This window comes from Lactuca serriola, chromosome 4, assembly GCF_051521515.1.
Source record: "Lactuca serriola cultivar US96UC23 chromosome 4, Lser_US96UC23_V15, whole genome shotgun sequence".
NCBI classification, from domain to species: Eukaryota; Viridiplantae; Streptophyta; class Magnoliopsida; order Asterales; family Asteraceae; genus Lactuca; species Lactuca serriola.
The window spans coordinates 316357667-316501845 of record NC_136411.1 but is presented as its reverse complement, the minus strand read 5'-3'; the positions used below and the strand labels follow the sequence as shown (position 1 = coordinate 316501845).

Genomic DNA, 144179 nt, shown 5'->3' with positions numbered 1-144179 from the left:
ATGGCCAAGTTCATAGCTTTCTGACTTTAGAACCCAAGAATGGTCCAAATCTGAAGTTACAACTTCTGATCTAGCTCATAACCCATATTATTATTTCAATATGCCATAAAAGCCCTAATTCTCAACCAAATGAGGTCTAGGAGGAAAATGAAGTAAAGATGGCGACTTGATACCTTCAAGTGATGCCTACTGAGGTAGATTTCGGATTCCCACACCTTCCTTGCTCCTAAAACTTGATGTGTGTGAAACAAACTAGTTTTAATCCTACTAACTTAGACACAAAATAAACACACGAAAGGCTGTGTACCTATCGATTAGTAATATAGTTCAAGCAAGTAGGGTATCGAACACAGGGAACGGTAAACAATTAAAATAAATGATAATATTATCTAAATAAAACAAGTAATAGAAACGGGGTTTTCTCTAGTTTTGCAAGACTAGAAACTTAAACAATTAACTAAAATTTAAACTAAGAAACTAAGAACTAAATAAACAAAGATTCAACTAAATTCAATAACGAAGGGAACTTCTGTTTAGTTCAACTCAATTGATCCTATGGTTGATATTATGGTAATAGTGCAATGGATTAATTCTTCTATTGGCTACTGATTCAAGTGATTAGATTCATGTTCGCTGCACTAATCCTTAGAGAACAAACTAACTCAAACAGTGGCCAGTTGTCTAATTTAATTCAATTCACTAGGTTATTTATTCGGGTTAATTTAGACTTGTAATGGTTAACTAATTTGGTCCTTTAGTTAACCTCTTGTTGATGGTCATCACACAAGCTCACACATGAATTTACCTATTTTTCTTATTAATTCTAGTTTCATGTTCATTAATCCTAGACATATGATAAAGTGGTCACATAAACATCTGAGGTTGACAATTAAGAGATGTTCATGCAGCTTAATTATCTTCCTATTAACAAAAAAATAGTTATCATTCACACATAAGGTTCTTTAACAAGCTAGAATCAACAAAATCACCAATATTAAATCAATCCTACCATAAATCAAACCATAATCACAAAATCATCTATCCTAAACAGAAGTTATGAGGTTTTAGCTCATATCTACAGCAAATAACAAACTAAAAACATAATCTAATGATTGAAACATGGTTTATGCAAAAGATTAAGATAAAAGTAGTGTGTTATTGCCTTTGATCTTCTTCCAAGTTGATTTCTAGGTTGAAATCTTGAAAACCACAGCTTCTAAGAACCCTTCTGGCCTCCAAAAATCGTCCTAAACTTCCCCCATTCATTAGGGTTCGAATGAGAAGCGTTTCTATATATATTCTGAAAACATGGGCTACTCAGCGAGTCCAATGACCTACTCGCCGAGTCCATCACTTAAAATCCCGTGTACGGCAAGGCAAAGTCAAGAATCGCGAAACTTCTGACCAACTCGCCGAGTTGATGGCCTACTCGTTTGGAATCAACATTTTCTCAAACCATGAAAGTTGTCCGAAAGTGTGTCTAATTTTCAGAACATTTTGAATCTCGTCAATCGAAGTTACGGTTAATGAGATATGGCCAAAAAACTGACGAGGGGTCAATCTGTCCAGCACAACCTTCTTTCTTCAAAATCCAAGATCTAAGCTTCCAATCGCTAGTTCCGCTTCCTTTTCCATCCGAGCATGTCATTGTTGCTGAAAAACGAAATTATAAACTAATTAAGCACCTTTTGTTCATTAAATGAGACAATAACAACATAAAGTATTAAGATAATGCATGAATTATATGACTAAATATGCCCATATCATCCTCCAAGCTCTTCCTTTCCAAAAACTCCTCTCTAAAGCTCAAGTCACACAAGGATGAACACCACACAAATTAGGGTTTCTAAATGGATTGTAAAGAGGCTAAAGGTGCTTATGCTTCTTTAAATAGGGTACAAAACCCCGAGATTTAGGGTTTCATCTGTTAGCTCGTACTCGTCGAGTCCCTTTATGTACTCGGCGAGTAGGCCACTAAATACACAATCCCACCTCGCTGCTACTCGACGAGTAGGGCAAGAAACTCATCGAGTAGGTTTCAAAACTAAATAACTTTCATTTAAACCCATACTTGAGAATCGGGGTGTTACAATTCTCCCCCACTTGAATTAGACCTCGCCTTTGAAGTCTGCTGGAGCAAACAATGTCGGGTAATGCTCGTGCATCTCTGCCTCTGGCTCCCATGTCCACTTGGATCCCCTCCTATGTTCCCACTGCACCTTTACTAAAGGTATTTCTTTGTTCCACAAGATCTTCTTCTTCCTCTCCAAGATGGCCACATGCCTCTCCGCATAATTCAGGCGCTCATCGACTTGAATATCATCCAGTGATACCATCGCCTCCTGGTCCATAACGCACTTTCACAAATGTGAAACATGGAACGTGCTGTGAATTTGGATGAACCTCCGGTAGCTCTAGCCTATAAGCCACTTTGACAACCCTGGCGATGATCCTGAATGGCCCAATATAACGGGGACCCAATTTTCCCCTCTTCCTGAAACGGATCACACCCTTCCAGGGAGAGACCTTTAGAAGTACCATGTCACCCACCTGAAACTCCAAATCTGATCGACGTCTATCAGCGTAACTCTTTTGCTTGCTCTAAGCTGTCTGCAACCGCTGTCTGATCTGTTGGATCTTTTCGGTAGTCTGCAAGACTACTTCCATCTGACCCATCACTCTGTGTTTAACCTTACCCCAACAAATTGGGTTTCTACATCTCCTACCATACAACAGCTCAAAAGGTGGGGTGCCAATACTGGAATGATAGTTGTTGTTGTAGGCAAACTCTACAAGCGGCAGGTGGGAATCCCAACTCCCACCGAAATCAATGACTTAATCCCTCAACATATCTTCGAGTTTCTGAATGGTTTGCTCACTCTGTCCATCGGTCTGCGGATGGAACGTTGTACTAAAGTGCAACCTCTTACCCGGTTCCTCATGGAACTTCTGCCAAAAACAAGAAGTAAATCTGACAACCCGATTGGAAACGATGGAGACCGGAACTCCATGGCGAGAGACAATATCGCTGACATACATGTTGGCAAATTTCTCAGCCGATGAACTCACCCATATGGCCAAGAAATGGGCACTCTTAGTCAACTGATCCACGATGACCCATATGGAATCGAACCCCTTTGCCGTCCTCGGCAACCTCGTAATGAAGTTCATCGATATTTGCTCCCATTTCTACATGGGAATCTATAGAGATTGCAGCTTACCATGTGGCCTCTGATGCTCAGCCTTGACCATCCTACACGTCAGGCACCTCTCAACAAACCAAGTGATTTCTCGCTTCATACCGGGCCACCAGTAACTCAAACTCAGATCACGGTACATCTTGGTGGCCTCGGGTGTATAGAGAAGTGAGACTTATGAGCCTCCTCCATCACTGTCTGCTGGACCTCTCCGGTCATCAGAACCCAAACCCGACCATGTCGGGTTAATAAACCGCAGCTATCTTGAACAAACCGGGAGCTTTTTCCCTTAATCCTCTCCAACTTCCATCTCTCTGGTCTCATACCCTCAATCTGAGCATCCCTAATCAAGCTCACAAGCGGGGAATCCACCGTTATCCTCATACACCTCGCCGTGGTAGAATACCCAGCTGACTTGTGGCTCAAAGCATCCGCAACCACATCCGCTTTACCAGGATGGTAAAGGATCTCACAATCATAGTCCTTAACAACATCCAGCCACCTATGTTGTCTCATGTTCAGGTTCGATTGATCCATGATGTGTCTCAAACTCTTGTGATCCGTGTATAAAGTGCAACAGACCCCGTACAGATAATGCCTCCAGATCTTGAGAGTGAAAACCACCAGTCCTAACTCAAGATCGTGCGTAGGATATCTCATATCATGCGGCTTTAGCTGCCACGATGCATATGATATCACTTGTCCGCTCTGCATGGGGACTGCCCCCAAACCTGTGATGGATGCATCACAAAATAATACAAAATCCTCGACTCCCTCAGGGAGTGTTAATACTGGCGCCTCACATAAACTCTGCTGGAGGGTCTCAAATGCCCTCTACTGCTCAGGGCCCCACCGAAAATCCACCCCCTTCCTCGTTAGACGAGTGAGGGGTACTGCAATCTTGGAGAAATATCGAATGAATCTCCGATAGTACCCTGCTAACCCCAAGAAACTCCTGATGTCTGAGGGAGATTTTGGAATCTCCCACTGCATAACCGCCTCGACTTTGGCATGGTCAACCAAACCACCTCCTGGTTAACGAGATGTCCGAGGAACTGGACCTCTCGTAACCAAAACTCACACTTCGAGAACTTGGCATACAACCGTTCTCGCCGCAGAACCTCCAACAGTTCCCTGAGGTGCTCATCGTGTTGCTCTCGATTCTTGGAATATACCAATATATCATCTATGAACACAATGACCGAGCGATCGAGCATCGGTCTGCAGACTCGGTTCATTGAATCCATGAACACTTTCGGCGCATTGGTGAGCCCTAACAACATCACCACGAACTCGTAATGATCATAATGAGTCCGAATCACAGTCTTCTCCACATCTTCCTCCCTCACCCTGACCTGGTGATATCCAGATCTCAAATCGATCTTGGAAAACCAAGATGCACCCTGCAACTGATCAAAAGGATCATCTATCCTCAGAAGTGGATAACGGTTCTTCACCGTTAACTTGTTCAACTCCCTATAGTCAATGCACATCTTGTGCGAACTGTCCTTCTTCCTGACGAAGAGGATTGATGCTCCCTAAGGAGAATTACTTAGGCGAATGAACTGTTTACCCAGCAGCTCCTGCAACTGAGATGCCAACTCCTGCATCTCTAGCGGTGCCAGATGGTATGGCGGCTTAGCGATAGGGGCCGCACCTAGAACTAGATCAATCTCGAACTCTACCTGCCTCTCCGGAGGCACTCCATGTAGCTCCTCTGGAAACACATCAGCAAACTCTCTAACCACTGGAACCTCTGAAACTGAAGCATGATCTCCAATCTGTGTATCCATCACATATGCTAAATAACTGACATATCCGTGCTAAATAAACCGTCGAGCCCTGGTGGCTGAACAAAACCCTACTCCCAATCTAGTGCCCTCACCATACACCACCATTTCTCCCCCACTTGGGGTTCAAACTACCACTCACTGACCCTCACAATCGATCATAGCGCCAAACCGACTGAGCCAATCCATCCCTACAATCACACGTACTTCCCCCATGGGAATAGGAATCAAATCTATCGGGAAGGATACCCCAGAAATCTCCAACTCGCATCCCCGGTAGACCGAAGAAGCAGAAACCCCGTGTTCGTTGGCGATCGAAACTCGCAACGGACACTCAAGCTCATCTACCAACAAATTGAATTCTCTACTGAAAGTCTGAGATACAAACGACCGACTTGCCCCCGATTCGAATAGAATCAAAGCAGGCAAAGAGTTTACTAGAAACGTACCTAATTATAGGTACAACTGATAAGCATACCACATATATAATAACTGAAATAGAAAATAGAAACATACCAGCAACCATATCCGGCGTTGCCTTGGCTTCCTCAGCCGTAAGCTGGAAGGCGCGCCCCTGAGCCTTCGGAGGCTCCACCTTGACTGGCCTCCCATCCCCAATCCTCAAAGTAGCCTATGCGGATCCCTGCGCCGACTTGGCGGCGAGCTGCGGACAGTTGGTCTTCATGTGACCAACCTGATGACAATGGTAACAAATCCTCATATCTGTTGGAGGGGTGGACTGGCGACAGTCCCTGGCATAACGCCCCTCCTTGCCACATTTGTGGCAACCACCTCCTGCTCGACAAATCCCAGAATGACCCCTGCCACACTTTCCACAAGTGCGGCTCTGCTGACCCCCGGTCCGAGTATCAGCAGTCTTGGACCGTTTAGGTGCCGGCTGAGACTGTGCTGGACCCTGACGCTGCTCCTTCAACTGCAGCTCTATCTCCAACTCACGCCGCCTTGCGGCTTCCTGAAGATCCAAAAGAGTGTCATAACATTGCGTAGCAACAAACTGCCAAATGTCAGTCTTGAGCATACTCAGATAAGGAGTCATCTGAGACTGCTCTGAAGCAAACTCCGGGCAAAACATAGCCCTCTCCGTGAACATACGAGTGATCTTCATCACTGACTCCCCATCCTGCCTCAATGTCAAAAACTCCTAAGCAATCTGCTCCCGCTCAACGCTTGGAATGTAGCAGGTGCGGAACATATCCCGAAACTGCTCCCAAGTAACAGTGGCTCGCTGATCATTAGTGAACGACCCTGTCGCCAATCTCCACCAATCCTTTTCCCCAAGCCTCAATAGGTTTAGGGCACACCTAACCTTCTGGTCAGCATGACATGAACACGTGAAGAAACAGTCCTTCACATCAGATAACCACCTCATAGCCCTGATCACATCCTGCGTACCGTCAAACATCGGGGGCTTCATGTTATCGAAGTCCCGATACTGGAAAGCCCTGATGGCTCCTCCTCCAACCCCTACTATAGTTACAACCGATGTGGCTGTTGCAACAGCTGTCTCTGCTAGAGCTGCATACCACTCATCAATGTACTCAACCATCGTGGTCTTAATCGACCCAAACATCTCCGACAGCTGCACTCGGAACGCCGCAACAATCTCATCGTGCAGAATCTCCTGGATCTTGGCATCCAACTCCTCTGTCCCTATTTGTACCACGGGCTTAGGTGCTACCAGCACCTACGACCCTCCGTCTCCCAATCCTGATCCTGATCCTGACCTTGACCCTGAACCGGATCCAATAGTAAAACGTCTTGTCACCACCATACTGAAAAATATAACCAAGACGTTAGATAAATGACATGATATCGGAAGACCAATTCCCACAACCCTAAGGGTTGTGACTTCCTTGCTACGCGTATGGGTCATGTGCTTTCAGTAGTGCGGGCCCATACTACCTTCCACACCTACCCATATTTTTCTCAAGTATCATCACAACGCCCTAACACTATCATCAACATAATATGCACTCAACCCTCACTCTAGGGGAATATCGACTATCTTCCAACTGATCTCATAGCTTCTCATAGCTCACAGATCCTTGGAACTTTCACCAACTGTCTCTGCTAGAGTTGCATACCGCTCATCAAAGTACTCAGCCATCGTGGTCTTAATCGACCCAAACATCTCTGGCAGCTGCGCTCGGAACGCCGCAACAATCTCATCGTGCAGAATCTCTCGGATCTTGGCATCCAACTCCTCTGTCCCTATCTGTACCACGGGCTCAGGTGCTACCGGCACCTCTGACCCTCTGTCTCCCGATCCTGATCCTGATCCTGACCCTGAACCGGATCCAGTAGTAAAACGTCTCGTCACCACCATACTGAAAAATATAACCAAGACGTCAGATAAATGACATGATATCGGAAGACCAATTCCCACAACCCTAAGGGTTGTGACTTCCTTGCTACGCGTATGGGTCCTGTGCTTCAATAGTACGGGCCCATACTACCTTCCACACCTACCCATATTTGTCTCAAGTATCATCACAATGCCCTAACACTATCATCAACATAATATGCACTCAACCCTCATTCTAGGGGAATATTGACTATCTCACAACTGATCTCACAGCTTCTCACAGCTCACACATCCTTGGAACTTTCACCAACCCTGCAGCACTAGTGTATGCTAGCCACACATAACGTTGGACTCGATAGACTTTCGAATATTCAACCCTACACTAAGGTCGAATTAGACATTCTCAGGCTATAAGATCTTGATTATACGCAACCGTGATGCACACACTAAACATCTACAGTTATGATGTCAATTCCATATACAAGAAACCCTAGGCTAGTAGGCATCATATAGTCAGGCAAATCTTATCATGCGATTCCTGAAGACTCCTAGCCTAGCACTAGCATGCTGTTCTATCATATCATAATATCAAATAGCTGTATGGTATTTTGGGGCTTACTTACAGGCTCTGGCTGATCGTACCATCTGCATCCTCCATCCTTATTTTGAAAACCATTTTAGTATTTATTCCAAAAATTCCCTTGTTTTGAGACTAGATTCACACAAGTGTTTCTCCAATTCACTCAAACCAAGGCTCTGATACCAACTTGTAACATCCAAAAAGTTTTTTCCAAATTCAAACTTTTTCAATCATAAATAAAACCAAATAGTATTTGTTTACAAAAATGTTTTCAAATCATTACTCATCAGAGTGTCCTAATAACTAGATCAAAAGGATGAGGAGCGGTACGGTCACGTCTTTACCTTGCCATGATCTCCTGAAGTACCTGAAACAATAAACTGAAAACTGTAAGCCTGAGAGCTTAGTGAGCTACCTCTAAAATACTAATACCATGCTAATAATACCATATCAGTAACAGACAATCAATAACATGCATAATGGGAATCGGCCTGACTGGACCGCCCTGTTGGGCCTTCAGTCTATCTGATCTTATCCCGAGCCTTCGGCATGAATGGACCGCCACGTGGGCCTACAGTCCCCCCGGATCGCTCATAGGGTATGTTGGCCTTCCGCATAAAGCAGGACCGCCTCAACCTTGATGGGTTTTAGCCATATGAACATTTCTATGTGCACATACAAACCCTAATGCTTGGATCTAGGTTTCTCTAATTGAACATGCATTGAATCCAAGACTTTTAATGATAATTCTAGTATAATAACATAAGAAATCAGATTTGGATGATTACCTTGAATCACTTGCTTGAATCTTCTTGTCCTTGGAGCTTTAGAGTCACAAGTGTCACTCCTCTAATGGCTTACAAACACCAACTAGCAAGAGGATGATTATAGAGAGAGAAGAGAGGAGGAAGAAATCGGCCAGGGTTTCTTTAGAGATAAGGGTGCCGATTTTCCTTAACCCTTAGGGTCTATTTATACTAGTGAGGCTCCTAGGGTTTCACCCTTAAACCCTAATTGGATAACTTAAGCACTAAGCAATCCAATCCCTTTATGATAAGCCCTTGGACGAATTCTAGGCTCTTCTAAACCCTAAATTCGTCCACCCCTTATCCTTAAGAGATTATAGCCCAAAGTACAACTATCATACAATTGACAGTTTATGCCCTTCTATTTAATTAATCTCTTTAAGTCACCAAATTAATTCCTAATTAATTTATGACTTATATTAATCAAATAATATTATTATTATTCCTTATATTATTCTCATAATATATTAATAATATTTCTTCTCTCATTATAAATCATCCTGTCAAGTTGCTATGGTGAAGGCAACCCAAAAGGACCATGCACAACTGGGTCAAATACTTGCCTAATATAGTTGCAGCCTTAGACACTATTCCAACAAACCCAACCGACAAGAAAATAACCATGTGGGCATAACTATCATATACTCGCATATACAAACATCAAACATATGTATATCTCGCTGATCATCAATCATAGAAATCTCTCGTAACTAGAGTACCGACCTATCAGGTCACTTACATACCAATCCTTACGGATCATAAGAGCATAATATATTGTCTATCCTGATTCCGATCTATCAGATCATAACCACATGTAGCACATCATAACAATAATAACTTAAGGGTCGGCCTTGGTGCCGTAGACCCTATAGATATAGTGAGGATAACTCACCTTGCAGATGTCGACTTGGTAGATGAGCTCCAACTCTCGGATCAGTGTCAAAAGCTCCACCACCTATTACCATAATATAACTATACCCATAAGTTCCCAACCTTTCAAGGTATCCCAAGAACCAACTAATCAGACCCTGATCCAAGTCAAAGGCCTCATTCAAGTTCAACAGTCCATGTTGACCCTACTCGTTGAGTCCCCTCGGCTACTCGCCGAGTTCCTTGAAGTACTTGTCCACTCGCTGAGTCACGGAGTGATTCGTCGAGTTCCTTTGGTTTACGATCGAACTCTAAGGCCACTCGTCGAGTTTTTCTTCTTGCAACTTGACGGTTACACACGCCTACGAAATTTGTGGAAAACTTAACCGACTTGCCGAGTTGTTCATACACTTGTCGAGTCCTAAGGTAATCTTCATCGGACTCGCCGAGTTATTCATCCAACTCGTTAAGTCTATGCTTATCTTTATATGACTCGCCAAGTCGCAAGCCGAGCTCCTTCAGTCCATAAGCCATACACACTCTTTTTAAGCCATGCAGTGGCTCCAAATTACAGATCTAAGCTTCTAAGGCATGCATGTCACGTAAAGTTGCAAACTTTACGTGCATGCATGGCTACAAAGGCCCTAAATGTCAAATCCAAGCATACAATGTGGTTTCATACTCAAGGAAGGTTTCATACATGGCCAAGTTCATAGCGACTTTAGAACCCAAGAAAGGTCCCAATCTGAAGTTACAACTGCTGATCTAGCTCATAACCCACATTATTATCTCAATATGCCATAAAAGCCCTAATTCTCAACCAAATGAGGTCTAGGAGGAAAATGAATTAAAGATGGCGACTTGATACCTTCAAGTGATGCCTACTGAGGTAGACTGCTGATTCCCACACCTTCCTTGCTACTAATCTCTTGTCCTCCAAGCTCTTCCTTTCCAAAAACTCCTCTCTAAAGCTCAAGACACAGAAGGATGAACACCGCACGAATTAGGGTTTCTCAATGGACTGCAAAGAGGCTAAAGGGGCATATGCTTCTTTAAATAGGGTGAAAAACCCTAGGATTTAGGGTTTCAAATGCCAGCTGCTACTCGTCGAGTCCCTTTGTGGACTTGGCGAGTAGGCCACTAAATACGCGATCCCACCTCGCTGCTACTCGACGAGTAGGGCAACAAACTCGTCGAGTAGGTTTCAAAACTAAATAACTTTCATTTAAACCTATACCTGAGAATCTGGGCATTACAGAAAGTGGTCACATACTCTTTATTACCAAACGTGGGAGTAAAATAAAGTCATAGAGATCACTATGAATTTAATCCAAAATTCAAGAATTACGATTAATGTTTGAAGATGGTTTTTTTTATTTTCGTTAGCGTCTATGTTTTATATTTTTCAACAATAATATCAAAAGTCAGAATAAATCCGTCTTTTGACATTTCATGCATTATTCTAAAAGTGACACGATCCAAATGATCATGTCAAATCATAGATTCATCAGTTTTAGGAAATGAAGAAGAAGATGACATAAAAACATAATTATCAACACTAAGAAAGGATTCAACTATATTCAAACGGAACATACGATTGCAAAAATATCCAAAACCAATAACCGTGCCAAATCAAAATACAATAAACCTATTTGATTCAATAACTTGTTTAAACCATCAAAATTTAAACAACCACTACTTATAAGGTTCTTAGGAAGCTTAGGAACAAACAAAACATCAAATAACTAAATAGTTTTTCCAGAAGTAAACTTAAGACTAACAACTTCAATACCACAAATTAATTGAATGAACTCATCAATACCCATCTTAAAATGGATCCATCATCAATTGGTGTCAATTTATCGAACAATTGACGATCTTTGCACATATAACTAGTCAACCAACACACACAATCACTATCTTGTACATAAAATGATTCCACAATTAGCGAAAAATAATTATGAATAGAACTATTAAGATTAGAAAATTTATGACCTTCTTTTGGTGCAGCAGAATCCTTAGACCAGTTGTTTCCAGCACCACTGTTTCCAACATAATTCCTATTGAGATTCACTCGACACTCACGCTTAATGTGTCAACTCATTTGACATCTCCAACAAACCAGATCCGAAGGTTTATTATTTGGTTTGTTATGGCGATCATACTGGCGTTTGACGCCCTTCCTATTGTGATTTGATTATTTTTGTACACTTCTACCATATGGACAACAGGCTGTCCAACATTAGGTTTCACCTTGTTTTTGTCATATTCTTGAATACAGAGTGATTCCTTAATTTTTATGTGACTCCTGAGTTGTATAGTTGAAAACTCTTCTTTTTTATGTTTTAAGTTATATTTAAAGACTTTCCTAGAGGGTGGTAACTTATCAATCACACTCGACACAACAATACATTCATCCATATTCATCTTGTGTAGAGTGAATTGACTAATAATGCACATGATTTCATTGTATTTTTCCATAACATGCGTTGATTCTACCATTTTATAAATATTAAAATCACTAACCATAAGCTTCTTGCTAGAACCATCCTTAATAATATACTTAGACTCAAGAGAATTCAATTATTCCTTCGCATTCTCCACATTTTGGTAGAAATCAAAGAGTGGATAAGACATACCATTAAGAATGTGGCCTCTATAGATGTAGTCATCATTCTCCCACGTACATCAATATCTTGTTTGTTCCCCTAATATCTGTGTGCTTCTAGTGCTGGATTGCTCAGAACATGAACCACCTTCAACGTGGTCAATAGAAAGTGCATCTTCTTCCGCCAGTGATAAAAATCTTTTCCTTGGAACTTCTCCAACTTGTTGAGCTTGGAAGTCATCTCTTTTACCAACTCATTCATGATTTCAGAAATAGAAACATAATATCATATTTGAATGTTAGAATTAAGATAAGACTAGGGTTTCTGAAATCGATGTGAGCTTGGATCTTCTTGAAGGATTGTGTGAAAATTTTCAAATCTAATATTTTGACTCTATGCCTAGGTTACACAAATCCAGATTATGGGGATAATCCTACAAGGAACAGTCTCGTCTCAAGGCACTAATAAGAGGCCACGAACTAGGGTTTATATAGGATTCAAATTCTTCTGATTACCAAAGATAAGTATCAATCAACATTAAATATTGATTTTATCCCATAAATAAGGGATAACGTTTTCAAGTATAATTGTGGAGAATATATCATCATTATCATTTCATTATATACTTATAAAGGAAGCATTTTTCATTTTACCACATTCATTTGAAACTCTCATTCATTTTTCCTTTCACCACATTCATTTGAAACTCCCATGACTTTTCAATTTTTTTCTAATAATGATTATAAGTTGGTTAATAAGGTTAAATAAATATAAAACCTAAAGTATAATCTTATATAAACTAAATTTCAATATTAAAATAATATATTTTCTTCTACTTATAAAGTTATGTTTTTAACTTTTAACATATTATACTTAATTTATTAGGTCTAACATGATGTTACATGTAAACCATTATCATTTTAAAGTTACAACTTTTGAACAATTTTTATAAAATACTTAAATTGTTAATTTAAATATAACTTTACAGGATCAACTTAAATATAAATTGTAGTTCAACTTCAACAACCTAAAGAATTTTTGTAAATAGCTAAAAGTGATAAATTGTAGTGTCTTTCTAATAATGATTATAAGTTGGTTAATAAGGTTAAATAAATATCAAACCTAAAGTGTAATCATAAATAAACTAAATTTCAATATAAAAATAATATTTTTACTTCTACTTATAAAGTTATGTCTTTAATTTTTAACATATTAAACTTAATTTATTAGATTTAATATGTTGTTGTATGTAAACCATTATCAGTTTAAAGTTACAACTTTTGAATAGTTAGGACAAAATACTTAAATTGTTGATTTAAATATAACATTATAATCGTTAAAAGTTTTCAAATAAGTAGTTTAAAATAACTTACAATAACAATAGTTAAAAATAACTCTATATAAATTATTATATTGTTACCTTTAAAATAAAAAAAAATGTTTGATGTTTTAAATAATTACAATGATAGAAATTAAAACGTGAAACAAATAAATTTTAAAAAATTAATTAACAATAACAACAATTATAAATAACATTAAACCATATATTATATTTAATTTTATTCATGAGTAACCCGCGGGTAGAGATCATTCAAAAGATTGAGATTATGTCATTTTAATAGATGTATATATTATCATATAATTCAAAATAATCAATATACTATATCAACTTAGTATACAAATTATTATATCAAATTTAATAACAACATTATTGTTATATTAAAAAAAAAAAAAAACATATATTTGTAACGATTTCAGCTATATAGATGGTTCTGCGCAACGCACGGGCATTCGCCTAGTTCTATATATAAGGGAGGGCACTGCTCCTTGGACCCCGCTAGCAAGGGGGTGCAGCTCCCTTGACACTGCCATCTGGTCGAACATAGATCAAACTTGTTTTATACAAGTATGCACTCCGCACCTCCTAACTTGTAATAAAATCAATAATATAAACTGTATTGGTAATCAATAAGTTCCTACTAAAATGACTTGATGATACTAAAATCACCAACACAAATAAGCCTCCATGTTGTGATTCTCCAAACTCTAACATTCAAAGGACCTATTGGTGATTGACATTCACCTTCCTCCACAAATATTTTAATAGATAAATTTCTTGATAAATAAAATAACACTGACAAAAGCTTTGAATTTAATATTTTATATTACAATTTTAAAATTGCATAGAAGAAAATAGCAGAAAATAAAAGAATAAAAGTGTTTGGTGACAATATGAACAATACCATTAACCTGGTCTGCTTTTGAGGAAAAGTTCTAAAATCACCAACTTCTCCAAAACCATATTCTTTCCAATAATTTAAAGTATTTTCTTATTTGTGATATATGATATGAATTATTTTATGTTGAAACTAGCTATCATATTCTATTAATTAAAAATAGTCCAACATTTCAACATCATTTAGTATCATATTTAAACAAAGATTAATCAAACATCGCAAAGCAAGAGATGTGTTGATGAAAGCTATTAAGGGGACACTTTAAGTTTAAACCTTAATAAAAACCGGATGAAAACGACACGGTGACTACCCTAAACTAAAGTATTGAGAATTATACTTACGCCCTTGACGAATGGTTTATTTTTATGTATTTTGTAGTACTTATTTATTTATTATTTATTTTTTATTTCTAACAATTGTAAATTTGTAATAACTTTTTGGGTTATCAAATATAAACTAATCTAACAACCTATAAAAATTAATAACCACTGCAAAATACAAAAAAAAACTTATAGTCCAGCGATATGGTATTTTCTTTGAAGTCTTTTAAATAAAGGATTCAAAACCACAAACAGAATATTAGTATCGCTTGATTTATAAGATATTTTTTTTCCTTTTGTCGTTTTAAAAACTATTATAAATACATGTGAAATCAAATGCTATATGCATTCTTAATATATTCAACTTGTCTCCCCCCATTGTCAATGTGGACTTTTTCATTCTATATCCACATGCAACAACTACCTTAAACTCTCAGATAATTGCTATTACCATGGGATGTACATAAAATACATTTGAATTTAATAATCACATTAAAACTCTATATATTCACATCAACAACCTCAATCTGTTCTCACATCAATCATCACCAATCTCTCTTTTCTCCCTAAATTCAACTTATCTTCAAAAACTTATTCAAAACCCGACATATCAATGGCAGAAAAAAGCAAGATCTTGATCATCGGAGGAACAGGATACATCGGAAAGTTTGTAGCAGAGGCAAGTGCCAAAGAAGGTCATCCGACTTTCATTTTGACCAGAGAAAGCACAATCAAACATCCAGAAAAATCGAAGCTTCTAGACAATTTCAAGAGTCTTGGAGCCAAACTTGTTATTGTATGTATCATAATGATGTTAAATATGGAAATTTATACATGCTTTTATTTATTTATGGAGTATTTCTGATAAAATAAAATCAAAATATTGTGTTTTTATAAACTGTTTTTCTTTCAGGGTGATCTTCATGATCATGAAAGTTTGGTGAAGGCAATAAAGGAAGTTGATGTTGTGATCTCAACAGTAGGTGGGGAATCCGTCGCTGATCAAGTCAAAATCATTGCAGCCATTAAAGAAGCTGGAAATGTCAAGGTACCTTCCTTTCACTTTAGTTAAATTAATTTATTGTGGCAAAAATATATCTTTTATAATTATATTTGATAAAAAAAAAATACATTATTATAAAGAATTTGGACAAAATAGGTTTAGTTTTTAACCCACCAAACCCATTATTTCATGCGTCATAGTTTATTAGTTTAATTGTATTTTGTACTCACTATAAACCAAACTTAAAATGATTAAATTATATTTATTATAGAGATTTTTGCCTTCGGAATTCGGAACCGATGTGGACCATGTAACCGCGGTTGAACCAGCCAAGAGCATCTTTAAAGGAAAAGCTGATATTCGTAGAGCAGTTGAAGCAGCAGGAATCCCACATACTTTTGTAGCATGCAATGGTTTTGCGGGCTATTTTCTACCCAACATCGGCCAAATGGACACCTACACTGCCCCTAGGGAAAAAGTTACTATCCTTGGAGATGGATCCGCGAAAGGTACAATTTTTAACTCATGACACAACACAATAATGCAAAAAGAAAAAATCGGTTAACTTATATTTGTTTCTTTTTATATCTATAGCTGTTTTTGTCAAAGAAGATGATATAGCTTTGGCTACCATCAAAGCAGTCGACGACCCACGTACCTTGAATAAAATACTGATTTTCCGACCTCCAGGCAACACGTTGTCGTTTAATGAGATTGTTTCCATATGGGAAAGCAAAATTGGAAAGACCCTCGAGAAAACATTCGTTCCCGAAGAGCAAATTCTAAAAAATATCCAAGGTGAGTTTGGAAAAGGTTGCATTTATAATGTTTTGGCTCAAAACACTTTTATATAGAGTGGGTTGATGTTGTTGTGTTGAAAAATAATAATTTTTTTGTCTTGCAGAGGCTCCGTTCGGATTAAGCATTATGTTGTCTATATCACATTCGGTTTTGGTGAATGGAAGCGCAACTGACTTTGAGATCGAACCTTCGTTTGGTGTGGAGGCCAGTGAGCTATATCCTGATGTCAAGTTTACCTCGATCGATGATTATCTTACTCCATTTGTTTAAAGTTTTTGTTTCATTTATCATAATAATCATCTTCCTTATGTTTCGTGATTGTCATTACGAGAATTATATGGTGTTGTTGGTTTTATATTTTTTTCACAAGACTCTTTGTCTTTGTATTGTGAGTTTCATGTAATTCGCTCATTTTTTGCTATTGTTTTCTCGTTGTAATTTTAATTCTTGAAGTTTTAAAAACACAAATTGTTATATTGATATGAAAAGGCGATAGTGCGTTTGGCTCATAGGATCAATTCACTATTGAACAATAATGGGTTATTTTGAAAATTTTGTCAAAAAAAATTTATGTTAGGTAATTATAAAACAACAAAAATTAACTAAAACAAAAACGGATCAAATGACGAGTTGAAACTTGATACATACCCAAATGCATAAAATCGTTTTTCAATTTATTAAGAAACAAATTTATTGTAACAATGAAACTTGAAACATACCCAAATGCATAAAATCCTTTTTCAATTTAGTAAGAAACAAATTTATTGTAACAATATGGTATTCATAATCACTTTTAACATATTAATTACTTATAAAGCAGAAAGCTTTAAAGTTATTCGGACCCAACCCGTTTTCATATGTTGCCAACCCGTATATATGATCATCCATACACATGATCAAAGAAACAAAGCAAAGCTAGATTTTGTTATTTATTTATTTATTTTTGCATATTATAGCAACCAACTATCACACTATTACCAATGATAGCCAGGAGCTAAGCCAAAAACTAAAAGTAAAGAGTTGAGAACCTCACATCTTTATAATATAAAATATAATATTATACTCAAATAAAATAATATATCTATAATTTCAAAAAATAAATTCACAAAGAAAAATTTATCCGATACAAATAACAATAGAAAAAGTATGGGAAGAGGTGTAAGATTTTATAGGTGGCTACTAATAGAGAAATTTTCTTTCAAATCCCAAAAAAAAAAAAAAAAGTCGAACCTGCGCTTCCGCTTGGATATTTTCCGTTTTAAAAAAATAGGTGGAAGCTATGGAATTTAGACATGGGCCACAATTTAGGAAGTGTTAGACAAAACTAACGGATAGTAGGTAACGTTTTGTTAAACATTATGTGAGATAACTTATAGATTTAAATCGTTTTTTTTAACTAACCGTTAAAATCTTGTAGTGTCAAACGAGACTTTTTGTTCATAACGGAACGTTTTGTCAAACAGTAGAAATTAAAGCCTTCCAAACGCTCTATGTTAAACACACCCTTAGTGATAAGTCTCGCATCCTTATTATCTTCTATACAAAGTATTTTTTTAATAACTACAATTTATTGAGCAATATAGGCTAAAAGTTTATTCGTGACTCTTTTAAGTATAGTATGGCTAACGTCTGAAATATATATATATATATATATATATATATATATATATATATATATATATATATATATATATATATATATATATATATTTGGGGGTGGATACCCATCAGCTCCCCGGAATGTCTTATTGACATCCGCATAAATGGTAGGGATGTGTATAGGGTGGTTTGATTTTGTTTTTAGCTAAAACTAAATCATAACCATTATAAATGGTTAATACATTTTAGTAGCAATTGGATATTGGTTAGTATTAGTTTTGGTTAATGATTAATATTGGTTACCAAAGGGTCTTTGGTCTAGCGGTATCAGGAGTTGTCCGATATGTACCTCTAAGCCAAATGTTGAGGGTTCAAGTATCGCTCGAGACGAAAGGCATAAAATAAAAGTAGTGTAGTGGGTACGTGTGTAGCCGTTCTATAAAATGGTTAATATTGATTAACCATAATGATCGAAAACGAGATAAAAATAAATAATACTTTGCTATAAAAAGTGAAAAACATAAGTGCAGTGTTATAAAAAGTAAACTATTCGGTGTTTATAACTATATTAATATGATACAAGATTAGGTGTCATATTTAATTCCAGGTAACCAATCTTTAAAATTTTAATTCCAAATATAATTACATACCATATAACTAATATTATTTATATTAATAAATATCTATTAATATTATTGGTTTGATTCAATTTTTAGTGGTTCAGTTTTGGATGAAAATCATAACCGAACCATATGTATTTGATTAATCAAAAATAAAAATCACACCGCCTTTTTTAGTAATGGTTCTTGTATTTCGGTTAATTTGGTTTTGGTTTTGTTTTTCGGTTAATATGTTGACCCCTGGGATATGGATGGTTGAAATTTCGCTACATAAATCATTGTTCAGTTAGCCTCTGGGTTCTTTGAATAACAACTCGGACAATTGCTTAATATTGTGTTTAATCAACTCCAATATCAAATGGGTAATTGGGTTGATTGTTTGATGATTGAATATAATAATTATATTATTGTGGGTTGAAAACCCTATATGCTCACCAGGCTCCCAAGCCTGACCCACTCAGTTTTCTTTGCATTACAGGTAATGGCACAAGGGTATAAGTTGGTGGACTTGACGAGAGATTTTGGATTATAGATCAGTAGTTATAAATAACTGTTGTAAGGTCTATTTTATATTGTTTATGCTTTTGGTCTGTATCGGAACATGACATCCCGAGGTTTTATAATTAATGAAAATACATTCTCTTTGAGAAATGTTTTGATAAATGGTTATCATATTTTGTTTTTGGGACAATTTCCGCAACTGTTTTCCTTAAAAAGGATTACTCTGATTTTAAAACAAAGCATAAACAAATCGGTCTTTTCTAGCCGCGAAATTTGGGGATGTCACATATATGGTTTTGAACGTTGAGTTCTAACAAGATAGTTTTTATGAGATTTGAAGTAAAACTATATTTAGAATCACTCGGGAAAAATATTGGAAGTCTTATGAGATTCCAGTCAAAAGCCAACTATTGAAATTAACAAAAATATAAAGTTGGAAATACATGAAAATAATGTTATTGAATGTTTTATATTATCTCATTAGAAGCATTTAGGAAAAAACCTCACCGAAATCCAATTTATAACGCTTATGACTTATCGAAGTTTCGCGACAGAACCGGCACGACGCTTTATGACGTAAATAGTGAGGTTTAGATAAACTACTTTTTAGCCTTTCTGATCCAAATGATAGTCATAGCATTCGTTAAACCGAGAACTTTCATAAAATGAACGGTCAAATCTGACTTCGTATGAGGAAGTTATGATTTTTCTAAGAATTGGCATAGTAGTATTCAACTAAAAACTCAAAGTAAAGATCGAGTGATTTTTAGCTAACACATCCTAAACAAGAATCGAAGATCTAGTCAATAGTAGTTTAACGGTAAAAATACAAACGAAAACGCAAGTCAGATGAAGAAGTTATGAATTTTTAACGGACATTTCCTGTCCCGGCCTGTTAAAAATATAACATTAGAAATGAAGTCAAAATTCACTGACGGAGTCTAAACGGAAGTTGTAGACAATAATCTCACCTACCCGTGGATATAAAGAACGTCAAAAACGGAGCTCGTATGCAGAAGATATGAATTTTGGAAGTTCAAGGCCCAAATTCTGAGGCTGGTCCGAAGGAGAACGCCCCACGTAGAGGGTTAGGCCCAGAGTTCATATGCAGGGCCTGATCAGATTAACCACGTCGCCCATCTTTGCATGGTATCCATGTAGCAGACACGTCCGAGCCACGTGCCCTTCTTCCGAGAAACAGACATGTCTCTCGTACGCCCCACGTACTGCGAGATCACGCCCCGCGTAGTGAAGAGCTTCAGCCACCTATAAAAAGGGTGCTAGACTCTCCGAATTTATGTTACATTTTCTCACATCCTTCACTCTCTTTCACCTTTTAAGCTCCTCTAACACCCCCGAAGCCTAGGGAACATCCCTAACACCCGAAGCAAGTCCCGACGCCCCAAAGTTTTTGAGAAAATAATTTTATCAGTCGAAACTCTGCCCGCGTAAAGCCTGTATTTCAACTAAAATCCCCGGTTTCGTCAAAGAAAGTTAATTTCTAGAAACGAAGTGTTGTCCGAATCGTCATTTCATTATTCGGTTAATTTAAGGTGAGTTGAATATATAGGAATAATTGTATGTCATGTGTTATATGTGTTATGTGCTTTTCCGTGTTATTTTCCCGTGTTATTATTTCATGTTATTATGATAGCAAAGTTGTACCTTTGACCATGTTATCAGTGAAAAAACTAGGATCATAGTGGTATTGGTATGTAGCCTTTGGCCATGTAGAGCATGTCTCGTAAGAGAATGACTTCTGTGCCATTTGGGCTAAAGCTTTATTAATGTATATCAAGTATTGAAATTGTTATGTCCCATTGATTGTATATCTTCGAATCAAATCATTTATTGATATGGAAAGCTTGTCACATGATTCACATATACCTTTTTTGTTCCTTGTTCCTCTTGCTTCTTCCATATTAATGTATATATATGACATAACGTTATATTGTATCTATTATTGAACTCACTAAGCGTCACCACTTACCTCTCTCAGTGTTTAACAATTGCATGAAATAAGCATCCAGTATAGTCATATACTATTGGAAGATTTAGAATAGTTTATACTATTAGTTTTGTATTTGAGTTTAAGTATGTATAAAATTATAATATCCTGGGTAATTTTGTAATATATTAAAACTTAGTCGGTTTGTATCCAATCTTTTGTAATAAGGCCATCAATGTAAAATATAATATGTTTATGAATATGCATGTAGCATGTTTTGGAGTAACAATGTGTCGAGTATGAAAGGGGTTCTTTCATTTCAGGTACTTCAGTAGATCGTGGCAAGGTGAAGGTGTGAACGTACATATGCTCACGATGAAAACGATTCTGATTTTTAATATTGTTTCGGGAACAATGGTTTTTGTAAACACTTCTTTAGAAAAAGGGTTGTTTTAAAAAAGTTTAAATTTATCATGATTTTTAAGGATGTTACACCCACCATCATGCCACCCATCGCAACACCAACAATTTTAAACTTCTGATCATGGTCATCTAGCTTGTGTTGGAGACTAATGTGGTCTATCTTGCACACAATATAATCTTTTCTGAGCTGCTCTGACAACCGTTGCATTTCATATTAGTTTGTTGCAATCTTCAGACCACATTCATAGAAGACTGAGTGGAACACATTGTAATTGATGTCTTCACCAGAATTTAAAGAGTCGGGTGAAGGTGGTGGAGCCAAAATTGTTGCTTTTTAAGGGTTCTTGTCGATGAGTGTTTGGTCGAATATGGTAAACAAGTTTTAGGGTTATTTTACATCAAACCCCACATGGATGTGTCCCCTTTTAATTCAAGACCTACGCCTGGAACTCAATCGACCGTGTAAGGGTTGGTGGGGTGTTGGTAGAAATTAAAGGCAGTAATTACTCTATGCATGTGTGTCATCGAGTCAACACAGTATTAACTCAATGCATTCACTCACCTGCTCACTTGGCAAGTGACGAGGCAAGATAATTTGCTAAAATGGGTAAAATGACTTTTCCAATTGGTAAAACATAAGTACATTCCATTAAAATGAAAAAAAAAATAGTCACGAGAGACAATTTAAACCATTATAAATAAGTTTGTAGGGCTACAGTGACAATAACGCATCCAAAAATAGTGATATGGCTTTAATTTTTCTATTAAGTCGAGGGGATTTGTGTTTTTTTTTAGAGAGAGAGAGAGAGAGAGAGAGAGAGAGATTACTGGTGGAGTGGGATGATATATTTTTTTAGTTATTTAAATATTAAAATAATTAAAGAAAAATGAAAATGAAATGAAAAGAGCAAAATTGACTTTTCAGTATATTAGAGACCAAAATCAAATTTATGATTTTGAAGCTTTTTGTTGAAAATTTTTTAAACCCTATTCCAAACCCAACCAATTTTATAGTTTTTTCATTTCTCGACTTTGAAATTATGGATTGGTCAAAACAATTTCTTGTCGATAAGGTCTTATGGTATACTCATAACGAGCATGTTCGTGGTCTATGTGGCCACGAACAAAAAATGTGAACATCATCTCATACTCTTAGTGGTGACTAGTGGTGGAAAATTCGTGGTCAAATGTGGTGCGAAGAACAGACAACATCCAATAAATTTTTTTCTCTCTCCATGTCTCTCTATCTCTCTCTACATTTTAATTAAATAAAAAATATATATTTTTTAATTTAAAAATAAAAAATAAAAAAAATATAGTTGTGGGTATCCCATAGGTTTAGTGGTTGAATATGGTGATGATGTGGCACCCATCACTATAATGGTTAATGATAGGTATAATGGATGGCTTAATAAAAAAAAAATTTAAACACACCCTGTAATAAACTTATAAGCCTAATAGTCAATGTAAAGATGGTCAAGTCAAGTGACTTGCACAAAATTGCACAAAATTGGACGCTTTCAAAGCACAATTGCTTTTGTTTGTTTACGAAATAGCCCCTGAAATATATCATACTTGTAATTTAAACCTTTAAATTTTATAATATATATTATTAAACCTAGTTATTTATTTTGTTATAAGCTTAATAATATAGTTTTTTTCAAAGATTTCTATTTAATTTATATTATGTTAAAATAAAATAGAAATAAAATATATTGAAATATTTTAAATAAATTTATTTAATATGTCATTAAATATTTTTATTTTTAAATTTAGAGTTATTATTAAAATATAAGGGTAAACATATTGAACATATATCCAAGCGTTCATAAACCGTTCAACAAAAATTCATTTACTTTTTCTTATTTAATAAATTAATGAATTTAAACATGATTTTTGTTCATTTTACAAAGCAAACGAACAAAACAATGGTTTTTTCCGTTCAGTCGAGACAATTATTATTTATATTCATTTGTTTTGCATCTCATTAAACAAATACAAAATATAATATATGTGTAGTTGGTGATGTATCTTGTTTGCTTAAGAAATAAACGATTACGTTGTACATGTTAACGATAAGAAAACCAGTGTTTTGACATATATATGAGTAAATTACATGAATCATACCTTGTGCAAATGCCAAAACGCAAGTTTTGTCCATATTTTAAAAAATTAACTTGGATCATCCATCGTTTGTTTAAAACTTACACTCCCTACGGGACATAAAATTGCTAAAATGCCCTTTTTTTGAACCCATCCCTTCTCCAAGACTCCAACCATCTCCTTCCCATTCTCCTGTCTTCTTCGACCAACCGACCAGATGGTCGTCATATCCTCCTCTCCGACCAGTCAACCGCGCCGCCTCCATCTCCTCTTCTCTCTGTGTTCTTCTTTGACTGATAAACCAGTCTCCATCTCATCTTCTATGTTGTCCCATCTTCTCTGATCATCTTCTACGCCGTACCATCTTCTCCGATCATCTTCTACGTCGTCTCATCTTCTCCGATAATGTGTTTTCCATCAAAAGGGTTTAATAATGAGAAAAAGGGAATCACGTTAGGAAAGGGAGTGGGATACGACATGTGGGTGTATGAGTGAAGGGTAGGGTGGGCCTCTTTTATTTTTCTATATTATAAATAAAAAATAAATATATATATATATATATATATATATATATATATATATATATATAAAAGGGTAAAACAGTCGTTCTATGTCTGAAATACAATTTTAGGGATGAAGCATGTAAGTTTTTAGCACTTGTTATGTTCCACGGCTTGAGAGAGAGGTTAACTCATGAGTTCCTGGAGCTGAAGTAGGATTCGGAGTCGGTGACGGAGATCACTAGGATGTTCACTGAGAGGGCGATGTTTTGCCCGAAGTTTGCTGCGGAGCAGGCTCAAATGTCCCGATATCTAAGTATGCTCCGGAAGGACATCAGGCAGTTTATGTCCACGCAGAGGTGTCATACCTTGTTAGAATTGCAGGAGGCCGCCAGGTGGTGGCAGTTAGAGATGGAGTTGCAATTACGAGAGCAGAGGCAGGCCCCGGTGCAGTCGCAGCCGGCGCCGAAACGGTCCAAAACCGTTGACTCTAGGATTGGTGGTCGGAGTAGCCGCACTTTTGAGAAGTGTGGGAAGGGTCATGTCGGAGTTTGTATGTCCAGTGGTGCGTGTCGCAAGTGTGGGAAAGAGAGGCATTATGCGAGGGATTGTCGTCAGTCGGTCTCGGCTCAGGATATGAGGATCTGTTATCATTGTCATCAGGTTGGACACTTGAGGGTCAACTGTCCACAACTTGTTGTAAGACCAGTGCAGGCTCCAGCACCGGCCACTTTGAGGATTACGGGTGGAGTTCAGGGTGGAGCGGAGCCTCCGAGGGCTCAGGGACGTGCTTTCCAGCTTACAGCAGAGGAGGTCAGGGCAGAGTCGGAGGCAGCTGCGGGTATGTTTCCATTTTGATATCTTGTTATCTTGTTGATTATGTGGTGTAACATCCCGAATATTAAATAAATAAATAAGGGTTAATATGAGTAGAAACCCTAAGATAATAATAATATGGCAAGGTGTTGGCCTCGAGGAGTTAATTGTCACGATTTAAGCAGTTAGGGGTTAAAAGTGTAAAATTCTGGAGTGGTTTGTAAATATTTTCAAAGGCAGGGGCTGATTGGTAAGTTATTGGGACTTAATTGAATAGATTTTTAGGAAGGAAGGACTAGAGTGTAAATTTTGGATTCAATTTGTAATGATCTCTGAAGGCGGGGGTTATTATGTAAATTTTGTACTTAGTTTGAAGGAAATCGGGTAAGGAGGGGCTGAATGTGATAAAGTGAATGGAAGTTTGGAGGGATGCGAGGTCAGCCGATGATCAATATTCCCTCCGTGTTCATGACTCAAACCCTAATCACTATTCTATTGAGCCGCCACCGATCAGGAGTCATCCTTCTACCGCCACTCTTCTTCTTTCCGTCGAAATCGTGATCGGCGAGACCTTGGCTAGCTGTCGGAGAAGCTGCTGCCAGTAGCGTCGAGCAGCACAGCAAAGTCAACCACGAGTCGACGCTGCCCTCCTCCGGTGAAGAGTGGATTGCTAAGCCCCGGCTGTACCTCTCTCTCTTTCGTTCCGTCTTCACGTCATCCCTCCGTCGGAGGCACCAGGTAACCTTCTCGACTCCTCCTTGGGTGCGCGATGTAGTCGTTGCCATTGTTGTCGGCTTCTGCCGACGTTTCTGTTGACTTGAGCGACGTCAGCCACCAAGTAGGTGGTTGAAAGCTACCATTTCGGGTTGTATAGCATGGCTGGAGTTCATGAGCATTTTGATCCATGGTTTGGCGCACCACCATGGCAGCCAACCATGCTGGTTGCCGTTTCTATCATCTCTCGCCGCCACCAGCCACCGTGGATGGTGGCTGAGGGTGTGTTAATGGATTAATTTTGAGTGTAAGTGTTGGTTTCAGAAATTACGAGGATTGGATGAGTGATTGTATGGCCGGAAAACCCCCCACGACCACCGTGAGGTGGTGGCTGCCGCCGTGAGCCGCCACCGACCACCACCGCTCGAGGTGGCAGTGTGCGGTGCCCATTCTAATGAAACACTAATGAGCCTAAACACTTAATCTTGGACTAGGCTGCTTCGTATTAGACTAAGAACCCTAATTAGTGTTTAGAAAATCCTAATTTTTGGGTTTATTGGTTCGGGCCTATTGGGACCCACGCTTGGACCAATGGACTGAAGTTATAACTCATGACGATTTTATTGTATGATGGCTTAGTGGAATCATGGATTTAATGGGTTAAGTGAGAAACACTTAACCCTAATCATCATTTTATGAGGAAACCCTAATTTTTACTTGGGTCGTATGTTGAGCCTTTTATTGGGCTTTGGTGATTAAGCCATTGATGAGCCATCCAAGAGCAATCATGTGGACTAGAATATTTAGATGGGCTCTAGGGTAAGGCCCGTGTGAGGGTTTGGGCCCAATTTGGAAAATTGGGCCATAGTTGGGCCATTAGAGGACTTTTTGTGAACCCATTTGGTATTGGGCCTTGGTGGGCCCAATCGGCTTGAGTTAGTTATGGATCAAGTTGGTGGACCATATTTAGACCTAGTATGTGAAGGTTGGTCTTAAATCCTAATGGGGTTAATTATGGGTTTTGAATCAGAGTTAGAGGCCGCAGTACAACAACAACATTTATAGGATTTGTTCGCCAACCGAGGCAAGTCTTCTCACTATATTTTACCTTGAGTGGTAGTTATGTGTGACCGGAAGGTCTTATGTGCTTACATTGAGTATTATGTTATCCTGTTGTATATGACATGCTATGCATTATGTCTTTGTGATTTATGCTATGCGGAGTTTATACACCGGACCGGAGGGTCCAACAATTCATGAGGCCGGAAGGCTCAAACAGACCGGACCGGAGGGTCCAACGAGCTTAGGACTAGAGGGTCCACAGAGTTACGGGACTAGAGGCTCCCGCTAAGACACATTGACTAGAGGGTCAACAGAGTTTATAGCCTCGAGTGGCTAATATGTGTTGTATATGGTATTTTGGGGAACTCACTAAGCTTCGTGCTTACCGTGTTATATGTTATGTGTTTCAGGTACTTCTCAGGATCACGGGAAGGCAACAGCTTGATTGTACACACGAGATGGAGTTGTGTTCGAGGATCCTGGATTTTATTTAAATAATTATGAACACGTGTTTTTGATAATTGAAATATTGAGATTTTGTGATATGTGTTGTTGATATTTATGTGATTTTAAAAATGAAAATTTTGTATGAAAATTTACGGTGTTACAGATTAGTATCAGAGCCTTGGTTTGAGAGATTCGGATGCACCTTCGGGTAAATTAGGACTCAAACTGAGGATTTGAGAAAAAAAATTAAGGAGATGATTTTTCTAAAACGAGCAAGAGTTTCTAAAAGAATACGAGTTGGAGCAGTGTAGATTTGCAATGTGAATCTAAACTGTAAATATTTCAAATTTTAACATTCACAATGTGAAAAGCTTCGATCAGTTCAGATTCACATTGTGAATCTGACTTATTATTATGCATACTGTGAATTTGAGGAGGTTCACAATGTGAATCTGAACAGGTTTACAATATGAATATGAACATGTTCACAATGTGAATCTGAACTGAAGTATTGTTTTTTTTAAACATAAATATAAATCTATGTTTAAAAAGTACAAAAAAAAAATATGAATTTTGATATATTTATTAATTTTTTTTCTATAAAAAAAATAGACCTTAACTTTTTTCATCAAAGAAAATGGAGTTTTTTTCAAAAAAAAAAGTCGTTTTTATAGATCATCATGGATCTCTATGGAAAGAGGATGAAAAATCGTGAACAAATGTATCTTCGGTTTTTTTTTTCGATATAAAAAAAAAAATTTAACGAAAAAAAGTGGTGACTTTTTTTTGTAAATGGTAGATCTTTTGGTATAATCTGGTGTGTGTGCGTCCAATATAAAAGTGTACATCTATTTCCTTCGCCGTTGATCGTTATAATTTCCGACGATCACGATTGATTCATTGGTTGCTTGGTTAATTATGGTTCTCTATTGAACTTCACCATATATATATATATATATATATATATATATATATATATATATATATATATATATATATAGGTCTAATGTTTTTATTGTAAATATATCACATTAAATATATAATTTACATTTATATATAGACTTCGTGGTATCCGTTTTATATCTAAATACTAGTTGTGGGACCCATATATTATACAAGTTGATTTAAACAAAATGTGAAGTATGAACGATTAAATAGAAATTTTATTTGAATTTGAAATTGAAATAAGTGAAAATTATGAGAAAAAAACATGCAAAAAATAAATTAATTAAAATTATGTGCTAAACAGGTTAATTATAACAAAATGTTAAACTTAAAGGTTTAAACTGTAAATTTATTTAAAATTGAATTTGAAATTTGAAATTTAAAATTTAAAATTTAAAATTAATAGTTATTATGATAGATTTAATTTATAGAAACTAAATTAATGATATATTGAAAATGAAAATTAAAGTAATGATAATGATAAGTGAAAAATAAATATATCTCAAATTATGAAAAAAAAAATGACATGTGGCTAATTTTATGAGAGAAAGACATGTGGCAAAGTCATTTTCATTTATTTGGATAGATTCATTGATTTCATTTCCAATTTTTATAACAAAATCTACACTTCTTTATGACATAACAATCTCATCTCTTAATTTTTTTAAAGGAATTTTAGTTTATTGAACATATGAACCCAAAACACCTTTTGGTTTACCAAACAACATAGTAATCAACACGCATGGCTTGAATTTAACATATATAGAAACTTTTTATGCAAAAACTAAACTATTTTCGTCTACTAAAATAAAGATTGGTTGGCTTAAATTTAAAAGCCATTGTTGACATAATTATATTTCTAAATTTATGTAAATAAAAATTTGTACATTTAGTTATAATATAATTACTTGATATCAATTTTAAGCAAAAATCATTTGGTTTCATTGATATAAAAGTGACGGTAAATGCTTTCAAACTTATGCTATATTCTAAATGTTTAATTAAAATGATTGTAGAATTAAAGTATCTAACCGATTAAATATATGTTTTTTTTATTAAATATTTGGACACACTCAATTTTATGAATTTTGATCGTAAGCAGTGATAAACAAATATGTAAATCATATCAATAAAACACTTAGGTGGTGTTTGTTTTTTGTTTGTAGATCTTTTTGATCTTTTTTGTTTGCACCGTGCAGACCATACGCAGACTGTTTGTTTTTTAGAAGGCCACAGACTTAAAAAGATATGTGTGTCCTCTTCGTGGCGCAGACATATAATAGAGTCTTCTAACCTATTTAGACATCTTATAGTTAAAAAAAAAACACATTTTTTTTGGTTTTAGTCATTTTATATAACATAAAAAAATAATTTTTCCCATTTTAGTCATTTTATATAACATAATTATATTTTATATCACATAGTTATATTTGTGAAAAAAAATTCGATAAAGAGATTCAAATGATAGGTAATTTTCATTCATTTTCAGTTAGAATTTACCCTAATGGTCCCTTCCGTTTTGTTTCTTCATAACAATCTACTTTGATAGGACCTTTTCGAGATGGTCAGTCTCCATAGAAGAATTCAAAAAGAAGGGATAAGAGTACATTGAACAATTTTCGATATATCCATTCATAAAACAGAGTACAAATTTAAAGACTAAACTACTTAGTGGCTTCCATAGAATAAGGAACTGAAACAAATGGAGAAGACTTATTCTAGCTACTGACTCAATCAAATAAAGACCTAAAAATATGCAAATAAGGAAGAATCAGGACCACGTGCACACATGTGGTCTTTATTCAAGCTTGGGCACCAAGTTTTATTACTCTTCATAACGGGTGGGTCGACGGGTCCTTCTTCTGGGTCGGTTCTGGGCAATACCCACAGTGGTATTCATATCATACTCTCTCTCCTAATTTCTACCATCCCTCTTAACGTGAGCACCATGTGAAGGTGATATACGATTCTCACCCAAACTTAATTAAAGTACCCTTAATTTTTCATATTTTAAGTGTATATATTTCTTCTTAAACATATAACTTTTAGTTATAAATTGTTTTAACATTGTAAAGCTTGAAGTTATTGTTTTTTATGAAATAATTTATTAAAACAAGACTTTTAACCATTCAAATTCATTTAACTCTCATAATTACTGAAACTATGCAGGTTATAAAAAAATTATATATATATTTAAAAATTATAGTCCAGATTTACGGGTGTTACAAATATGAATTTGATGGAACCTTTCGACTATTGTGAACTAAAACTATTTAAATTTTAGTACTGATATATTCTTTAAATTTAAAATATAAGTTCATTTAAATTTTAGTTGATTTTAACAGTCTGCGGATGTTAGAAAAACAAACAATTTTCTTCTTGCAGACTGAAGACTTTTGGTCCATCTCTTCTAGGTCTACAGATGTGATCCGCAGACTGTAAATATTTTACCTCTAAAAAAACAAAAACCTTAGTTGTCAACAAAGCAAGAAACATTTGCTTGTGGATTAAAGATCTACTTCAATATAGGGACCAATTCGTATAATACACATGTATTAACCTAGTTAATAACAAAATTTTAAATATTAGACGGTAAGTCTAGTAACACTCTTTACAAAACTAATATAAAATAAATTTGACATTTGTTATTATTAAAATTTCAAACTATATAGCTGAATGAATTAAAATCTAGGGAAAATAACTTATAAGGGTAAGTAAGTTTTGAAATCATTCAAAAAATACCATTCAAGTTTGATCTTTTCAAAAAACACCATCTAAGTACAAAAAATACCATCAAAGTTTAAGTTGTGTTCAAATATCACCTATTGGTGACCGACATCTGTAGGTAAGGTGAAAAATGTTACCTGTAACAAAATTAATTAACAGAAAATAAAAGATACAAATTAATCGTCTTTTGACTTGATTGGATGGAGGGAAGCACAAAAGCGCACAAAGCCGTCAAGGGTTCGATCTTTGGTTCGATCGATCAACCAACCTCTAGTGAAATCAATTTTTACAGCCGATCGATTTATGTTGCATTTATGACCAAATTTCCCCTGTTTGTGGGTTTTGTTGCAATTATGACCAAATTGCCCATGTTGTTACTTCCCAATATTACTTAAGATTGTCCATGTATTGATTTGAGAGGTTCGATGCAATAAATTCTATTTCTTGTATATTACTTTTCACATTGTCAAATGTTTGAAAGTAGAGGTCTGTGGTTTTTGAGATGCTTGTATACAGTTCTGAATGGCTTAATAAAGTTCTGAATAAAAAATTAAAGCAACAACAGTTCAGAGTACAATTATGCCATTTGTCAATTGCCTTTTTGTCCCTTTATTGAATGGTTTGGTATAAAAAGTTTTATGATGACCCTTGATAAAAAGTTTTGACTTCAGAGTATAATTATGCCCTTTTGTCATGCACCCTATTAAGCTCAACAATTAATGGTGCTACCAACAATTAATGAAGCCCTAATTCCATTTAGCTGGGAACTTCCTTGATCAAGAAAATAACTGGAAACACATTTTTAAATGGCTGAAGTGGGGAGACGCAGAAGTCACAAAATTCGAACGTGTTGCTTGGGTAAGGATTGTGGGGCTTCCACTTAAGTTGTGGAATGAATCCAACTTCAAGGTAATTTTGTCAATGTACGGGAAGATTGTGGTGCCATTCGATAATATTCAAGATAGGATGGATTTATCAGTTGTTAAAATATGCATTCTCACTGGCGAAAAAGGAAACTCAACGAGATTGTTAACGTAGAGGTGGATGGTAAATCATTCACAGTGGGAGTGTGGAGTATGAAGACGAGCCATGGTTCCCATTCAAGTTTGATGATGAAAGGGAACCATACGAATCACAATCGGGTGTTAATTCTTCCTCAGATGAGGAGTATGAAGGTGAACACACAAAAGATTACTTCGACGGGTACAAGTCGATAAAGAAATGAATGGAAACAAAGTTGAAGAAGGTGAGATTGTGGTGGAGGAGTTCGATGCGCCTCCTACTCCACCACCGCCCCCACCAAGGGACGATGTTCTGATGGACGCCGATGGTTCCGTCGTCTCTGAATCTCCAAGGGATCGCATAATGGAAAACGAATTGTCGCTGGAAACAATGGACTCTGAACAGTTTCAAACGTGCTTCAGTCATGGTACTGTCTTCTAGTACTGGACACCCCCAATCATCTGAAAATTGCATTTGGCTGATCTCCCCCAATATTAACGTCTGCGAAGAGCCCATTGTCAATGGTGTCATTGAGCCCAATATATTCCCACTTAATTTAGCCCATTCAGGATGTTTCGGACCCTTCCTGTCAACCATCTCAAGTCCTATACAACTTAACCCCAATTCAACGTCACGTGCTATTTCAGCTGGATGTCACTCTTCATTAAAACGTAAGCGGTGTCAGCGATCCCCCTCTGGTGATCAAATAATATTCCCCATGAACTTATTCCCAGATCAAGATACCTCGCAAATGACTCCGGTTCCCAACATACAGTTACCATCTTCGGTACCCAACATACCAATACCCCCCGCTTTTGTAACCTCTTCTCTCCTGGTTTCGGGCCCTAACCCCCTCGAGATACATCGATTTCTAGACCTAATGGTACCGATTTCTGAAATTGAAGCTACTTCAGTTGTGGGAGCCATGATCGGGTTTGATATTCAACCGGATAACCCACTGTTATCGGAAGTCCTTGGAGGAATTGGTGAGCACAACGGTCCTCAATGAATTTCTTATCCCTGAATATTAGAGGAGTGGGAGAAGACTACAAGGTCTCATGGGTTCAAAGGTTGAGAAGGAAACACAAATTATCTTTCGTTGCTATTCAGGAAACTCAGATCTTAGATGCTGAACATATAGATGTCGCTGCTTGTTGGGGCTCAAACAATTTTGGTGTAAGTCGTGTAAACTCGTCTGGCCGGTCTAATGAACTTATGGGACAACAATTTATTCACCTCGACGGAGACAATTTCCTTTCGAAATTACCTCATAAATATTGGGAATTGGGTGGGCATTCATCAACATGTAATCTTTGCTAACATATACGGTCCACAAGCAGTAAAGGAAAAGGCCAGAATCTGGAAAGAGTTAAAAGAAATCATAGCAGCCAATGAAGGAGTCTGGGTGCTCATGGGTGATTTCAACGATGTCTGAAAACCAGAAGAACGACTTAATTCCAAGTTCTGTCGACGTACTGCACGCGACTTTAATGAGTTCATCAGGGAAGTTGGCCTAATCGATCCTAAAATGGGAGGATTCCGCTTCACGTGCTTCCGAGACGATGATTTGAAACTGAGTAAGTTGGATCGATTTATTTTTTGTCCCAACTTCCTTGATATATCCCTCACTGCCACCGTCACTTCCCTCCCCCGAGAATTATCAGACCATTGCCCGATCCTATTATCCAGTTCTACACCTGACTTTGGTCCACCCCTATTCCGACTCTTCAACTCATGGCTGTTGAGAGACGGATTTGAAAAGGCTTTTATCTCCTGTTGGAACAACTTTAGGGGTACGGAACACCCGACCAATATCTTCTAGCCAAATTGAAATTCGTTAAGAAAGGATTAAAGGAATGGAGAGCTGGTGATCATCCCAAAGAGGAACTGGAATTGTGTAAACACAAGGAGGTGATGGAAAAATTAGACCGTGAGGCCGAGATATGAACATTAACTACAGCGGAAAAAGAAAAAAGGCGAGATTGTCTCAAGACGGTATTTGAGCTGGAGAAATACAAGGTACTGGATATTAAATAGAAATCCAAGATCAAGTGGGCAGTGGATGGTGATGAAAACACGCGGTTCTTTCATGACTATGTTAATAATAATAATCGTAAAAACCGGATCGAGGGACTTATGATCAATGGAAATTAGTGCACTGATCCGGGGGAGATTAAGGCAGAAGCCTTCAGATTTTTTGCTGACAAATTCAAGGAGAAATGGCCTTCTAGACCCAAGCTGGTGAGCAGCCATTTTAAACGTATTCTACTGTCAGATTATATAATGCTCGAGGCCCCTTTTACTTTGAAGGAAATCAAAGAAGCAGTATGGGCGTGTGGCAGTGAGAAGGCCCCGGGACCTGACGGGTTCTCGTTTAAATTCTTTAAAAAATATTGCGATGTTCTATTCGGGGACATTGCTGCGGTGGTGAAACATTTTGAGAAATACGGGATAATTGACAATGCCTGCAACTCGTCATTCATCTCTTTAATCCCCAAAGTTAAAGACCCCATTGTGCTCAGTGATTTTCGCCCTATCAGCCTCATCGGATCGATATACAAGATCATTGCGAAAATACTTGCACACCGAATCAAGTTGGTATTGGGGTCTTGCATTGACGAGATACAATCTGCCTATGTGGAGGGAAGGAATATATTAGATGGTCCTTTAATAGTTAACGAGATTTGTTCGTGGGCAAAAACTGTAAAAAAAAAAGGTACTATTATTCAAAGTTGACTTCAACAAAGCATTCAACTCTACAAACTGGGAATTTTTAGACTCAAACATGCAATCAATGGGGTTTGGAGTCAAGTGGTGGAAGTGGATCAACGGTTGTTTGGCATCAGCTAAATCCTCGGTCCTCATCAATGGATGCCCAACTAAGGAATTTTGTATATCCAAGGGAGTAAGACAAGGCGATCCATTATCATAATTCCTTTTTATAATAGCCATGGAGGGGTTGAGTGTGGCGATGAGAGCGGCCTGCGAAAGAGGGGTCTTCCAGGGACTGCAAATCCCTAATGGGGGGCCGGTAATATCGCACCTACTATACGCAGATGGTTCACTATTCCTTGGTGAGTGGTCCGAACACAATATCAAAAATCTCGCAAGGATTCTCCACTATTTTCATGTCTCCGCTGGCCTTAGGGTCAACTTCAACAAGTCTAGGGTATTTGGGGTGGGGGTAAGCACACAGGAAGTTACAAGATATTCCAGACCTTTAGGATGCGAACCGACCAAACTACCATTCAATTATCTGGGGTCCCAGTCGGGGCAAACATGAAGCGTATTAAAAACTGGAAACCGGTAACTGAAAGATTTCAAAATAAGCTTTCAAGTTGGAAGTCTAAAACACTCTCATTTGAAGGTCGTTTAACCCTAGTGCAATCGGTTCTTGGGAACATGCCAACTTACTTCCTGTCACTATTTGTGGCGCCTCAAGGGGTGATCGACAAACTAGAGTGTATCCAAAAGAAGTTTTTATGGGGGAGTTCAGAGGGTACTAGAAAGATCCACTGGGCCTCTTGGGATATGGTCACTGCATCCAAAGAAGCTAGTGGGCTTGGAATAGGTACAATCAAATCCTTAAACGTGTCTCTTATAGTGAAGTGGTGGTAGAGGCTAAGAGTTGGCCCCCCAACAACCTGTGCAGCTGCAATCACAGGTCTGCATGATCTTAATTCGAAACCGGATGGTTACTATGCTAATAATAAATTACCTGGAGTCTGAAAAAACATAGCAGGTGCAAGCAAGGAATTGATAAAAAAAAAAAAGAAATTGCAACTGAAAGGATATTGATAAAACAATCAGGCGGACTTGGAAACTTGTGGACCTGCAGTCTCGCTTCTGGTGGGAATTTTACTGTCAAAGCTCTTCGAAAAGTCTGGGAATCTTGCTCTACTATCTCTATAGGGCTCTTGGAATGGACTACTGATATCCCCATTAAGGTAGTGTGTTTTGTGTGCAGAGCACGTATGGGCAAGATTCCTACAACTTTGGCTCTATCCAAGAGAGGGGTAAATCTGGAAAATACTTTATGCAGTCTTTGTGAAGACATACAGGAATGCGCAGATCATGCTCTGGTTGGCTGCCAATACTCCTGAATTGTGTGGGAATGGACATTCAACTGGTGTGGGATTCCAACACCCACTCTCCTATCGGTGTGTGATGTGCTAGACTTCGCAACCAAATGGTTCGATTGCCCTCTAAGGAGGAAATTGCTTCTCGGGACCTGCTATGGATCCATATGGAATATTTGGAAAGCACGAAATAACAAAGTTTTTAAAAAGCAGTGGTTGCCCCCTGCCAAATGTGCAGATATCATACAGTCCACTACATTTTTGTGGATCAAAAACAGGAGGAAAAACTCAAACATGGAGTGGCAAGACTGGTGCAGGAGTCCATTCCTTTGTCTATAGTTCTTGTTATGTGGTGGTTTGTTATTTGGTGTTTTTCTTTTGTTTTATGTTTTGATTTTCCTCTGTAAACTCTCATTGCGGCCTCTAGTCTCTTGCTAGAGGTTTGCCTTTTTATATATCTATTTGCCGGTTCCGAAAAAAATGTCATGTCAGTCACATTTATGCCATGTCACCAAGTATTAGGCCACATCAAAATTTAACCTCCAGCAAACGGTTACCAATGGGTGAGATCTGAACAAAAGATATATTTTGTTGGTGCTTCTTATACAAAGCCTTTAGTTTGATGATTTTTTTTAACAGACAAAACTTTAATGGTGTTTTTTGAACGTTTTTAAAATATTCTTACTCTTATAATCATTTTCCCTTTAAATCTATCTATAATTTTAGTTCATTTAGTAGATTCTAAATTCTTTAAAAGATATTTATAAAACGCCCCTAAATATAAAATATAATTTGATAAATAGTTAATATAATCTCAATAAAAAATAAAAAAATGAATCTAATAATAAAAATTTTATTAACTCCATAGCCGTATCGGGGCTTAGTTATAATGACTGTGTTCCGCCTCTGATAAGTTATAAAATTAAATCTATTTTTTTTAAAGCAACCGATTTTTATTGGTTCGATCCGACCTCTCACAGATATTATTTACTTTTTAGTCTTTACCTATTTCATAAAAAAAATATGTTCTTGCTTTAAATTTTTTGTTTATTAATTACACGTGTGAAATCAAATACTATATCATATACTATTTAAATACCATTTATTCAACCTCTCACCAAGAGTCAACTTTTTCATTCTATATCAACCTTTAAGTCTCAAATAATTTCAATATTTTCTCTCATCAATCAACCTAAAACTCTCTCTTTTCTCCCCATATTCAACTTATTTTCAAAAACTTATTCAAAAACCGTCATATCAAATTATCAATGGCAGAAAAAAGCAAGATCTTGATCATCGGAGGGACAGGATACATCGGAAAGTTTGTAGCGGAGGCAAGCGCCAAAGAAGGTCATCCAACTTTCATTTTGACCAGAGAAAGCACAATCAAACATCCAGAAAAATCCAAGCTCCTCAACAATTTCACAAGTCTTGGTGCCAAACTTGTTATTGTATGTATATATCATAACGATATTATAGAATTTCAAGATGTTGGTTCTATTTATTGAGATTCTTTAATAATATAAATTCTTATTTTATATTAACTGTTTTTCAGGGTGATCTTTATCATCATGAAAGTTTGGTGAAGGCAATAAAGGAAGTTGATGTCGTCATCTCGACAGTAGGTGGGGAATCCGTGGCTGACCAAGTTAAACTCATTGCAGCCATTAAAGAAGCTGGAAATGTCAAGGTACCTTCCTTTCACTTTTTCCTTTTATATATGATACATTAATTAATTATTAAAAACATGAAAAAAAAAAAAAAAGTTCGGGTCTACCAAACACGACTCGTTTTGACTTTTGAGTAGGACGACAATAGGACCACATTTTAGTAGTTTTGTTGTCTATCTAGTGTTATCTAACTTTCCAACATGCTCCTCTTTATTATTATAGGTGTTTTGTATCTACTATAAAACTAACTTAAATTAAAATTTAATGAAATGTATTTATTAGAGATTTATACCTTCGGAATTTGGAACCGATGTGGATCATGTAAATGCGGTTGAACCAGCTAAGAGCACTTTTAAAGGAAAAACTGACATTCGTAGGGCAGTTGAAGCTGCAGGGATCCCACATACCTTTATAGCATGCAACGGTTTTGCTGGCTATTTTCTACCAACTGTTGGCCAAATGGACACCTACACTGCCCCAAGAGAAAAAATCACCATCCTTGGGGATGGAACTCCGAAAGGTACAAGTATTAATGCATAATGTACAACATAATAATGCAACGGTGAACAACTCGTTTAATATTTTTTATTTCTATCTAGTTGTTTTTGTCAAAGAAGAGGAAATAGCTTTGACTACCATCAAAACAATCGATGACCCACGTACCTTGAATAAGGCACTAATTTTCAGACCTCCGGGTAACACACTGTCATTTAATGAAATTGTTTCAATATGGGAAAACAAAATTGGAAAGACCCTTGAGAGAACGTACGTTTCCGAGGAGCAACTTCTCAAAAACATCAAAGGTAAGTTAAAGGAAATGATTCTTTAGACTGTTTTATGTAGAAAGTATTTTTATACATGGGGTTAAGATTGAAATTTGTCATTTAAACTATTGTGTAAGTGCTCATTTAGTCACAAAATTTTGAAAAATAAATATATTTTGTTTGTTGTGCAGAGGCTCCATTTGGCTTGAGCATTGTATTATCTATAATGCATTCGGTTTTGGTGAATGGAAGTGCTGCCAACTTTGAAATTGAACCTTCATTTGGTGTGGAGGCTAGCGAGCTCTATCCAGACATCAAGTATACCACCATTGACGAATATCTTACACAAATTGCTTAATGCCTTTGTTTCGTCTTACATAAAACTCATTTTGTTGCATGTGAGTGATTATTATATTTATGCTTTTAATGAAAGAAAATAAATTTGTTATCTGGTCACATATTGTATGTTTGTGGTTTTATCTTTTCTTAAAAAACTTAATGAAAACTGAAAAGGCACCAATTCTTAGATATTGCTTTATTTATCTTTTTCAATTCTTGAACTATTAGAACAATTTTTGTTTTATCTACTACTATTGGCTCATAAGATCAATCATTTTTGAACAACAATTAATACATGGTAAAAAAAATTAAACCCCTCCGACTTAAATTCACTAATAATCCTCCTAATAACAATATATGAAACATTATTACAGTTGGCAATATCGATCGATATATGTGCACATGAGTCGGTTTGAGTTCTATTTTACACAAACCCACAAGTTTTATTTGTGATATTTGGGTCGGGTCCCATGCGCTCATTTGGCTTGGATGCTGAATTTATGACCATTGAGTCTATGATTTGCTCAAGATTGATGTAGATAAAAATTTAGATTCAAAACAACTTCTTAAGATAGCGAATAATATCTTAAGTGGTTCTGAACAAAAATTCATAAAGTCTCCGAAAAAAAGAAAAAACTTGAGAATTTTGTTGACTTAGATGACATTAGCGAATAAATGAGTGAAATTAAAGAAAAGATGGAAATATGTTGTGTTAATTTGGCCTTGTTTAAAAACAATTCTTCAAAGTATAATTTAGATGTGGAGGTTTCATCGATAATTAGTTATGAATGAATGAAATAGTGGTACTTTAAAAACTTTATTTAGGTAATTATTCTAAATTTAAACATATGTTACAAAAGATTGGACAAGAAAACTTGAATGTCAAGACTTTTGTATATCCGAGAGTTACAAATTGTCCAAATTACATTTTTGTAAACCCAAGTTATACAAAACAAATTATTCCCAATTAGTGTCAGTGGTCCAAAAAGATAATGAGAATGTTGCAACCATTTTGGTCAACTAAAAAAGAAATTGAAAATAATGTTAACTCGAGGCCAAATGTTGGTTCTTCAAAGAATTATGTTTGGGTTTTGAAAGATTCTCAAGATAAATGCTCCACTTTTGTTTCGTCAAAGATGCCAGTTTGAGTTGTTAAGGGAGTTGAATATACTAAACCAATTTGTGAAAAACAATCATTTGTTCTCGTACTACAACCACAAAAGAAACAACAAAGGATTTTAAAACATCACTTAATAAATAACTAAAAATTAATTAATGAGATTATTAACTATGCTAAAAGAATTATATTAATTATTCGAAGATAATTAATGGATAATTTTAGAAGATTATTATAAAATTCAATTTAAATAATATAATCGGATAAACATTGGATTCAAATAAGAAATTTTTTCAGCCCAATGATAAGATCTCATATCTATATAAAGGGATAATTTTTTATGGTATACGTTTATCTCATGGTAAATAATAATAATAATAATAATAATAATAATAATAATAATAATAATAATAAATAAATAAAAGAAGAAGAAGCATTGATGGTGTTTTTGAAACCTTAGCTTCATTAATTCAACCAAGAAGCCATTTGAATTTGATTTTAGTCATTGATATAGCTTGATATTATGATTTGGATGTAAGTTTGATGATAATGAGTCTAAAGGGTGTTTGGAATTGTTTTTCAATCAACTTATTGATTTTTTTGAGAAAACTAGGAGTTCTTTGTTTTAAAAAAATCATTTTCTTTTGCTTAAAAAGTTAGTTTTTACCAAACACGTTTTAAAATTATTTATTTTTTGAGAAACCAATAAGTTAATAGGTCATTTTGAAAAACACTCACAAACACCCCCTAAAATCAAAAATTGAAATCTCTAAATTTGTTAAATTTGGATTTATAGTGTTAAATGGAGATTAATTAAAATTCAACATATTTCTATTTAATTAATTAGGTGCTAATTGACTTTATATTAATAAAGTTAAATGATACTTTTGAGTAAGGTTTATCCATCCTATTTACAAAGAGTAAGTTTAACTAGATCTAGTGGTCTTTTTTTATACCTTGTAAGCTCTAATTCAAGATAATGATGTCGATACGTGAGATTAATCATTATGATGATTTTAATTTGGTTGTAATTAAGTGTTTGAAAAAATCTTTGAACTCTAATTAATCTTCTTAAACCATTAGAATTCGAATTAGAAGAGTTAAAGAGTCAAATTGGATAAACTATGGAAAGTGGAAACATTTATATAGTGTTTACTCCAAGTATTGGGCTTTAAAAAAAGCCCAACAACAAACTTATCTATAAAGGTTACCGAGAAATTAAGTCCAATTGAGAATGAAGTGGAACAAAAGGGTGGTGGTGATGAGATTGTTCACCAGAAGGAGTCTGATGTACATGAGCGGACATTGATGATTGATTTGATTCAAGAACAAGATGAAAATGTTGCTTTGATCTCTGACCCTATGGTTTCTTCAACTGGAGTTGTCATGAATAAAGTTTTAAAAACTGGAATTATTGATACAGATCCAAATCTCAAATGCTTTCTTATGGGAATATGGATGATTTATCTTGAGCAATTGGTACTTTTATATATTTTTTCATATCAAATAACTTAAATAAGTTTTTGGGTTATCAAAAATATATGAATTTACTTGCCTCTAAAAATTAATGATTATTACGAATATTGGCCTCCTAGGTTTATAAGATTTTTTAATTGTCATTTTAAAAGTTACTTTAAATATTTTATTAATTACATGTGAAATCAAATACGATACCTTATATTTATTTAAATCCCATTTATTCAACTTGTCACCTTCCACCTCCAAAGTCAACTTTTTCATTCTATAGTAAATCTTTTCTCTCATCAATCAATCTAAAACTCTCTTTTCTCCCTAAATTCAACTTGTTTTCAAAAACTTAGTCAAAAACCGACATATCAATGGCAGAAAAAAGCAAGATCTTGATCATCGGAGGGACAGGTTACATCGGAAAGTTTGTAGCAGAGGCAAGCGCCAAAGAAGGTCATCCAACTTTCATTTTGACCAGAGAAAGCACAATCAAACATCTAGAAAAATCCAAGCTCCTCAACAATTTCAAAACTCTTGGTGCCAAACTTGTTATTGTATGTATATATCATAACGATATTATAGAATTTTAAGATGTTGATTCTATTTATTGAGATTCTTTAAGAATACAAATATTGTGTTTTTATATGAACTGCTTTTCAAGGTGATCTTCATGATCATGAAAGTTTGGTGAAGGCGATAAAGGAAGTCGATGTTGTCATCTCGACAGTAGGTGGGGAATACGTAGTTGACCAAGTCAAACTCATTGCAGCCATTCAAGAAGCTGGAAATGTCAAGGTTATCCTTTCACTTTTCATTATATATGGTATACATACATTAATAATTATTAAAAACATGGAAAAAAGGTTCAGGTCTATCGAACACAACCATTTTTGACTAGGGTCGTGCCAATGGATTGGACAGTTTTGACTATGGTCTAGGGCCTCAAAATTTTTAGGGCCCCGTTTTATATACCTTCTTATGTTAATTAACTTTCAACTACTATATTTTAGTTACAATGGTTCGAATCTTAAAAAAATAATACACATTGTGAGTGAATGAATATATATACTATATAGAGATTCTCAATTTTGAAAAAAAAAAACATTTGTTTGAGAGGGAAATCATCCCACATCTGTTAGCATTAAGGGTAGTTTCGGTATTTCAAGTATTAATCTGTTATTTTGAGTTGTTAGAGTTCGTTAATGAGTTGTTAGCAGGCTATATATTCTCGATGTACATATTGTAATTAGTTAATCAAGAAATGAATAACAGTTCAGTTCATTTTTTTCTCTCTCAAAGCTTCATACTTAACATGGTATCAGAGAAGTTGATCCTTCTTTTCTGCGATTAATCTTCATCATCATTGCTAATGGCTGACTCATCTTCAACTGTTAATGATTCATTTGTTCCTAATAATTCAAGTCCCTTTTTCATTGCTTCTTCAGATACTCCCAATTCAATCCTTGTTTCCACAGTCTTTAATAGTGTTGGCTTCAATTCGTGGAAGAGATCTATGATTTTATCTCTTTCTGCTAAAAACAAATTAGGTTTTGTTGATGGATCAATCGCTAAACCAGATTTCAATTCTTCTTCATTTTCTCTCTGGTTTCGTGCAAATTCAATGGTCATCGGTTGGATCTTAAATTCTCTTTCCAAAACCATTGCTGATAGTGTTCTTTTATTTGAATCTGCTTCTAAAATTTGGAACGAATTGATTCAACGCTATGAACAATCTAGTGGAGCTTAGTTGTACCAAATCCAACAATAATTCTACTCATTACCCCAAGGCTCTGACGATTTCTCTACCTATTTCACTAAAATCACAAAGATTTAGGATGAATTAAGGATTCTACAAGATCTTCCTTCTTGTTCGTGTGGTACTGCTGCTCGAATTCAGAAATTTCTTGACGACCAGCATTTGATACAACTTCTGATGGGTTTAAATGATACATATAAAGTTGTGAGGGGTCAATTGCTCATGATGAAGCCATTACCATCTGTATCTACTGCATATTCCATCCTTCGTCAAGAAGAACAACAGAGAGGTATTACTAATTCTCCTTCTATCCATTCGGATGCGATTGCTATGCAAGCTTCATATGATAATTCTTCCAAAAAGACTCTCACATGTAATCATTACAAGAAATCGGGACATACCAAAGCACAATGTTACAGGTTAAATGGTTTTCCGCCTAATTTCAAATTCACAAAAGGGAAAAGAGATGATATCAAGTCTACTGCACAGAATGTCACCACTCAATCTACCTCTCCCATTACTGTTGATCAATATAATCAATTGCTTCAATTACTCACTGTTCACAATTTCAGTCCATCTTCTTCATCAACTCAAGCCAACACTTCCATTACTGAAGGGGCTATGAACAGTGAAGGTATTTTTTCGTTTGAACATTTTGTTTCTAATGTTAAAAAATCCTCACATTTATTACATGAATATTTTTCATGGATAATCGATTCTGGTGCTATTGATCACATGTGCTCCAATAAATCTTTGTTTCTTACTCTTCGAAATCTTCATCACCCTCATTTCATTGGTCTTCCTAATGGTCATAAAACCTCTATTGATTCTTATGGTGATATACAAATACATGATTCAATTTTGCTTCGAAATGTATTGTATGTACCATGTTTCAAATACAACCTTGTTTCTGTTCCCAAATTAGCTTCTCAACTACAAACATTTTTTCTATTTACTGATCAATCTTGCTTCATGTAGGACCCTTTATTGAAGAGTAAGCTTGCTCTTGGTATACTGGGACATCGAGTTAATGATCTCTATGTTTTCGATCATAGATCTATTAGAACAAGTCTTTCTTTAAATTGTTTTGTTTTCCAATTTCCAATAATTGCCAATTGTTATAAGAGTAAATTACACGGACGGTCCCTAGGGTTTGGGGTAATTTGCACGTTGAGTCCCTAACTTATTTTTTTAACTTGGATTGTCCCTATAGTTTGAAATTGTTGCGTTGTTGGTCCCTAGCCGACTTAAAATGACCAATATACCCTTATCTATTTTTTTAATTGTTTTGTTTTTTTGTTAACTTTAATAAATAAAGTTATAAAAGAATTTTTTTAATTGAAGTGGGCCCTACTCTTTCTTAAATCTGCCCGATAATGAAAAGAAAACCCTAAACTATTGGACCGACTTCCTTCCAGTTCCTCCTTCTTTCTTCACCATTTTCTCCGTCGCCACCTCCGTTGTCCCCTGAAATCTGCGTCGCCGACCACCTCTAATCGAAACCCTCACACTATCGTTGACCACCTCTTCTGATCAAAACCTGCATGACGTTCTTGACCTCTTCTTTCGATCAAAACATTCACGCCATCGAGCATGATGCCGACAATCACAACTGAACCCAAGAACCCATCGCCGAATGCTACAGACGTTGCTCACTCCTCCTTTCGATCATCTTCCCCCTTTTACCCTAAATCACCAAACTATCCAGCCATCATATGTTGCCTTTCTCCTCTCGGAGACACCATCTTGCTCGAAGAAACCACCACCGTACCAGAGGTCCTACCGATTTGGATCAATGGGGTTGCCACTGGGTTTGTTTTTAATTGTGGTATCACCAACGAAATTTATGCATCAAAAATTAATATAAGTTTGGAGGGGATTTAAAGATGTATTTCCAAGAATTGACTTCTGTTCTGATTTTGGGGAGAGTATTATCCAAGAAGCAGGATTCTCAACCATACCCTCTCCACAACTCCTTCTCCAATCACAAATTCACAACCTGCAGTTGTGGATTTACGACCATCTATTTGTGTTCAAGACTCGACTCACTTGTAGGTCATGTGTTTTTATGGGCTTGTGTTTATTAGTTCTTCACAGATTCAGGTTTGATTTTAGTTTGGGAGTAGAGACAAGAGAATAAGAGAGGTGTTCGTCAGTTGCTGCATCAACGAGGGATCAGAACCAAAATCCATGAAGCATCGTTGTCATCAGATAGCTCCAGCTACTCCTATCCTCTCTTAATTATCACGTTTCTATGGCATCAAGCTTAAAATCTAGAACAACTGAATTCATTGTTAGGGTTGTAATTTATGTTTCATCTGATTTTTTTTGTTTTTTTTTCTATTTATCCGGATTTAGTGGTTTTGAGATCTTAGTTTCATCATATATTGGTTATGTTTTTTCCGTTTTCATAAAATTGATTGTCGTGGTTATGGAGCTCGCTGGAAAGACCAAGGAGGTGGGGGAGGGGAAGGCGGCGATTTGGTCGGAAAATGATGTAAGGGGAGCTGAGGTGGTTGTACACAAGGTTAAAGGGATTGTACTTTGGCAGTGTTTTTTTTATTTCTTTTTTAAAATGAAATAGAAAAGAAATATATAAATAATAAAATTAATTAAAAAAAATATTAATAAGGGCATAATAGTCTTTTTAGGTCGGACAGGGACCAAACGCGCAACAAAAATATATTATAGGGACGGTCCGAGTTAAAAAAATAAGTTAGGGACCAAACACGCGAATTACTCTAAACCATAGGGACCATTTGTGTAATTTACTCTTGTTATAATGTAAAACACATTTCCAGTGTATCTGTTTGGCATAATAGATTGGGGCATGCCTCTGTTGAAACACTCAAACATCTTAATGTCATTTCTTCAAATACTAATAGTTCTAGTATTTTCCCTTGTTCAATTTGTTCTCAATCAAAACAACATCGTCTACCATTTGTGCATAGTCAAACTGTTTCCAATGCTTCTTTTGATCTAATACATATTGATGTATAGGGGCCATATAAACATCTTTCATATGATGGTTACAGATAGTTTCTTACAATAGTTGATGATTGTACTCGACACGCATGGATTTATTTGATGAGTAATAAAGGATGTGCAATGTCCTTAACCAAGGCCTTTGTAAATCTCATAAAAACTCAATTTTCAAAGACCATCAAAGTTATAAGAAGTGATAATGCCTTTGAATTGGGGACAAGATTTGAAGGACAAGATTTTTTTAGAGAACATGGGATTTTACATCAGAAATCAAGTCCAAATACCCCTCAACAAAATGACATAGTTGAGAGGAAACACAAACACATATTGGAGACAGCAAGAGCTTTGTTTTTTCAATCTGGATTGGGTGTTGCTTATTGGTCTAGTTGTGTTCAAACAGTTGCTCATTTAATAAATCACATGCCTAGCAAAGTTATCAAGTTTAAATCACCATTCAAAGCTCTTTATAATGTCAAACCTGATATTTCACAGCTCAAAGCGTTTGGTTGTTTGTGTTTTGCAAGCACAACTCATGTTGGAAGGGATAAATTCATGCCCATGTCTCAAGCATGTGTTTTGTTGGATACCCACTTGGTCAAAAAGCGTATAAAGTGTTAAACATCTCTACAAAACATATTTTTGTTACAAGAGATGTCAAGTTTTATGAAAGTATTTTCCTTTTACATGCTCTTACTCCCATACCACATGAACCAAATCCCACTTCGTATCTTCCTAAATCTGTTGTAGATGAATCTACTACTTTGAATCCTGAAGAGATTTCTCCAACCATAGTCTCTCTAAGTGCTAGTCATAATCAACCACCTGATCCACCCATACGACGAACAATCAGATCAAGACAACCTCCATCATATCTTCAAGATTATATATTCAATCATGTTGATGTTACATCTTCTAATGATACATGTAATCACACGATTACCAACATGTGCATTCTTCCTCTTTCTTCCAATCATTCTTTTTGTTCTCAAGCTTCTTCCCAAAATACCCTTTCTCATATTTCTCAAATCGAGCCTGCATTTTATCATCAAGCTAAGGGTAACACTAATTGGGAAGATGCAATGGAAAAAGAGTTAAAAGCTTTAAAAGATAACAACACATGGACTCTTGTTAAACTACCTAAAGGCAAGAAACCAATCTCATGTAGATGGGTGTATAAAATAAAGCTCAAAGCTGATGGTTCTATTGAGAGGTATAAGGCACGCTTGGTAGCCAAAGGATTTACTCAAAAAGAAGGGGTGGACTACCATGAAACTTTTTCACCAGTGGTGAAATTTACCATTAGATGTATTGTTTCTGTTGCAGTGAAAAATGGATGGAAAATTCAGCAATTTGATGTAAATAATGCATTTCTGCATGGTGATTTGCACGAAGATGTTTACATGAAAGTGCCTCCTGGATTAACAGTTAATTCACTCTCATTGGTTTGTAAACTTAACAAATCTTTGTATGGTTTGAAACAGGCCTCACAACAATGGTATGCAAAATTGGCAACTGCTTTACAATCAAGAGGTTATCAGCATTCTCCAAATGATTATTCCTTGTTCTAAAAAAAATGGCAATTCAGTCGTTATCATTGCTGTATATGTGGATGATATTCTAATCACAGGGGATAATCTTGCTGAAATCACATCACTCAAAGAGTTTTTAAATGATACATTCCAAATCAAGGATTTGGGACAAATAGGGTATTTTTTGGGGCTAGAATTCAATGAGACAAATGGAGGAATGGTTATTCATCAACAAAAGTATATTTGTGAACTTCTTGCTTTGTATTCTATGGATCAGTTACCTTTAACCTCAACTCCTTTACCTGCTAAAGTTTCACTTTTACCTGACATGGGCACTCCTTTAACTGATCTAACAACATACAAACAGTTAATTGGGAAGTTAAATTTTCTTTTACATACAAGACCAGACTTATCTTTTGTTGTGCAACATTTAAGTCAATTCAATCAAAGACCATGTCAAGATCACTATAAGGCAGCTTTACATGTACTTCAATATCTTAAAGGCACACCTTCCCAAGGATTATTCTTCAATAATGATAAAAATTTCAAATTGGAAGCCTATGGTGACAGTGATTGGGCAGCCTGTCCAATAACTAGAAGATCAGTCAGTGGATTTTTTTATCTTATTTGGAGGAAGTCCTATATCATGGAAGTCTAAAAAATAACTCACTGTATCACTTTCTTCAGCTGAAGCTGAATATAGATCCATGAGACGAGTCTGTGCAGAACTTGCTTGGTTAAGTAGAGTATTTGAAGAATTACAAGTCATCAATATTACTCCTATACCCTTGAAGTGTGACAATCTTGCAACTATATATATTGCCAAAACCCCCGTGTTTCATGAAAGAACAAAACACATTGAAGTGGATTGTCATTATGTGCGAGAAAAGCTACAAAATGGCCTAATTGTTTTGTCTCATGCCCCTACTAATCAACAGTTAGCTGATGTATTCACTAAATCTTTGCCAGGATCTAAACACCGAGAATCAATTCACAATCTGGGTCTTATTTCATATCCTCCAGATTGAGGGGGGGGGGGGGGGGTGTTAGCATTAAGGGTAGTTTCGGTATTTCAAGTATTAATCTGTTATTTTGAGTTGTTAGAGTTTGTTAATGAGTTGTTAGCAGGCTATATATTCTCGATGTACATATTGTAATTAGTTAATCAATAAATGAATAACAGTTCAGTTCATTTTTTTCTCTCTCAAAGCTTCATACTTAACAACATCACTACTTAAATAAAGAGAAAGAGATGAGACTGTATAATTAGAGAGAGTTGAGTACATGGATGAATAAAACTAATCAATTCATTTAATTCATATGCTTTTAAATTAAATAAAATTTTCTTCGTATTGATTTATTGTTGCAAATAAAAACCAACGAGATTAGTTAATTTTATAATTAGTGAGTTAAGTCTTGGTATTTTTAGCCATGCTTGATAAAAAGTAGAGTTCGAGTCGAGCTTTAGTTTGTTTAGGCTTGTTTTGTAAAATGAGTCGGGTTCGTGCCAAACTTGAGTTTGAGTTTGTTAATTATAACACTAACTTAAAATTAATGAAATGTATTTATTATAGATTTATACCTTCGGAATTTACACTTGATGTGGACCATGTGAATGCGGTCGAACCAGCCACGAGCTCCTTTAAGGGAAAAGCAGACATTCATAGGGTTGTTGAAGTTGCAGGTATCCCATATACTTTTATAGCATGCAATGGTTTTGCTGGCTATTTTCTATCCACAATCTGCCAAATGGACATCGATACCGCCCCAAGAGAAAAATCACCATCCTTGGGGATGGAACTCCGAAAGGTACAACTTTATATATATATATATATATATATATATATATATATATATATATATATATATGAGTAAAGTGAATATACCTAACAACCTTATATAAGTTTAGGTACCTAACCTCATCAAACTACGTCATTTTGCATTAAATTTTCACTGCAATCATCCAAGATTCTTAAACTTCATCCCTAAACTTGATTTACTTCAAAAAATTTTGGAAAATCTTTATCATATTTCACCTACATCCTTTCATTTGTAGCGGTAGGATATGAAGCCTATCAGGTGGTATTCGATAGAAAGACATGATGTAAAAGAAAGATATTGTTGAAAGTCCAATGATTTTGGAAGTAATCAAGTTATGTGGTTGAAGTTTAAGAACCTTAGGCAATTACAATGTAATTATGATACAAACTGATATAGTATTATGGAGTTAGGTACCTAAGCTTATATAAGGTTGTTAGGTATATTCATTTTACCATATATATATATATATATATATATATATATATATATATATATATATACGTTTCGTTTTTTTTCTATCTATTTGTTTTTGTCAAAGAAGAGGAAATAGCTTTGACTACTATCAAAACAGTCGATGACCAACGTACGTTGAATAATACATTGATTTTCAGACCTCCGGGTAACGCACTGTCATTTAATGAAATTGTTTCGATATGGGAAAGTAAAATCGGAAAGACCCTTGAGAAAACGAATGTTTCCGCAGAGCAAATTCTCAAAAACATCCAAGGTAAGTTAAAGATATTGATCCTTTAGATTGTTTTAACTTGAAACTACTTCTATATAAGGTTAAGGTTAAAATTTGTCATTAAAACTATTATATAAGTTCTCATTAAGTTACCAAACTTTGAAAAAATATAGACAAAACTTCAAAAATGGTCCCTGTGGTTTTCAAAAATATCATGTTTAGTCCCTAAGTTCAAAAAACCTCACAGATGGTCCCTGTGGTTTCAAAACTTTTAACATTTGGTCCTTCCGGCTCACTCCGTTAGCATTTCATCGTTAAGTAAGGGGCATTTTTGTCATTTCATTACCCAGAGACCATTTATGAGGTTTTCTATTATTTTTAACAAAAAAAAATACATAAAACTTAATATGCAAGGGGTCTCTCTTTCTCTCTCTCTCTCTCTCTCTCTCTCTCTCTCTCTCTCGAATTAAAAAGACATCTTCAGGTCCTTTTCCAGACCCATAAGTGTGTCGAATGTGTGTGTGTGTGATGTTGAAAATCGAATTGTGTTCAAGCCCATAAGTCGAGATCTGAAAATCGATACCCATAAACGAGTTTGTTCTTGTTCTTGAAACAAAAACATGAAGATGAAGGGTCTATTCATTAGAACCCAGAACATGAAAATCGTTAGAATCCAGATGAAGGTTTTGGCCATAGCTGTCACTCTTGTTCCCGTTTTGATCCAATTGTAATTACCATAATCGAATTTTGGAATATTTACCTTCTAATCTTCTTGTTGAAAGGTCTTCAAGGATTTAATCCTTGGTAAGTTGAAGAACATGTCTTCAATCTACATCAATGATTCAAGAACTTCGTCGAGCTGAGATTTTTAGAAACAAAAAAACAGAGTAATCGGACTCACCCAATCATCCAACCGTTGGATCCCGACATTAGAATCAGTCGACGATGAACATTAGAATCGACCCACAAAAACAAACCTAGAATCATAGGTACCGACCACCACTACTCTTCCCGGAGAATTAGGATAGATATATAACAAATGGTCCCCAACTTTTCTTTACAGTCTCGTTGGGGAAGATAGTCTTGCCGCCACACGTGTGAAAACCTATAGCTTAGGTAATCTGGAAATGGATAGAATCCCATAAACCATATTAAATATATTCCTCACTCAAATCGATCTTCAAACATGAAATCAGAAACCTTGTATCAAATCCCTCTCCAAGAAGTCAGACCAGAACATGAAATTAAATGAATCCAGCAATGGTGGTGATGGCTCCCCTCCAGAAATTGAATCCTCAACTCAAATTGAATCCATAGCATCGCCTCAACAATGGTGCGTGTTCATAGTCTTGGAGGCGACAGAGGAAGACCCAACCAAGATTCCCCAATCCCACAAGGTGTACAAGCTTAAGGTGACTAAGATGGAGAATCCCGTCAGAGGAAAGGTTGGTGGCAGCTTTAATGGCGGACCAATTAGCATCAAATTTCCGGTGAGGGCGAGAATGGAGGTTAGGTACAGCAGTAGAAGAAGTGGAGGCGGTGGCAAAGGAGAGACGAGTGGATTCATTAAAGCTTAGACATAAGCTGAAACGAGAGAGAGAGAGAGAGAGAGATGGGGTGGGACCCCTTGCATATTTAGTTTTATTTATTTTTTGTTTTTTTGTTAAAAGTAATAGAAAACCTCATAAATGGTCCCTGTGTAATGAAATGACAAAAATGTCCCTTACTTAATGGTGAAATGCTAACGGAGTGAGCCGAAAGGACCAAATGTTAAAAGTTTTGAAACACAGGGACCATCTGTGAGATTTTTTGAACTTAGGGACTAAAATTGATATTTTCAAAAACCACGAGGACCATTTTTGAAGTTTTGTCAAAAATATATTTTGTTTGTCGTGCAGAGGCTCCGTTTGGCTTGAGCATTGTATTATCTATAATGCATTCGGTTTTCGTGAATGGAAGTTCAACCAACTTTGATGTTGAACCGTCATTTGGTGTGGAGGCTAGTGAACTTTATCCGGAGGTCAAGTATACTACAATCGATGAATATCTTACACATATTGCTTAATGTCTTTGTTTTGTCTTAAATAAAAATCATTTTATTACATGTTAGTGATTATTATTTTTTAATGAAAGAAAAAAAATTATTATTTTTATGCTTTTTAATTAAAGAAAATAAATTTAGCAATCGGTCACCTATTGTATATTATTGGTTTTATCTTTTTCTTACAAGACTTAATGAAAAAGCACACATTCTTACTAATTGCTTTATTTATCTTTTTCAATTCTTGAACTATCAAACACAAATTTTTTTATTGGTATAAAATAGTAATACTATTACGTAGTATTAGCTAATATGATCAATCATTTTTAACAACAATTAATACACGGTAAAAAAAATTTAACCATTCCAACTTAAAGTCACTAATAATCCTCCTAATAACAATATATGAAACATTATTATAGTTGGAAATTTCAATCAATTTATGTGCAAATGAGTCGGTTTGAGTTATATTTCATCTATACTATGTAAAACTACAAAATTTAAGTAAACCATAAGCAATTTAAGTAGGGTAGAGTGAGTTTCAAGTTGTTCAAAGTATATATAAATACTAGACGAATTCCCGCGTGTTGCGCATCGTACGTTCAAAATATACTGTTAAAATGTTGAAAAATATATGTTTAAAATGGTTATGTTATTGACATAATATTTTGAACAATATTATTCATTGACATCAACCCACATTCCTCAAAACAACTCTATATAAATGATTATATTGTTACCTTTAAAATCATAAAAAAAATTGTTTGATGTTTTAAATAATTACAATGATAGAAGTTATAATGTTAATTAAATAAATTTAAAAAAATTAATTAACAATAACAACAACTATAAATAACATTAAACCATATATTATATTTAATTTTATTCATGAGTAACCTGCGGGTAGAGGTCATTCAAAAGATTGAGATTATGCAGTTTTAATAGATGTATATATTATCATATAATTCAAAACAATCAATATATTATATCAACTTAGTATACAATTATTATATTAAATTTAACAACATTAACATTAAATTAAAAAAACATATATTTGTACAGATTTCAGCTATACAGATATGCTTCCCACATCCTACACAATCGCACTTTGATAACTCAATCATTTTTGAATGGATTAAGGTCACTTATGTTTGTATATGCCATCGGTTAAACTTATGAGTGCAAATGTAGTTTTTTATGTAAGTAAAGTTTACTTTTTATATTAATCATATTTGAATTGTTTTCTAAAATTTTATGTTTTCCACTAACAACACATTAATTATGATGTAATTGAGATAATAAATATTATTTTTCACATTCTTTGTTGTGTAGCATTTGTGACCTTTAATGCTTTTAATACCAATTAAGCTTAGTTACTCATGAGCTATGATTATTTTGAAAACGGAGTAACTTAAGAGCCAAATAATAGTTTCATGTTGTTCTGTGAGTAATTAAATACTTATTTAATATTCTTGACTAACAATATTATGAGGTTACAATATTGATCTACCCAATATATACAAATGTTTTTTTTTAAGTGGAGTATTAAAGACGCAATGTGGGTAAATATTTTTAGATTTACAAATATTTTATACTAATAAACAATTCAAAATAATTATTCCGTTAATATACATATACTTAGTCTTATTAAAGGTAATATTTCAAATTATATTTGAAAATTAATACTCCGCACTTAATTAATATTAGTATAAATATTGTAATATAATGTCAATGTCGCACACATGTGAAAGAAGAGGTAAATGTTTATATATAACTACATATTTCGAAATTTTCTGATAGCAATAATAAGACCAAGTTTTGTTTTATGTAACCTTTTTTTTCATGGAATGATAATAAAAAATTATATCTTCTTTATATTGGGATAAAACTTTAATCCTTGATTCCATTCTTTTAATACTTGTTTAATCTAATGCAACTCATGAATATTTAAACTGTTCAACGTATTTTTTTTTAATTGCTTAGTGGTTGGAAAAAAAAAAGGCAAAAAGTTGTATGAATTTATCTCTTGATTTTTTGTATGGTATTTTCGAAAATTGAATATATTTAGCCTTTGAAAAATGAGGTTCATGGAGTGTTTTAAATTTTTAATGTGATTTATCTCATATGAATTATCATTCATTATGTGTGATTAGTTATTAAAAAGGTGAAAATGTGTGGGGGTTTCAAATGCATGAGGTTTTAGCAAATTATTGTGGGGGTTTCAAATGCATGAGATTTAAGGAAAAATGTAAGCTTTATAAGTATGTAAGACATGATTATATAAATATTATATCTAATTACCGCAAAACTCAATTCCCAATATGTACTTCAGTTGTGTTAAATTTTTCATTTTATTTATGGAGTGAGGTTTTTTTGCCTGGGCGACAGGCGCTTTCAAGGAGCACGTGGCGCCCAACCTGATAGGCCCAAACACTAGACCTCAAGATTTGGGCATAATTAAGTGCACAAACTTTTAGGGTTTTGTCATTTCTCAGCCTCCATCATTCCAGGGCAACCCTAAGAGAAACCTTAGCCTCCTTTGAGTAATTTAAGCTTAGTCTCCCTACTTGAGTCATTTTTTGGTGCATATTTGGTAAAGATTATTTAAGGAAGTAAGAAGCTTGAAGATTCCAACCATCTCCGTATTTATGGATCTTTATAAGTGTTAAAGATATAAGTTTTTTCATGTTTCATTGATAGATATATGAGTTTGATGAGTTTTTATCACTTTTAGTTGGTTTTTATCCCCTTGATGTCATTTCATGGAGTTTGAGGAACTCTAGATCTGGGACTAATGTTTGAAATCAAATTTGGACTTTTGGTAGAGTAAAGAGTGCATGACTGAGCTCTCTTTACTCCATTCATGTAGAAAAGAGTATTTTTAGAATTTTAGGAGTTAAGGTTTGAGATTTAGCTTATATTTAACAAGTAAATCGATAAAGTTGGAAACTTTATCCATTAAGGCATTGTTTGGATCTAGATCTGTAAGTATTAGCCCTTGTCTTAATGGATTAAGAGGTGTTTTGAAATGGATGAAAACCAATAAGGGTGTGACATGCCTTTGGTTTTAGCAGATCATCTATTTTGCCGTTTTCTTGTAGCACGCATATCTGGCTTTTTGGGTTGTTGACTTTAACCGTTGACTTTCTGATAAGTTTGACTTGTGGTCATACTTTGATGGATTTGAGTGTTTGACTAAGGTTTTGGTTTCAAATTTCTATTAGGTGGTTTGTGTTAGCTGTTTCAGTTGTTAAGATTCTATTGTTTAGCTCAGGTGAGTTTTCTCACTATATTGAGTATCACATTTTATGCCTAGTGTGTTAGGTTGTATGGGTATTGTTAGGATACAATTGTGTGTTTAAACTGGTTAGTCTACTTTTTGGATATGTTGGAACCTAAGGCATGTTGTCTATGTGCCTCCAGCCCGCTAGGAGAATGGTGGAACTTAAGGGAAGTTGGCTATGTTCCTCCAGGTTTACTAGTAGAATGTTGTAACCTAGAGGAAATTGGTTATGAGTCTTCAGGCCCACTAGGAGAATGTATGGACCTAGGAGAATTAGGTAATGCATCTTTAGGCCCACTAGGAGAATGGTTGGAAGATCTATAGGTTTTTAGGATGATGACCTTGTGCCTATAGGCCAACTAAGACAATTTGGTTGACAAAAAACCTCTAACTTGTAGCTTTAAGAGTCTAGAAGGTAGGCGGAGGGACGTTAAGCTACTATGGAGCAAAAATCTGAAGGATTAGAGAGCTGATTCATGCCAGGAATCATTCAGTTTCCTATTCCGACCATATTTAATATTCTGATTTGTTTTCCTGTTGTATTTGTTTTCTAATTTAGAGATTAATAACTCTTTTACTTTGTGTTTAGATTAAATGAATCGTTTAAATCACTTGTTATTTGTTATCTGGAAATTTTGATTTATTAAATATATCATGCTTGTTTGTTCAACCACCTTATGTGTTAAATATATGATTTTTATAATCTATTGTTGAGTTATTAGGATTTAGACAACCAATCTAATTTTATTAGCTTGAATAATAGTTATTTTATGAAAAATAAATAATTATAACTAGTGTTTTGACCAAAACCTAGGATTAGATAGTAAATTTGTGAACTTTAATGTGTAAGACAAACGCTTGTTAACCAACATATGCTATTTATTGACTTTCATGACTATTGAAGTTAATTCCTCGATCAAATCTCTCATAATATGAATATAATTATAATTGTTTGGATGATTAATTGCATGACCAATGTGTTGATTGTTTATAAGATTATACAAAATTAGTTCGTCTGACCAAGATAGTTTATTACTTTAGGAATTAGTAAGTTATGAATCAATAACTAGTGCACTTTAATAACCAACCATAATTTTGAAATGCAATCAAGTTTAAACCAAAGTACCTGAAGTGAATAGTTTCTAATAAGTTTATCTAGTAAAATTTGTAATCGTTTGAAATATATAATAAAACCCTCATTCCTTTTTATTTGTTTTTGTGTGTGTTTAGAGTAATCTTTAATAAAAAAATTCTAATATTAATTCATACCCATTCCCCAAGAGTTCGACACCCTTTATTATCAAAATTATACTACTACACGATCAAGTTCACTACCGGTAATGTGTATTAGTTTTAGATGCGATAAATTATGAATTATAAATTTACAACTAGTGCATTAAAAATACACATCAAAGTTTTTCAAGCCTTTGTCAAGTATACAATTTTCAATTTGTATTAGTTTGTTTGATTATTCATTATGTTTTTATTTTTATTTTTGTAGATAACATGTCACTTGTTAGAAAGGATTTTGTTGTTGGTTAGTGCAGAGATTTATTTTTACACTAAAGTAGGACGTACCCGAAAGAATTTGAAGCAAAACAAAAAATCGAAAAATTAAAGGGACGTCCCACGTCATCGGAAAAAAATTGAAACGTGATTTCACAAGCGCCCCACGCCAATAGTAAATCTAGTTGTATCTTTTGGGAAAATGAATCAGGAGGATAACTACCTCTTATGTTTTTTCACATGTTGGCAACTTTTTTTTATACACATATAACCAACTGACTTGTTTTACGTGTTCACATTACACCACTATTACCGGCTAATGTAGGTTACAACTGATGTGGCTAAATCAAGGTTTGGTTGGCATATACATGAAAACATATGGCATCTACATGGCGTAGTACACATCACTTCATTATAAAGAGGGTGATATGTGACTCGTTCATTAATCAAGCCCTAGATCGACAATGGCTTCTTCTTCTGCTTCATCTTTCTCTTCCAAACAAAGTGACGAATTGCAAGCTGACCATCCATGTAAGTGCAAGATGCCATCTCATGTGAAGATTTCAAGGACCCCCGAAAATCCTGGAAGAAAATTTCGATTGTGTCAAAACTCACTGGTAAACCATTTTTTAGTTATCACTAATGGGTGCTTCTTCTTCATTTTCTCTTCAATTTAACCTTTTTATACCTTTCTTGAAGAGTGGAAGAACTCCAAAATGTAAATTTTGGGAATGGGTGGATGAAGATGAATGCACAGTAGATGGTATAAAAGAAGAGAAATCGGGACAAAACTGCAACGTTAGCTTAAAACTTTGTACATTGTAAAATGAAATTAGTATATACAGGATGAAGTTGGAAGAAGAGAAAACTCTGATTTGGTTTTCAGACAAGAATAGGATAAAGTGAATTGGAAGTTGTTTACTAACAAAGTTGCATTGTTTATGTTATTTTTTTGTATGTTAAAGATGTAGTTTTGAAAGTTTTATGTGTTCTTGTATTCTATCTGATGTATTATGAATAGATCATGTAGTTCATGAAGTTTTGAATTTAATGAAAGTTTGACATATTATGACTAAAGTTTGATGTATAATACTTGATGTATTATGACCAAATCATATACAAATATCTAAATAACATTACTAAAGATGCATTAGAAAAGATGTTAAACATTATAAATGGCATTACAAAACATGTGCAAAAGTGTCTTATATGACAAAAGATTCCCAAACATACATTAGAAAATATACATTCCAAAAGATGTACCAAATGTGTCAATTTATCATGACATGCCAAAAGCTATTACAAGACCCAAGATTCCAAAATATGCATACCAAAAGTTGTGCCAAAAGCTAAACGAGACATTAACATCAAATCTCCATTTGGTGTTCTACTTCTTCCTTTTTTCCTCCCTATGTTCTTCCTTAGCATAATCTTTGTAATTGTTTCTGAAGTTTTCCTTGTCCTCTTCTGATAGTTTATTTTTGATTTTTTAGCACTTTTTATTAGTATTGCATTGTATATTCTTTATTTCTTTATCATGTATTGTATCGGGTACTTTCTATTTTGCATGAGGTATTTTGCAGGGCTTTGGAGCTCGTTGCGGTTCTGGATTAGCTTGGAAACGGGATTTGTGGGCTTTCGAGTCATTATTGGGCTTTCTAGATCCATCAAAGAAGATTTGGGCTTAAAAAGTTGAGGACTTGGATGAAGTGGGCTTATGAAGATGGATCATGGATTCTTATTTTAGGCTTGGACTATCCATATTTGAAGCTTGAAGATGATCGGTTAAACTTGAGTCATGTGAGGTGTGGAGAGGACCAAGGCAATATTGGGCAGTGGGGTGTGTAGTGGTGAAAAAAATGAGCCAAAAGCATTCCAACAATATTTATGAGGGTGGAGTCTCAGCCGTGCAACACTTGCGCGGGTACCAGCGCAATTACATAGTTTTGGGCATTTTGGTCATTTTGCTCACCATTTACCTTGGGGGTTGGATCTAACAGCATACACTTCGATTTTCCATCATTGGAGACCATTAGAGGCGATTTTTGGAGCTTGATACACACTCTTCTCATCTTTCTAAGTAATTGGTAGTTTCTTGATGCAAAAACACTTTTGTGATTGTTTTTTTGTTGCCATGAATGGCTAGTTTATTTATTTTGGTAAACTTTGGCTAAAACCCTTGGATATTTGTGGGTTTTGAAGGATTCATTCTTGATTATCAATTATCTTATGTATATGATTCTATTTCATATTTCTTATGCTTGTTTAATACTTTGATCATGAGCTTGGTACTTGACTGAACAACTGTTGGTTTATTTCTTTGGTTTAACATTGAGTCATTGAATTTACTTAGAACAAGGGCTTTATGATGGTAGAAATCATCTCTAGCTTATGAATCATGACTCCTTTATGGATGTGTAAGCATTAACATCCTCTAGGAATTGGGGATTCCTTCATTCTTAAGGCTAATCAACTTCTTGGGTTCAATTGCTTCAATTGAATCCTTGATTTTGATTAAGAAGGTGAGTTGTGTGCTTCCCCAACCTCCATACTATCTATGAGGAATCTTGGTGTATCGTGCTTCATGATTGCTATAACCAATTTGGGATGAATGATAAGCTTCATTCTTAAGGCTAATTAACTTCTTGGGTTCAATTGCTTCAATTGAATCCTTGATTTTGATTAAGAAGGTGAGTTGTGTGCTTCCCCAACCTCCATACTACCTATGAGGAATCTTGGTGTATCGTGCTTCATGATTGCTATAACCAATTTGGGATGAATGATAAGCTTCATATTGAATCCTAATGATAAACACACAAATGTCCATTGTGTTGAATTGTCTTGGTTGACCAATTCTCTCCAATATTTGAGAATCTCATCATCTTGCTTAGTTGAAAGCTTTTTAGTTATTCAAGTCTTTTAGTTTTCAAGCAATCAAACACCCCTTCCTTTAGCTTAATTGTAGTTAGTTAGTTAATTGACATTAGTTCTATTGGACTACATTGGTGATTGAATACAACCATTTTCCCGAGGATCGATACCTCTTTTTACCATTATATTACGTGTTATTTGCAAACAAAGGGTGTAATTTTATTGGTGGACTTGACATCCCACCAAGTTTTGGCACCGTTGCCGGTGAAATTGGTTATTGTTATTTGATTGTTTATGCCTAGGTTTACAAGAACCGGTGAATTACACTACAATTCGGAGATTGAAAAAGAAGCAAAATGGTTGAAAAAGTTAGCCAAAGAAGCAAAGAAATAACAACTCGTTCAAACTTCTTCCTCTTCTCCACTAATCAACATAGAAGACCAAGTTCACACTTCAAGTGATACTGTCACCGAAGCGAGTTCTCCAATTGTTGGCCATTCCTTTGAAGAGATTCCGTTTGAAAAATACATAGCCATGAATCACACTCTACATCACAATCCCAACCCAAAACCCAACAATCAAGATGCCAATACCCCCACCCAACAACCAAGACAACAACACCAAGAACCTCTCATAGATATGCCACCTTGGAATCAACCCCCTACTCAACCAAATCAACCAAATTATCAACTACCGCTACCACCAAACCAAAACTTCCACCAAAACAACCAACCTCAAAACAATGCTTTTCAAGTTCAACAACATCAAGCACATCACCCAAATCAACCCAATTACCAACAACCTCAAATGTACCAACACCCAATGTACCCACAACAACAACCCCCTAAAACCAATATCCTAACTACCAACCTTATCCACCACAAATGGACAATCACCAACAATGCCCATACCCACTTTACCAACAACCTCCCAATTACATGTAACAATATCATAATAACCCTAATCCATCCAACCCCCTTCAAGAGTTGACACTTCAACAAATGACGGAGATGGATGTTATCACACACCTCTTGGTATTGTTTATCCTACAAACTGCTGATGGATTGAATTAAAGTTAAGTTTCATACATCAACTCACCAAGCTCCATGGTTTGGATAAAGAAGATCCTCAATGGAATTTGAAATCCTTTCATATGATATGTGTTAGTATGTTTCCCGAACATGTAACGTTAGATGATTTCAAGTTAACCGCCTTCCCGTTCACCTTGGAAGATAAAGCTAGAGAATGGTTATTCAACTTACCACCAGGATCTATTCACACACGGGAAGAGTTACTCAAAGCCTTCAATAACGAGTTTTATCCCACCTCCCGGATATCAAGTCAAAGAAGTGACATTTTGGGGATTCGTCAAGGGGAGAATGAGACTTTTTATGATTTTTGGGAGCGATTCAACAACTTGTGTACAAGTTGTCCTCGACACAATATAGCCAAACAATTACTTCTTCAACAATTTTATGAGTGTATGAATGAAAAAGATCGAATGATAATTGATGCTTCAAGTGGTGGTGCATCTTCAACAAGACACCTCAAGAGATAAGATTACTTTTTGGTACCATTTCTCAAAATCAAAGAAACTTTAGGACTCAAAATGAAAAATTAAAACTAGTGCATTACAAATACACATCAAAAACAAAGTTCGACAATATATTCTATTCTGAAAATGAAAAATTACTTAAAATAAATTAGACTATGCAATCTTACTTAAAAAATATTGGGACATTATAGTTACTTAAAAAGTAAATTAGACTATGCAAAGTTGTTAAGATCAAGATTCTATGCAAGGTTGTCAAGATCAATTTACTTAAAAAATAAATTAGACTACGCAAGTTTGTCAAGATCAAGATTCTACGCAAGACCGTTTTGGTTTTGCAAGATCGGTAACGAGATCTCACGATCCTACAAAAAATGACATAATTATAAGTTTAAAACATAAAAATGCGTCTCTATAATCATTTTATTGTTCAAAAGTTATAAAATGTTTAAAATTTTAGTTATAACACATACCAATACAATATTTGGATTGGAAATTGGAAGCTTGGGAAGTTTTAGTTATGCTCTTTTATTGTAACATACGCGTAACATCCGCGGGTAGGGCTGTAAACGAACCAAACGCTCACAGCGAACTGTTCGTGAACCGTTCGGCAACAAGTTCGCTTATGTTCGTTTATTTAATAAATGAACGAACATGAACACAAATTCTTGTTCGTTTGGTTAAACGAACGAACATGAACAATGATCTCGTTCGTTCAATTATGTTCGTGAACGTTCGTTTATGTTGTTCGTTTACATTTGTTTATTTTTGTTCATATAAGTTCTTTTAGTGTTCATATATTCTTAATTGTATTTGATTACATTACTATATTATATGTTCATTTATATTCATATATGTTTAAATTATGTTTGTTTATCTTTGTTCATTTATGTTCGTTCGTTTATGTTCATTTAACATGTTCACGAACATAAACGAACAAACATGAACAATGTAATTTGTTAAAGGAACAAACATGAACCAAAAAACCCGTTCATTTGTCCGTTCATGTTCGTTCATTTGTTCGGCTAACTTAAACGAACGAATGTGAACAAGCCCCATTCGTATTCGTTCGATTCGTTTACAGCCTATCCGCGGGCTTTAGGGCTAGAGTTTTCAGATAAATTGAAATTTTTTATTAAATTAAAATAATAAATAAATAAATAAATAAGTTAGAATGATACGAGTTATGAAAAAATGAATCATAATAATATTTTACATGGTAATTGAAAAAAATATATATAATTTAAATCTTAACATTTGGAAGTTAGAGACTTAATGTGTAAAAAATACAAAAGTGTGGTTCACCAAAGAGTTGACTCACTTAAATGTTTTTAGATTATTTAATTCATAAATGAGATGAAGAGGGACTAAAATAGTTAACTCTTAAAGTTAAAGTCCACTAGTTGGTGGAATATGACCTTTATTGTAAAAGAAATATGAAGAAAGGAAGGTAAAAATCTAAAATTTGTTCGTAAGATGCATTCCTCCTCCCTATTTCAACCATAAACACGATTGAAGAGCTAGAGGGAGTTTATAGATGGTGATTCCATGGAGAAACATCGTCTAGAGTTGATTTCAAGCAAGTAGAAGGAATCTAAGGTTTTAATGTACAATTTCTTAAAAGTTGAACATGTTTTTTTGTTCAAACTCATATGACTCAAGAGATATTATTGTCTTACTTATTTTTTTTCTAAATGTCATGTATTCCAATGTACTTCAGGTTCAGGTTCAGTTCAGGTGGTATGAAGTCTTAGGATTGTATTGATAGTAGGGAGCGTTTGAAGGATATAAATTAGACATAATTTTTATTATGTATGTATATTCACTATTTTAACTATTTTACTATGGTTTTGTTTGTATCGTTTATAATACCCAATTTATGTCTTTTGTAAACCAATACAAACAGTTTGTAATGAAAAAATTTTGGACCATATTTTGATAAATATGGCTTAATGTCAGGAAGCGTTTTAAAATCATAGTATTTTGTTTTATAAAAAGTCGAGTGATATAGTTAAAATATTCACATTGCAAAATAAGAAGTATAATAATGAAATCAAAACTATCAAAGTAAATTTAAGGACATCTATTATTTGGTATAAATGCACTTTGATCCTAATAAGCACTTCCTTCACTTCTAGTGTTGAGTAATCACTTAGTAGTCACATATGGTTAAGAGTTATACCCTTAATCAATAATTAGTTTCATAAAATCGAGTATAGACCCGAATTTAAATTATAATCATCTTATTTAAACTATTACAAAAACTACAAAAAGTAATAAGGAAGCTATAGGCATAATTGGTCAAAGTTGTAAACTTAGCATTCAAGAGCTAGTTACTCAACCAAATCAAGCCATGCCAGCATGCCTGCATGGACTTGACTAAGGCGTGGACTTGACCGAGTCACCCACATCGATCACAACACATTAGGAACAATTTTTGCCTATATATTGTTGAAACATGTCTAAACTACTTCCAATACATTCCAAACAACTTCCACTTGTCCCGGTTATGTACTAACAAATAAATAGTTGTTTAGTACATCTGATGTCATTGAGTTTCAACCTCAAATCACGATCTACAAGGTCAACATGAAGATCAAAAGGTCAAACTTAATTCTCAAAATGTGTTCAAAAACATTTATTTAATGGTAATTTTTTTAATAATTAATAAAGCTAGCAAGAAGTTAGGAGGCCCGAGATGAAAAAAAATGAAAAAGAAACATAAGAAGTTTATAGCAAAATCAGCAATGAGTACGTTATGAGAGAGGATATGGTAGGGATCTTGAAGAGGAAGGAACGCAACAAAAGAGAGAAAGTAATATTGGAGATAAGAATCTCAATTATTCATCAAAAAAAAAAGTCTGCCCCGTTCAACCAGGAAGCAAAACAATTAAAAGTTCTTAAATCACTAAATAAGGAAAATATATCAAGTCCAGTCCATCCAAGATTGATGATTATAACATTACTAAATTAAAGCAAAAAAAATCTCCTGTTTGAAATAACACATGCATTTGACATGGTTTCAAGAGTGATAAACTGGGTCGACGAGTTGGTCTTCGTGAAGCAGGCTTGGGACGTCAGCTATTGGGTCTTGATCTGCATCATCCTCCCCCGCTTGAAAATGACTCGACTGCGATTCCGCAACAACATCACCATCAGCTGGAACAAAAGGCGTTAAATCACCAACATTAAAAGTAGTGGATACATTATAGTCTCCCGGTAGATCAATTTTATAAGCATTATCATTGATACATTTTAGAATTTTAAATGGCCCATCCGCACGTGGCTAAAGTTTTCCAAAACGAGTCCCTGGAAAATGCTCCTTCCGTAACTGTATCCACACAAGACCACCTTCTTTGAAGACAACTCTTTTACGATGTTTGTTCGCTCGTTGTTGATATTGTAGATTATGTTTAATAATCTGTTCACGCACCTATATGTGGAGGTCTTATATCTGTTTTTCCCGTGTTTCCACTTCGGCATTATAATGCTCAATTCCAAGGCTTGGTGTGAGATCAATGAGGGTAAAAGGATTTCAGCCATAAACAAAAAAGAAATGACTCTTATCCGTAGACCCATGGTTCTACCGGTTGTAGGCGAATTCTGCTTGAGGTAGCACCAAATCCCACTGTTTAGGGTGGTCACCAATAAGATTGCGAAGGAGATTACCCAAAGTACAGTTAGTAACTTCAGTTTGACCATCCATTTGGGGATGGTGTGAACTACTAAATTGTAGTCGATTACCTAAATGCTTCCACAATGTATGCCAAAAATGACTCACAAACTTCACATCTCTGTCTGATGTAATGCTTTTGGGAATACCATGTAAACGCACAATCTCGCTAAGATAAAGACGGGCGACGTTGCTCGCATCATACATTTTTGCGCAAGGCACAAAATGAGCCATTTTGGAGAATCGATCGATGACCACCATAATCGACTCTTTCTTGCATTGTGTAAGCGGAAGGCCCAAGACAAAATCAATACTTACATCTTCCTAAGGACCATCCAGTACTGGAAGTGGAGTGTAAAGACCCGCATTAGTATGATTTGTTTTGGCAATGTGACATACTCGACATCGTTCTAAAATCCGCGAAACATCCTTCACCAAATGAGGCCAATAGAAACGGTCTCGTATGAGACCCACTGTTTTATCCCTTCCAAAATGTCCCCCTAAAACCCCTTGATGATATTCTAAGATGATGGTGTCACGGAGTGAACAATGCGGTACACATAGCCGAACCATCCTGTTTTGAATATTCATGATAAGGTTGGTTTGGACAGGCCTTCCAAGCGGTCGTGAAATCTGAGTCATCTTGATATAAGTGTTGAAATAAGTCAAACCCTTGTACCTATAGCTGAATAGATGTCAAGAGAGAATAACGGCGACTTAAAGCATCCACAACCGTGTTGAAGGAGCCCACTTTGTGGCGGAAAACAAAAGAAATAATCTTGAAGGAACTCAACCCACTTAGCATGTTGTGGGTTGAGTTTGGCTTGACCCTGAATATGTTGTAATGCTTGATGATCAGAAAAAAGAATAAACTCACCAGGTAACAAATAATGTCGCCAATATTCGAGACTTCTAATAATAGCATAGAATTCCTTATCGTACATGCTATAACGCCTCCTTGTGTCATTGAGTTTCTCACTAAAGAAAGCATTAGGGTGATCCATTTGGCTTAGACCTCCGCCGATGCCCACACCCGATGCATCACACTCAACTTGGAACATGTCATTAAAATTTGGAGGAGCCAAGATAGGGGTACTCGTGACATGGTGCTTAAGGTCTTCAAAGGCTTTATTTGCAGTTTCAATCCACAAAAATTTACCACCTTTCAAGCATTCTATGATGGGTGCAACAATAGTGCTAAAATTACGGATGAAACGTCGGTAAAAAGATGTTAAGCCATGAAAGCAACAAACATCATGTAATGACTTTGGAGTAGGCCACGGAGTAATAGTATGAACTTTAGTTTCGTCCATCCGGATCCCGTCACACGAAATCAAATACCCAAGGAACACAAATTCAGAAGTGAGAAAATGACACTTCATATGGTTGGCGAATAACTTTTGATCACGAAGGACTGTGAAAACATCGCGAAGGTGAGCTACATGTTGTTGGATGTTTTGACTAAAGATCAAAATATCGTCAAAGTAGACGACCACGAAGCTGCCAATAAAAGCTTGAAAAACATGGTTTATAAGTCGCATGAAAGTGCTCGAAGCATTGGAGAGACCGAACAACATGACCATCCAATCATATAATCCATCCCTCGTCTTAAATGCGGTTTTCCACTCATCACCGGGTCGTAACCAAATCTGATGGTATCCACTTCTGTGATCGATTTTTGAAATTTTTTTAGCCCCATGTAACTAATCTAACAGGTCCTCAAATCGTGGAATAGGGAACCGATACTTGATGGTGATCTTATTAACTGCTCGGCTATCAATACACATACGATAAGCACCTCCGTTTTTGGGAACAAGCAAGGCCGGCACGGCGCATGGACCCATGATTTCCCGAATTAGCCCCTTTTCAAGGAGTTCAGTACTTGTTGATGGAGCTCTTGATATTCTTTGGGGTTCATCGGGTGAGCGGGTTTGTTCGGAAGACTTGCACCAAGTAAAAAATCAATACAATGTTATATGTCACGCATAATAGGAAGACCTGTCGGGATATCATCAGGAAAAACATCAATGAAATATGTTATTAATAGTTCATTTTGTGGGTGCATCTGAGCATTATGTTGGTTCGCTTCTGTCACTATTAGAGCAAGTAAAAAAGGTGGCGCAATGTGTCTAGAATACAACAAAAATTCTGATTTTGGAAGAATGAGAGCTTGTGTATCAGAGTCTCGAATATCAAGAAGATCAAGGATAATGTGGAGACCATCTTTCTTGAAGCTATAAGTGTTGCGAAAGCCATCGTGTTTTACGCGATGGTCGTATTGCCACGAACGTCCCAACAACAGGTGACATGTGTCCATAGAAATAACCTCGCACCACACCTCATCTATATATTTATTGCCAATTGAAAATTGTACCAAACAACGTTTAGTCACACGAACAAGGTTACCCTTTTTTAGCCATGTTAATTGGTAAGGTGCAGGATGGTCTTCAACCTGTAACCCAAGCTTGTCAACCATAGTCGTTGCCACCACGTTTTCACAACTATCCCCATCAATAATAACCATACACACCTTACCTTTTGTTGTACATTTAGTGTGGAAAATGTTGTTACGTAACCAAAGAGTGTTATTGGTAGTTTTAGCAATGCTGGAGGAAAGGACTCGTTGCACTACTAATGCTTCTCCTTGGTCTGGGAAAAAAAATTTGATCAAGATGTGCAACATCATCTCCTCCATCTGTATCATAATCACAGGGTGTATCATTAACGAAAGTAACAAGTTGTTTGTTTGGACATTCGCAGGCATAATGACCAAAGCCTTGAAATTTATAACAACGTCATGTACCTATCTAGTTTACATCTCCCGTAGAGGTACCCTCTGATCGCTGCGTAGGAACAACCCCCGTTCGCATCCCAGATGTGATGGAAGATCGCACAGGTGGTTGGATACGAGTAGTAGGAATAACATCGGCCTTACCATTGAGTTGTTTTTCCACCTTAAGTGCAAGACGAAAGACGTCATCAAGGGTCCAAAATTGTTGTAACTAAATGATATCGGCCACGTCGGGACACAATGCTCCCAAGAATATGGCAATCACATGTTCTTCGTCTTCATCGGCTCCGCAACGCATCCTTAACCGGTCAAAATCGGCGATAAACTGTTCTACCGAAGAGTTGTTTTGAGTTAGACTATGATATTCAAAAAATGAATCTTGCCTGTAATTGATGGGTAAGAACTTTGCACGTAGAAGTTTCTTCATCTTGTTCCATGTTTCAACCCGTGATTTACCCTGTTGAAAACGCTTATGATTTACGTAATCCCACCATAAAGACACATATTTGCACAACTTAATGTGACAACCCAAAATTTTATATCTTGTACAATCAAACACTTCATTGAAAGTTAAACTTATTCCTGATATTATTTAGCACAATTTGGAGTCTGTTTGAGCATTCTGAGCCTTATACACTTAAGGAATAAGTGTCGGGGCTTATCTGCTGGAGAAATAGCACAAAGAATAGACCTGGAACACCTTAACCAGGATTTCACGACCATCACCATGGATTTTACGACCGTAAACTCCCCTTATATGGTCAAGTTCTGGCCATTTGTTCATTCACTCCTTTCCCTTGGCTGAAATCCTCTCAAGTATCATCCTGATCTTCGTCCCCGATCTTTAAATCCTGTAAGTTTATTGTCCTAACTAGTTGATATCTTACATGAACTAGTGATCTTACATGATTTCATCCGTGAAATCATTCCATTTTGTAGATCTTCAAGTTTCACCAAGAACACACACTAGTGTTCTTGGCCAAAAATGACCATTCAAGCTCCTAGATCGTAAGTACTCTTGTTCTAACTCATTGTACACTAGGTTTAACATGTTTAGGGCTTAGAAAACATAAATAATCACTTGATCTAAGGAGTTTACGGCCAAGACATGTTCTTGGGCCGTAAACCCCTTTTAGTGGTGCAAATAACACCCTAACACCTTACCAAGCCTTGAAACTTAGTATAGAACCTTACACCATTGAACTAGGGACTCCAAGACATGAAATGGTACTTCATACCATGAGTTTACGGCCGTAAACTCATGGGGAAGTGGTCCCCAGGCTGTAAACTCCATACAAGGTCATTCTTGGACCTTAAACTCACCTAGCCTCTTGTTTAAGCCTTGGAACACTTAACCACTTTAGTCATTATAGCTTTAAAACTCATTTGGAGACCCATTTGAGAGTTTACGGCCAGGAGTAAACTCCCCTGGGTTGTAAACTCCAACAAGTATGGTCTATGGACCATAAACTCCCTTACAATGCCTTACACTCCTTTGTTGCAACCCAATGGCCTCCTAACACTTTGACCAAAGTGTTTTCCTCACATTAGGATGTTTATACATGTATGATTAGTGTTTTAATCTCTAATTGTATATATATACATATGTATTTATATGTTATTAGGATCACTGTGTGTGTTTAAGTCTTCACTTGACACCAAACACTTGTCTGACACTTCCATCTGATCCACTCACTGCAGGTGAGTTCATACCCCTTAATTAACCTTTTAAACCTTTTTAAATGTTTATAAATGCTTAATGAGGGGAATACAAGTTGATTTATGCTAGTTATTATATCAATCACATGTGATTGATAACTTGCATACAAATGGATTTACTATACGTTTAGCTGTCTTACCAAACAGATTACTTCAAATGATTTTCTCAAAAGTTTTTACATTTTAAAAGTCTTTATCAAACTACTTTACATATTGTATGTTTCCTTTCAAACCCTGTTACAATTGTGTTTTAAACAAAGGTTTTCCTTATACTTAAAACTGTCTTATCAAACAAAATACTTTCAAATCGTTTTATAAACTGACATCAAGTCATCATTTCTTAGTATTAAACTTTTCAAAGGTTTTTACAAAACTTCTTTTATACTTTTATATCGTCAAATGCATGCCTAGATATGTATAGTTATATAAATACTGTTTAAAGGACTTAGGACGGCTAGCTCGCTTTATTTCCTTTTCCTCGTTGGGATGTGGCCTTAGGGCATCGGTTACTCGTCCGAATGTCGTCTAAATATTAGTTATATATCATGTATACATGTATAGACATAAAATTTCCCTTAGTTAGGTCAGTACTTTTGGGTAGCAAATGCACACTTTTGGTTTTACACGCACTTTACTTGTAACTATAATAGGTATAGTTAGGAGATATTACTTACTATTCCAAGTACAAGGAATCACACAAGAGTCAGTTCATTCATGAGTTTATACTAATACAATATATACTATATGAAGAGTTACAATTACAGAAATACAATTACAATACATGATAACAGAACAAACATAATAAGGTGCTATAGCATGGAACAATTACAAGATCTAACTATACCAATGAATCACTAATGCATTGTGATAATTATATTGGGTATACATGATCATAATAATGTGGATGTTCACGGCTTGCAATCATGCAGGAGTCGCGTTTGGTTCCCAGAATCCCTTGAGAGGGGATCGTTTAGTATGGGATCTTGCCATCACATTATTCCTTAATACTCAATTAAGGAAATTAGTACAAAAGTAGTCACTTATTACAAATACTACAGTACTTACACGTTACATTCGACAATTACAAAAGGATAAAAATCCAGTTAATATATTATTAATACCTTTACTATGTGTCATATTCACATAATCGACGAGGTAGATTGGAGTTGAATAATAATAGTCGTCCAAGGAAAAACCTTCACTTAAGTAGAGGTTCAAACTTTCAAAACAGTCGGGTTTTGGTAGAAGGCTACTTTCAAAACAGTCGGGTCTTGGTAGAAGGCTACTTTCAAAACAGTTAGGTCTTGGTAGAAGACTACTTTTTATACTAGTAGGAAATATGAGATTTTCTAGGGTTTTCAAACGTTTACAATTACTTACAAACATTTTCATACATATACAAACTTTTCTTCAAACATTTACAAGTCTTTCCTTTGTAGTTTTTACAAGTCAAAGACACATAAATACTTATGAATTCACCAGCTTTATTGTTGATACTCGCTTTGAAAATAACTTGTATTCTCAGGTCACAAATAGACAGGTATGACGACCAGGTTTTGTAAAGACGGAGCAGTCAAGACTCGTCTTTTATTTTGAACTTTCATTATGTTATTTATTCTATGAAAGAACACACTTGTAATTAAAATTATATACTATTAATGCAATGGATGATGTTGTTGCTTGTTTGCTACTTTGCATTGTTGTGATACATTACACGACATCCTCCACCCCAGAACGTTTCCGCCATTCTCGGTTTTGGGGTGTGACAGAGTATCAGAGCATTGTTTATAGTGAATTGAGTATATCAACCCATAAAAGATATACTAACTATAAATATAATGGGATTAAAAATACTCTGACCAAGAGTTTATACTCTTAAATAATAAAATATTTAGCTAAGTATACATACCTGCATTCATACTAAAATTTGTGTCACAATGACAAGAACAAAAGTATTACGATTGTTGAATATCACAGGTAAGCTCAGGGATGTATGGTCAATCTTGGGAGTGGCATAGCCTGATCAACTATGCTGGCCCGAGGAGTGATTAGCACATGCCCAATAATGGTTGTGATGCGGCAACAAGTCTAAAAACTTACCAACACTACCACAATGACAACATTATAACAGAACCTAAGTCTAGAATACTATAGGAGTATGTTGTGTTACTATAATTACTTACTTGAGAACTAAAAAGGATCTTCATTACTAAGTTGATGGTTGCTAAGTGGATACACTAAGGTTATATGTAACTAGGATGTCATAGACTTAGAATCTGTGAAAATTTTTCTTTACCCCGGTTCCTTGTGAATTTGGAGTTAAGGTCACTTATTCGAAGGCCTATCCTGTTTTGATTACATATAACTGGTATGCACTTTACAAATAGTGATGTAATTAATGAAGATTTTCTAATAATTATCTAGATAGTTCGCCTAATAGTTATTTCCTTACTCCCTTTGAATGATCACCATGCTAAAGATCTTTCTGATGATGATAACTCCGAACCCGAGGTTGGGAACCTACCTCCAGTAGCTCCCATTCCAAATCCTAACCCTCGTCCAGCTTTTCATGGCCCGACGCCTCCTTGGGTAGAATGCTTGGAAACATGGAGCGAAGATCAAGATCAACCTATGCCGTTTAATGGATACCGAAGCTTCTACAACGTAAACGAAGGGAGCTCAGTAGACAGAGTTCTACCAATCCTGATCCGTAGAGTTGCCCGAAATGAAATTCACGGCAGGACGGCTCTCCATCGTATCGCAGAGGTTGATGCCAATGCATGAATGCATACCATCTGCACCAATCATCTTGAAAACACAAGTGAGAGATCTAAGAGAAACCATGAGACCCTGCTGCAAGCACTAGCTGAAACTCGAGCCGAAGTCATAGAGCTCCGAGTACGCCAGAGGGTGTACGAAAGATACCTGCTTGATATGGAACGTCAACTAGCTGAACTAAGGGTTCACCATAGGGGTGACCGTCGCCAGTAGGAAACGATTTACTTTCCTTCTTTGTTTTAAAGAACCGTGTCCCTATCTATGTTCTCTGTAGCACTTTTCTATGTGACTACCTTGTACTGTAAGTACTTTTAGTTAGGCCTTTATGTTGTCAAGGATTTTTCTACTCCGGATGTGATGTAAGACCTACTACAAGGTCAATTTTCCCCGAACTTATTACATCTTAAACATCGATGATATTGACAGTCGGATAACTTCCGTGTCACTCTTTGTTCAATTACCTTTCATCATACTATTGTTGGAGTCTATCTAAAACCCACCCTAGTCAAGTCATTGGAATAAGGTAGTTTAACTCAAGGATCATTCCCAATTCTCTTTCAAAGGTTGGATCATATTATCCACCAACCAATGGCACCCCATGTTGGGCGACAAACGTCTTGAGACCATTCTATGAACATACTTCTACTCCGTACTAGGACTACATCATAGGGATGTAGGTCAAACCTTCGAGAACATACTCTTACTCTTTAGTTGAACGATCGAAATACGTCTAGGGTCAATGGTAGCCTTTACTAGGAATTCTAGTTCATTAAAAAGGATTCGTAAGAAGGTTATTATTATGACTTTCCTCGCTTATACATTCCCGAGTTATATATAACGAAGACCTGGTAGAAAATAAAATGTGAGATTTCTAACTTAGTTTCTTTTCCTCGTTGGGATGTGAAACTAGAGTAGAATCACACATTTTACTATCCGCCTAGTCTTGATTATATCATAACGTGTATAAGCTAAGTTTTCATGTATAATAACTCATCTCTGGTAAGAATCAAATAATATAGGTTCAACCGTAATAGCTCACGAACTCCTTTTCTTTCGTGTTACAAAATCATGTCGTCATCCAGAAATAGCCCACCGAGCAACGAAACCCCTATCTTTTAGATTGATGCCGCTATGTTACAAGCCACGGTAACAGCTGTCGTGACAGCTGTCCTTGCACACTTCAACTCTGGCAACACGAATAAGACTGGAAATGGGTTGACAATTCCGATCGTTGTAACAATTCGACCCAAAGCCACAACTCAGAGTTCAAGAAACGGAAGTGCCAAGTCCAAAAGGAACGCAAGCGATTTCAAAGGCTTGCCATGCGACAGCAACCAGTGACGACCCCCGCCACCTCAGCACCGGCCAAGCGTTATGAGGGAACACTCCCGAAGTGTAACAAGTGTAGCTTTCATCATAACGGAGCCTGTCGGGTATTGCAATGTATCAATTGAAATAGACTGGAGCACATTGCCCGTTCCTGTAGAACCACCTCCACCAACGGAGCCAGCCAAGCTTGCTATAGCTGTGGTGAGACAGGACACTATCACAGGAATCGTCCAAAAGGAAAGAACAACGAAAGCACCCACGTCCACATAACTCCGACCCGACACATCACTTCCACCACCAATACTAGTACAATTCAGACATGTCACCAATGTGGGGAGACGGGACACCTCAAAAAGGATTGTCCGATAACAAAGAAATCCGACGCAGACGGGAAAATACTAAGGATCACTGCCGCAGGAGAGACTACTATGGACCCACGTTAATGTAATTAAGGCGTTTCGTTGTAACATACCCATAAAACATGTTTAAAACTAGTGCAACTCGAGTCTTATCTTTTGCGGGATTTCGTTAGTTAAGGGACCCTCATGTTGCATGTACTTGCCTTTTGTAGTATACCTTGTACCCAACAATAGTCTTGTAGTAAATCTCAAGTACTGTAACTCTGTTAAAAGTTGCACTGTTGTGTTTTGTTTGTAACGCCTTTGTGTTCAAATCTAATGTCTTTACTTCCAAGTAAGTCCAATATTATCATACAACTTGAATCAATTCGATCCACACAATACCAGTTGCGTGCGTAAACCTCTTTCTCTGAAATCGCCTTTCTAGCGAAGCCGTCATTCCAGAACTCCGAAGTACTCATGCATAGAGTACCTCATTCTTCTTATCCTTTCCGAAGAAAGCTTAGCAAACCTCCCCGAAGTACCACTCGTACAATACGTCAAGTTCAAACCAAGGACCTTTATGGTTGATCTATCGTTGAAGAATGTATACACAGGGGTGGTATATAATCAAGGTTCTACAGGTTTAGAATTGATGATTCCACTTTAACTTCTTTTCCTCGTTGGGATGTGAGCTTAAAGAAGAATCATTTATTCGACTACCTTTTCAATCTTAATTATATACGACTCGTATACACGAGACTGTGATTGATGAACCATGTATGACTTCTAATATGAACTTCAGGAAGGAGACTACCCAAGACTACGAGTAATCGCATCATCATACGAACAAACTTAGAACCCAATATTGCTCCTGTAACCAGATTGCCCTACGGTCTAACGCCCACGGAGATACAAGAACCATCCGGACAACTTAACGAACTACCCAGCAATGGAATGGAAAGACCAAGCTTCTCTCCCTGGAGAGCTCCGATCTTGTTCTTCGAGAAGAAATACGAATTGTTTCGTAAGTCCATCGACTTTAGAGACCTCGACAAGATTTCCAGTAGAAATCATTACCCTCTACCTCGCATAGAGGAATTGATTGACCAACCGCAAGGAACTATTTACCTTTCAGAAATAGACCTAAGAACCGAATATCACCAGTTATGAGTGTTAGTGAAGGATGTCCCGAGGACAATCTTCCAAACTCGATACGGACACTACGAGTCCGTAGTGATACCCCTCGGATAGGACCCATACGCCCGTAGTATTCATGAACTTAATGAATAGGGTACGCATTCTTACTAGGATCAGTTTATCATTGTCCTTGTAAATGACTTACTTATCTACTTACGTAGTAAGAAGGAAATCATAAAGAACATCTACAACAAACCATGGAAATATTACGATCAGAGAAGCCTTACGCGAAATTCTCTAAATACGAGTTTTGGGAATTTAGGCGTCGAATTCCTAAGACACACTATTAGTGATGTGGGAATTCTTGAGGACCCTTCCAAAAACCAAAACCGTCAAGAATTTGTCAGCACCGAAGATGCCTACGAGAATTCGCCAAATTCTAGGTCTCGCTAACCTACTGTCGAAAGTCATCCAGAACTCATCACGAATTTCGGGACCTCATACGACTTTGACCCTGAAGGGAGTGGTCCTTGACTGGGAAGAGAAGCAAGAGGAAGAAACCTTTGGAATTCCAAGTGAGAGACCAAATTCTTTTGGAAGTCTCACTCTGGGAAGGCTTGACACGCTTCAAAAAGCGTGGAAAGCTAATTCCAAGATAGTTAGGACCTCCGAGATTCTTGCCGGAATCATTCCCGTAACTCACAAGTCCAACCTACCCCCACGAACTCAGTAACGTACATCTTACCCTCCACGTCTCGAACTCGAAAACGTACCTTTCTGTCAGGACTCTTTTAATCGACCTCGACAAGATCGAGATCGACAAGAACCTCACCTTCATGAAAGAACCGTAGTGACCATAGATCGAGAGGTCAGGCGAACGAAGCCAAGCCGCTTCCTACTAGTGAAGGTTCGCTGGAATGCCAACCGGGAACCTGAATTCACTTGGGAGCACGAGAATCAATCGATTACGAAGTATCCCCACTTCTCGACTCGATTATTCATATCTACTCCCTTACCTAAATTCTAAGTTCGGGACGAAATTCCCTCTAACGGGGGGATGATGTGACAACCCGAAATTTTCTATCATGTACAGTCAAACACTTCATTGAAAGTTAAACTCATTCCTTCTATTATTTAGCACAATTTGGAGTCTGTTTGAGCATTCTGATCCTTATGCACTTCAGGGATAAAGTGTCAGGGCTTATCTGCTGGAGAAATAGCACAAAGAACAGACCTGGAACACCTTAACCAGGAGTTCACGGCCACCACCATGGAGTTTACGGCCATAAACTCCCCTTATATGGTCAAGTTCTAGCCATTTGTTCATTCACTCCTTTCCCTTGGCTGAAATCCTCTCAAGTATCATCCCGATCTTCGTCCCCGATCTTCAAATCTCGTAAGTTTATTGTCCTAACTAGTTGATATCTTACATGAACTAGTGATCTTACATGATTTCATCCGTGAAATCATTCCATTTTGTAGATCTTCAAGTTTCACCAAGAACACACACTAGTGTTCTTGACCAAAAACGACCATTCAAGCTCCTAGATCGTAAGTACTCTTGTTCTAACTCATTGTACACTAGGTTTAACATGTTTAGGGCTTAGAAAACATAAAGAATCACTTGATCCAAGGAGTTTACGGCCAAGACATGTTCTTGGGCCGTAAACCCCTTTTAGTGGTGCAAATGTAACAGCCCGGAATTCCAGGTATTGTTATATTTATGATTTTGGGTGTTTTAAGAGGGGACTCGGCGAGTTGGAGCTCAGACTCGCCGAGTAGGATCGCGGATCTGGTCGCGGGTTCGCGACTGGACTCGGCGAGTCCGGATATGGACTCGGCGAGTCCGCGCTGTTTAGCGAAACCCTAACTTCCCAGGTTTGGGACATATATAAGGGGCCTTATGGCCGTCATTGTTCACCCTAGTCCTTTGAGTGAAACCCTAATTCGATTGTGAGTATCTGGAGCAAGGTAGAAGAACATTATTGATCTTGGAAGTGTTATTTTGCAAGGAGGAGGAGGCTTGGTTAAGGGAACAACAGGAGAAGCCATATTCTGAGGGTTGGGGACACAGAGCAACGTTATTCAGGTAATATTTTCGAGTTGTTCCCTTCTATGTTGATGTGTATATGGATTTAGGGTTTATTGAACCCTTTTGTGGCTAGATCGAGTGTTTCCTTAGTCCCCCAAACGATTGGAACCCTATATTGGGACCCTTGGAAGTCCAGAGTGTCCCATGCCTGAGTTTTTTGGGAATCAATGGAGGTTTTGGATTGGAATCCTTATGCCTTAGGTCAAAACGTCAATTATGAGTCATGGGGTGTATTATGAGCACCGAAATAAGGACTTTACGTGATGAACCAGTCTAGGAAGGCCAGACCTATGAATTGCCAGAGCAGATCTGACCTTAGAAAGCAGTTTGAGCGGTTGCATGGCATGGACTCGCCGAGTCTGATGAACAGACTCGGCGAGTAGCTTGAAGATTGCCTTAGAATGGTCCTTTCCGGGTTATGGGTTGGATCGGTGAGTCAGGGCGAGTTAGAGAGGGTAAACAGGTGGTCTGAGTCGAACTGGGACTCGCGGAGTTGTTCTTCAGACTCGGCGAGTTGAGTCGGGGTGGCCCCGCGATTCTTCCAGGAGGAACTCGTCGAGTCAGGGGAGATACTCGACGTGTAGAAAGGGAATCTTAGAGAATTAGTGAGGACGTCTAGACTCGCCGAGTCACCCTAGCGCTCGCCGAGTCCGGTCAAAGTTGACCGTTGACCGTTGACCGTTGACCAGAGTGGACCTGTGTTGACTTCTTAGGGATAGTCAACATTAGAGATATAAAGTGTTAACTAGGGACATATAATGTTATAGGAGGATTAGAGCTCGGAGAATCGGGCACGAGGGATTCCCAGGGTTGTGAGATATCGAGACACGCGAGGTGAGTCTTCTCACTATACTTTACCTTGAGTAGGTAACCAGAGTTATATGATAGAGTATTTGTATGCTATGTATGTTATGTGTTGCACTGCATTCTTCTATGTGATTTATGTTATGCTTGTTTACAGAGTTAGAACCTGAGGGTTCACAGAGTATGGGTGCACGGACCCACAGAGTTGTAGCCTCGAGTGGCTAATATGTTTGATGTGGTATTTTGGGGAACTCACTAAGCTTTATGCTTACAGTGTTGGTGTTATTTGTTTCAGGTACTAGTGAGGATCGCGGGAAGGCGTCGGCCTGATCAGTGCACACACGCGGGATTTTATATTATGTGATCTTGGGGTTTTTATATGTTATGAAATGAATTACAAACAATGATGTTTTATGAATATTAAATGAATTTTGCCTTTATAAAATGCGAAAAATTGTTTTTAAATTCTTGGTGTTACAATTTGGTATCAGAGCCTTGGTTTGAGGGATTCGAGTACACCTCCGGGCGTATTTGAACTCAAACTGAGGATTTGAGATGTAATTTTCAAAAGATTAAAAGATTTTTGAAAAGACGCAGAGCAAGAGATGTGTGTACGATCAGCCCGCGCCCGAACGGTGATTTCCCAAAATACCCTTACATTATGTGATGTTAATATTGATATGATGTATCTGCATGCTAGAGTAGGCTAGGCATTGCTATTAGAACTAGATTGGCCTGATTTGTGATGCCTTAGCCTAGGGAGAGGTGAGTTGCTATGAGATGCTTGAGAGTGAGTAGGTAGCAGCGAGGGACTTATGAGAGATCTATTAGAGAGTGGTCTAAACATGATAGAGTACTTGAGACCTGGAATCCGAAGAGGAGGACTTGGAGAGTATTCTGGTGCGGTGCGGACATTAGTATTGGGCCCGTACTACTGGAAGCACCGGAGCGGGGTGCAGCCCAAGTAAGAATCTTTGGAATGCCAAGAATCAAGGAGGAAAGAGTTGACGAGTGTGAGTGTGTTCGTGGGGATTCTAAATTTATTGTATGTCGTATTTCAGCGGTAGATCATGGTGAGGACACGTTTCACATCCGAGAGCAGTGGTACCAGTGAGGAGGATATCTGCCGGATCATCCAGGAGGAGGTAGCTGCAGCCATCAGGGCAGAGATTCCGGAGATGTTTGGGTCCATAAAGACCACGCTGATTGAGACGTTCGACGAGTGTTATGCCGCTCTTACTGAGGCTGCTGCTGCAGCGGCTACCGCAACGGTGACTGCTGCAAGGCCGCAGGGTGGGGATGCATTACTATTTCGGGAATTCAGCAACACAAAACCACCAGAGTTCAATGGGACCCAGGATCCGGTGGCAGCGATGAGGTGGATATCTGATATTGAGGGGTGCTTCTTCACTTGCTCGTCTCCTGAGCATTTGAAGGTCCGATTCGCGCTGAACCAGCTTCGCTTGGGAGCGAAGGACTGGTGGAAGTTTGCAACGGTGCATTATACACCTGCTGAGCTTTCTGCGGTGACCTGGGAGAGGTTCACCACCATGTTTCGAGATGAGTACGTTCCCCAGGTGGAGAGGGAGAGTTTAGCACAGGAGTTTCTGACCCTCAAGCAGGGTACTGAGTCTGTTACAACAATCACGAGGATGTTCCACGAGAGGGCGATGTTCTGCCCTGAGCACGTGCCCACTGAGCAGGCACGTATGAGCCACTACTTGAGCATCTTGAGGCGGGATATTCGGGAGTTCGCTGCGAACTCCTCGTACCAGACATTTGCCGAGCTTCAGGCAAATGCCCGGAAGAGGGAGATCGAGCTTGAGACTCAGGCCAGGGAGGAGGCGGAGTCTCAGGGGAGGGATCGGCGACCGGCACAGTCGCAGCCGGCCGCCAAGCGGGCCAAGCCTACTGATCCCAGACCAGGGAGCCAGAAGGGCCGCACTTGCGGAAAGTGCGGCAAGGGGCATGATGGAGTTTGCCGAGCGGGGTCTTGTTACAAATGTGGCAAGGAGGGGCACATGGCCAAGGACTGCCCCAAGGGGTTTGCAGTGTGCTTTCACTGCAACCAGATTGGACACCGGAAGGCTGAGTGTCCGCAGCTGCGCGGAGCACCTCAGGGATCTGCTCCTGCCGCCATCAGAGCTACAGAGAGTCGGCCTATGAAGACCGAGGCACCGAGAGCTCGAGGGAGAGCCTTCCAGCTGACTGCGGAGGAAGTCCGCGTTGTGCCCAATGTGGTGGCTGGTACGTTTCCTTTCATGTATTTATATTGATGTTGAAATATTATGCTTATATTAGGTTATGCGTAGGTACCTTCCTTGTGAATTCCGTGCCTGCTTTAGTGTTATTTAACTCGGGTGCGAGTTGGTCTTTTGTATCTTTGGCCTTTAGTCAGCATATCAGTGTTAGTCGTGAGGCATTGAGTCGGCCTCTGAAAGTTTCCATAGCTGATGATAGAGTGATTTGTGCCACGGGGGTCTTCCCGGGATGTGTGTTAGAGATTTTCGGGGTTGAGTTTCCGATTGACCTGATTCCTATCGCGATGGGTGATGTCTGTGTCATTGTGGGCATGGACTGGTTGAGCCGATTCGGCACAGTCATCGACTGCGAGCGTCAGCTGGTGACTATACGAGACCCTAGTGGGGGAGTTCTTTCGGTGTACGGAGAGGGTACGCGTTCGGGATCAGCCTTTTGTTCGGCCGCTAGAGCGAGGCAGTGTCTACAGCAGGGCTGTAAGGGTTTTGTGGCGTATGTGATGGATACGCGAGCGACTTCCGAGAGACCGAGTTCAGTTGGGGAGGTACCGGTGGTGCGTGAGTTTCCAGATGTCTTTCCCGAGGAGCTGTCGGGAGTACCTCCTGTGAGGCAAGTGGAGTTTGGTATTGATTTGATTCCGGGGGCCGCGCCTATCGCTAAGGTTCCTTATCGTCTTGCACCTCCAGAGATGCAAGAGTTATCCTCGCAGCTTCAGGAGTTGCTGGGGAAGGGATTCATTCGGCTGAGCAGCTCGCCGTGGGGAGCACCTATTCTATTCGTCAAGAAGAAAGATGGTTCACACCGGATGTGCATTGATTACCGAGAGTTGAACAAGTTGACGGTCAAGAACCGTTACCCATTACCGAGGATCGACGATTTATTTGATCAGTTGCAGGGAGCATCTTGGTTTTCCAAGATCGACTTGAGGTCGAGATATCATCAAGTGAAAGTGCGGGATGAGGACGTACAGAAGACAACATTCAGAACGCGATATGGGCATTATGAGTTTGTGGTGATGCCTTTTGGGCTCACCAACGCCCCGGCTGTATTCATGGATCTCATGAACAGGGTATGTAGACCGATGTTGGATCGGTCAGTGATTGTATTTATCGATGATATTTTGGTGTATTCAAGATCTAGAGAGCAGCATGAGGAGCATTTGAGGGAGGTCCTTGGGGTTTTGAGATCGGAAAAGCTTTATGCAAAGTTCTCCAAGTGTGACTTCTGGTTGCGGGAGGTCCAATTCCTAGGACATCTTGTTAATCAGGAAGGGATATTGGTCGATCCGGCCAAGGTTGAGGCGGTGATGAGTTGGGAGGTGCCGAAGTCACCCTCTGAGATCAGAAGTTTCCTTGGGTTGGCAGGGTATTATCGGAGATTTATTAAGGACTTCTCCAGAATTGCGGTGCCACTCACTAGATTGACCCAAAAGGGGGTTGCATTCTCATGGGGACCCGAGCAGCAGACCTCTTTTGAGACACTTCGCCAGAGATTGTGCGAAGCCCCGGTGTTAGCTCTCCCGGAAGGGATGGAGGATTTTGTAGTTTATTGTGATGCATCCATTTCGGGGTTGGGTGCAGTTCTGATGCAAAGAGGGCATGTAATAGCATATGCATCGAGGCAGCTGAAGCCTCACGAGGCGAGATATCCCACGCATGATCTAGAGCTGGGGGCGGTAGTGTTCGCCCTCAAGATTTGGCGTCATTACTTGTATGGGGTTCGTTGCACGATATACACGGACCATAAGAGTTTGAAGTACTTGATGGACCAGCCCAACCTAAACATGCGTCAGAGGAGGTGGTTGGATGTGGTCAAAGATTATGATTGCGAGATCCTGTACCACCCGGGCAAAGCTAATGTGGTAGCAGATGCGTTGAGCCGTAAGGGGGAGAGCACTCCACTACGAAATGTATGTTTGAGGTTGACCGTGATAGCTCCAGTACTGGATGCCATTCGTGGGGCACAATCGGAGGCTATGCAACCGGAGATGCAGAAGAGAGAACGGGTCGTTGGTTTGGTTTCAGAGTTCGTTACGGATGTTCGAGGGTTGATGACCTTCCAGGGTCGGATTTGGGTACCGTTTGTGGGCGGTACGTGTACTTCTTTGATGGAGGAGGCACATCGATCGAAATTCTCGATCCATCCCGGGGCTACAAAGATGTATTTGGATTCGAGGAGAGAATATTGGTGGCCCTGCATGAAGAGGGACGTCGCGTGGTTTGTCGAGAGGTGCTTGACCTGCCGTAGGGTTAAGGCCGAGCACCAGAGACCGCATGGCAAGTTGCAGCCATTGGAGGTTCCCAAGTGGAAGTGGGAACAGATCACTATGGATTTCATCACCAAATTGCCAAGGACTGCCAGAGGGGTTGATGCAATTTGGGTGATTGTAGACAGATTGACGAAGAGCGCTCACTTCCTTGCCATTAGTGAGAGTTCTTCAGCAGAGAAATTGGCGGAGGTGTATGTGAGAGAAGTAGTATCTCGGCATGGGGTGCCGATCTCGATTGTTTCAGATCGTGATGTGCGTTTCACTTCCAGATTCTGGAAGAAATTTCATGAGGAGTTGGGTACTAGATTGCATTTTAGTACCGCATATCATCCCCAGACAGACGGTCAGAGTGAGCGGACGATTCAGACGCTCGAAGACATGCTTCGGGCATGTGTGTTGGATTTTGGGGGTAGCTGGGATGCGTATTTGCCCTTGGCGGAGTTTTCCTACAACAACAGCCATATTTCGAGCATCGGTATGCCGCCCTTTGAGCTGTTGTATGGTAGGAGATGTCGGACCCCCATTTGTTGGGGAGAGGTGGGACAGAGAGTGATGGGCAGTACAGAGATCGTGCTTCAGACGACAGAGCAGATTCAGCAGGTTAGACAGAGGTTATTGACCGCCCAGAGCCGACAAAAAAGTTATGCAGACAGACGCCGGTCCGAGCTTGAGTTTCAGGTCGGCGACTTCGTACTCCTGAAGGTCTCTCCTTGGAAAGGAGTGATTCGATTCAGGAAGAGGGGCAAGTTGGGGCCCCGGTATATTGGGCCTTTTCGTGTGATTGCGAGGGTAGGACGGGTGGCCTACCGTTTGGAGTTGCCAACGGAATTGAGACAGATCCACGACACTTTTCATGTGTCGCAATTGAGAAAGTGTATAGCCGATGAGTTGGCAGTAGTTCCATTAGAGGACATTCAGGTGGATGCGAGCCTGAATTATGCCGAGAGACCAGTGGCCATCAGAGATCGGAAGATCAAGGTTCTGAGGAATAAGGAGATACCTCTAGTGTTAGTTCAGTGGCAGCACCGGAAGGGATCGGAAATGACCTGGGAGCCGGAGCGTGAGATGCGGGAGCAGCATCCGGAGCTATTTTCAGAGTGAGACTTCGAGGGCGAAGTCTAGTCCTAGTGGGGGAGAGTTGTAACAGCCCGAAATTCCAGGTATTGTTATATTTATGATTTTGGGTGTTTTAAGAGGGGACTCGGCGAGTTGGAGCTCAGACTCGCCGAGTAGGATCGCGAATCTGGTCGCGGGTTCGCGACTGGACTCGGCGAGTCCGCGCTGTTTAGCGAAACCCTAACTTCCCAGGTTTGGGACATATATAAGGGGCCTTATGGCCGTCATTGTTCACCCTAGTCCTTTGACTGAAACCCTAATTCGATTGTGAGCATCTGGAGCAAGGTAGAAGACCATTATTGATCTTGGAAGTGTTATTTTGCAAGGAGGAGGAGGCTTGGTTAAGGGAACAACAGGAGAAGCCATATTCTGAGGGTTGGGGACACAGAGCAACGTTATCCAGGTAATATTTTCGAGTTGTTCCCTTCTATGTTGATGTGTATATGGATTTAGGGTTTATTGAACCCTTTTGTGGCTAGATCGAGTGTTTCCTTAGTCCCCCAAACGATTGGAACACTATATTGGGACCCTTGGAAGTCTAGAGTGTCCCATGCCTGAGTTTTTCGGGAATCAATGGAGGTTTTGGATTGGAATCCTTATGCCTTAGGTCAAAACGTCAATTATGAGTCATGGGGTGTATTATGAGCACCGAAATAAGGACTTTACATGATGAACCAGTCTAGGAAGGCCAGACCTATGAATTGCCGGAGCAGATCTGACCTTAGAAAAAGCAGTTTGAGCTGTTGCATGGCATGGACTCGCCGAGTCTGATGAACAGACTCGGCGAGTAGCTTGAAGATTGCCTTAGAATGGTCCTGTCCGGGTTATGGGTTGGATCGGTGAGTCAGGGCGAGTTAGAGAGGGTAAACAGGTGGTCTGAGTCGAACTGGGACTCGCCGAGTTGTTCTTCAGACTCGGCTAGTTGAGTCGGGGTGGCCCCGCGATTCTTCCAGGAGGAACTCGTTGAGTCAGGGGAGATACTCGACGTGTAGAAAGGGAATCTTAGAGAATTGGTGAGGACGTCTAGACTCGCCGAGTCGCCCTAGCACTCGCCGAGTCCGGTCAAAGTTGACCGTTGACCGTTGACCGTTGACCAGAGTGGACCTGTGTTGACTTCTTAGGGATAGTCAACATTAGAGATATAAAGTGTTAACTAGGGACATATAATGTTATAGGAGGATTAGAGCTCGGAGAATCGGGCACGAGGGATTCCCAGGGTTGTGAGATATCGAGACACGCGAGGTGAGTCTTCTCACTATACTTTACCTTGAGTAGGTAACCAGAGTTATATGATAGAGTATTTGTATGCTAGGTATGTTATGTGTTGCACTGCATTCTTCTATGTGATTTATGTTATGCTTGTTTACAGAGTTAGAACCTGAGGGTTCACAGAGTATGGGTGCACGGACCCACAGAGTTGTAGCCTCGAGTGGCTAATATGTTTGATGTGGTATTTTGGGGAACTCACTAAGCTTTATGCTTACAGTGTTGGTGTTATTTGTTTCAGGTACTAGTGAGGATCGCGGGAAGGCGTCGGCCTGATCAGTGCACACACGCGGGATTTTATATTATGTGATCTTGGGGTTTTTATATGCTATGAAATGAATTACAAACAATGATGTTTTATGAATATTAAATGAATTTTGCCTTTATAAAATGCAAAAAATTGTTTTTAAATTCTTGGTGTTACAGCAAATGACACCCTAACACCTTACCAAGCCTTGAAACTTAGTATAGAACCTTACACCATTGAACTAGGGACTTCAAGACACGAAATGGTACTTCATACCATGAGTTTACGGCCGTAAACTCATGGGGAAGTGGTCCCCAGGCCGTAAACTCCATACAAGGTCATTCTTGGACCTTAAACTCACCTAGCCTCTTGTTTAAGCCTTGGAACACTTAACCACTTAAGTCATTATAGCTTTAAACCTCATTTGGAGACCCATTTGAGAGTTTACGGCCAGGAGTAAACTCCCCTGGGCCGTAAACTCCAACAAGTATGGTCTATGGACCATAAACTCCCTTACAATGCCTTGCACTCCTTTGTTGCAACCCAATGGCCTCCTAACACTTTGACCAAAGTGTTTTCCTCTCATTAGGATGTTTATACATGTATAATTAGTGTTATAATCACTAATTGTATATATACATATGTATTTATATGTTATTAGGATCACTGTGTGTGTTTAAGTCTTCACTTGACACCAAACACTTGTCTGACACTTCCATCTGATCCACTCACTGCAGGTGAGTTCATACCCCTTAATTAACCTTTTAAACCTTTTTAAATGTTTATAAATGCTTAATGGGGGGAATACAAGTTGATTTATGCTAGTTATTATATCAATCACATGTGATTGATAACTTGCATACAAATGGATTTACTATACGTTTAGCTGTCTTACCAAACAGATTACTTCAAATGATTTTCTCAAAAGTTTTTACATTTTAAAAGTCTTTATCAAACTACTTTACATATTGTATGTTTCCTTTCAAACCCTGTTACAATTGTGTTTTAAACAAAGGTTTTCCTTATACTTAAAACTGTCTTATCAAACAAAATACTTTCAAATCGTTTTATAAACTGACATCAAGTCATCATTTCTTAGTATTAAACTTTTCAAAGGTTTTTACAAAACTTCTTTTATACTTTTATATCGTCAAATGCATGCCTAGATATGTATAGTTATATAAATAATGTTTAAAGGACTTAGGACGGCTAGCTCGCTTTATTTCCTTTTCCTCGTTGGGATGTGGCCTTAGGGCATCGGTTACTCGTCCGAATGTCGTCTAAATATTAGTTATAAATCATGTATACATGTATAGACATAAAATTTCCCTTAGTCAGTTCAGTACTTTTGGGTAGCAAAGGCACACTTTCTGTTTTACACGCACTTTACTTGTAACTATAATAGGTATAGTTAGGAGATATTACATTACTATTCCAAGTACAAGGAATCACACAAGAGTCAGTTCATTCATGAGTTTATACTAATACAATATATACTATATGAAGAGATAGAATTACAGAATTACAATTACAATACATGATAACAGAACAAACATAATAAGGTGCTATAGCATGGAACAATTACAGGATCTAACTATACCAATGAATCACTAATGCATTGTGATAATTATATTGGGTATACATGATCATAATAATGTGGATGTTCACGGCTTGCAATCATGCAGGAGTCGCGTTTGGTTCCCAGAATCCCTTGAGAGGGGATCGTTTAGTATGGGATCTTGCCATCACATTATTCCTTAATACTCAATTAAGGAAATTAGTACAAAAGTAGTCACTTATTACAAATACTACAGTACTTACACGTTACATTCGACAATTACAAAAGGATAAAAATCCAGTTAATATATTATTAATACCTTTACTATGTGTCATATTCACATAATCGACGAGGTAGATTGGAGTTGAATAATAATAGTCGTACAAGGAAAAACCTTCACTTAAATAGAGGTTCAAACTTTCAAAACAGTCGGGTGTTGGTAGAAGGCTACTTTCAAAACAGTCGGGTCTTGGTAGAAGACTACTTTTTATACTAGTAGGAAATATGAGATTTTCTAGGGTTTTCAAACGTTTACAATTACTTACAAACATTTTCATACTTATACAAACTTTTCTTCAAACATTTACAAGTCTTTCCTTTGTAGTTTTTACAAGTCAAAGACACATAAATACTTATGAATTCACCAGCTTTATTGCTGATACTCGCTTTGAAAATAACTTGTATTCTCAGGTCACAAATAGACAGGTATGACGACCAGGTTTTGTAAAGACGGAGCAGTCAAGACTCGTCTTTTATTTTGAACTTTCATTATGTTATTTATTCTATGAAAGAACACACTTGTAATTAAAATTATATACTATTAATGCAATGGATGATGTTGTTACTTGTTTGCTACTTTGCATTGTTGTGATACATTACATGACGTCCTCCGCCCCAGAACGTTTTCGCCGTTCTCGGTTTTGGGGGTGTGACACTTAATGGAAACAACTTTAACTTTGAGATGATCCGGGCTATCCCGGATTTCAAACACATGTTCCACGGTACTCAACCAATCGATGAAATCGTCTGGTTGTGCTTTCCCTTCAAATTCTGGAATCTCAACTCGCACCCCCAAAGAATATAGGATATCACTGTGATTTTGTGTTCGGAGTTGATACGGCGGACGACGGCCAAAAGGATTCTCCTCTTTGTCATGAACATCGTCCCAGACGATGGATTCTGACTCTGTTTCCTCGTTGCAGTCATCCTGTTGGAATTCTAACTCTCGAATCTCTTGTTGTAGTCGCTCGATTTTTCCAATATCACGTGGGTCACGGTTTACAACTGTCGCATCAGGCGCACCACCCGGACGCATGACGTTACGTGGAGGTTGACCTCCGCCAACCATGATCGTCAGCCTGAGACTGAATCTGATACCACTTGATAGGGATCTTGAAAAGGAAGGAACACACCAAAAGAGAGAAAGTAATATTGGAGATAAGAATCTCAATTATTCATCAAAAAAAAGTCTGCCCCATTCAACCTGGAAGCAAAACAATTAAAAGTTCTTAAATCACTAAATAAGGAAAATAGATCAAATTCAATCCATCCAACATTGATGATTTTACCATTACTAAATTAAAGCAAAAGAAATCTCATGTTTGAAATAACCGATGCATTTCACATAGTTTCAAGAGTGATTAACCGGGTCGACGAGTGGGTCTTCGTGAAGCAGGCTCGGGACGCCAACTATGGGTTCTTGATCTGGATAGCAACACCAATTATTCCATCTAAGTGATCCACTTTTTCTTGCTAGAATTGATCCATAAATAAGATAAAACATGTACCTTACCTACTATGCCAAAGCCGAGTGTGATTTGAGACTTGATTAGATTTAACTACTTCAATTCGTACTCTAGAATAAGCTTCAATTTAATATCTAGAAGCTTTAAACATCATTCCATTTAGGGTTCACATCTAGAAGCTTTAAACATCATTCCATTTATGGTTCACTAATACCTGAATTCACCTCAACATTGAAGGTGGAATTAACCACTTGGCAGAATGATGTCTCCTTTTATGATTTAATGCTTGATTCTAAACTTAAAACTCATCCAAACCTTCCTAGTTAAGAAAAATATATGATTTAGGAAATCTTCAAATCTTAACTCGAAATAGCGGAGAAGAATCACAAGTAATGTACCTTACAAAGCTCAAATGGATTGATTTAAGTTTTTTCTTTCCTCCTCACCAACACTTCAAACTTCTTCTTAATTCTTCCCCAACCTCAAAATCACTAACTCTTTTTCCCTCCAAAGTCCAAACTCTCTCGAATCAATTTTAGTTCAAATGAAAGGGAAAAGAGCGTAAGTCTCATCTTTTGCATCTTTACACAATTGGTCCCTTAACTAGCCATTTTTCTAAATTAACCACTAGTTGGTTCTACTAAGGGGTGTAAACGAGTCGAACCGATCCCGATCTTGGTCAGACTCGACTCGAGCTTATTTAAGTTATAAGAGACTGAGCTTGAGCTCAGATCGATTCGAACTTTATTGTATGAAGCTCGGTTCGAGCTCGTGAAGAATTATACAGGGTCTCGGGCTTGAGATGACTCGTTTATTGTCTGGTGAGCCTAAATAAGATTATGTTCGGTTCAAGATCGTTAAGAAGTTCGTTTACTAATACCCTAAATCCCTAATTCCTCATATATATATATATATATATATATATATATATATATATATATATATATATATATATATATATATATATATATATATAAACTCATTTAGGCTCGCGAGCTCATTGATTGAAGCTCGACTCAAGCTCATTTAATAAATGAGTCTCACATTTAGGCTCGAGCTCGGCTCGGGTTCGTTTAATTCAATCTCGAGTCAAGCTTTCAACAAGTCGATTCCGAATAGCTTAACTCATATTGGAAACAGGCTATAGCACTTACTCCTGGTAATTATATTGAAAGGCATAATAGGTTGCACCCAAATTTCTACTAGCATTGGTCGTTCCTTTATTTACCATTCTAACCTTACTTAACATAGTTTCTAACAAAAATGGTCCAAGATGAGTTAGTTAACAAGGTATCAGTTTTTGGCGCGAACGATGATGCCTGCTTATAATCTCCCAAAGGTACCTTTTTTTCACAGCTATGGACATACAACGATTCCGACTATAAACTATACAAATGTTTTACCTATGCAATTCACCTTGTAAACGGCCGCATTATGCTGATTGCATATTCACTGGTGTAAATAGCAAGCGTGGATCTTGTGACAACTTCACATCGTGTTCAACGATGTCTATGCTTTGTAGACATCGATTTCTCAACCTGAAGCATCTGTATTTCTATCATCGGAAACGACACATCTTCGCATCAAAACCTAGAGAACCATTTCGAGTTCTCATTGTTTGTTGTTAACATTCTAACTTCCTTCCGGCTGCTGCTCCCCAAGTGTTTGATAATATTCCTGAACCAGATTATGCGTTTTAGGTTTTAGCTCTTGTTTTTGTTCAATCGCGTTGTAGAGTTTGTGGTATATCCGATTATTCCGTGTCTGGATATGGAGAGTCCGGTGCCATATAGCAGAGGGTTGCAGAAACATTCGATCACGAAGCAAGCGCGAAGTGGATATGAACCATCTGATACAGAGACAGAATTGCATGAAGCTCCATGGAGTCAATTCAATAAAAAGAGCTTAGAATTGGGATCTGGAGTACTAAAGATGAGTTCTGAAGAAACTAGAAATTTAAATCATATGAGACTCAACCGAAGACATTCTTCAAAGTTCGATCCTGAAGGTCTTCCACCTCCGAGAAGACACAGCAAATCTCCATACAAAACACGACGAGATGACGCGAATCCCCGATCACCAACTCTCGGCCCACTTCCTCTTCCACCTGGGAGAAACATCAGCCCCTTTTCAAAATCTGAGCGTAGGAGACACGTTTCACCTTTTCAACAATCGCATGATCCGTTGGATGATAACGATGAAGCTAATGGCTCATATATCAAGCAAAAACACAGACAATCAAATCATGATTACACTAGAACATTATCAGCACCTAGACTTCGACCAAAGGACAAAGACCAAAGGGTAAAAAGGAGAGACGAAAGAAGTAGAACACCTCCATTACGAAGAAGTATCACCCCAAGAAAAGACAAAGAAGTAAATTCCAAGAATTCTCATGCTCCTTCTGTAGGCGAGATCAATGAAATGGTTGCAAATGCGAAACTCTCCAAGAGTCCGATCCGACGTGGCGCAGTTTTCGATAGCACAGACTCTCTTCCAGGTGGAGATATCTTCTTTTCTCGAGATTATCCACCAGTTTCAAAGCCGAAAGTCTTCATAGAAAAGAAATCCTACAAATCAAACACCATTCCTAACTACAATACTCCTGGTAATTACTCTTCTAGTCTTTTAACTCCAACAACTATCATCTCAACTTCTGCTGTAAGTAGACAAAGTAGCAATGTAAGCGATGCTAGTGGGAAGTCAACGGGGAGTTCTTGGAAGTTCACTGCAAATAGGAGAAAAAACCAGACAGATGCATGGTTTTCTTGCATAGGGAAAGGATCATGTCGAAGTCGAACTACTAAAAAGTCTCCTGAAAGAGCTTTTGATGAAGCTTCTTTTATTGAAAAGGCTTTTGTTGTTGAAAGTCTTAGACAATTTTGGGCTGATAAACATCAACCTTCTTCATTGGATGGATTTGCTTGTCATAAACAAGAAGCTCTTCAACTTAAACAACTTGTAAGTGTCTTCAGTTTCTTAATCTTTGTTTTTTGTTTATATGAATTTGGTTTTAAAGATTCTTATCATGTTGCAATTTAGGCATCACAAGAAATATTTCCACATATTCTTTTCAAGGGAGCTCAAGGTTCAGGGAGGAAGGCATTGACAATGGCCCTACTACGTGAGATATATGGAGATGCTGCTCGAAATGTAATTTTAGTTTTAATAACTAAAACTATGTTTACCCTTTATAGTTTATATAAATTATACACCAATACTCAAATTTCTCATTTTTAATCTTTCTTTTGCAGATATCTCATGATTTAAGATACTTCCAGATTCAGGTATGAAAACAGGAAGTAAAATTATTCCACATTACAATCCACATGGTTATATTTTTTAGTTAATGACATAAATAGGTAACAAACTATTTGTTTTCATCCACAAATTACCATAAAAATAATGGTATTTCACTATTTTGGGATCAATTTTTTTTAATGATTTTCACCTGCTTTACCAGGTATATCAGGTCATATTTCATATTTACACTTTTGACCCAAATTTTAAATTCTGTTACAAATTTGGTCCAAACTTATAAATTTTGTTACAGGTATGTTCCAAACTTTAAACTTAAAGTTTGGACCAAATTTATGTAGAATTTGTTAAAACAAAAAGTCTGGACGACTGGACCATATCAATAACAAAATTTAAAAGACAAAATTGCAAAAATGGTCCCTGTGGTATGCATTTTTTTTGGGGTTTTAGTCCAAACCATGACTTTTTTGGATTGGTAGTCCTTTTGAGGTAATTTCGTTGCGTTTTTAGTCCCTCGATAAATTGAAATGACTGTAATGTCCTTGGGGTATTTATTTTCTACTATTATTTCATTTTTCGAAAATCTTATATTCATTTATTTATTTAAAAATTTTAAAAATAAGTGGGCCCACATCTCTCTCTCTTTCACGAGAGAGAGAGAGAGAGAGAGAGAGAGGTCTTTTATTATTTTTTAATTGTTAAAATAAATATTAAATTTTAAAATAATGAAAGAAAAATGAGAAATAAATACCCCAAGGGTATTATAGTCATTTCAATTTTTAGAGGGACTATTTTCACATACAAACTAGTCCAAAAGGACCACGAAGCCAAAAAAATCGTGGTTTGGACTAAAACCCCAAAAAATGCTTACCACAGGGACCATTTTTGCACTTTTGTCAATTTAAAATTTTGACCAAGTTCGTAAGAAAGTTTAAAATCTGGGTCAAAAGTGTAAATATGAAATATAACAATCTTTTGTTTACAGGAAACAAGGTTGACTCAAGTAGCTGTTCCTGTAACTTCAAGTGTGCATCATGTAGAGCTTAATGTGTATTTGGAAGCAAATGCCAGATATGCCCTTATGGCTTCAGTTAAACAAATAAGTAGCAACCATTCAGTTGCTCCTGAGATTAGTACAGTTAATTTGAAGCCAGATTTTACAGTTATGGTCCTTTATGATGTTGATAAAGCTGATGAAAGCATTCAGCACTTGATAAAGTGGATCATGGATTGCTATTCGGATGTTTGTAAACTTGTCCTTTGTTGTGAGGATGATCTCCATATTCTTGAACCTGTCAAAACTAGGTGCCACGTCATCAAACTTGATCCTCCAGTGACTCATGAAGTAAGTGCTAGTTAACATTTCTTTTTTACTTAAACTTACTTTTTTTGGAATGTAAGGGTAAAATGGTCATTTAGATGGTTTATTCAGTCTAGAAAAGAAACAAAAACAGACCTTATGTATATATACAATACTTTATCCAGACAAACACCATTAATGTGGCTGAATGGGTAATGATGTGTGTCTGGATAAAGTGTCGTATACATAAAGTTTGTTTCTTTATATAGCTGAATGAGACTAAATGACCGTTTTACCCCTACATTGTTACAAACAAAATTCACAATATTGGTTAATTTTAACAGTTTTCATCACGTGAGAGGAGTTTGGTTGTTTCTTTTATAGTTGAATGAGACTAAATGACCATTTTACCCCTACATTGTAACAAACAATATTTCACAATATTAGTTAATTTTAACAATATTCATCATGTGAGAGGAGTTTGGACAGTGTTGTATACATAAAGTTTGTTTCTTTTATAGCTAAACGAGACTAAATGACCATTTTACCCCTACATTCCAACAAACAATATTCACAATATTAGTTAAATACATTTGGTGAATAACTTTTTTATTTATAAATGAAATTTTCAGATCATGGAAGTTCTTATTCAAATAGCAAGGAAAGAAAACTTTGATTTACCAATGAAATTTGCTGCAAAAATTGCTAATAAATCCAAACAGAATTTAAGGAAAGCAATAATGGCTCTCGAAGCATGCAAATCTCACAAGTAAGAAAAAAATTTATTTATTATCTTGATAATAATAATAATAAATTTTATATAAAATAAAACATTCTTACTTCTTATTATTCTAACACTCAAGAATTTATGCAGCTATCCTTTTGTAGAAGATCAACCAATTGCAATAGGATGGGAAAATGTCCTAATTGACCTTGCTGCTGAGATTCTAGCTGATCCATCATCTAAAAGGCAAGTTTATAAATTGTAACATTTTTTTATGTAATTTTTAATTACAAATATTAATTTTTTTTTAACAGGCTATTTCTCATACGTGGAAAGCTACAAAAACTTCTGGTGGAGTTTGTTCACCCAAAATTGATTCTTTTGGTAAATTTATATATGACTTTTAGTAAAAGAATTTTAATTATATTAAAATCCACGTCATTATTAAAATTTATATAAATTAAAAATTTTCCATGTGTACAGAAACTGATTGAACAGTTCCTCAAGGGTGTAGAAGCTACCATCAAAAGGGAGCTATATTATTGGCATGGTTATTATGTAAATTCCACGTCATTCTATAATAAATATATTTTTTTTTCTTAATTTTTATGAAATATTTGTGAGTTAAATTTAATGCTAACTTTCAGGATAAGAGACTCCCAGTTGGAACCAGTGCCTTACTAAAATTAGAAGGTAATAAATATAATCAGTTTTTTTTTATATGATCTATTTATGATAAATAAATGCATCAAAAGGAAAAATAAACGGGTAAATTTGTAAATAGTAGAGAAATTCAGTTAAAGTTTACTTTTATTTATTTTTTTCCTTGATTTTTAAACATTATTTATCCACTTGAACAAATTTCTTATTGCTTTTCCTAACAGAATTTGTTGCCAAATTCATGAGTATACACCGCAAGAATTTACTTAATCGTCAGTGACTGAAGTTTTGCGAATCTGTATTCAGACACATTGGAAAGAAAAGATAAGATTGCAACGTTTTCTTTTTGGGGGAATTGTTTGGTGTGAAATTACATATTTACCCATTATAAATCATTATGGATATAGATTTGGTTGTGTGGTTGTGGGTGCTTTTTATGAATGTTTTGTATCAAGTGGTGAATTATGTGGAACGTAAGTTTGTATATTTTAGTTGATAGTTGTTTGAGTTAAGTCGCTCAAAAAGAGGTGTGAATTTTGAAAATAAAATGATTTGTTGTAATAGTTATTAAATACTCACATCCATGGATAAAACCGTTGTCACATTCAATGATTGTATAGAATTTTGAAAATAAAATGCTTGTTGTATATTTATTCAATGTAATTTTTGGTTGTACAAAAAACATCAGTAGTTGTCTTACAAAACATTTTACAACACAATGGGTCATCATGCCTATTGTACACACTATTAGGGAAACATGAACGAATAAACTTTGACTTATATGTTTGCACTATTTACTCATCAAATCATGCACAACAATATGTTTTATAACATCAAGTTACTGATGTGTTTATGTATTATCAATACACCACTGACTTGTAAAGCACAATCGTTCATGTTTTAGGAAGTAAGTAGTGAATGAAGACTGTCATGAATTGAATTGTAGATTGTCTATGGAGATTAGACATTACAATGGTTGCTACAATATTCATGAGTAATTAGAAAATGGGTTTATCCAATACTCGAAGTCCCCATTTTCTAAGTACTCATGAATATTGTAGCAACCATTGTAATGTCTAATCTCCATAGACAATCTACAATTCAATTCATGACAGTCTTCATTCACTACTTACTTCCTAAAGCATGAGCGATTGTGGAGTTTCGAATAATCAAATTATTCAAGAAGTAAAACATGCAAAGTGAAACAAAATAACAACCTAATTAACTATGGACTCAAAACTATTGAATATAAATAAAACTCTTATTATTTAATCACCATATTAATTAAGACTTTATCATTGTATATTGTTTCGAGTAATCAACTAACCACCTGAATTAAATTAAAACATGTTTCGAGTAATCAACTAACCACCTGAATTAAACATCAGTCATGCCATGTTATGAACATATATACTATGTTTCTATATGGTCCTTCCTTTGTGAATAGATCGACCGATACTATTCCAATGATACTCATTTCACAATTCCAAATTCTTGTCACTACTAAAACGCGTTAGAATTCTAAGCTTACATGCATTGTCCTTTAGTGATTTCGAGGCTTTAAAGTCACAGAGACTTAGCCAATGACATTACAAAATGTTCCATTGGAACTTTGTTACTACAAACAATTCCATGGAAATGAAGTCTTAAATTCAAGGTACACTTCTTTAACACCTTTCTTGCATTAAAGTTTCCAACTCAAATGTAGATTCTAATAATCAACTCTCATTATGGAAACATTTCCACATTCCCATATGACCATCGATTTTGACCAAGAATCATCCTAATCTAAAACATATCACTATGGTCCTTCCAAACAATACCATACTTCCAACTGTCTACAAGCAACCAATCTATTGGTATAACCTTAGAATGTTTTTTAACAGTTGTTTAACAACTTTAGTCACACAAAGTTCTAGTCCTTTTCCTTGTCAATGTCCAAAGCATTTGGAAAAATCAGAACAAGTGAATATTATAACATATGTAATCGATCCTATACCCGAAGCATATGAGACTCGTTTCATTATGTCTTATATAAGGATCCGATATATGTTCTGTCTCTTGCTATAATATTTATGTATATTGAATTTCCTATGTTGAATCATTTCAACATGATATTCATATATGTTTATGACTAAGTTCTATTAAACTATGCAATCTAAACTTTTAGATTTGAAACAAAGTATGAATGCCCTCTCCCTTAAGTCTATCATAGAGAAACAATTCCCAAATTTTGCAATTTGCAAATTGAAAAACTTTGTTTCTTATGAACAATATTGCCAACTTGCAATACTATTATGCTCCCACTAGCATAACAATAACAATTATGCTCCCACTAGCTTTGACATGTACCCAGAAATCAACTGGACTTCTAGAAACCAATACTCTTGATTTTCTTACTAAAGTGCAGATTTCTAATACGTGATAAAAGAAGGGCACAACTCGATTGCATCGCATCAATGGGGGACTTATGTACTTGATAACTTTTAATGATACTCTGATAAATGCAATTGTGATTTCAATAAATACTTAAAGTTTTAATTGAAAATTTTAGGTTGAATTTTAGGGCATTACAACAACCTTTCGGTTGGAATGCCCCGACCTACAACCTTTCAGTTGGATTGCTAATACATAATGGGTCCACAACCTCCTGATTGGATTACCCCCGGCCAACAACCTTCCGGTTGGAATGCCCCGGCCCATAACCTTTCATTTAGAATGTCCCCGTCCGTTGACTGACAACACAAAGTAGTACAGTCTCAACCCCACCATATCATGTTGACATATACATAACAATTAACATATATCTAGCTACAGATAAACATATAACTAGTCAGCAAACAAACAAGCAGATCTACAAATCACTACCGCATAGCAGCATCTTGTTTACTAGGATACAGACCTAAAAAATCACTATAACATAACGACATCCTATATAATAGGATACATAATATAGTGGGCCAACATTGGTTCCTTCGATTTATGAGTACAATGAAGAAAACTCACATCTCAGTCCGAAAAGATAGCTGATCAACACGTTGCTCTGAATACGAACTCTACCGATCACCTTTACATGAGCAAAACTCAGTCCATAGATCAAATACCCAAAATACCCTTATGTTAAACCTGGTTAAAGTCAACATAGCTAGTAACCACGACATGGCCTCATTGGCCGCACCGTGGCTATAAACCGATAAAACAGGCGGGTCTTGACCAAGTCACCACGCCGTGGTAACCTTAACCACATTGTGGTGATGCGTCTAGAAAACTTAAACCATTATGTCATTTCCTTCATCTATCTGAGCTCCTAAAGATTAGATATGGTCCTTCCCATGGTCTTTATCCCTCAAAACCCTCCATAAACCAAAGTCCCAACCCTAACCTCTAATGGTAACTTAAGGCATCAAGACACTTATTAAGAGCCCAATCTTTAGAGTTAAACCTCCAAAGTTTCTAGAAGGATTTCATGCTCCTAAGGAACCTTAAAAATTGTGGCTTTATGGACCTGCATGCCGAATGCATGCCTTTTCCATTTTTGGTCAAAAATAGGGTTTTTTAACCAAAACTTCCATGCATGACCTCAAATCTCAATTATAATTCAGATCCACTACACTAAATGCTCTACTTGATCTGGAGATTCATAAATTTGAAAAATTTATGAGATCCCATTACTTAAATCCATCAAAACATGGAAAAGGGGACAAAATCGAAAGATCTAGCAACATGGTAAGAAAAAGGTTGAATCTTGGACACTCACCAAGGTCCATAGGATATACTAGCCGGAGAAATGATGCTTTCCAAGCAACCACCACACCGAGAGCTTCCTTCTCCATCAAAAATCACCAAAAAGCACCAAGAATGAGCTCACAACTTCAATGGAGGCTAGGGCTAGGGTTTCTGAGGTTGGGAGGAAGATGGAGGCTGAAACCCTAGCCTTAATGTTCTTTATATAGTGTTCAAAGCCCAAAATTAGGGTTTTCACTAAAACATCTTCCATGTCGTGGTGCCCAAGACAACGCGGTGTTGGGTCATTTTAAGTCCCACGATCCAAAACGCTCTGCCACGTCGTGGTGATGCTCCACCACACTGTGGCCACCACAATTATGATTTATACATAAAAGTTGATTCATGCCTAGACCGGATGTTACATGAAAACTTATAATACGATAAGGGCCCTTTTTTCTGGCTCATCCTAGGCCTTCGAGGATATTTAATTCCTCAAGGCCGACCCTGCCTGTTAAGGTGCAAATGAAGGATTTATAAATAAAAAAAGTTTGTTTTATAAAAAAAAAACAGTTTGATACGATATGTTTAAGAGCATGTAATTCAGTTAATACATATCCAAATAAGATGTTTTTGGAGTCTAAAATTAATCCAAAACATTGAAATACATTCTAAAAAAATCAAGCCGAATCGACTTATTACGAAACGAGTATGAAAATTTAAGGACTTATAACGAAACATGTATGACAATTTAAAATGAAGTAAAATCCAACACATTGTAGAAACAACAACAAATCAACTTTAATACTCCATATTTAAGGACTTTAAATGAGTCAATACATATGCAAATAAGGTATTTCTGGATTCTAGAAAAAAAAACAGACATACTTATAACAAAGCGATTATGATAGTTTAAAGTGAAGCAAAAATACTTCACAATGCAGATTGATTCAAGCCCATTCTAATTTCGATTCTAGGTCTTAGGCCCGATTAACCTAAAACCCGAAGGACCCCTACACAATACTTGATTTTAGGCCAATAACGAACCCGATAACTAGACCGATTTTGAGTAATATGGTTCCAACCAATTCCGGTTTGGTTCCGATTCCAAAACGGGTTTCCGGTTTCAAAGCACATCCCTACCACAGAGACTGGCGTTGTAATGAAAATAATAATTGGACCAACATAGAGTATTATGCCAAACAACTAGGACCACTAATGTAACTTTGTCTATATATAATTTTTACTTAACCGTTACCATTTTGTATGGAGCATGGAAATTTTAAGGATTTTGTGGTGGTAATTGGTGCAGAGAGCGATGGTTATTCGCAACGAGAGAAAACTTTAAGCGGTTGTTTTCACCACAAGCCATGGAGAGGAGGGAGGAGTCTTGTTCCAAACTTTCTCATGGGATGATCTTCTTCTTCTTCTTCGTTTCTCGTTTCCCTCTCTGATTCCTTTCCTCCAACTCCACCACCATTAAAGGTAAATTTCTTTTGTCGATCGGAAATTTTGTTTGCATCTGCTTTCCATGAATAGTTTTTCTTGCTCGTGCTTTTTGGAATTCCATGCTTAATTCGGTTAGCTTGGGTTGTTTCACATTCAACTTTGCTTGTTATTACGATTCCATTTTAGGTTAATTTGTTCAACATAATGTTACGATGTTTCACATTTGAATTTTTTAATTCGTTTCGGAGGCTCTAGGGTTTTAATTTGTAGTATGAACAAACCAATTGTTTGATTCGACATTCATATATTCTCAATGCATAATACATGCATCCAATTTTAGGGTAAACTTTATTGATTTCAGATCGTTTGAAAAAATAAACATGTTTTTAACTTTCAATGTTCGAAACTGTTTTAAAAACGTAATTGCGAAATTACGCGCTTGTTTCTTATTATAATCTGTTTTTTGCATTTTATTCCAAAAAATTCTGAAAACAATACAGATCTTCATGGTGCAATGCCTACATTTACAACAGTGGCTTTGGATAGTTTAATAGAACCAAAAGCTTCTAAGCTAGCATCAACAAGGAAGACAAAACCTGAACCAAAACTGGAGAGAAGAAATAGCAGCTCCACTCTTACAAAACAAGCCAGTGGAATCCATGGTGCTGATGGAAAACAAGAATTGGGAAACACCACAATCACAATGGAAAGAAAGCATCATTGGAATCAAATTTCACCTGCTCTTTATGCTACTCCTGAACCAACACCACTTCCAGATTCTCAACTATCATTTCCTTTATCACCATATGTTGTTGACCATAAGAGACGTGGACCTAGACTTTCCAAGACTTACTCAGTTGTTCTTCATCGCGATGAAAAAAATACAGTTGAAATTGGGAAAAGTTTAGAAGCAGAAGATGTTGGATCTAGCAAGGTTTTTGACACCAAAGATACTGTTTCTAGTAATGCTGATGTTCCCCATGTGAAGTTTCTAAATAATGGAGATCTTGGATCAAAAAAGGTTCTGAATGTCATAAATACTGTTTCTGGTGATGTTGATGATACGCGTGTCAAGTTTCATCATAATGCAGATGGACGTGAGAATTCAAGAAAGCATGATGCATTGGAAAGAGAAGGTGAAGTGGATGACTTTTTTGACCCTAATGATACAATGAGTGGAAGTGATGGGGAAACTAATCATGTAGTAGAGAGGCCTTTAAATGTCAACACTCCATTTGCTGAGTTTTATGATGCTTGGGAAGGTAATCTGATTTCATTCCTATCAGTTTTTGGTCCTTCTAACTCACACTATTAATAAATGAAAGTTAAATTTTTCGATACCCAACTCCACCCTTCAAGAATATTTTTTCATAATGACTATTCTACCCCTTCTTTATCCAAAATATAAGAAAACAATGAAAGCACAAGATGTAATAGAAAGAAATACAAGTAGGATGCTACAATACACAAACACTATTTTTTCAAAATGACTATCCTACCCCTCCTTTATCTAGTGTAAGAAAATATCGAAAGCACGAGATATAATAGAAAGAAATAAAAGTAGGATGCTACATACAATACACAAACAAATGAAAGACTATTGCTATTTCTTTCATTTCAACCATATTACAATACTAAGAAATTGGTGATTCCGATGTGTTATCACCACAGAACTGGCAACAGAAACCGGAATCCAGCATAAGGCAACTGACATTGAGGGGGAATTACGTGAGATGCGATCAGGATTTCTATATGAGAGGGAGAAAAGAAGGCAAGCTGAAAATCGTCTGAATGATATGAAAAGTCAATGGGGGAGGATTCGTGAAAAATTAGCCATTGTTGGAATAAATCTTCCTTTAGATCCTACTGTAGTGGAGGATGATCAAACCAAAGATCCTGGAGAAGAGATATGTCGCCAGGTTGATGTGTTAAGGTTTGTTTCCAATTCCGTTGGGAAGGGAATTGCAAGGGCGGAAATGGAATCACAATTCCAGTCTAAGAACTTTGAGATTGCTAGGTTGTTGGATCGAGTGCATTACTATGAGGCTGTTAATCATGAAATGTCTCAGAGGAATCAAGAAAGTGTTGGTGAGTTTTATACTTTGACATTTCGTTGACCTTTTCTATTAAGCCCATTAATTAAAAGAGAAACAACACTATGGATTTGGGGAATGATTCGTTACATTGAAATGAAAAAAGAAAAAAAATGTTTTGACTGATGGAATGGAATGGACGATTCATGAAGGAATGTGATTCCATCCATTTTGATAATAATTTTCATTCCATCATGAAATTGCAATTGAACCCATTTATTATTGAGCAATTGTTAATGAAACATAAATTTTCAAAAAAGTTCATTTCGTTGAACTAAATTACATTTCTGTTTTTTTAGAAGGGTTAATCTCTCTTCAAAAAAAACGAATGGTTAATCTCATAAAAGACCTTATATTTTGTTTTTTTTATTAAACTTAACTTTATTTTTTTCCTGATAAAGACCTTGTACATTTTTAATTTTTTTAGCCCATCTAGTCATTTTTTGCCGAAAAAACTTGTAACATGTGAGGGTGTTTTCGGAAAAAAGTAAAATAGTTGAGAGTTTTTTCAGAAAAAATGAAAAAAATACAAGGTCTTTATCAGAAAAAAATAAAGTTAAGTTTAATAAAAAAAAACACAAAATATAAGGTCTTTTATGAGATTAAACATTTTCAAAGATATTTTTATTGTAACTTATTTAGATGTTAATAATAATGAGCTTTTATTACGTACAATGTATTATTTACTTAAATCCCTAGAATAAATATAAAATTATATCATATCTACACATAATGTAAAAAAAAATCATGTGAAAATTCATTTCCATTCGTAGAGGCCACCCAAACATGATCACATACACACACACACTCACACACACACACACACACACACATATATATATATATATATATATATATATATATATATATATATATATATATATATATACCACCCAAACATGATCACACACACACACACACACACATATATATATATATATATATATATATATATATATATATATATATATATATATATACTAGTTTATAACCCGTAGGAACCATGATTACAAAATTAATTAAAATTTCATTGTAAAAATTCAAAATTGTTAATCAATTATTATAAATAAATTATTAATTACGAGATATGTTTATTAGTTATGTAAAATTATATTCATTAATTCAAATAAATATGTGAAATTAATTTTTAATTTATATCGGATAACTTTTATTTGTGAATTAATGTAAACAATAATATAAAATGGAAAATGGAAAATGGAAAATAAATAGATTGACAAGTAACATCACATTAATGAGGTTTAATAAATTTGAAATGAAGAATTAATTGATTGACAAGTGGCATCATATTAATTAGGATGTCTAATATGGTGACACATAACAAAACAACTACTCTTTTATTAGTATACTAGTTTATAACCCATGGAAACCACGGTTACAAAATTAATTAAATATTCATAGTAAAAAATTCAAAATTATTAATCAGTTATTTTATATAAAATTTTAAATACATTATTAATTAAGAGATTTTTTTATTAGTTATGTAAAATTATAATTATTGATTCAAATAAATATGTGGAATTAATTTATCATATATATTAGACTCTTTTTATTTGTGGACTAATGAAAACAATAATATAAATTTTAAAATTTAAAATAAAGAATAAATAGATTGACAAATAACATCATATTAATTAGGAGGTTTAATGAATTTAAAATAGAGAATTAATATAATTACAAGTGATATCATATTAATTAGGAGTTCTAATATTATGACACTTGGCAAAAAGACTACTCTTTTATTAGTATATATATATATATATATATATATATATATATATATATATATATATATATATATATATATATATATATAGTGATTAATTGATTAATAACTGGTCTAAATACACATATTTTTGTTAAAGTGTCAACTATTACTTTTAGAATTTTTATTTATTTATTTATTTTTATAGAAACCATGCGTCGACTTAGGCAAAAGAGGAAGAAAAGACAAAGGTGGATTTGGGGTTCAATTGGTGTTGCAATAACACTTGGAAGTACCGCCTTAGCTTGGTCTTACCTCCCGACTGCAAAACCATCATCATCTGAATCCAACCGTTCCACTCAGTGATCACCACCCCCACCCACCACCGCTGGGTATGTCTCAATACCTCGATAAGAAAACAATTGAATCTTCAATCAAAACTATGATGTTAAAAATACACATAGTTAAATGAAAGATAACCAAATATGTTTAAATGCAAAAAAAAAAAAAAAAAAAAAAAAAAAATTGTACTTTCAGAGCACAATATTTTGAAAAGAAAAAAAAATGGAAGAGTAAATTACATGAATGGTCCCTATGGTTTGGGGTAATTTGCATGTTTGGTCTCTAACTTGTTTTTTTAACCCAAAAAGTCCCTACTATTTGTTTCTGTTCGCGTTTGGTCTCTGTCTTATCTAAAATGACTATTTTGCACTTGATTTTTTAATTTATTTAAAGAAAAATCAAAGGCAAAATAGTCTTTTTAGGTAAGACAGGGACCAAGCGCACAATAAAAACAAACTGTAGGGACCTTCCGAGTTAAAAAAATAAGTTAGAGACCAAACATGCAAATTACCCAAACCATAGGGACCATTCGTGTAATTTACTCAAAATGGAATTACACAATAGAAATGAGAGTATTATGGTATAAATTATAATACACAAGATAAATAAAAATATGTTGCTATTTCTTGCAGGTTAGTCCCGATTGTACGTGAGCTTTTTGAGAAGGTTGTATATAATAAATATTTTTCGGCGGTAATAAAACATTTTTGGCAGTAATAAAAAACATGGTAATTATAGTTTACATCGTACATGTAAACAAAAGTTACCATTGTGAGAATTTGTGGGGTGGAGAAAGAGATCATTTCAAGATGTTGTGTCAAGACTCCTAGGTGTAATTATTCTTTTTGAATTTATTTTTATTTTTTATTTGTTAATTAAAGTTTATGTTTTGCCAAATTTAAGAAAAAAATATCTTAAATTTGTGTTTGGTTATCGTTTCTTTTTTTTTTCTTTTATCTGTCAAACATAATAATTAAATTAAAGACATGTTTCACGGATTATCTGAAAAACTAGTTAATAACTAAAAACTTGATGTTAGATAAAAAAAAATTATGTTTGGTAACACTAACTAATAAACAAATTGAAATATGTAAAATTACATAAAATAGCTATAGAAGATTGATTTTTTTTAAAAAGAAATAATTAATGAAGCATATATTTGGGAGAATTTTAAAAAATCTCAATAAGCTCTTTCACAGACTAGTCTAAGTAGTTATTTAAAAAGACAATTTAAAAATTACTTTTTGATTAATCAAGCATTACAACATAAAAAAATTCGAAAAATAATTTTTTTTATAAGCAATGTTTTAAAATTTGGTTTTTTAGTTAACCCGGTATGATATTAGTTCAAACCGATTTTTAGAATTTTCTTATATTTTATAAATATGTTCATACATATAAATTATATATAATATATAATTACCACATGTATCAAGGTCTTTTATGTGCTTGTAAAAAAAAGTTATAATAATAGGGAACGTGGTGATCTACTAACTAAATGCCTAAGTGAAGTATGAATAAATTATATTTAGGTAAAATATGTATAAAAGTCTTTTTAGATGAAAAGCCTAATGGGATTTGCTCTCTATGTGTGTGCCAAAATGATTTCCTTCTTTCCATTATTTAACTACAAAAATCTTTATTGTTAACAATCAACACTTGCTTGTGTATGGAGAAGAACAGCTTTTAGGAAGGAAAGAATTATTAAGTTAACGTGACAACATAACTGATTATAATTGACATTGAATAAAATTAATTGTTGTAGTCATAACTTTGTATATAGGTCAGTTTTAAAATTTAAATTTAAAGGAAGAAAGAAAAACTACAAGTGAATATGGTCCGGTTTGATGGTTTTTGAATTTAGGAAATCATTTATCTTTGTTATTTATTTATTTATTTTTGTTAATAAATAATTTGCGTTTTGTTATTTTAATAACCATAATTGATTACATCTAACAAAAAGAAGTAATGTACTAAATATAATATAACATGACGTAAAATACCGATTTATAAATTCACTTCATTTGATTTCTTAGCTTTTCTATGAAAAAATGAAAAAGGCAACCTAAACATAAAAATTTGGGCTTTATAAATCAAAAATCAAACCGGGTTTTTCAGAATAATTTGTTATTTTGTTTTCTTTTTATTTGTTTTTGCACACTCCTAAAAAGAACGCGAAAAGGATCAATCAAAGCGCGCGCACACACACACATACATATATATATATATATATATATATATATATATATATATATATATATATATATATATATATATTTTGTTAGGTTATTTTGTTTTCACTATCTATTGTGTGTATTTATAATTGATTCTGGACCAATCATTTTAGTTATTTTAAGAAAGTAATTAATGTATATTACATGTTGAAGATATAATGTATATTAATTATATCTTCAGCATTTAATATGCATTAATTACTTTTTTAAAATAACTAAAATGATTAACCCAGAATCAATCATACATGCACACAGTAGATACTGAAAACATTTGAACATAACTATATATATATATATATATATATATATATATATATATATATATATATATATATATATATTATAATTTAACGACATTGATATTTTAATTTGGAAAATTGAACTTTGAAATAGAAGATACAAATGAAGTTTGGAATTTTGCAGTATAAATAATGTTTCTTTGGTTGAAAATAAGAGTATACTTCGCAGGTTGAATGGCTATGGATCCTCTTCACCACCATTAACTTAATAAAAATATTCTTTTTACCTTTATCACAATCATTTTGTTTTTTAATTGTCATTTTCCTTGCTTTCCATTTGTTAAATAAGAAAAAAATATCCATATAATTTTTTTGATTTTTTATACACTCTTTGGGCCATTGGTCAAGGTGCGGAAAATATGGACTTAATGGAGCCCGTATTTAGTTACAATATAATAATATATCTTTTATTTGCTTTTTTCCACTTTTCTTCTTTATTTTTTCAAAGGATAAAAGGGACGGTTGCATATATTGATTTTTTTTTAAAAGGCTTGAAAATAAATAACGTTGTACGAAATTGCTTCATCTTAAAAAAAATTCTGTAATATGCATGTCAAAATTCTTCCATCTAAAATGATAGAACAAAGCCTCTATGGAAAATAATACATGTTTATTATCATATGTTTGTGTCTAAGTCTTCCATGCCCAATGAAATATTCGCAAGGACAAAGGTCCGAATCATGAGAAACAAGGAACCTCAGCGATTAAGGTAGTATTGCATCTTCATCATAAAACTATCTAACTACAATGTTTGCAACGACAATCAAAAGAATAAACAAATAAAGATATTATAAATGGTTGTATTTATTTGGGTTTTATGTTTATAGTTGTATTGGCCAAAAACAGTTGTATATTGTTGTTTTTAATAAAAATGTTTTGTTTATTATTTACCCCTAGGTATAAGAAAATAATACTATTACATCTGAAAATAAATGAATTTATTTGTATTTCTTTTAAGTACACGTCAAAAATGTTAGAGGAGTGTATATTCTAGTGTTTTTACAAATAAATCAAAATATAATCATATAATGTTAGAACTAGGTGTAAGACCCATGTATTATATGAGTTCATTTTAGAGAAAAAAAAATGAAATTCTAAACATTTGAGAGCTTTGAATTTATAAGAAAAAATTAGAAAAATATTGAAATTAAAACTAAATTGTTTGTTTTTCTTTTAAATTAAACAAATAATTTAGATAAATAAATAAAGTAAACTAATGAAATTTTAATTTATAAAATTTGAAATTAGAAGGAAGTTAATTAATGAAATTGATATGTATTTATTATTACATTTATTGCAATTATTATATTTTAAATATTATGTGGAAATTAATAAAATAAAAAAACCACAAAATGCCATGTGGAAAAAAATTAATTGAAAATAACTATAAAATGACATGTGACCAAATAAATGAGAGTGTGACATGTGACAAACAGTTCTTTATTTATTAGGAAGGATTAAATGGAATTTTATTAAATACATTTTATATTATTACCATAAAATATACTATAATCATCATTTAGAATTTAATACAATATGAAGTTACTCTTATAATTATGGAAGGTAGTTAGTCTCATTAGAATCAATGAGCTTAATCTATAATTGGTACAAATGGTTTTAGAGTTCTCAGAATTGTTTGATCATGATTTATATTCCTACATAATAAACAACAAAAACATAAAATTAAAAATATCATGGTTGAACCATGGATCCTTGTTCATTGATTAAAAACAACAAATAATATATAGTAGGGTTTAATAAGAATACAATTATGATGTCAATAAGTTCAAGAACTCAAAGTATTGTTCTTCTAATGGAATCTCACACCTTGGCTTCAAGCAAGCAAGTTCCTTCTTGGTGACGATTGAAGTGGAGAAAGGAGATGGAGTGAGAGGCTTCAAATTAGGGTTTAGCTAAAGGAGCGTCCCTTGGTCTCGCATTCCTTATATAAGGAGGGAAAATCCTAGGAGCCTTTCTTAGCCTTTAAGTTTGATCAAATTACGGTAACATTACAATAATATAAACTTGAGACGATTATTGCATAAATGGACCTCTTAATTGATTTATATTTATTACGCAAATGACCCTCTTGCTTTTCTGGATGAGCCAAGTGTGTAACCCAAATTGGCATATGTAATTAGTAATTGTGTCGCGAACTTGTACTAATGAGCATATCTCTAATAGAATCATACTTGTACACGTCCCAACAATTATAAATAACTAACAAAATTACAAAGGGTATATCTTCCATGACAAGTACCGAGACCTTTAACCTTAAGGTTCGAACCAGTCCTCGGTAAGTAATCAAATATTATTATGTTCTTGATATCTAGATAAATGTGAGACGTGGAAATCTTGTCAATCTTAGAAGTTCATGATTTTGTTTCTCAATAAAGATTTACGGTGATCCAAACGATAAACTACATAATTGAATGATTCTCAATTCAGTCCGAGTATAATTATATATTTCTTGTCAGTGTTGAATCATTGAGCGGCGCATGGATATCACTTCTACAAAATGTTAGAAGGAACAAATGAACTTTGATTATACATACATTTACCCATTTGTTCTGTTATACCTAAGCGTACCTCGTATCGCTGCCAATTACAAGTAATATGTGAGGACGTCAAGGCATAATATACTATGCATAATTCCTATGTATCTCCATTTCAAGGACATAAGATATTACCATCTTAACATTACTTGTAAGAATATTTTAAAAGTAATTCTCTAAGTGTGGGTTACTCGTATACTTGATCTTTATCAAGTACATATGTATGTTCGTCACATATCTATGTTTTATCCATTAATATAGATAATCTATTGACACTCCTATATTAGTCTTAATTCAATATTTCTTTCCTTTGAAGAATGACCAACCATGGATATTCTGAATTATTACTCAAATGTGTTTGTAAAACATGCAAAATGGAATGAATTAACGAAAGTTATTGATCTCTAGAATATATTAAGCTCTTAATATAATAATCACTGTAATTTCAATACTATATAAGTTCCAAAACATCAAATCAAATGATAAATTAAGCTAATTAACTTGTAAATATAATGCAACTAGACCTACTATAAGAGTCATGCTTTGTCTGGGAAACAACTTGGTGAATGGATCAACCAAGTTTCGCTTAGAAGTAACTATGATATCAATAATGTTCAACAATTCTAAGTATACTTTGTGTGTGTGTATGTGTAACCACACCGATATATTTTTGATGAAACTCTTCATCCATATAATTTTTTTTCTCCATTAGTTTCAATATACTCAGTCTTGTGTATCTTACTTAGTATTCTTCCAAGCTACCGCTCCTCCTTTAGTAAGAACAGGAATCACGATTGTGAATATGAATTGTTTCTATTGGTTTGGAAGTCTACATCATGTAACTCATTACAATGATCTCTTCCTTTCTTGTAAAGGATCAAGGATATACTCAAATGTTAGAGATTTATCTTTATTCCAATCCTTTCGATTTTTCCACGATTTTCCTGATTCTATTCGTCATGATTGTTGGAAATTAACTATTCAGCGATATTTCTAATAATAGCAAGGTCCTTTTGGATTGGCCTTATAACTCAAATACCAATAAGGAAATGGAGAAAAATAAGTTATTAATTTATTAGTAATTAATAAATTTGTTAGAAATTATTTTAGAATAAATTAAATAGTTTTAATTAATTAAAGAGCTTGAATATTAATTAATTTCTAGAGATTAATTGGAATATTCTAGAACCTTCTAGAGAGGTGATATATATAGTTTTGAGAAGGCCTAGATAGGGATAAGATAGGTTTTGAATCAGATAAGGATTATCCTGGAGAATTTGAATATCTTAAAGATTTATCTACTACCTATAATTATACTGCAAGGGGCAAACCATAGCTGTTGATTCCTTCTGATTTTCGTCCACCTCACCCTTTCTTTCATAGAAGCCGAAAATCATAACCCCTCTCTTAGGGTTAGTGAATTTTGCAAAAGCCTAATCTAGGATTATTGTTTGTTGTCTTTTGGTGTTTGTGCTTCTGACTATATTAGCAGGATTCTACTTTGGGTCCTTCATCCATTTGATGTTCTGGCAGTTAGAAAGTGTAACATCCTATTCCAGATTGTGTTGTGATTTAAGGCCCGTGGGCCTTAATCCGAGTATGAGAAGACTTTGAGGCTCTGAAGGATGAAGGTTTAAGCCTTATTGGGATATGGGTAAGGTAGGTTGTGTGACAAAAGAGTTCGGTGTGTGCTTTAGAGCCCAAATGTATTGTTAAAGGCGCTGGTGCAGGCATTTTATGAATTTTAGGATCTGAGTTCGAGTGGGCATCAGGAAGAATAAGGTTGACAGAAGTGTAGAGTTTCTCGGATGTAAAGCTCGTCGGAAACAGACCTAGAACGAAAAGTGATATCACTTTAAAGTTTTGGCAATATTGGCCCCTAATGTAAATGGTTGACAAGTGGGTCCTATGCATGCATGGAATGCATGCATGTGAGCAGCTAGGTACGCCCAATGTAGCTTGGGTTACGCCCAACGTATGATGGGAAATGATCGCGGATGCTTTTTGGTGTACGCCCAGCGTACGTCCAAAGTCTCGAAACCCTAAAGTTAGGGTGTGCCTCTATATATAGAACATTATGGTTCGAACCCTAGTCTCCATGTTTGTTCCCCAACCTTAGAGAAGCCCTTGAACGCCTCATATCTTCTTCCTTGGGGAGATTTGATCTTCAAGAGGCTCATTTGGTGGTGTAAGCTTGGGATTTTCAAAGCAGGAAGTTGGCCAGGAAGAAATTGGGAGTTTGGAGTTCATGGATCTGGAATAACATCACCATTTGGAGCTCTTTTGAGGTATAAAGTTCATAACTTTATTTAAGAATGCATAGATCTTGTGTAGTGAAGTTTTGGAGTTGTTTTGGTCCCAAGTTTGGACCTTTATGTTGGAATCTTGTTTTTGAGCTTAGGGTTGCCACCCTCAGAGCTAAAAGGGTCCCATAAGCAGTAAAGTTTCAATCCTGATGATCCTAATGAGTTCATGCATGATATCTAGCCCTTATTATGGAAGTATGTTGTTGCCTTTTGAGTTTGAGCTTATTTGGTGGGTTGCAAGTCACCAAGATTATGACTTTAAGGATTAAGAGGATGATAAGGACTTGGAGCTAAATTTGTAGTCTCTGGAATGAAGTAATAAGCACTTAATCGAAAAAGGGCTTCTCAGGAAGGTTACGCTGAGCGTTCGTGCAGGTACGCCCAACATACTTGCCATCAAGTCAGTACGCTTAGCGTACATAGGTGTACGCACTGTGTAAACTTGTCTGTGTTGGACTTTGTGTTTTGGGCCATGCTTTGGGCCATGTTTTGGGCTGATGGGCCATCAATAGTCTGAAGTTATGGGCTAAGGATATATTTAGGCTTGGGGTGAGGCCCATTAGAGGGAGTGAGCCCAGTTTAGCAAAGTGGGCCTTTAGTGGGCTTGGGGAGTTTATCTAATGTTGGGCCTGCCATTTAGATTGAGAATTGGGCCTTGATGGGCCCAATGGGTTTTAGATCATTAATGGGCTGGTCAGTGGGCTACCTCTAGATCTAAAGAGTGAGCACTACTAGAAAAACAGCCTTTTACGACGCTCATTGCACGTCGTAAAAGGCTCAGACGACGCGCAAATGCGCGTCAAGGAAGACCCTGTCATAAAGAGAGGTGACGCACTTTTGTGCGTCATCTATAGACGACGCGCGTTTACGACGCGCGTTTACGACACGCAATGCGTATCAAGGAAGGCACTGTCATAAAGGAAGACGACACGCATTCACGTGTCGTAACCTTACGATGCGCGTGTTAATGACACGCAATGCGTATCAAGAAAGGTCATGTCATAAATGAAGATGACACACATTTTTGCGTATCATAATTTTAAATGTTTTAAAAAAATATTATTTATAGATTTACTTATTTTCAAATTAAGTTTGTATTTAATGTTTCATAATAGAAAATAAAATATCATATACAAAAAATAGAATCCATTGCATAAATTTAATGTCATACAATTCTATTTCTTACAATATATAAATTTGCATCTAATCTACTATGTACATCAAATTCCAACTAAGTAAAGTTGCATCTTGCCTTTCATAATTCTTTACTCACAACATCCTTAACATTCTCTGAAGATCTATGCCTTGATTGATGATCACCATGCAAGCTGCTACTAGAACCATTTCTTCTAGTAAATGACTCAACTGTCCTTGAGAATCTATCTCGAACCTCTTGTTTCACTAAAATGGTATAAAATTAACAACCATTAAGATTTCCTTCTCATTAAAATAAAAAAATTAATACAAGTATATTAAGTAAAAAACAAAGCTAAACAAACCTGGGGTCCTTTTTGCTTTCTCTGCTGATATTCCAGTGTTCAATGGCAATTTTGTAGTTGTCTGCTCATAATAAAGATAAATAAATATTTCAGAAAAGATAGAAAATTAACAAACAAATAACTTACCCTTCCTCTAGAACTGGAGCCCACATGGGGATACTTTAACATGGTCCAGTCAAATATATAGTCAAACTGAAACTGAATAAAGAAAGTTTGACACATGAACACTTCTTGTTCAATATACTGATACGTATTTAAGAAAATAATATACAACAATATAATTATTTAAAAAATATAAATAAATTCTACCTTCTCTAGTGAAAAGTTCACGGAAAAGCCTCTTCAAGTAAGAATAATCTGGTTTGTCCTCAAATCGCAAAGATCGACAATAATGGAAATATTGTATGAATTCAGTAGGAGAAGATTTGCAAAGCACCTGTAAGGTAAAAGTAAATAAATAAAATAAAACTTAAAGAGAATAAGTACTTAAAAGTATATTTGCTCTAAATGATAGTCAATACCTCAATGAGGGTAAGCATCTTTTTTTCACTAATTTTATCATATTTCTGCTTCTTGGTGCCAACTTTTAACCCCTGCCATGGAAGGCTACAACAACATACACATATTTCATAACATAAGCTCAGATGATGATGTATAAGACTATATTCCACAGATTTTAGATTTTTAGTCATTTCACCTAAGATTCATAGATTTCATCACAGATAAGTCACAGATTAAATACATTCAACTGATTCAAGTATACAGATAAAATACATACAATTATACAGATTAAACACAAATTTTGACAAAAGCTAAGTGTGTGTACTGAGAGGGGAAAGTCGACAACTGTACCTGAAGTGTGTGGCCGAACGAAAATCTCAAAATAGATGGAGTTGGAGAGTGGGGAGCCTGTCGAATGTCGAGATAAAAGGCAAAGGCACAAAGCTCTTACGAATTATTGTAACGAATGGTAACATAAATGGTAACATGTTTGGAATTGTAACGAATTATTGATGTAATTTCTGTTCTGCATATTTACATTTTTGGTCCCAAAAAAGTTTTTTCTCTTGCATTTTGGTCCTTGTTTAAGGCTCTTGTAACGCTTTTGGTCCTTGTTCCAAGTAAATCTGACTACTTTTGTCCCCATGTATAGCTAAAATTTTCAATTTTTGTCCCAAAAGTATAGCCATTTTACTCTGAACAAATACAAAAACATTACAGGAATGTAATTTACTCTAAAAATTATAATACTTAAATTAGAATTAAAATTTTAAGTAAAAAACAAACCTTGGGATTAGTTGAAAGAAGACACCAATATATATAAGCCCGATCACGAAGACCTGGATTGTCAAATGGAGATTGAACATTTGGGTACATAGCAGAAGGCATATCTAATAAAGGTACTGGTGATGCCACCATGCCAGCTGGCTGTGGATGGTAAAATTTACATGTGACCCCAAACTTACTTTGCCCTGTTTTCACATAGTATGAACACTCTTTTTCACCCTATGACAAAAAAAATCTTCAAGGTCAAATGGATGAAACAGAAAGACTGAATGGGACCGGACAAGCAACAGAACATAGTTTCAAAAAAGATAACATTTTAATTTTTTTTAACAAAACCAAATAAAGTCCAATTGATTACACTAGCCTATCCACCTTTTATAATGATCTACCCAACAATAATTGAATAACAGAATATGAAACCAATATACATACAATCATGATCCATAAAGAGAGTGTAAGTGTGTGGGGTGAAGAGATGAGGATAAAATCCATGTATATATATATATATATATATATATATATATATATATATATATATATGTATGTATATATATGCACACACATTTAGAAAAGTGAAAAGGAATTGAGGCTCAAAATTGAAAGCATCTCATCCAAACAATGGAAAATCTTAAAAAAAAAATCCACTTTCCTTCCCCCTGAACAACAAGAACCACCATTATATTATCCCACCCAAAATTCGGATCTTGAAACAGAGAGAGATTAACATGCTTAGAAAACACTGAAATATAACTATTGAATGCTTATGTCATTTCACTCCAAAAAGAAAAGTTTCATATAATGTCACTTGAAGATTTTGTGTTGTAGCTTAAAGGCATAAATTAAGGTATCCACAAACTTACCAAAAAAAATTTTATAGTATATTTTGTTCTGGAATCAACTTGTTGTCCTTGATGTTAGGGACTAACCTTCCATCACGTCACTTCTAGGCAGTTATTTTCCACTTATATCTAGTGTAAATCATACGAGATAAGTTTTGAAGATAACAAAAACAAAAACAGTAATAAGTGTATTTATCTCTCACTATAATCATGATCACAATCACGAAAAAAACAAACCTCGAGATCATTTTTTGTGGTCCTTCAGTTGGTTCTTTCAAAATATTCACCAATTATCCAAATCATTGATGCCTTAGCCTCTGATTTATCTAATGTATCCAAACTCTCACAAAGTGTGGCTATAATCGATTCATATCTGAAACAAAAGATTGGATTAAAAAGTTATATTTTGGAATACAAAGGTTCTAGAAACTTACGTGTTGGGTATCTTCTGAAAATGTCTTTGATGACTATAAATGAAATAAGGTGAATACCTGAATTCGTCCTTCTGGTGGCAACTGCTGCAAGCAGTTAGCGAAAGCTCCATAATCGCCATATTGAGAAGTGTCTTTCTTTGCAGATGCAAATAGTCTAGCAACCGCTACATCCGGGGTGTCGTTTTACTGTTAAATTACGAAAATACCCTTGTTTGTTATTTGGACTTTGGGCAAACTGAAATTAATAAAAAGATGAAAGTTTTAGCTTTGATGTAGTATCGGTGCCAAAAGGAGAACGTAATTTCCCGTAATGTTGTGAAGCTATTTTAAGAAAGAAAGCTATTTTGAGACCACAAAGGAACAAATTCCCGTAATGATAACAGAGGACCTGTTCCCGGGAGTATTGTGGCAAGAACTGTTAGACAAATTGAGACCACAAAGGAACATATTCAGTTGGTTGGGCTATCTGCAACGCTTCCCAATTATGATGATGTTGTGTTATTTATGCGATTTGACTTGGAGAAAGGCCTATTTCATTTTGACAATAGTTACAGACCTTGCCCACTTGCTCAACAATATATTGGAATTAAAGTAAAGAAGCCATTAAAGAGATTTCAGTTGATGAATGATATTTGTTATGAAAAGGTGATTGGAGTGTCTGGAAAGCATCAGGTGCTTATATTTGAAAAGAGGATTCTAGTTAGCCGAGAAAACCTTGAACTTGTGAAAAATGATAAACAAAAGGATCTGGAGTGTCCAAACCCCACTACGCCAATTTCACGGGATTAAAAATGACATTCTGATGACGCTAGAGAAGAAGGATCTGGCAAGGGAAAGATATTATGATCTGTCATCATAGGAGCTGGGAGAGCTTGTTCAAGCCCCCAAATTAGGGAGAAAGCTTCACAAGTGCATTCACCAATTCCCAAAGCTTAATCTTGCAGCACATGTTCAACCAATCACCCGCACGGTTTCACCAGAAGCAAACTGCACCATAAATAAAACATAAATCGTATGTTGTTTATATTATAATCAAATAAAGCCTAAAATAAAAGCATCAAACTGAATAAAAAAGGGGAAATTGAAAAGTAGGAGTAGTTGATACCATAAAGTCAGATTGCTGCTGCTAATCTACTACAACCCACATCAGAAGCCATTAAACTTAAGGAAAAATGAAGCATTAAGCCCCAAAAGAATGAATAATAGTGCAATATGTTGAAAGAATCCAAGAGTACCATTGTTCCTTAAGGGAATGTGACCTCTGGGGCCTGCTCATCGAATAGAGTATCAAAAGGATCAAGATTGGGTTTCCTACTAAATTAGAAAACTGAATAAATAGCAGAAATACCCTGTTGGATAAACTGCTTCCCACCAAAGAATTTAGTGTAGCCTTGAGATCCCTAATTGTTAGTAATTAAGAGGAGTGAAAATGAAGTGGTAAGAGAAAATGTAAAATCATAAGCTTCTTCTTAGCTAATACAAGGAGAGGTGGACGCAGAGGGGAAACTAGCAACACAAGACGAAGCCAACACAAAAGATTGAGAATTTAATTAGGGAAAATAATTGAAGTAGCCAACAAGTCGATTTAATTACCTATTTTGCAGTCTTTTAGGAGCTTTCAAGAGTCTTCTCGAGCCCTAAATTTCTCTAATCTCTGAATCCTACTCCAAAATTGTTATTCAGGGCATTTAATTCGTTGAAATCGGTTCAACTTACTTACCAATTTATTGCTATGGGAGAGGAAGTCAGAATTACTGACTACGATGTCAGCGGTGGAGATGACGATGACCGAGTTTCAGAGTGGGAGGCCGGGTTGTCGAACGTCGATCTGACTCAAGACGGTTATGGAAGGTGAGGATACCGTCGATCTGACTCAAGACAATTCCGATTCGAGGAGATTACACAGAGTTAACAGCGGCGGCGCTAGCGGTGGAGCTGGAGGGGAAGCTGACTCCGCTTTGCGAGCCGATGATTCTTCCATAATGTTGTTGAAAAGGGTTCGTTTGGTTTGGACTCCTCAACTACACAAGCGATTTGTGGAGGTTGTTGGGCATTTAGGAGTGAAGAACATTGTTCCTAAAACGATTGTGCAGATGATGAACGTTGAAGGATTGACCAGAGAGAACGTCGCCAGTCATTTACAGAAGTATAGGCTTTATGTAAAACAGATGCACGGATCATCTAACGAAGGGCCATCTTCTTCCGATCCTTTGTTCGCTTCCGCTATTGTTCCCAAGAGGTTTCACGATTCAGATTAGCAGATATTACATAAATTTTTGGGGTAGAATTCAGAGATTGGGGGTACAAGAGAAACGATCGTTATTCTTCGATAGAAATGTTCACGATTTTGTGTGGAATGAATGTGGAAAAAAAGCCCTAGTTGTGAAAAAGCCCTAGTTGCTTATCAGGAGGAATTAGTGAACGCGCGTTATTAAAAAAATTATAAAGCGACGTCCTTACACGATACACACTTTACGAAAGGTGCCCTCCGTGTTTTTTTTTGCGATGACACTAACTCCAGGCACGCACAAATGCGTGTCTTCTATCTTTTAAATTTTAGAAGAGATGACATTATTTTTAGGGCGCACGCTTTTGCGTATCGTCAATCACTGCGTATCATTGTTTGCGCGTCATTAAAGGGCTATTTTCTAGTAGTGGAGAAATCGACTTAGTACCTAATTGGGATAATTATGGGCTTTGGCACAGAGTTAGAGGCCACAACAACATGACTATAGGTTGTTCATCATATGAGGTGAGTCTTCTCACTATACGTTACCTAGAGTGGTATTTATATGTGATCGGAAGGTCTTATGTATTGATATAGTTATGTGACTTTATGTGATATGTATATGTCGTATGTTTGGGACCGGAAGGTCAACAAAGTTAAGGCCGGAAGGCAATTATAGTTATGGCCGGAAGGCAGTCAGAGTTTGGGCCGGAAGGCAAATCATGGTAGGGCCGGAAGGTCTACCAGAGTTGTGGGACCGGAAGATCCCACTGAGACACATTGACCAGAAGGTCTTACAGAGTTATAGCCTCGAGTGGCTAATATGTGTATGTGGTATTTTGGGGAACTCACTAAACTTCATGCTTACCATGTTATGTGTTATGTGTTTCAGGTTCTTATCAGGATCGCGGGGAGGCGGCGGCTCGATTGTACACACAAGAGAAAAGAGTAACGAATGGGGATCCTAGATTTTTATAATTTCTTTTGAAAACTATTTTAAAATATTTTATGACATCAAAACTTGAGATTTTGAAAACTATTATATGTGATGTTGGTAAATTTTCAATAGAAAATTTTGTTTGAAAATTTACGGTGTTACAAGTTGGTATCAGAGCCTTGGTTTGAGGGATTCGGATACACCTTCGGGTATGTATGGACTCAAACTGAGGATTTGAGAAAATTTTTCAAAAGGATTTTTTCTAAAAATGAGTAAAGGAATTTTAAGAGAAAGAGGAATCGAGCAGTGTGTACGATCAGCCAGCGCCCAAACAGTGATTTCCCAAAATACCCTTACTTATGTGTTATAAGTTGTTATGAGATATGTTATGCATGATAGAGAGTAGGCTAGGTATTTCATATTTTAGGACTAGAGTGGCATGATTTGTGATGCCTTAGCCTAGGAGTTACTGCTATCTATGATTTTCTTTTGACTATGTGCGGAATAAGGCTATCCAGCAGGAAACCATTTTAGAGAGGGATCTGAGTGGAGGAGTAATCTAGGATAGATACCTAGATGAGCATTTGTGGAGCCTACTGAGATAGTAGTCAGATGCCCGCAAGGGGTGGAGTTGCTTGAGCTCGGTGATACCTTTTAAGTACGAGTATAGCAAGCAGATTTGTAACCTAGAATGGTTATACGTGATGATAGAGATTATTCGATGCCCGAATGTTGCTTGCTTCATGATTTGTGGAACTTTCGGTGATGGGAGTCAGCTACTAAGTGAATATGACGATATTCAGGAGGTAGATGGATGACATTATTAGGAGTTCTTCAGAAGCTGATGGAAAAGAAGTGTGAGCACCTAGGAAGAGCCTAGGGGATGACCGTGGTCAGATGAGTGCGCTAACCGGGTAGAGCATTTCGCTAGGGAGCTGTGACAACCTGAAATTTATTCCGTGACTATAACTCGTTTCTGTCAATAAAACTCGTCTTTACCAAATTGTTCTGTTAACATTTTGGATTAGGTTATTTAAATTGATACTTTTATTATGACTTCATGAGTGTCCAAACACATTAGAAACACGTGAAACACCCTCGATATTCTTTTTAAAAGTTTCTAATTCACGACCACGTCGGTATCGGGTAGATTTCCACCGGGACAAAAAATCAAACCCTTTATAAGGGTGAGTGGACTTCATTTGAAGCCTTTTCCCACTCATAACACACACACACACACACACTCTCTCTCTCTACTCTCTCTCTTTAAGCCAATTTTGATCCAAAAACACCTCTTTCAAGCTCCAAACTTGTAAGTAATCTATCCTGGCTTGTTGCTTAGCTTGTTTAGCATACAAATCCGTGTTTAAATCATGAAAATGTATAAAAATCATGTGTTTACGGCCCTACAACAGCCCCAAACCGTAAACACCCTTAAATGGGGTTTTGGAGCCCCAAAACCCTTCCAAATCACTCCTAGTGCTTAGCTATGACTTAAGGGATTGCATGAATGGACTTAGAACACCAAAATCTTGTCATTTGGGGAGTAAACATGAGTTTACAGCCCAAGAACATTCTTGGACCGTAAACACTCATTCATAGGCCGTAAACATCTTTTAAGGTGTTAAATTGCCCCTTAAACACCTCCTATGGCTTGGGGTAATGTCTAGAATCGACCACCATCGAAGTAGGGACCTTAATCTTGAAAGAAAACATGAACATAAAGGGATTATAGCCATAAAACCCCAAGGGAATGGTTCTTTGGCCGTAAACTCCCTTAAGGAGGTCAAATGGTGCCCTAACTTTCCCTTATGACTTGGATTAATGCACAGAACCTTGTATTCTTTCATTTGAGACCCCAAATCATGCAAGAAAGGGCCAAGTAAGAGTTTATGGCCGTAAAATCTATGTTTACATCCGTGAACTCCTCAAAGTGATCAGTTGAAGCCTTAGTCACTTCCTATGCCCTAGAATTGAACCTAGCCTAATTCCACAAGTGTTGTAAGACCTTTAAACATCCAAGAACACACCACCCATGAGTTTACGGCCGTAAACTCATGGGGATATGGTCTATGGGTCGTAATCTCCCCTAAGAGTTTACTCTTGAAGAGTAAACTCCCTATCTAGGTCATACACTCCTTGGATGCAACCCGTATCATTCCTAACACTTGAGATAAGGTGTTTTCGCGCATCAGAGTGTATCATCTTACTTAATTAGTAGTTCAAAGTCTAATTAGATACAATTATGTATCTCCTTATGTTACATAGGAACCTCGCGCGTGTTCAAGCCTTAAACTGATACTTAGCATCCTACCCGACACATTTCTCGTCTGGTGAGTTCATACCCCTACACTTTTCTGAGTTTTTCATGTTTTCAGGGGGGGGGGGGGGAATACAAGAAAATAATAAAGGTTTCCGAAACTTAAAACTGATGTGATTATACAATTTTCTGACAAACCTTTAAATACTTAATCCCTTTCGTAATATGCGGAGCATAAGGGAGATTTTCGGAATATAATTACATAGTTTTCAAAATAGCGTGGGAACTTATCAAACCATTCAAATTATTATGGGAATAATTTGGGATCTTTATTATTTGTTTTACGGATTCAGATTTCATGCAAAGTCAATATATAAACTATGTCTGATTTAGTTTATCCATGTTTAATCTAGAGTATCATGCTAAATAATTACTTTGTATTTAATTATTTATACTCTACTTTGTTCCAAACGATTTCGAAACTCGATAACGACCAATTATCCCATGAATTAGTTAATACTAGCTTGTGAGAATGTCTTCGTTATACCCTTCGGGGTACCAATAAATCCTCTCCGGAAGTATAACTAGAGTCTCCTGGAGGGAGAACGTGAAATTTGTGGATAAATCTATTCGGGACTGACAATCCCACACCTAAAATGCTAGCTACAGTTAGGCGGGCACGCCTGGGGTGACAAATTTTGGAATTGAATGACGCCTGAAGAACGTCAAGGAGGTCACGGGTCAAATCATTATGGTTATACGACTCACAATATGTATTAAACTAACTAACTTTATTCACAGATTCCTTTCTTTCTTCTATAGTTTTATGTATTAACACTACCTACTTATTAGTTTTATATACGTGTTAAAACTAATGTACTTTTCAAGGATAACCAGGCTTCAGAAAACTTCACTTAAATGCTACAAGTATGGTTGATACTTTTACACTTCATTCCGAATCGATAACCAACCACCAACTTTTAAGGAAAATAAGGGTTTTTCCTGGGATAACTTAACTTTTCTTAACCAGGCTGCTTAAGAAATGGATAACCAAACTTCTCTTATAAGAAAATATGGGATTTTCTTGGATAACAACTTTTTCAGAAAACCAAAGGAAACTTGTTCTTTTACCAGAAATAAACCGCTTATGAACTCACCAGCTTTATGCTGATATTTACAAAACTGCTTGTATTCTCAGGTTCTCGTTAGACAGGTACCCCGCGTTCTTTTGGAGAAGAAGGAGCATTTAGAAGTCTCGTCTTTACTTTTGTATACTGATGTATCTATAAAACTTGTATTGCTTTGCTTTCAAACAAATGTAAATATTCCTATGTAATGTAATGTTCTGAGTTTACTATGCTTACTATGTACATTGGTTGTGATACTTTACATGACGTCCTCCGCCTCAGAATGTTTCCGCCATCGGTTTTGGGGTGTGACAGGAGCGAACACATGTAACGGGATGGACGAACGAGAAGGTCGAGTAGCTACTTAGGAAATCTGGGATGACCCATACTTGATGCAAGGAGTATTCTAGAGGATCTAAGTAGCAGATTGAGATGTGATGTCATGGTTCGAGTACCATGGGTTATAGCAGATTGAGAGGTGATGTCATGGTTTGAGTACCATGACTTGAGGCGGATTGAGAAGAGAGAACATGGTTCGAGTACCATGATCCGTAGCAGATTAAGGGGAGATAACATGGTTCGGATATCATGATTCATAGCAGATCGAGAGGTGGTCACATGGTTTGATTACCAAGACTCGTGATGGTTAGTGCTTCTAGTTTACCAGTTATTTTGAATGGTAGGCCAGACTAAGATCAGATATGAAAGAGTATGGGGCTAGAGGGCCATGTTGAATGAGTTTCGATGGAGCATACCTTAAGAGGGAAATCGAGTTAGTTTCCGAGGGATTTTTGGTGAGATGCCATTTGGAGTTGCAAGACTCAGGGATGAGTAGAAGATGGTGAGCTATGGAGGAGTACGGTCTTAATTGAGGAATCGACCGATAGTGGGGATGCCACTTCCTGTGACCGCAGGGTGCTATTTTGTATGAGGAACAGAAGGGATATGAGCTTCTGAGTTGGAGGTAAACCCTGTGGGGTAGCAAGTTTGGTGACCTTTTCGCCAGAGTATTTGGGCAGTATGTTTGTTGCGAGGTGTCCTTATACCAGGAAAAAGTCAATGGTGGAACCAAGATGGATGAGAACAAGGAGGTGCCTTTTTGGGGGAAAAGTACTTTTATTGGCAGTTCCAGAGGATAGAAGGGGTATATCAAGGCAGTGGCCCTCGTGATCTATGTTGGGTATCGAGTGTGGAAATGAGGTCTCTACTCTTATGATAATTCACGTGATGGAACGTTGGTTGAGGAGTCGAGGATGAGGAGTAGGATAGCTTATTATTTCCAGAATGAGAGCCATGGTTAATAATGGACAGTTGGGATGTCCAGTGGTGGGATGGTATGAGATTTTGAATGACTAGAGGCAGTCATGATTAGAAGTTCTGAGGGTTTCATCTGCGATTCGGAGTATTTGGTATTGCTTGATCTCTATCGGGGAGATCATCGAGCGTTGCGTAGTACATTCGAAGGGTAGGTGCGATTTTACTGTTGGAAATAGTCTGTGGGATAGATTGTTAGTGTGCCAATTGGCGATGGTTCGAACCCTAATTGGGGGAGAACCGGGTATTTTATTGAGGGGATCCGAGATTTGTTCAAAGAGTGGTTAGAGGACTGGATATAGAAACCTGCGGTACGGATTCATGAGACCAGGGTTATTGATGGTCGAGGCGAGGTGCAGAGAAAGATAATGCATGTGGTACGTGATCAGAAAAGGATGAGTGTCCTCACAGCAGGTGGCCGTTGGACAGATACCATGTGGTGATTAGAAATTCTTCAAGGTTGTAATGGTAAAATTTGAGGCTATTGGGTCAAAGGATAGCTTCGGCGATGAAGAACTTTGGGATTAGCGTATGGGTTGTTATGTGCATTTTGGAAAGGTTAGAAGTGGATTGGGCAACCAACTCCAGGGTCGGTATGTGTATACTTGCATGGGTTTGGAGTAATAAAGGAGGAATATTTGGATGTTCGTAAACGTGTTCTGAGTCGTTGAAGATTCATCCGTAAGAGTTGGAATATTACAAAGTTGTGTGCTGTCGGGAAATGAAGATTAGATATGAGATTATCTAAGAATATGAATTACAGTAAGAGAAGGAGGTTTGTCATGGCGATGGCCGTCAGGAGTAGTCATGGATGGGTGAGTGATCACCTGTCTATGATTAGCCGCGGAGCATGGGCCAATGGATGTAGGGTGTGGCGTCGACTGGAGAATGAGACCGTGGGATGGTAAGAGAAAGTGTTGTATGGCTGCAGAGAGCTACAACATCCTTGAGTTAGTACGCAGGGGTGTGGTGATACTGCGGGGAGCCGTAGTCCTCACCAGTTAGCAAAAGGGTCTGGTGATACTGCGGGGAGCCGTAGTATTCACCAGTTAGCAAGAGGGTGTGGTGATACTGCGGGGAGTCGTAGTATCCACCAGGCAGCGAGATGGTGTGGTGATACTGCAAGGGGCTGTGGTACTCGCCAAGCAGTAAGGGAGCACTATAGAACGGCGGGGAGCCATAGCTTTTACTGGTCAGAGGGAGAGCGCTGTGGAATTACGAGGAACCATAGTTTTCGCCAGCTAGAGCATGACGTAGAAGAGTTCTTAGGCTTGTGTAGCCTCATCAATTGAGTCTGTGGGATCTTGGTGGTTGAACTAAGGGAGAGACCGAGGTCTTCATATTTGTCAGGAATCGTTATATTCTGAGTTGAGTCGTGGTTATCGCAACCGAAGGGAATTGGAGAAGTGGTGTACGCATGGATTGCGAATCTTGGGTCATGAGTTGGGTACCAAATTGGAATTGCACGGTTCCAATTATGTTGTTGAATCCGACTCTCGAGCTTGAGTCTAGATTCGTTCGTATGTTAGTAGGCAAGATGAGGTTTTGGATTCGTAGATGGGTTCATTTTGAGAAGTATTGTTCTCCATCAGATATACTAGACCAGAGTGAGTTAGTTCGTCAGTATGGGAAGAACCGCGAAACGCATGGAATCAGTGGTTAGTAGACGACAGAGGTCGATGGTGAGATGTCTTCAAATAGGTTGTAGTATTCTATTAGGGTAAAGCGAAATGAGTGACTGGTGTGTCGCGATGAGCTGAGATAGCCATTGTGAGCAGGAGGGACATAAAGTCATTTTATTGGGTGTGCAAGTGGTAGCCCTTGGAGGTTCGAACGTTGGGTCGGGAGCTGACCTGGTACTCCGAGTTGTGAGTGTTTCATCCGAGCCTGTTATGCAATGAGCAATTATCAGGGTGATATTCTGCATGGGCGGTCTGTCGAGTAGACAGACCACTATAGTTTCCAGTTCTGGAGAGTCAAAGCATGTACCTTCATGGAAAAAGGGGTCTGTCCTTCTCCGGATTGGGAATTTCTATTTGGTTTCGGATGTCCTGGGGGGAGGATCGTTGAATGTTAAGAGATATTCTAGGTTGTTCTACTTGGGTTATTTGTTTCGATCTATGCAAAGAAAAAGAACGATTTCGAGGGCAAAATCTAATTAAGTGGAGGAGAATTGTAACATCCTATTCCAGATTGTGTTGTGATTTAAGGCCCGTGGGACTTAATCCGAGTATGAGAAGGCTTTGAGGCTCTGAAGGATGAAGGTTTAAGCCTTATTGGGATATGGGTAAGGTAGGTTGTGTGACAAAAGAGTTCGGTGTGTGCTTTAGAGCCCAAATTTATTGTTAAAGGTGTTGGTGCAAGCATTTTATGAGTTTTGGGATCTGAGTTCGAGTGGGCGTCAGGAAGAATAAGGTTGATAGAAGTGTATAGATTCTCAGATGTAAAGCTCGTCGGAAACGAACTTAGAATGAAAAGTGATAGCACTTTAAAGTTATGGCTATATCGGCCCCTAATGCAAATGGTTGACAAATGGGTCCTATGAATGCATGGAATGCACGCGTGTGAGCATCTGGGTACGCCCAGTGTAGCTTGGGTTGCGCCCAGCGTATGATGGGAAATGATCGCAGATGCTTTTTGGCGTACGCCCAACATACAGGATGTACGGCCAGCGTATGTCCAGAGTCTAGAAACCCTAAATTTAGGGTGTTCCTCTATATATAGAACATTATGGTTCGAACCCTAGCCTCCATGTTTGTTCCCCAACCTCAGCGAAGCCCTTGAACGCCTCATATCTTCTTCCTTGGGGAGATTTGGTCATTTGGTGGTGTAAGCTTAGGTTTTGCAAAAGAGGAAGTTGGCCAGGAAGAAATTGGGAGTTTGGAGCTCATGGATTTGGAATAACATCATCATTTGGAGCTCTTTTGAGGTATAAAGTTTATAAATTTATTTAAGAATGCATAGATCTTGTGTAGTGAAGTTTTGGAGTTGTTTTGGTCCCAAGTTTGGACCTTTATGTTGGAATCTCATTTTTGAGCTTAGGGTTGCCACCCCTAGAGCTAAAAGGGTCCCATAAGCAGTAAAGTTTCAATCTTGATGGTACTAATGAGTTCATGCATGATATCTAGCCCTTATTATGGAAGTATGTTGTTGCCTTTTGAGTTTGAGCTTACTTGGTAGATTGCAAGTCACCAAGATTATGACTTTAAGGATTAAGAGGATGATAAGGACCTGGATCTAAATTTGTAGTCTCTGGAATGAAGTAATAAACACTTAATGTAAAAAGGGCTTATCAAGAAGGTTACGTTGAGCGTACGTGTAGGTACGCCCAACGTACTTGCCATCGAGTCGGTACGCTTAGCGTACATAGGTGTACGCCCTGCGTAAACTTGTCTGTGTTGGACTTTGTGTTTTAGGCCATGCTTTGGGCTGATGGGCCATCAATAATCTGAAGTTATGGGCCAAGGATATATTTAGGCTTGGGGTGAGGCCCATTGGAGGGAGTGGTCCCAGTTTAGCAAAGTGGGCCTTTAGTGGGCTTGGGGAGTTTATCTAATGTTGGGTCTGCCATTTAGATTGAGAATTGGGCCTTGATGGGCCCAATGGGTTTTAAATCATTAATGGGCTAGTTAGTGGGCTACCTCTAGATCTAAAGAGTGAGAAATGGACTTAGTACCTAATTGGGATAATTATGGGCTTTTTCACAGAATTAGAGGCCACAACAACATTACTAGAGGTTGTTCATCATATGAGGTAAGTCTTCTCACTATACGTTACCTAGAGTGGTATTTATATGTGACCGGAAGGTCTTATGTATTGATATGAGTTATGTGACTTTATGTGATATGTATATGTCGTATGTTTGGGACCGGAAGGTCAACAGAGTTAAGGCTGGAAGGCAATCAGAGTTATGGCCGGAAGGCAATTATTGTTATAGCCAGAAGGCAGACAGAGATTGGGCCGGAAGGAAAATCATGGTAGGGCCGGAAGGTCTACCAGAGTTGTGGGACTGGATGGTCCCACTGAGACACATTGGCCGGAAGGTCTTACAGAGTTATAGCCTCGAGTGGCTAATATGTGTATGTGGTATTTTGGGGAACTCACTAAGCTTCCTGCTTACCGTGTTATGTGTTATGTGTTTCAGGTTCTTATCAGGATCGCGGGGAGGCGGCGGCTCGATTGTACACACAAGAGAAAAGAGTCACGAATGGGGATCCTTGATTTTTATAATTTCTTTTGAAAACATTTTAAAATATGTTATGAAATCGACACTTGAGTGATGTTGGTAAATTTTAAATTGAAAATTTTGTTTGAAAATTTACGGTGTTACAGAAAGTCTCAATCGAACAACAAAGAGGTTTGTATTCCATCTTATAGTTTGTTTTTTTAAAGTATATTGCTATAAATACTAAAACCAAGACCTTAGGGTGCATGTACACTTAGGTACTATGATTGTTTATGCTTCCTTTAGAAAGTATATTGATGCTAAGAAAACCTAACAATTGTAAATACATTAGACACATCAAGGTGTTAGAACACAAAAAAGTGAACAGATTCCAAAGTGAAAAGGGAAGACTTAGTTCGAGATTAGTCTCTGTTAGAAGTATTTTGAGTCTGTAATGCATTAAACATTCCAAGTACCATTTTGTATTGTTCTGATTGTTTTTTAGTAAAGTACATGAGACAAGATGTAACAGCCCAAAATCCAAGTAAAAATTTTCTTTTAAATATTTAAAATTCCCATATAATAATTAGAAGTTCAAACCACAATTTGTTTCCAAGATTCCAATACATAAGCATATTATCCAGAAAGATCAGAGTGTCTATAACAACTAGAGTGAAAAAATACTGGAAAGTGCACACTACGCCATCATGTTAGGCCATTGCCCTTAGATCCCGAAGTACCTGAAACAACCAGCAAACTGTAAGCTAATGCTTAGTGAGTTCCTAATAACATACCCAACCATATAACCACATAATGTCATGCAAACATACACATAAGGATGCCATTGACTCCCTCTATGGTCTTCATCTGGAATACCATGGACTACCCCCATGGTCTTATACCCGTGGGCCATGGGCTCCCCCCATGGTCTTAACCATTTGCCATGGGCTCCCCTATGATCTTTACATAAACACATAACAAAACAAATCACACATTCAATGCGCATAAAACTATTAAAGCTTCATAATAAATATGGGCCAGCCTTGGTGCCTTCGACCCATTGGTATGGTGAGGAGACTCACCTCAGTCTGCTGAACACAAAAGCTACTCGCCTAATAGTCCGATATCTCACAGTGAACAATGGAGCAATTAACCCTAAATTAGGATTATAACTCATCTTAGTCAAAGAGTCCAAAGACCTAAGCCTAAGTCCTTTAATGATATCCCACAAATCTTTCCTTTACTAATGGACCTAGGATCCAAGATAAAAACTATTAATGGGCGACACGATCGAACAAGCCCAACCAATACAAGTATGGCCCAAGACTGAATAACAGTCCACTAACCCTAAATATCCCCAAAGCCCTAAAAACATGTTCAACCTATTGGACCGGAGGCGTGTCGCGCCTTTTAAAAGGCACTCCACACCACCTACAATAAGTTCCAAATTTTAGATTTTTCAGCAAATGTGAATAATGGCTTTCTGCTTCGTCCCATCCTTCTACTTTCTTTTGGGCTATAAAACCCCTATTACAAAAAACATAAAAATACCATCAAGATTAGGGTGTTATTGTCTTTCTCATACCACATACAAATACTTCATAGAAAATGTATTTCATACCAAAATTTAAATATGATAAAGAAATCAAAACCAGAATGAAAAAAAATCTCGAACGAAATGAGTAATCCAACTCTAATACTACATGTTAGGATACGATTTCAATAATGAACCAAATGTGGAAGGGAAACTAACACTCAAACAAAATACAAATTAACATTCATTGATCAGGAGAGAATTAATGCTCATGTATTCTTGACAAGAACATGAACATGCAAAAGATAGTTAACCTCATTATTTCTTCTGTGTGTGTATGTATATATATATATATATATATATATATATATATATATATATATATATATATATATAAACTTAAGTCGATGTATACAACAACCTGACACGTAAGACACCATCATTAAAATAATTATAACCACTTAGGTCCCATTAACCTAGGCATAGTTAGTTAATGAAAACTTAATAACTTATGTTCATGGAGAAAGGGGGAAGTAATGTGGATGTGTTGGTGATTTTAGTGTCATCATACATTTTGGGTAATTGGAACTAACTTGTGAGCTAATGGGCTTATTCTTTGTACTCTATAGTATATTTTTGGTGATTATGGAGTGCATGCATATATCAGATACAATTTTAAGTAGGTACGACAAAATAACGGGGGTCAAGGGGGACGTTTCTGTGTCTAGATTATTGAGTGTCCCTTTGGATTATCGTTGTAACATCCCAAGTTTTGTCATTTATAGTCCCTGGGGATGGAAGGGTAAAGCCATGAAGAGCCTAAGGGCTAGATTGTAATTTGGGGACTAGGAGGAGTACGCTGCACGTACATAAGGGAACTAGGGCATGCCCTAGTACGCTGGGCCTACACTTGTGTATGTTGGTTGTACTCATAACAGAAGGAAACCCTAATATCTCGGGTTAGGGGGCTATATAAACATCCTTATGGGTCATTTTCTCTCCTCATTCTCAGCCTCCCTCTTCCAGAAACGTCCCCAAACCCTAGTTCTTGTGTGTGAGAGTGAGTTGGTGGGTATTTTGAACTCTTGAAGGTGAAGCCATTGCAAAAAATAGTTGAAGAAGGAGGTTGGCTTGTAGATCTAAAGTTGTGTTGTGCCCTAGAAGCTCCAGAAGGTAAAAAGCTTCAAACTTTATGCTCGTAGGTCATAGATCTAGCCTTTCTAGCATTATGGAACCATTTCTTGTCCCAAAAACCCCAGTATGGTGCATGATGCATTTTGGACGAGATAAGCTGTCCTTTCTGGACCTTGAAGAGGTCTTAAGTGATTAAAATGAGGTCCCAATGGCTTAAGATGTCCCATGCATGTAGTAGAAGGGTCTTAATGGATTAAGACCTTGGATTAAGAACTTTCTGGACGTCTAAAGTGATAAAGTTTGAGACTTTAAGAGTACTGGGTCAATGACCCCGTTTTCCAGTCAATGCGAGACTCGTGTACGCCCCGCGTAGCCTTGGGGTACGCCCAACGTACGTCTTCCGTATACTTTTGGTGATTGGGCTTTGGGTTTGGGCTAGTAGGGTTTGGGCCTTGCTGGACTTTCTTAGTAGATATGTTTTGGAGCAGTTTTGGTGATAGTGGATCTTGGGGTTAAGCCCAATAAGGAAGTTGGGCCCAATTTAGTAAATTAGGCCAATAATGGTCCTTGCATAAAGACTTTCAAGGCTATGGACTTGGAATTTGGGCCTTGGCCTAATAAAAGAGAACGGACATAATGGATTAAGTGGAACCTTAGCCAAGTTTGTTATTTAATGACTTGGTAATTATTATGTGATAGTTTGGGATTTCCAGTGATATAGCGGTTCGCGAGTTTGTTTCTTCAGTTCAGATCGGCGTTGCGAGGTGAGTTATCCTCACTATATCAACAGGGTCTAAGGCACCGAGGCCGGCCCTCTATATATTTGTATATGGATTATGGCATGATATGTTTATTGATTAGATACTGGTAGTTAGGATGGTGGTATGTTTATGTTAGTGACCTGGTTTAGGTCGATATCCTGGTATATAGGATGATGCTATGTTAGTGACCGGTTAGGTCAGTATCCTGGTTTGGATGTTGCTATGCTATATGATCTTCTAGATCGGTTTCTTTGTCTATGGAATGTTATGTGATTATATGTTATATGTGCACATGGTTGTTTGATTAGGGTTTGCGTTGAGGCGGGTCCTGCTTTGTGCTATAGGCCAACATACCCAGGGCGGACCGGATAGACTGCAGACCCGGGAGGGCACATGGTCAGGCCGAAGGCCTGACGAGTGGTCCTTATAGGCTGAAGGCCCCGAAAGGGCGGTCCAGACGTGCCGAGGCTCGGAGAGTGGGCCAGATAGACTGAAGGCTTGACACGGGCGGTCCAGTTAGATTGTAGACTCGGAGAGTGGACCGGGTGGACTGAAGTCCCGGTGCGGGCGGACCAGTCACACTTTAGACTCGAGATGCATGGTTGTTCTGTATTTGTTGATATGATATGATTATGATTGTATGACGTTGGTATTTTGGGGGAAACTCACTAAGCTTTGGGCTTACAGTTGTTGATTTTGTTTCAGGTACTTCTGATGATCGTCGGAAGGAGAAGGCGTGACCATACATTTCCTCATATTTTGATTTGGTTTTCTAGGATACTTTGATATGAACTATTTTGGAAACCTTTTGTAATAACTTTGAGTATTTGAAATGTTTTAAAAGTTTAAATTTGGCATGAATTTTATGGTCGTTACAATCGTATGTTGGGTGTCCTGTAACCCGAATATATGGTGAAAATATCAATTCAGAAAGTGATCTTACACACTCCATTAGGAATCTGTTTCTCTACCATCACCCTAATAATATTCCCCATACAGGAATCCCTACTTTTGAAATACAAAAAGCATATCTCGTAAACTATATATCGAAACTAACATTGAATGATTAAGACTGCCACACTATCAAAACTTGATCTTGAACAAATTCCATTCCAAATATATAGAAAATTAAGAAAATTAGATAGAGTTTAGATAAATTTACATTCGAATGAACATGTTTCAAAAATTACATTTTCTACTTCAACCATCTATTGAAGTAGTTGTAGTTGAACGTGATTGATAGTATCCATCTTTGAAAGTTCTTCCTTCTTTGGGACTTTGACAACCTCCTATATCGTGATCAATTCCACTCCAAATAAAGAGATGCGAAGAAAAATATGAAGTTTAGAATAATTCACATTAGAATAAGCATGTTTGAGAATATTATTTTTTATACTTCAACCAAATGTTTTAGATGAAGCTAAACATACTTTATGTAAATATATGTGGATCCCAAGATTGTCTCACCAAAAGAGACCGTGTGGAGAGAAGGGGAACTCCATTATATATAGCCACTTATAAGGTCGTGTTTCACCGATGTGGGATACACTAACACTCCCCCTCAGAGTTGGAAGATTGATGAGTATAAATAGGGATGTGCTAAACAATAGAAGTGCAAGGCGTCGGCTTTGATACCATGTAAGATAATCGATTGATTGATTCTCAAAAGACGATTACATATGGATATATAGAGAATACCTAAAGCATAATGACTAAGCCATAAAGGGATTGGGTCTAAACCTTAATCACTAACATCCCCTCACAGTTTAATCGGTGGGTGAGACCATTAAACTAGATAAATAAATAAAAGAAGAAAACATAAAAACTAGATGAAGATAGTGGCATCGGCGTTGGTAAAGATCTAACAATAGCAGATAACATCGAATGCTCGTTGAAGAAGAAGAGAGAAGAAGCGGAAATTGTGACATCCCCAAAATCACGGCCAGAAAAGACTGGTTTCATTTATGCTTTTAAAATAATTTCAGAGTAAATCCTTTTGATTTAAAAGAGTTGCGGAATTTTTTCCCAATACAAAAATATAATAAAATAAAGTTTATCAAAGCATTTCATCAAGAGATGCATTTTCATTAAATAACAATATTCGGGATGTCATGTTCCGATAAACAGACCAAAAGCATAAACAACAAAAGATAGACCATACAACAGTTACATATAACAACTGGTCTAATATCAAAAGATCTTGATAAGTCATCTAACTTATGCCTTCGCGCCACTACCTGTAATAAAACAAAACTGAGTGGGTCAGGCTTGGGAACCTGGTGAGCATATATGGTTTTCAACCCACAATAAATAATTATATTTAATTTCACCAAAAAACAATAACCCGATTAACCATTCCCGTTATCCTCACTTTACGTCCCTAAAACAACATCTATTACCAGGGACCTAATCTAGGATTTTCATCGGGACGGACATTACTGCAAAGGGGTTTCCTCAACAATAGATGTCCTAAAGGAAACCATGAGGGGGATAGAGTACACCGGTGAACACATCGTTCACAACACCTACATGTTATGAACCTGCTAGCGTTCCACAAGACTTTCTAGAAAGAGTCCGTGGTCGTCATCCATACTCCGCTAGATGACTAGGTCAACAACAACAACATCGAGGCCTCTCATCTGTTTATCACACATCAACTATCTACCCATGTTCTACCCAACATATTAGTAGATAAAAATATATATTTTATACATAGTTTAAAACCTGTATAGCATTCTCATTCAATACATATTCCAAACAACAGATGAGACACATACACATAACACGTATTTCATAGAGAACAAATCATATCTATGAGATAGAAGAAAGTAAATATACATTCACACATATAAAAACAAAATATACACATAACACATATTTTATATAAAATACTTTATATAAAATAGAGTATTCGGGATGCATACCATTAAGTCAAAACTTCGAAAAATCATAACTTCCTCATACGAAGTCAGATTTAGACGTTCTTTTTATGTACGATCTCGGTTTAACTTATTCTACGATTTTCGTTTATGTTACTAAGGCTAAATATCGCTCTATCGTAAATTCACTATTTACGTCACGCAGTGTCGCGTTGGTTCTGTCGCGAAACTTCGACAAGTCATAATTTCTTCGTTGTAACTCGGATTTCGGCATTCTTTATATATTCGGAAACCTCGTTTCAACTACTACCACATTATCCATAGATATCGGCTTTATCTAACATTTCGTTTTGACACTTATTTTCATCCTTAATTCATTAAGTCACACAATTAAGCACAAAACACATAATACTCAAATTATACATCTCTATTATTTCAAGATGGGTTACAAAGGTTAACCTAGACTATTACATTGCTATTAGTGACAAGCCCAGAAACACGGGCATTACAATTCTCTCCACCTTAGGATGATTCCGTCCCCGGAATCACACATCAACAAACAAATGCGGATAACGACTCATCATGTCACTCTCTGTCTCCCAAGTGAGATTTGGCCCATTCGTATATTTCCAACGCACAAGCACTAACTAGACCATCTTGTGTCGTAACTTCTTAGTCTTTCGGTCAATGATTACCTCTGGTTCTTCAATCAACCTCTTGTTTTCATTAATTCTCAACTCCGAAAGTGGAATCATGTCGGGAACTTCTCCCGTGAACTTCCTCAAATAACACACATGAAAAGTGTTATGAATACCATTCAGTTCTTTTGGTAGTTCTAGCTTGTAAGCTTGGTTCCCAATCCTTTGAAGAACTTTAAACGGTCCATTAAACCTTGGACTCAACTTTCCCCTTTTTTCCAAATCCTATAAGTCCCTTCCACGGTGAGACTTTAAGCAAAACCGAATCTCCAACTTCAAAATTCATCGGTCTTCGTTTGTTGTCAGCATAACTCTTTTGACGATCATGAGCTGCTAACATTATTTCCCTGATTATTTCAGCTTTTCAGCAGTTTGATGGACTATCTCTGGTCCCATAAACTGCTTTTTCCCAGCCTCAAGCCAACAAGACGGTGTATGACATTTTTTTCCGTGCATAGCTTGATAAGGTGCCATCTTTATGCTCGAGTGGAAACTCTTATTGTAGGAAAATTCTACCAAAGGCAAATGTTCATCCCAGTTGCCTTTGAATTCTAGGGTACATGCTCTCATCATATCTTCAAGCGTTTGTATCGTTCGTTCGCTCTGACCATCAGTCTGTGGATGGTAAGCTGTACTCAAACACAACTTGGTACCCAATTTCTCTTGTAGACATCTCCAAAATCGCGAGGTGAAACGACTATCACGATCTGACACAATCGTTAACGGAACACCGTGAAGCCTCACAATTTCCTTCACGTAAGATTTCGCAAGCTTATCCATAGACCACTTCTCATTGGCTGCTACGAAATGCGCACTCTTAGTGAATCGATCAACGACCACCCAAATCATGCCTTGACTATTATTTGTTCTGGGTAGTTTAGTGACAAAATCCATAGCAATGTCTTTGCACTTACCCATAGGCACAGGTAAAGGTTCTAAACTCCCATACAGTTTCTGATGTTGTGTCTTTACTCTCGCACGAGTCACACACTCGACCTCATATTTTGCAACATCAAACTTCATCGTCGACCACCAGTAGTAGGGTTTCAAGTCCCTATACATTTTAGTGCTACCAGGATGAATCGAGTACATGGTCGTGTGAGCTTCTTCCATCAGAAGATCTCTGACTCCTCCTGTCTTAGGTATCCAAATCCGATCTTGGAACACCTTCAGTCCATGACTGTTTATACCGAACACCAACGTTTTGCCCAAACGTTCTTCCTTTCGGTCATTCTTCTTAGAAGCTTCTTCTTGAGCTTTCTTTATACTCTCCACAATTGTCAAGACAACTTCTATTCTTAACACTCTTGGCCTTTTTCTCTCAAGATTGACTTTCCGACTGAGAGCATCAGCAACAACATTTGCTTTACCGGGATGGTAAAGTATCTCACAGTCGTAGTCCTTAAGTAACTCTAGCTAGCGTCGTTGCCTCATATTCAATTCTTTCTGATTAAAGAGATATTGAAGACTCTTATGATTATTGAAAAGTTTGCACTTCGAGTCATAGAGGTAATGCCTCCATATTTTTAGAGCGAAAACTACCGCTGCCAACTCCAAATCATGAGTAAGGCTTCTCGTGCTCTTTCAGCTGTCGAGACGCATATGTTATCACCTTTTCTCTTTGGGTCAAAACACAACCCAATACAACACCAGACTCATCGCTATAGACAGCAAAGTCTTCGACTCCATCGGGTAGAGAAAGAATCGGTGCTTTACATAGCTTCTTCTTTAGCAACTCGAATGCTTCCTTATGCTTATCACTCCAAGCATAAGTAGCTTCTTTGTGGGTCAAAACTGTCAATGGAGTAGCGATCGAAGAAAAGCCTTGGATAAACCTTCGGTAATATCCAGCTAATCCCCTAAAGCTTTGGATCTCCGTGGAACTTTTCGGTTGCTCCCACTTCGTCACAGCCTCAATCTTTGTTGGATCAACCATTATACCTTCTTGGTTTACCACGTGACCCAAGAATTGGACTTCTCTAATCCAAAAATCACATTTGGAGAACTTAGCATATAGCTTCTCCTTCTTCAAGACTACCAACACTTCACGCAAGTATCTTCCATGCTCCTCTTGGCTTTTCGAATAAATCACAATGTCATCTATGAACATTATCACAGATTTATCTAGGAACGGATTACAAACCCTGTTCATTAAATCCATGAATGCCGCTGGAGCATTGATTAGTCCAAACGACATAACCAAGAACTCGTAGTGTCCATATCGCGTTCTGAATGCAGTCTTCTCTATATCGTGCTCTTTCACCTTCAGCTGATGATATCCTGACCTCAGATCGATCTTTGAAAAATAACTTGAGCCTTGAAGTTGATCGAACAGGTCATCAATCCTCGACAACGGATATCTATTCTTTATTGTTGCCTTGTTCAGCTCTCTATAATCAATGCACATTCTCATGCTCCCGTCCTTTTTCTTTACAAATAACACCGGAGCTCCCCAGGGTGATGAACTAGGTCTTATGAAACCTTTGTCCAATAACTCCTGAAGTTGCATCATCATCTCCTTCATCTTCGTTGGTGCTAATTGGTAAGGTGCTTTTACTATAGGCCTCGTCCCTGGTAACAAGTCTATTCTGAACTCCACTTGTCTATCAGGCGGTAATCCGGGAAGATCTTTGGGAAATAATTCCGGATACTCACATACGACAGGAATGCTCTGCATCTCCTTTTTTTCCTTCTTAGCATCTATCACAAATGCCAAATATGACGTACATCCTTTGGCCAAAAACTTTCTGGCTTTCATTAGCGAAATGATTCCAAAATTTACCCTACGTTTATCTCTATACACCATAAACGATTCTTTCCCAGGCGGGTTTACTTTAACTATCTTCTTCTTGCATAATATCTCGGCGTCATTGGCGCTAAGCCAATCCATTCCCAACACGATGTCAAAACCGTTTAGTTCGATAGGCAATAATTCCTCGTGAAACTTATTCCTATTCAAGTCAATTAAGATGGTGTTCATACGATGGCTAACAGGTACAAACTTGCCACTAGCAACTTCGACTTATAAAGCATTATCTAGTCTATCGACAGGCAAAGCTAGTTTTCTACCAACTTCATGAGAAATAAAGGAGTAGTTGGCTCCAGAATCAAATAAAATTTGGGCAGACAATTTGTTTACGAGAAAGGTACCTGAAGTGACATCAGCTTCATCTTTAGCAGCTTCCAGTGTCATCTGGAATGCTCTTGCCTTCGGCTTTGGGGGGATATTGGGTCTTGTTGCCTCCTTCTTTTTCGGACAATCCCTCGAGATGTGACCCTCCTCACCGCAACCATAGCAAACTTTCTTGGTGAGGGTGCATTCGTTGGCAAAATGCCATGGCTTTCCACATTTGAAACATGTGGCCACTACGTCACATTTTCCGTGACGCTTCTTCTTACATTTGTCACACCATTTCGCTTCGCCTCCTCCTCCTCCTCTCGAATTAGACTTCGAGAACTTGTTTTTTCTTATTGGACCCCGAAGGTCCATCAAACTTCCTCTTTTCACCAACCTCTATCCTTTCCAGACCCTTCTCCTTCTGCTGGGCCTCCACATTCTTAGCTGCACAAATAGTTGTTTTCAGAATGGTTACCATCTTGATTGTTGGGCCAAAGTCGGCAGGCAGTCCATTAGTGAACCTCTCAATCTTGGAGAGTTCTGTTGTCACTAGGTACGAAAATAACTTCATTTTATCAGTGAATGAGTAGCATAGTCGTCTATGCTCATTCTCCCCTTCTTTTATGTTTTGGAACTCATTGTTCAAATTAATCAGATCTATCTCTGAACAATACTGCACCCTTAATTGTTCCAAGAACTCCTCCCATGACATTTTCAGGGTTTCTCCTCGTGGCATAGTATCTGCCAACAACTTCCACCAGCTCAAGACTCCGGTCTTCAGTTGTCTAACTGCAAAGACAGTCTTCTATTTGTTGCTACAGTCACAACTTTCAAACACCATCTCCATTTCAGAGATCCAATCCATAATCTCAACAGGCTTTGGGCTTCCAGAAAGACTTGGCGGCTTGGCACCCAAGAAATTCTTATACATTCGTCCATCCTTGTTGTTTCCCCTTTCCGGGTATTTCCTTCGTTCTCCTTGAGTCCTAACTTGACTCACAATACGACTATTGTTTCCTTCCTCCGATTGATCGGGAATCAATTCAGGTTCCTCAATGGGCATGATAGGTTCGTCCCTATTATCATGTAACATCTGTCGCATTTCTTCCCTTTGTTCGGCTAACATAGCCCGAATCATGGCTTGCACCCCAGCCATTGTCACTGGCTCAGGTGCTTCTGCTGCAACAGCTACTTGCTCTATTACAGGTATTTGATTCCTGTTTTCGTCCACGTTTCCAACTCCACTCCTTGTTCTCACCATTTTTGATCTATACACCGAATAAGGTGAAATTAGATCCTCATTCATGATAGATATTTAAATCATCCTTATCACTCGGAAATGTTTACATGCTAGTTCTAATACCGTAGGCATACACTTAGAATCCTAAACACATAAGGTCTCCAGATCCGGTTGGCAAAAAACTGTAGATCCAAACAAATAATATCATATATGGCAACATATAACATTTAGCACATAAAAGCATTTTAGGCAGCTTCCTAAAATATACTAGTGATCGTGTCTATAATATCACAGACACTCATCTCACAATCTCCACTTAGCATTCTAAGTTTAAGTATAGAAATCGTACAAATTCCTAGTTCGCTTATACTAATGCTCTGATACCAACTGTGACATCCTCAAAATCACGGGCAGAAAAGACCGGTTTCATTTATGCTTTTAAAATAATTTCAGAGTAAATCCTTTTGATTTAAAAGAGTTGCGGAATTTGTTCCCAAAACAAAATATGATAAAATAAAGTTTATCAAAGCATTTCATCAAGAGATGCATTTTGATTAAATAACAATATTCGGGATGTCATGTTCCGATAAACAGACAAAAAGCATAAACAACAAAAGATAGACCATACAACAGTTACATATAACAACTGGTCTAATATCAAAAGATCTTGATAAGTCATCTAACTTATGCCCCCGCACCACTACCTGTAATACAACAAAACTGAGTGGGTCAGGCTTGGGAACCTGGTGAGCATATAGGGTTTTCAACCCACAATAAATAATTATATTTAATTTCACCAAAAAAACAATAACGCGATTAACCATTCCCGTTATCCTCACTTTACGTCCCTAAAACAACATCTATTACCAGGGACCTAATCTAGGATTTTCATCGGGACGAACATTACTGCAAAAGGGTTTCCTCAACAATAGATGTCCTAAAGGCAACCATGAGGGGGATAGAGTACACCGGTGAACACATCGTTCACAACACCTACAGGTTATGAACCTGCTAGCGTTCCACAAGACTGTCTAGAAAGAGTACGTGGTCGTCATCCATACTCCGCTAGATGACTAGGTCAACAACAACAACATCGAGGCCTTTCATCTGTTTATCACACATCAACTATCTACCCATGTTCTACCCAACATATTAGTAGATAAAAATATATATTTTATACATAGTTTAAAACATGTATAGCATTCTCATTCAATACATATTCCAAACAACAGATGAGACACATACACATAACACGTATTTCATAGAGAACAAATCATATCTATGAGATAGAAGAAAGTAAATATACATTCACACATATAACAACAAAATATACACATAACACATATTTTATATAAAATACTTTATAATTATGCGTTAGAAGAAAGTGACTACACACTTACTTGATCAAAAGATGATCGAATAGCACTACGGCTTGTAGAAGTAGTATTTTTCGGTAGACCTGGAAGATCTTCACAAAAATTGGCTTCTCGCGGGCAGAGTTTCGGCTCGGGAATTGCACTTTTCGGGATCTTCAGGGCTTCGGGACTTGCTTCGGGTCTCGGGGTTGATACCGGGGCTTCGGGATATTTCTTGCACGAAAAACGAGGTAAAACGGGAGAGAGGGAAGAGAAAATGAGCAAAAAGGTCGGCTCCCCTCGCATGCTATTTATAGAAGCTGAAGCCTTGCATTACGCTGGGCATAATGCTCAGTTACGCGGGGCGTAGTGCAAAAGCGTCATGGCTTACGTAATCGGAGCACTCAAGTTCGAGGCGGTTCATGCACCAGGGTATGCTGGGCGTACTTAACTACGTTGGGCGTAGTGTGGATCAGATCCGTGACTCCTTCGAATATCCATCCGAATTAAAGATTAAATAATAAATATTAATTATTTAAAAACTTCAGAAATTCATATCTTCTTCATACGAACTCCGTTTTCGACGTTCTTTATATCCACACGTAGGTGAGACTACGCTCTACAAATTTTGTTTAGACTCCGTCGGCTGATTTCGAATTTATTTTAATTATATTATTTTTAGTAGCCGGGACAGGAAAACTCTGTTATAAATTCATAACTTCTTCATCCGACGTCCGTTTTCGTCTGTCTTTTTACCGTTGTACTACTATCGACGAGATCTTCGATTCTCATTTAGATTGTGTCGGCTAAAAACCGCTCGATCTCAAATCGAGTATTCGGGATGCATACCGTTAAGTCAAAACTTCGAAAAATCATAACTTCCTCATACGAAGTCAGATTTAGACGTTCTTTTTATGTACGATCTCGGTTTAACTTATTCTATGATTTTCGTTTATGTTACTAAGGCTAAATATCGCTCTATCGTAAATTCACTATTTACGTCATGCAGTGTCGCGTCGGTTCTGTCGCGAAACTTCGACAAGTCATAATTTCTTCGTTATAACTCGGATTTCGGCATTCTTTATATATTCGGAAACCTCGTTTCAACTACTACAACATTATCCATAGATATCGGCTTTATCTAACATTTCATTTTGACGCTTATTTTCATCCTTAATTCATTTAAGTCACACAATTAAGCACGAAACACATAATACTCAAATAATACATCTCTATTATTTCAAGATGGGTTACAAAGTTTAACCTAGACTATTACATTGCTATTAATGACAAGCCCAGAAACATGGGCGTTACAGAAAACCATAGGTAATTTCGTTGTAGAAAAATAGAACACTGGTGGCGGCAACGATGGTCATGCAACCAGCGGCAGAGAAGTCAGGAGAAAGGCAACGAGAAAGAAAGAGCACTCGAGTTGCAATGAACGGAGCCAATTTCAACGAGATAGATAACTGCAATGTTGATAGAGAAAGAAACGACTACAGATCAGAGGCTGCCCGGCGGAGAAGGTGCCATCGGAGGGAGGCAACAACAACATCAAAAGGGGCTAAATCAGAAAAAAGATATGAATAAGTGACCAAATGAGGGGGCAGAAGGCTTAGAGACAGGGTCATCTGAGGAGGAGGTAGAAGTAGACGGGACAGTAGAACAAACCGATGAAGGAGCTCTAGTTTTGTGTCGGTAGCTGTTTTATTATTTAGATGGAAAAGAGAAAAAAAGGAAATATATGGAACATAATGAAGGTGCCTCCGACAACTATTAGAGAACGCCGTCGGAGGTGGAAAGCGGTGGCTGTGGGTTGTGGTTAGCTATATGGTTTTAACCTAGAGCTTTGATACCATGTAAATATATGTGGATCACAAGATTGTCTCTCTAAAAGAGCCCTTGTGGAGAGAAGGAGAACTCCAACATATATAACCACTTATAAAACTATATTGCACTGATGTGATATACATTAACAAAGAACTATTAAGAAATAAATTTTCAACCTCCTTAACTTGCAGTACTGAACTCTCTTTCAAAAAAAACTTGCAGTACTGAACACATACCTTGGGATGATCATCAAAATGTGTTCCAATCTTCAAATATCAAGCTTTCCACATTGAATTCAACATCTAATATTGCATTAGATGGGAATTTGGTATCTCAATATTTATGATTTTAAGTGGACTTTAAACACATCCCTATAGCCGCCTTATGTACAAGATCTCTTGCTAATCCTTTGGTTAGATGATCAACTAAATTCAACTGAGTTCTTACAAACTCCCCATATATCACACCAGTCATGATGAGCTCACGAATCATGTTATGTCTAACACCTAAATGTCTAGACTTTCCATTGTACACTTGACTATAAGCCTTAGCCAAGGTTGCGGCACTATCACATCCGATAGAAATGGTAGATATCGGTTTGGGCCATAATGAAATTTCATAAATCAAATTCCTTAACAACTTAGCTTCTTTACTAGTAGTAGACAATGCAACAAACTCAGACTCCATGATTGAGTTAGTAATACAAGTTTGTTTCTTAGATGCCCAAGAAATGGAACCTCCTCCAAGAAGAAACACCCAACCACTTGTAGAGGAGTGATCCTCTAAGTTGTTAATCCAACTGGCATCTGAATAACCTTCCAAAACAAAGGATATCCACAATATGTTAAACCATAATTCATGGTCTCTTTCAAGTACTTGAGTACTCTACTCACAGCTTGCCAATGATGTGAACTAGGATTACTAGTATATCTACTAAGCCTTCCCACATCATATGCTATATCAAGCCTACTACTAATCATGGCATACATTAGACAACCAATAGCCCTAGAATATTCAAGTTGAGACACTGGAGATCCTTTATTTGGTAGAAGCTTGAGACTAGGATCTATGGGAGTGCTAACAGGAGAACAATTCTCAAAGTTAAACTTTTTCAATATCTTCTCAATGTAATGAGATTGATAAATTGAAATCCCATTGTTCCTTGTTTAATTCTTATACCAAGAATTACCTCAGCCTCCCCCAGATCTTTCATTTCAAAACTGGATGATAAGAATTTCTTGGTTTTATTAACTTCTTCTAAATCAGTACCAAAAATCAACATATCATCCACATATAAACAAATCATGACTCCTTTACCAGAAGTATCAAATTTGCTATATACACACTTGTTAGCTTGGTTTAATGCAAAACCATTAGACAAGACAAAACCATCAAACTTTTGATACCATTGTTTTGGTGCTTGTTTCAAACCATATAATGATTTCTTTAACTTGCACACTTTGTGTTCATTTCCAGGCATCACAAACGATTCAGGTTGTTTCATGTATATTTCCTCATCCAAGTCACCATTCAAGAATGCAGTTTTCACATCTATTTGGTGAATCACAAGATTATGTATAGCTGCAGGAGCTAATAATAATCTAATAGTAGAAATTCTGGCAACAAGAGCATAAGTATCAAATAAATCAATTCCGTTCTTTTGTCTAAATACATGGATAGCCAATCTGGCTTTATACTTATCAATTGTGCCATCCACCTTCATTTTTCTTTTGAGGATCCATTTACATCCTAATTCCTTGCAATCAAGAGGTAAATCAGACAATACCCAAGTATTGTTATGCATGATAGAATCAATCTCATCCTGAATTGACTCTTTCCAGAAATGAACATCCCTAGAAGCCATAACTTCATTGAAAGTCTTTGGACACTTCTCAATATTAAAACGATATTGATGTTGAGACACAGTCGCATTTCTTGTTCCTTCAACTAAATATACTTGAAAATCAGATCCAAAATATTTAGCTTTTCGAGCTCTAGTACTCTTTCTAAGTCCAGATACAGAACTTGTACCACCAGAAACATCTTCAGATTGAGTTGTGTTCTTGCTGAAAGATTGCTGAATCATGTCCCTTGGTCTAGGTATAGATGTAAATCTTTCTTCATCAAAGATAGCATCTCTTGACTCTGTCACAATGTTTACAGACACAGAGTCATTAGATTCTATAACATAGAATCTATACGCTTTGGAATGCTCAACATATCCAATAAAGATACATTCTACGCTTCTCTCACCCAATGTTTTCCTTTTGGGTTCGATGAGCCTTACAGCTGCTCTACAGCCCCAAACTTTGAGATAACTAAAATTTGGTACCTTTTTAC

The 144179-nt window shown here is 36.7% G+C and overlaps 6 protein-coding genes and 2 pseudogenes across 7 annotated transcripts; 6 read left to right on the top strand and 2 right to left on the bottom strand.

Annotated features, from left to right (window-relative positions):
* Positions 1-15254: 15254 nt before the first annotated feature.
* Positions 15255-16960, top strand: LOC145097307 (phenylcoumaran benzylic ether reductase Pyrc5-like). The gene is made up of 5 exons (XM_079034846.1): positions 15255-15531; positions 15649-15783; positions 16010-16247; positions 16333-16536; positions 16643-16960. The coding sequence occupies exons 1-5, from the start codon at positions 15349-15351 to the stop codon at positions 16807-16809; spliced, it is 927 nt and encodes a 308-aa protein (XP_078890972.1). The 5' UTR covers positions 15255-15348; the 3' UTR covers positions 16810-16960.
* A 20218-nt stretch (positions 16961-37178) lies between these two features.
* Positions 37179-38987, top strand: LOC145097306 (phenylcoumaran benzylic ether reductase Pyrc5-like). The gene is made up of 5 exons (XM_079034844.1): positions 37179-37476; positions 37581-37715; positions 37978-38215; positions 38295-38498; positions 38651-38987. The coding sequence occupies exons 1-5, from the start codon at positions 37294-37296 to the stop codon at positions 38815-38817; spliced, it is 927 nt and encodes a 308-aa protein (XP_078890970.1). The 5' UTR covers positions 37179-37293; the 3' UTR covers positions 38818-38987.
* Positions 38988-41717: 2730 nt separating this feature from the next.
* Positions 41718-52223, top strand: LOC145100692 (phenylcoumaran benzylic ether reductase TP7-like; annotated as a pseudogene).
* Positions 52224-65749: 13526 nt separating this feature from the next.
* On the bottom strand, positions 65750-88138 carry LOC145099525 (uncharacterized). The gene is made up of 6 exons (XM_079037091.1): positions 87746-88138; positions 68141-68332; positions 67901-68038; positions 67459-67779; positions 66798-67027; positions 65750-66584 (listed from the first exon to the last, which is right to left on the bottom strand). The coding sequence occupies exons 1-6, from the start codon at positions 88136-88138 to the stop codon at positions 65750-65752; spliced, it is 2109 nt and encodes a 702-aa protein (XP_078893217.1).
* Positions 88139-89807: 1669 nt separating this feature from the next.
* On the top strand, positions 89808-95113 carry LOC145097305 (uncharacterized). Its single transcript, XM_079034843.1, has 10 exons — positions 89808-91496; positions 91578-91688; positions 91790-91822; positions 92779-93138; positions 93726-93862; positions 93968-94063; positions 94132-94201; positions 94301-94375; positions 94465-94510; positions 94702-95113. Exons 1-10 carry the CDS (start codon positions 90306-90308, stop codon positions 94755-94757), a joined length of 2175 nt encoding a protein of 724 aa, XP_078890969.1. The 5' UTR covers positions 89808-90305; the 3' UTR covers positions 94758-95113.
* A 4370-nt stretch (positions 95114-99483) lies between these two features.
* On the top strand, positions 99484-104766 carry LOC145097304 (uncharacterized). Of its 2 annotated transcripts, XM_079034841.1 has the most exons (5): positions 99484-99685; positions 100150-100911; positions 101321-101737; positions 103674-103857; positions 104440-104765. In XM_079034841.1, the coding sequence occupies exons 2-4, from the start codon at positions 100164-100166 to the stop codon at positions 103829-103831; spliced, it is 1323 nt and encodes a 440-aa protein (XP_078890967.1). In that variant the 5' UTR covers positions 99484-99685; positions 100150-100163; the 3' UTR covers positions 103832-103857; positions 104440-104765. The 2 variants fall into 2 exon arrangements, with proteins under 2 accessions (XP_078890967.1, XP_078890968.1); XM_079034842.1 differs by lacking the exon at positions 103674-103857 and having other exon boundaries at positions 104440-104766.
* Positions 104767-112406: 7640 nt separating this feature from the next.
* LOC145100690 (casein kinase 1-like) lies at positions 112407-115433 on the bottom strand. Its single transcript, XM_079037866.1, has 8 exons — positions 115318-115433; positions 115064-115199; positions 113988-114206; positions 113553-113609; positions 113222-113306; positions 113010-113136; positions 112701-112761; positions 112407-112602 (listed from the first exon to the last, which is right to left on the bottom strand). The coding sequence occupies exons 5-8, from the start codon at positions 113237-113239 to the stop codon at positions 112581-112583; spliced, it is 228 nt and encodes a 75-aa protein (XP_078893992.1). The 5' UTR covers positions 113240-113306; positions 113553-113609; positions 113988-114206; positions 115064-115199; positions 115318-115433; the 3' UTR covers positions 112407-112580.
* Positions 115434-116970: 1537 nt separating this feature from the next.
* LOC145100691 (transcription factor LUX-like) lies at positions 116971-117604 on the top strand (annotated as a pseudogene).
* Positions 117605-144179: the final 26575 nt, after the last annotated feature.

Bases quoted from the DNA above. Each gene is read 5' to 3' on its own strand.
- LOC145097307 (XM_079034846.1), top strand. From the start codon at position 15,349: ATGGCAGAAAAAAGCAAGATCTTGATCATCGGAGGAACAGGATACATC. The intron at 15,532-15,648 runs GTATGTATCATA...TTTTTCTTTCAG, and splicing joins TTGGAGCCAAACTTGTTATT to GGTGATCTTCATGATCATGA. The intron at 16,248-16,332 runs GTACAATTTTTA...TTATATCTATAG, and splicing joins TGGAGATGGATCCGCGAAAG to CTGTTTTTGTCAAAGAAGAT.
- LOC145097306 (XM_079034844.1), top strand. From the start codon at position 37,294: ATGGCAGAAAAAAGCAAGATCTTGATCATCGGAGGGACAGGATACATC. The intron at 37,477-37,580 runs GTATGTATATAT...ACTGTTTTTCAG, and splicing joins TTGGTGCCAAACTTGTTATT to GGTGATCTTTATCATCATGA. The intron at 38,499-38,650 runs GTAAGTTAAAGG...TTTGTTGTGCAG, and splicing joins ACTTCTCAAAAACATCAAAG to AGGCTCCATTTGGCTTGAGC.
- LOC145099525 (XM_079037091.1), bottom strand. From the start codon at position 88,138: ATGGTTGGCGGAGGTCAACCTCCACGTAACGTCATGCGTCCGGGTGGT. The intron at 68,333-87,745 runs GTTAAAGTTGTT...CGTTTTCAACAG, and splicing joins ATAGCCCGGATCATCTCAAA to GGTAAATCACGGGTTGAAAC. The intron at 68,039-68,140 runs GTGATTGCCATA...CTTGCACTTAAG, and splicing joins CCGATGAAGACGAAGAACAT to GTGGAAAAACAACTCAATGG.
- LOC145097305 (XM_079034843.1), top strand. From the start codon at position 90,306: ATGGAGAGTCCGGTGCCATATAGCAGAGGGTTGCAGAAACATTCGATC. The intron at 91,689-91,789 runs GTAATTTTAGTT...TTTCTTTTGCAG, and splicing joins ATGGAGATGCTGCTCGAAAT to ATATCTCATGATTTAAGATA. The intron at 91,823-92,778 runs GTATGAAAACAG...TTTTGTTTACAG, and splicing joins TAAGATACTTCCAGATTCAG to GAAACAAGGTTGACTCAAGT.
- LOC145097304 (XM_079034841.1), top strand. From the start codon at position 100,164: ATGCCTACATTTACAACAGTGGCTTTGGATAGTTTAATAGAACCAAAA. The intron at 100,912-101,320 runs GTAATCTGATTT...TTATCACCACAG, and splicing joins GTTTTATGATGCTTGGGAAG to AACTGGCAACAGAAACCGGA. The intron at 101,738-103,673 runs GTGAGTTTTATA...TTATTTTTATAG, and splicing joins GAGGAATCAAGAAAGTGTTG to AAACCATGCGTCGACTTAGG.
- LOC145100690 (XM_079037866.1), bottom strand. The intron at 112,762-113,009 runs GTAGAATTTATT...TATTATGAGCAG, and splicing joins TGAACTTTTCACTAGAGAAG to ACAACTACAAAATTGCCATT. The intron at 112,603-112,700 runs GTTTGTTTAGCT...ATACCATTTTAG, and splicing joins GAAAGCAAAAAGGACCCCAG to TGAAACAAGAGGTTCGAGAT.